This window comes from Anastrepha obliqua, chromosome 2 (assembly GCF_027943255.1).
Source record: "Anastrepha obliqua isolate idAnaObli1 chromosome 2, idAnaObli1_1.0, whole genome shotgun sequence".
NCBI classification, from domain to species: domain Eukaryota; kingdom Metazoa; phylum Arthropoda; class Insecta; order Diptera; family Tephritidae; genus Anastrepha; species Anastrepha obliqua.
The window spans coordinates 52142327-52286505 of record NC_072893.1 but is presented as its reverse complement, the minus strand read 5'-3'; the positions used below and the strand labels follow the sequence as shown (position 1 = coordinate 52286505).

Genomic DNA, 144179 nt, shown 5'->3' with positions numbered 1-144179 from the left:
TAGACTCTCCTGGATAAAAGTCCCCAAATATTCTCGATAATATTTATGTCTAGGGAGTACGGCGTCCACTCGAGCTAGTTGACATTCTGGTCCTTAATCCACTGTTTTGTAACTCGGGCTGTATGGATGGGGGCGGCATTGTCTTGTTGGTACGTCCATTGAATAGGTCCAAACATTTCGGAAAACTGGGGAAAAGCCTTTTGGAGCACAGTCTTGTAGACATTTGCATTCATCTTTGATGAAACAAACTGCAGCTCGCAAGTTCCATAAAACGATATGGCTCCCCAAACCATTACGCCTCCTGTATAGGCGTAATGATGACTCAAAAAGCATTCCCCTTTTCGCATATCGTAAAAATAGTAGTTGTAGCTATCCGGTCCGTCGAGATTGAACTTTTTTTCGTCGGAGGAGACCACAGCCTTCCACTCCTTGTTCCATGTCATATGATCCCGCGCAAATCGAAGTCGTGCTTCCTTCCGTGCATCATTGAGAGGTTTTTTTTCATATTTTTAATCTCTTTAAGTGTTATGCACTCCGAATAACTCGTTTTACCGTTGCCAAACTAGCATTTAGACCGCATTCATCCCTGATTTTACTGGCAGAGAGGTGGGAATTCGAAGCAGTTCGAAGGATTGGTCGCCTCTCTGATGTCGTTGTAGCATATTTTTTTCCTCCTTTCATTTTTTTCTTGTAATCGGCTTCATTACGAAGAAAATTGCTTACCACGTTTTGGCTTCGACCAATCTTCTTTGCTACTTCATTATGTTTAAGCAGACCAAATAAATTATATGTTTTCAATCAGGCAGTCAATCAAAAAGTGAAGTCAAGGTTGTCAAACCTAATCAGATGAGCCAAAAATAGACCACACATTTAGCGAATTCCACGATGAAAGGAAAATTCTGATTTACCGTTGCATAGAACCCGATACATTTTTTTGCCATATTATGGGTAAGCAAATGAACGTTCAAAACAAAAAAGATAGAAGGAAAAAATGTCATAGGAACAAAGAGAGAAGAAAAAATAGAAGAAATAATTTTCAAACCTATTCAGTTGAGCGGCACTGTACGTGCAGTAACTTATACCTAATCAATAAAGGGTGATCAATTGAGAGGTATTGGATCTTAAATTGAAATAGCACAATCAAAATTCAAATTGATTCGGCAATCCTTAATATTTTTGTGTAGAACCCTTCATGACATTTATTTTTAAATATTTCATATATTGGCCACAACTCCGTCGTAATTCGGCCAACCGTAAACACCAATTTTGAATGACCCGCTGGAGGACCTCGGTCGGTATCTCGTGAATAACTTTAGAAATGTTGGCTTCCAATGCCTCAATCGATGCTGGTTTATCCAAAAAGCATTTGAATTTTACATACCCACACAAATAAAAAGGACGTAATGGCTGTTCTGGAATGGCTTTAGGTTGCTCTTCAGCCCATATACGGCAATTTTACTTATTGACGTAGCCATTAAACCAAAAATGAGTCTCATTACTAAACACCATAATTTGACCTGATCGCGCGATGAATATTTTTCACATCATTTTTTCACAGAGCGTCGATTTTTCTAATACAATTGCACGGTTTTTAAACTTGTTGAGGCTTTCTATAATGAAATGTCAATGAACACTCAAAATAAATTATGTATTTAGTTTGACGGTATTCAAGCGTGATCTGGAAAGGGTACCTCCAATCTGATCCCCTTTTACTACAAATAAATTAAAACATTATTTTTCTTTTTCGTTTTTAAAAATGAAATATTTCAGGAAATTTAAATTTAAATTCTGTTATTTAAATATTCTGTGATCTTAAGGTTTGTCTTTCGATGCAAGGAAAACCTTTGCGGTAGGGATACATTTTATTTTCAATTACCTTACTTTTGTCTAAAATTGCTACTTTTAGAAGCAAAACCTTCCCTTCCCGTCCTATACTTTGGCGTCTTACTATAAGGACCAGCTTTAGAGAGACTTGGTGTCATTCATTAAATACGAAAAAAGAGTTTATATGGTTCAAAAGCCACTGCTTACGACTAACAATGAAAAGACGGACACCTTGCAAATTAGGCGCTACATTAAACCTTCTTGGATCAGAACCCTTTTGCGAGCTTACCAAAGTCTACGTAACTACGGCGTTATTAACGACTAACGAGGTACTTTCCCACAGCAATTGGCTCTACGTTACCGAAATGATACGGATTTATATCCGGTTAGGGGCTGTCACTCTAGCAACATTCCGCGTATTTTTATGTGGAAGATTTGTGCTGCTATAACCACAACAAAAATAACTAGGAAGACACGGAAATCATAAAGTCCAGGACACAAGCAAAACAAATAGTTTGAAGGGCGGCAAATAGGCTGCTATGCCTCAACTACTGCTGCTATGGAAGGTACGAATTGTCTTTGGATACAATACTGCGGGAGATTGTAATCTCTGTTATAATTTCAGGAAAGTATGATTAGCGATTTGAGTCCCTATGTTTCATCTAGGAACTATGAGAAAATATATGCATATGTATGTATATGATTAACGTAAATACATATTTCATGTCTCTTCTTTGAAGAAGTTCGACCAAAATGACCTACACATAATTACTAAAGTATACATACGATAAAATATTTCTTATTTTCTTAGATTTAAAATTGTTTTTCTTATTTTTTGTATCCAACACTAATAAATTAAATTAATCTTATTATTTTAACAACACCCTGTGTATTTTTTTTGTCAGCGTTGATAAAATATGTACTAAAAACACTAATAATGCATTCCAGTAATGTTACATAAGTATACATACGCGAGTAGTTGTTTTTATACGCCGCTAATAATACCGTTAGAAATTTTATGAAAATGCGTTTTGCTCATTAATAGAAGATCAGTGTTACGACTGATATCAGTTTCTCCAGACTTAATTGTTATTTAAGATAAAAAACGTAAAAAATGCCAAAAACTAAAGAAATCTCCGAGGATATTCGTAAAATGGTTGTAAAACTAAGGCGCGAAGGAAAATCTTTACAAGGAATTGGTGAAATTTTAAATTTAACAAAACCTACTGTACAGACAATAATAAAAAATTTCGAAAATAATGGAAATTATGCGAACAAACAGCGATCAGGTCGCCCACGTAAGCTTACTGAAAGACTGGAGCGGACTATTATTCGAACAGTGAAGGATAATCCAAAAAAAAGTGCGGTTGCAATTAACAATGAAATAAGGTTGAATCACGATATTGAGGTTTTTAGCCAAACGGTACGTCGTTGCATTAAGAGGAATGGGTTTTTAAGCAGAGTTGCCCGAAAAAAGCTCCTACTGAGAGCCGTAAATGTTGTTAAACGGTTGGAATATGCTGAAAAGTATAAAAGTGTCCATGTTAGCGATCCAACATTTTGGGAACGAGTTATATTTACGGACGAATGCAAGTTTATGGTATTTGGAGGAGACGGGCGCGCTAAAGTTTGGAGAAAACCAAACACGGAGTTTTTGCCACAAAACGTTAATGCAACTGTGAAACATGGTGGAGGATCTCTTATGGTATGGGGATGTATGGCAGCAAATGGTGTTGGAAATTTAAGGTTTATAGAAGGTACTATGAATAAGACCATGTACATTGAAATTTTAAAAGACAGTTACAAAAACTTGGTCTCGCAGAAAATGCTATATTCATGCACGACAACGATCCCAAGCATTCCTCGAATCTGGTGAAAGAGTGGCTGCTATATAACGTAAAAAATAAACTGGAACCTCCACCCCAATCACCAGATTTAAATGCAATTGAACATTTATGGGATCATCTGAAAAGAGCCTTAAAAAAACGATACATAACGTCCATTCCATCATTAAAAGAGGCTTTAATTCAAGAATGGAATTTAATATCGGCAGAAACAACAAGAAAATTGGCACTGTCCATGCCAGCTAGATTATCTGCTGTAGTAGATGCCAAAGGAAGCCATACGAGATACTAAAATATATTTTTTTTTAATTATTAAACAGCCGTATGTATACTTTAGTCACATAGCGAATAAGTGTAATTTAACAAAATTACAATATTTAAGCATATTTAAGTGAAATTTACATTTTTGTTTATTTTGTTTTTATTAATATATGAAATAAAATGCTTTTAAGTTTAACATTTATATACCATGTTTAATATCTTACCAAAAAATAGGACTTACGCTCCCGTATGTATAATTTAGTAACTATGTGTACATATGTATGTCGCCTATTCCTTTTATGTCAATTGATGTAGACATTATTTCTAACATTTACTTTCATTTAACTACATTGAAATGCGTCCAACTGCTTTCAATCTAAGTTATGGGATCCTCAGTGAATTGATTTATTCCCCTATTAATTTCCTATTCAACAGCTGACAGCTGTAAATTCATTTAAATATTCTTGATTTATAGAAGCCTACTTTATTCCGAGTAGTTCAAACACATCTGCGCCTATAAATTATCGCATGGAATATTTCTCGCTATCGTTGCCGCAAATTGTTGTCATATTTCATTTGACAATTAACAACAAATATTGCACATTGTTCCGCTACTCACTGTTTTATGTGCGAGTAAACAATGGGCATTGCCGACAGAGGCGCCTGTATTTACTCGCGCTCACACACTTCAGGTGTAATTATTAGTTTAAGCTTTAAATAAATAAACTATAAACTGGTTTCCACATAAATACATTTGAGCGTAATTGCACATATTTGGTTTTTTGTTTTTATGTTTTCAATATGTCACAACTTCGCCGTTCTGCTTCCGCAGTTCAAATTTTAATTTCAGCAGGCGGTAACTTCTTAGTCACACTTCAGCGGAATTGGGTGTTGTTTGAACTAAATTTTTTTGCATTTATGGTATTTATAAAAATCATCTAATTGAAAGGCGTGGAATTGGGATAAAAAGTTTGTGGAACATTCAAAAAAAAGAAATAAAAACTAGTCAAAATTGGGTAAAATGTTGATGTATTATTTGTAAAAATAATCATGGCAATATCTTAGCCATGTGGCTTTCAGCTTATAAATTCGAAATCCATACTTCTCAAAGTTTACGAAAGCAAACCAATAAAAATTCTAATGAAGACTTTACACGAGATACATACCTACATAAGCATCTAACGCCCCGTCCACTGGCTATTTCACACGCTAATAACGTGACATGACAAATACTACTTCCACTTCTCTGTGAGCAGCGCCTTTAAAAAGGTACGAATAAAGTAAAATAGCAACAATTGTTTACGAATTGCCATCAATGTGCGTTGATGAATACATAAATATGAGCATAGCAACTAGAGATGTCATTTTCGGTAAATTTTAAGTCCCGAAAATTGCGGTATTATTTACCTACAATGCCGGATATCCGGTACTTATAATCTTACGAAGCATTTGATTATATCTGGCGCTTTCAACAATGTTCCGAAAGAGGCACCGATGCAAGGCTTAGTATCAATTGACACACATCCATCGTTACAAAACTGGATCGACAATCTATTGAATTGTTGCACAGTGATAACAGAATGGGGTTCTTTGGTCACATTTCGGAGAGCTAATAGAGGTAAACCACAAGGAGACGTACTCTCACCTCTATTGTGGACTCTAGTAGTGAACAGAATCTTACTTAAAATGAGGAACGAATCACCAAAGTGAACTGCTTATGCAGATTACCTGGTCAACCTCATCTCAAGAAGAGGCCTAAACATTATGAGTCAGGTTCTTGATGGCATTATAAGTCAAGATGGATGGTCGAAGGGATAACTTTCAACTGGGTTCCAAAACACAAGGGAATTTAAGGAAACGAGAAGTGCATTTACTAGCCAAAGCAGGTGCAAATCTTTCTACAGAGTCCGGCACTCGAAGTGTAACCAATTAAAAAGGCCATAAATTTAGTTTGGAAAATTACTTTTATTCAATTCAAAGTAAAAAATGTGTGAAAATGATCCAAAATTAGGAATCAATTTACTTTTGTGCGATCTGACCACCTTTTGCCTTGAGATGGCCCAGAAATGAAACGGAAGCTGCCCGGATGTGACATGCAGGCATTTTAGCCCACACGCGGACAATGGCTTTTTTCAGCGCCTCGGTACTGGTGAAGATTTTAGTTCGAACCTTGCTCTCCAAAATGGATCAAAGAGAATAATCGGATTCTCAACTGGTGAATTTGAAACCCATTGTTTGGGTTATGAATTTCGGAAAGTTGCTTTTTTAGCCATTCTAGGTTCACTCAAGACGGTGCCAAGTCCTGTTGAAACGTCCATGATCTGCCACTGAAATGTTTGTCTGTCCACTGCTTCAAAGCAACCTGCTGCATACTTTCCCGATAATATTTCGCATTTACCGTGACGCCACGCTCGATGAAAAGGATTGGAGAGCGCCCATCTGCGGTTACAGCGGTTATAGCGGCCTAAACTATTACCTGTGGCGGCTGCTGCCTCCTGGTGGATGACTCGATGACTCAAATTCACGTATGAACGGTCGGTCAAGTAGACCCTACCCAATCGCTTAATTTGAAAAATTTTCTCGTTAGAAAACACAATATTCGGAAATTTACCGCTTTCGTCCAAGCGAAGCAACTCCTCCGCTCTCTCAAGTCTCACTTGTTGCTGCTTTGGTGTGAAATCATGTGCCCGTGCATCAGCTGCGCGAGCGGTCTGGAGTTGATTACACTCGAGTGCCGGACCTTGTATAGCAAGTACGGCTGGTATACAACCACCTCTCTGGAAACAACGACTTCATATAGATGCAGCAATGATTCAAGAAGCGAACTCAAGATGGGAAAGTAACAGCTCACGCTGGATCGCGAAAATCATCACAAAGTCAGGTCAGCCAGGAAAGAGTGCAAACTTGTAGACAGCGCACTGTCTCACGACAATGTGTAATGAAGTCAACGCGAGTAGAACTCTGGAACACCTACTCTGCCACTGCCCTGCACTTAGAAAAACACGAATAAACTGCTTAGGCTCTGCATCATTTTCAACCTTAGGAAGCGTGACAGTAGGCTACATAAATTATCTAGACTGTGTATTAAAGACAAAATATAGGTGTGCAACTAAGTTCACGCTGTTTTTTTGATGAAAATACCACTTTGTTCTGAAAAAATGGTTACAAGCGAATCATTGAAAGCATTGCCCATTGCTGGCTACTACTTTTCCCCATCTTTCTGGTAGATCTCTGGATCAAGCCACTTTTTTATGCCTTCATATGAATGGAACTGCTGGTCAGCTAGACCATGTGCCATCGATCGGAACAGGTGATAATCGGACGGCGCAATATCTGGAGAATATGGCGGGGGGGTAGGATTCTCCACTTCAGTGTTTCCAGGTAGATTTTAACGGGTTTGGCAACGTGAGCCCGAGTATTGTCATGCTGTAGAATCACTTTTTCATGCCTCTCCGCGTATTGGGGCCGTTTCTAGCGCAGTGCTCGGTTCAATCGCATCAATTGAAGTCGATACCGATCCCTAGTGATGGTTTCACTTGGCTTTAACAACTCATAATAAATAACTCCAACTACATAGCATAACCTTCGCAGCGTGAATATTCGACCGAGGCGACGACGTAGAAGCATGACCGGGCAGTACCCATGACTTTTTTTTTTTTGGATTGCTGTAATGAATCCAGTTTTCATCACCCGTCACGATGCGATGAAGAAAACTCTTTCTTTTTTGCCGCTGGCGAAAAAACGACGTTCAACATCCCTTGGCTTAAACTGATAAGGAACCCAAGTCCCCTGTTTCTGAATCATTCCCAAAGCACGCAATCGCTTGGAAATGGATCGGCGGGTAACTCCTAATACTGAAGCAAGCTCTTCTTGCGTTTGACACGGATCCTCATTGCGCAATGCCTCCAATTTAGCGTCTTCGAAGGTTTTTGGCCTTCCTTCACGCGGACGGTCGTCAACAGTAAAATCACCGTCTTTGAAGCGACTGAACCAATCTCGGCAAGTTGTTTCACTTAAAGCAGCATCTTCCTAAACTTTTTGTAGCTCTCGATGCGCTTCAGCCGCCGTTTTTTTCGAATGAAAGAGGAAAATCAACACTTCCCGCAAATGACGATTATTTGGCACAAAATCAGACATTTTCACAAAACCAAAAGTATATGATACCAAAACAAAATCTCTAATGTATCGAAGCAGTTGGCTTACCATATGTCTAGGCTTGGTTTATGACGTTTAGGTTATGTTATAATCGACTAGCACACACTGCTGGCGGCATCTATTGACAAACAGCGGGAACTTAGTTGCGCACCTAATAATATTGATTCAATTTTTTTGAATTAAGGAATATCTACATCCCAAGATTGTAATAACAAGATCCCGAAATCCCCGGGATCATAAAAATCGAAAAACTAGACATTCCTCATCGCAAAATATGCCCAGCAATCAATTTAATCATTACGCGACAAAAACATATTAGCAAGGCTGACTGCTGCTGTTGCGACATTAGAAAATTTAATTACATTACAGTTCGCCCAATTCATTTGTATTTATTTTCTTTAAACTGAATTAACCAAAAATACAAAAAGAAACGAAAAAACAATAAACAACAACTTTTCTATGCGGTGGTAGCAGTGTAGTTGCTCTACTTTCAGTTGCGCTGGAATTAAAAATTTACTTTATTAGAAACAAAAACGCAGCAAAAGCGTGTGAATGCGGCGGCAAAGCGCTGTGTAGTGGTTTTACTCACACTCGTACACGTGAAAGCATTGCAGTGCGAGAGAAGTATCATTTGTTTAACCACTTACAGGTCGGCCTATGATTGCGACAAAACTTAAATTGCATTTTTACTTTTTCCCTCACTCTATTTTAATTACATTTGCTGTTGTACAAGTACAAACGACGTGGCGAAAGACGGCGAAAACCGTTGGATGATAAACACAATTTGCGAATGCAACAATGCGAATTAGTCGTCGTACAACTCATTAATGGAAATCGAGGCGAAGCAATGCAGCGACATTCGTTATTTTGAAGCATTTCGACTCTGCGACTTTTCAGATTCGCGGCCTCGACGGAATTTTCGCATTGCAGTTGTTGGGGGAGGGAGGGATGTGGGAAATTAAATGAAAAATGGAATGCGGAATATAAGATTTTATTCATTACAAAATGAGTTGTGCATTTGGTGTGGTCGGAATTTTCTCTTGCGTTTTGCTCCTTTTCTTTTTTGGTTTTGTTTTTATTTTTGCGACAGATGCTGAGTTCATTTATTTATTTCATAGCTGCGAAAATTCCCAACAGCCAGTAATGAGCGCATCACATCTGAGATCTGAGATGTGAGATTTTTTGACAATGTGACAACTGAGAAAACCCTTTCGTACATGGAGAAGAAGTATGTATGTATGTGCGAGTATGTATGAATAGATTTTTTCCACATTGAAGTACGAAAATGTTAGTTGTTGCTTTTTTGTTACTTTTGTGGTGTACAACACTTTTTATTTTAAGGCCCACATAAACATTCCATGAATATGGCGAAACGATTTTATAACGTTCAGAAACAATTTTTTGTAAGAGATATAAACACAGTGATGGTCAAATAATAGCAGCGCGACATATTGCTAAGATTTACTATTCATTTTCTTTTTTTTATAAAAATATACAAGGTGGCGCAAAATTAACTTCTTTTACTAAATACAAAACAAAGATTTTGGGAGGTGGAATTTTTTTTCAATTTAAGAAGTTTTTAATGGAATTTTTTTTCTGAATTTGAGTGATGGAAATCGTTTTTTTTTTATTTAGGAAGTATTTGCAGAAATCTTTATTCTAATTTTGAGTGATGGAAATTTTAAATTTCTCTTTTTTTTAACTAAGGAAGTGTTTGATGGAAATCTTTAGCACTTGTTATTGTTAAGTTTTTGGCCCTTTAATCAGCAAACCAATTGAACAACGCCTTTTCCATTTTTGGAAACTCAGTTTTCTTTTTACCTAGACCGAATTCAGAACGCGTAACAAACTTCTCTATGGACTGTTCATTGTTTTTTTAATACGAATTATTGTTGTTCTATGCATGTGAGAGTTTTTTGTTATTTTGATTTGTTCAGAATATCTGCTTTTTCTTTTATTGTAAACAGCGTAAAATTTCTCTTTGGCATTATGGCGCTTACACCCTATTGAGTGCCAGGTTGGGTGGCCAATTTATGATGTGCGTCTTGATGTTCTTTCACAAATGAAGGGACCTACAGTTTTATGCCGCCTCCGCACGGCAGATATTTTTTATAAGGAGCATTTTTTTTTTTCAAATTTAATTTAAGAGTCTTCAATAAAAATAAAAATTCTTCACTCACTTAGTTTTATGATTGAGCTGTACAAATTTCACCAAATCCATCGAGTGGTTCTTCAATTACAACCAAAAATTCAAATCAATTGAAAATTTCACTAAAACTTATAACAATTTAAGGTCATTTCCGAATGAATTCCCAGCGGTCAAAGACAGCATTGAATTTAGATAGCCTTATGAAGTAAGATCAACTATCAAAACGTTTGCCCAAAAAAAAATGTAAAATTCCAGCACAGTGCAATTTTAATGAATTAAAAATGTGTGCACCTTTTATGCATCGAAAAAATCAACACAAAATGCTTTCAATGCAAATAAAACTATTTTACGTTCATATCACAATTGGCATTCACCTCAATTTTGTAAATTTTTTTGCGATTATTTTGTGACCTTATTCTCAAGAGTAACCTCAAAGAAAAAGATTTAAGCCACTCTAAAGCGGCATGAAGTCTGAATAATTTTACTGAAATTTCTAGATGTTCAAAGAAGAGAAGCTAAGCCAAAGAAGAAAGACCGACAATAAACAATAAAATGATAATACTTTCGAATTTTTTTTCTTTTTAAAAAGTTTTTTTTTTTATTTTTATTAAACTATTTTAGCAGACGACTAACTGTAGTTTTTCATTAACTTGCATAAAGGTCATTCCAAGCTCGGCGTGCCTAGTCTTAAGGAGCGAACAGGCAGAGCAAGCAAAATACTTGTTTCTTTATTCTCCTTTGCTCTCAAAACTCTCAAAAAATACGTTACCTTTCCATGTGAGCACCTGAAAAGTTCTTTTCAACTTTTCGGCAATCAACTTCGAAAGGTTTTTGTAAGATTAGCCTATGGAATCATGTACATTCATATCTCAACTCGAGGGACTCGTTTTTGTCCAGGAATTCCCCAATAACGTGAGACGATCTTTTCGATAGGTTAGGTCAGTTGTTGCGATTATCGTCTAAGGGACACGCTCACACTCTTAGCCCATTGTGATGCCGCGTGGGAAATTTGTGGTTAACTATTCGAAAAATTATTTGTGGTAATTTCCCATGGAGAATTTCTTTTTTTTTTCAAATATAGGTAGACTGCCTTTTCAGAGCATCTCAATGGCAACAAAACTGCTAAGCAGGTCGGCTAAATGGGTTAATAACAACAAACAATGCGCTATTGAAAACAAGAACAAAAAAATCTATTGAATAATACAGATCCACACAAGCCAATAAATTTAGAAGAAAAAGCTAGTTTTTGATTAGAGAGAGAAAAGAAAAAGAAAGGCAGACGCGAAAAGAAGTACATAAAACAGATAAGATAATTTGTATAAAAACAAAAAACGAATAACAAAGCAAATAAAATCCATACATAGAAAAGCATTTGCACAAATTAGCAAATGTAAAAATACAAAAACACAAAAATAAAAGAATTTTTACAAAGTTGCGCGTTTGTTCATTGCCAAGTGGAAAAGAAAAGTTCTATTGAAGTACGTTTACTATACGGCACAGGGTCGAGACCGCCAAGCCGTTACCAACAGCGAGTTATGTATACGAGTATATGCACCTGCATGTGTGTGTGCGTCTACTTGACATGTATGTGCGTGTGCGTGTGTGGGTAAACAAAATCGCGCTCGTTATGCTTGATATGAAGCGAAAGTCAAGAATTTTGTATTAACTCGAAATTTTCAAAGTGTCAGCCGAATGCCACAATATGCCAAGCATTACGAACGGCCGGCTGGTTACAAACTTGCTGACAAGCGCCATTAAAATTTTTGGCACGCACCATCGCATGTCTGAGCGATGACTGCAGAAGTGTATGTTTGTTAGTCAATGGTAGAGATTGTTTGTTAGAGATGAGTTGAGTATGCAAAAATGTGTGCACTTTTATGAAAATGTGGAAATAAAAGAAACAATAAACCAAACAAACACTAAAAACGGCCGCCTACGCTTGGACAGTTATAAAACTATTACTTCGAAGAAAACAAAAAACATCAAAAAAGCTAATTTCACATCTCCCCACAAATATCAATTTAATTGCCAACTTTGATTATATTTTTATTAAACTTTCAAATTGCATGTCTGCCGGATGGTCCAAATGCATAGAGGATTATTTTGCAAACACTGATCTTGCCACACCTCCTACTAAGCTCTTTTCGGCTCGCAGTTTTAATTGCAAGAGTGTCGTAATTCAAGAAACTAAAATATAAGAAGAACGACTTCAAAGTTTGCAATTTGCTATGCCTTCCTTAGTAAAAGGAAAAACGTATTTTCATTTAACGAGATGCAATAAATTTGTGGCACAGCATAAAAGGAGAGCTTGTGGTAATATAGTGTTCACTAGGCAGGGCTAGATTACAGCCCTTGGTCGGGCAAAACCAGAGTCATTCCCGTAACGTAGAACCGGTTGCCATGGGAAGCCCAGATAAACCGCGGGCTTAACCAAAACCGCCCCTGCGAGAGGACTGTCCTAGTAGTGTTGGATCTAAAAAAGCTTTCGATACAGTCAGCCATTCCACGCTACTAGATAATGTTTATCAGTCGACACTCCCGCCAGGGCTGAAGAGGTGGTCCGCAAACTACCTGAGCGGTCGTCACTCGTCAGTGATTTTTCGAGACCAAATATCAAAGCAGAGGAAGATTAAGCAAGGTGTACCGCAGGGTCGTGTCCTTTCACACTTGCTGTTCCACTTCTACATCTCGAAGCTCCCCCAACCACCAGAGGGAGCCTCCATGGTCTCATACGTTGACGACCGCGCGACAATGGCGTCGGGCAATGACATCGATGGCCTGTGCTCCAAAGTGAACAGCTACCTCACCGACCTTTCTCGCTTTTCCACTGCGAGGAATCTCCAACTTTCCCCCGCTAAATCCCCGGCGACCCTCTTTACCGCTTGGACAAAGGAGGTCAAACTGTCCCTCAGGGTAAAAGTCGATAACACACCAATTCCGACGGTAAACAATCCCAAAATTTTGAGTGTGACCTTTGACAGTTTGCTCTCCTTCTCAGCGCATACAACCGCGATTGCCACTAAGGTCCAAAATCGCAGCAAGGTCCTCAAGTCGCTTGCCGGCAGCACTTGGGGCAAAGTCAAAGAACTGTTGCTATCGACATTTAAGGCAATTGGTCGGCCGGTTCTAAACTATGCTGCGCCTGTCTGGTCGCCTGGAACTAGTGACACGCAGTGGATAAAGCTACAGACATTGCCTCCTGATGTCCCCTGTTCAACACCTTCACAACGAGGCACAAATGCTCCCTGTAATGGAGCACAATAAACTGCTCAGCAAGCAGTTCCTGCTAGGGTGCTACCATAGGTTTCACCCTTGCAGACACCTGCTTCAGTCAGAGCCGCCTTCTAGGCGCGTCAGGAGACACCTTTTAGACTATGCGGACGAGATCCAGGACAAAACTGACAGAAATCTACTGGACCAGACAGTATTTAGACCGTCAATAAACGATATTTACCGGGAGACCGTCACCACCTTCTTAAGCTCCCGCCCGAAACAAAAAATCGATTTTTTGAAAATTCTAACTGTATATAAATAATCCCTTAACAATAAATTTCAATTAATTTAATTTTAAATAAAATTCTCACTACAATAGCGCCTTTGCACCGGTAAATACTTTGCACATCTCTAACAGCCTGCCCTACCACCAGTTGTTACCGGCAAATGGCAAATATTTCATATTAAAAATGCGAAAACTAAATCAGAATAAAGAGGTGAGGAGTAGAAGGCCAAAAGAATAGACGAGCAGATGAGTAGAAGGGCGGAAGAGCAACAGAGAAATCCCTCAGCGCTAACGCCCATATAATCAATTTATTTTGGTCAAGCTTTCACGCAGGCAGAACTTGCCACTGGCAAAAAAACAAAAAAAAAAAAAAACAAAAATGAATAAAAAAAAAAAAAAAAACAATTGCGCCGCTCCGCTCTACCCACCAACTACAATATATTCGGGTGTTTTGTTATGCTAACCATTTTCTGCGTAGCCCAACTATGAGCCCAGCTAAAGCAATGCGTTTCTGACACAAAGTTTTATGATCTACATCAAATTATAATAAAGCGCGCATATTTGGTTTTTATGCATATGTACAAAAATATATGTATGTATGTACGTAAGCAGAAATTGTCAGCCGGTAAGTAGTGGACTGCGCGATTTTAATAATAGAATACAAATACTAAAGAGACAACAGCGTGGCGCAGGGCGTATAGAGAAATAAGCCAATGGGGGCCAATGGCCATTGACACGCTTCACAGACTATTTTGGCTTGCTGTCGCCCACACCGCTAAAAATCAGGCATGCACGCACACAGGTGCATAAACAAAAAACGCTTAAGTGGTTTAAAAGCACATAAAAACTGAGCTCAAAATGTACGCAATTATACGCCCAACGATTTTGAACTTTTGTTTTTTTTCTCTACAGTCATTCCTGTGCCCTCTAATTACATACAAAACTAAATGCACTATCAGAGTAAAAGCAGTCACTGCAGAGCGCTGTCGATTAACCAATCGAGCACTAGCTGCCGCCGGTACAGGCTAATCATCAGCCCAGCAACCTCCACGTGCCTTAAAATTATAATTAAACCGAAAACTACCAGCCGGTACAGGGCAAATAGCAAACGGTATTTTGTCCCAACAAATTTGCATTCAGTCACTCGCTCGATGTATGTATGTATGTAGATATGTAGTGAAGCATAATGCGAGGGGTGTTATTTAGTTTTCTAGAATTGTGAACGCTTAGAATTTATAACGCTTTCTAATAAAAATATATGGGTCGATATTGGCGGCGCTGATGTTATTTCGGCGACGTTAGTTATTATTCTGTCTCTGATGTCAGATGGCCATGGCGCATGTTAGACGATTGGACAGCACTTGCAGAGAATGAAATCTAGGAATAGGAAGATTGCCGGATTTGGTAGATATGTAGATGAAATGGCTGAAGTACCACTCTGGTACTCCCTAAGTACCACTAAAGCGCCGTTATTATACTATTATGAGACCTCCAACAGCCAGATATCTACAGCCAGCCAGAGCTGTTGTTCTAATAAAGAAGATTGATGGGATTTAGGTGGGCGCACTGCCCCTGGCTGTCGAAGAAAAGAGCACCCAGTGATCTTAATCGTCTAGCTGCCAAACCCGGACATTCACAGAGAAAGAAAAATGCTCTACAGTCTCCTTCTCTGAAAGGTGCCCACAGTTTCTGCAATGGGGGTTAAATGGTAAACCTAGCTTTTCCGCGTGTGTGCCGATCAAGCATTCATCAGCAATTTTATTTCTCTCTATGTTCCTATGTCCGGGCACCCAGATCAGAGAAAAGTTACCTGCACACCCAAAATATTTGATCTCCTCCTCACAGGAGGTGACTAGTTTGGATCTGCACTGTGGTTAGAGCCTTGATCACGACTTTACTATCATAGAAAAAGTTAATGTCCCCCTGTCTCCCACGTTCCCTAAGCAGTTTGCATCAGGATCTCAAAGACTTCTGCCTGAAAGGCACTAGCGGTATTCGGCAATTTTAATGCCGATTTGACACTACTAGACTTTTTTTCGCTGTTTTCTGGAGTCACTGGTCTATGCCAATGAGGCCCAATCGACCGATGACCTCAAAGTCAAAATAACTCAGGCTATTCCTCAAATTCAGCTTTTTCAAATACTTTTTCAAACTTTTTTTTTATTTTGAAGATTGAACATTGTCCTTTATGAATGAAAAATAATATGGTTCAAATGACTGCCACGACTGGCTTTACAGTAGGCCATTCGATCAACCCTGTTTTTAAGCCCATTTTCGATTGTTTCGGCTCCAATTTCATGAATGGCAACTTCGATTTCGTGTTTTAAAGCATCAATCGTCTCTGGGTAGTTCGCATAGCATTTGTCCTTACCGGCTCCCCACAAAAAATAGTCCAACGGGCTTAAATCACAGCTTCGAGGCGGCCAATTGATATCGGAATTCAAAAACGGTAGCCAAAAGTTCGAGTGTAACTTTGGCAGCGTGACAAGTTGCACCGTCCTGTTGAAACCAAATGTCGTCCATGTCATCCTCTTAAATTTTAGGAAACAAAAACTCGTTGAGCATGTCACGATAACGCTCGCCATTTACTGTCACCACTTTGGAAATAGGTTTTCAATATTTCCCCATTTTGTTCAAGCGTATAGCGTCGCATTTCGTAAATGTCAAACCTTTAAGTAAATTATGAACACATTTGACATGTCATTTGTGTTACCATTCTCAGGTGGTTCAAAAATCAAACGCTATATGGCCCACCCTGTATATACAAGGTTTGCAAACCTAACAAAAAATTCATGTTTGAGATTAATTTGGTTGAGTTGAGTACAAAGGTCTTTCTCGAATCCTTCAACTATCAGCAAAAAGGAATTAGATTTTTAAAATAGAAAAAAAATCCAGCCTTATCACTGACTCCGTCGTAGAAAGATTATGAACACTCAAATGTCAAATTTTGACGTGTCGACATCAGCTCGAACAAAGAAAAACAACAAATTTTGACTTAAAAAATGATTTCTTTAGTGTTATTTTGCACTTATTTTACATTTTCTACTCATATAATGAATAAAAATATTTTTGAATCAAGAAAAGCAGGGAAATTTAAGAAAACTTCAAATTCAGCGAAAAACCTTGAATATTTGGTGTAATTCCAACAACTGGGCGTATAGGTGGCACGTTTTTATTTATAGTTGGTAACAAATTTATTAAAAAAAACGCAATTATGCGTTCTGAATTTTATTTTGAAACACTAAATTTATTTTATTCTCCAAAAACCAAAACACGTCATAACAAAAGGCCTTTTCACCAAGCGTTAGCACGTGACGAATAGATGAAGCAACTGGTATCTTGCTCGAGAACTGTGTTGTTGCTTTCTCATGCAAATTTAGCAACAACTTTTAAAAATTAAGTTATCAAGCACATGCTGAGGCAGGCCAAAATAACGTGCCCACGGCAGTCGGCTTTACGTTACGAGAACGACCCGAATTTATATTCGTCAAATGAGCCGAGCAGAGAAGTAGCGAATAAAAGAGGCCTAAAATATACAAAATGGCACTACCAATAAGCTCAGTGATGCCACTCTACCAATTCCGATGCATTCAGTAATAGGGCTGATTGTGTTTGGCAACTTGAGGAAACCCTTATTCTCAACTTGATCAAACAAATGTGATTCTTCAATTGAGCTCAACATAAAAATTCTAAAGGCGATAAATAAATGATTTTTTTCATTTAAAATTAAATAACAATAACAAATAAAACTCATTTTAAAAATCAATCAGTAATCATATAATAATATAGTAAGAGATTTATTTCAGTGACAGTCAGACTGCACTGAAGGCCCTGGAGATTGTTCAAGAATGTAAGAAGAAGCTTAATTCTGTCGCAAGACAAAACTGGCTTGTACTTATATGGGTTCCAGGACACTCCAGTGTTCAAGGAAACGAAATTGCCGATGAATTGGCCAACCGTGGATCAGCGGTTCCCCACAAGGGCCAGAGCCAATAATCGGAATCAGTGTGACAAGTCCGAACAGAAAACTTTCAAACTTCCTAATAAAAATGACTTTCGTTCGGTTGATGGTCGGTATCATTACAGGTTAAAACCTATGGGGTCAGCATATGACCACCATTGGAATCATTGAGGACCCAATATGCCTGTCATGCTTGGAAGAGGCAGATAGCACTGAGCACTTTCTCTGTGAATGTCCTGCCTTTGCTAGAGCACGGCTACGAGTTTTGGGTTGCGATGTCGTGAGAATGAGTAATATTAGTTCTCTAAAACTGGAAAATTCTCACAGAACTAACTATCTCTATCTCTGTCTCTATTCTTTCCTATCTCTTTCTCTGATACTTTTCTCCTTCCCTCCTTGACTATCTACCCTCTTTCCAGAGCTTTAAATACAACGGGTTTTTTAGACTGAGTATTTTAGGAGCCACCTCCTGGTGCTTCTTGGCTCGGCCTTTTCAAATTTCTATTTCAAGAGATTTACAAGATTATTATCGGACAATCTATTGAAGTATTCTGAAGAACTACTAGGAGGAATGTCAATTTAATCGAAGCTTTTACTCAACTCCTCCCGGTTGGAGGAGCACAGCAACAAACAAAAAATGCAACATTTTGATCAGTTTGAACTATTTTCCTTTTTGTTTTAAAGCATTCAAAGCCATGCAATTTCGCCAGCAACATGCATTTGGCTAGCCTTGAAATGTTGCTGCAACATTGATTGTCATATAAGAAGTGGCAAATTTATCAACATCGCCCCAGAAGCAATTCGCGAATTTTGGTAAGAAAAGTGTTTTTGAAAAAATTAATACACATACATAAATATGTAAGTATATTGACACAGAAAAATATAAAGATCAACTTGCACTATTTGCGAAACGTTTCGCTTAAAAATTCCATATTCTCCACAAGCACTTCACTCCCAAACGAACTATCAGTTTTCGCTCCATTTTAAATGCCATATGGATTTTAAATATGTAGCTACATAAAAATGTTTCTGACAACATGTTGCTGGCATTATGCGCGGTGTTCTCACGGCGTGAACTGCGTACTACTTTGCCGTGAGATACACACAAAATTTCACGCACAATTCACGGCAATGCAATTTGTATGGATTTTAATGTTAATTATTTTTAGAGAAAAGTAAAGCTGAGTGCGCAACAAAAACCATAGAAATGCAAATTTTATTTTTGATGTAGAGGAAATCCGAAACACTATCAAGGAAATAAAAAACAACGGGATTTTTAACAATGTCAGATTTTCGCTTTAGTATACTAAATTTAATAAGCAATAAACCTGCGTACCAAAAATATTTCTAGAAATTCAAATTAGCCGCACAATTGAATTGAAAATGTTTGTGGATTTTTGCTAATTTTTATTTAAAATTTTAAAACTAATTGTGCAAGTGATACGCTATCGTTTTTTCGCGGGTTGCATATATATTTTTTTGCTCTTCTTCTACTTTTCATTTGCTGTTACAAAACTTATCAATGCCAGCAAGCCAAAGCATAAATTTTCTCGCATACCAAAGAATTCGAAATAACATTGCATTACAAAACGTCACCTACTGCTCTTAAAATAAAAATAACACCCCTCGTATAATCGCCTTCGTTGCAAAGTGGCCTGTGATTTGTAGTGAAGTGTGTGAGGGATGTTGGCTTACGGTCGACAAATGTGTTGGGAAGTGCAAATTTAGCGCCATTTAGCCAGACATTTTGCCGCAAAGTGTGTCAAGTGGTGGCACACAGCAACAGGTTGCTTACACCTGCTTATCGCAATTGGCACAATTTTCATCCTATTAATCTAATTGCAGTTCAATGTATGACACCAAACGTGTGGCGTAGAGAGCTAAACGGCGATTTGAGGTGGCATTTGTAGCAGATCGCTGTGACAAATCAAGCAAAAAATATTCGATATTTTCTAAATGATGAATAATGAATGAGATGTTGTTGGTTGATTGAATTAATAATTCCCTTATATATTTCTTGGTGTGCATGTGAAATGGACATAACTTTTGAATTCCTAATTTGTTCTTGCTTGTGGGCAATCCGCGCTAAGTTGAGAAGCGTATACTTCCGCTTTCGCATGGCACAGGGTGCACTGAAGAAAAAATTTTTGTTTGTGTATTGAAATAATCCGAGGTTAAATCTTTTTACCTTTCGGCATATGGAAAGAAAACAAACGTAAAAATAAAACATGTTAAGGGATTTATTTCATTTATTTCAGCCTTTTATTGTAAAAATTTAGTAATTTTCAAGGGCGTAAAAGCAAGTACATAGATATATTTTGACAAAACTAATATGAAACCTAAAAAAATAATGCATCTTAAGAAAACAATATAAAATAATATTTAATAGCTTGTATGTATCTCCTCCGCTATTTATTGTAATTGATACTAGTCGTCGTGGCATCGAATTTACGAGGGGCTGAAGGAAACTAAGGCCGATTTTTGCCCAAACCTCTTGAATAGCTTTTTTAAAGTGCAACAGTGGCGGGATAAAGTGGCGTCCGCCTTTATAAATTTGCTTGCTCAGAATGCTACAGAGGATCTCTAATGGATTTAGATCTGGAGTAACTGGAGGATGCGGTACCAGCTGGTTGGTAAGATCAGGTGGAGAAGGATTTTGCTTCACTTGGTGTGTCCAACTAACTCTCTTTGCTTGAGAAAGAAATGACTGGCGCGCTTTGTTAAGGGGTTAGATGGGTTTCGTGGGTTCAAAAATCGATTTTTTTTGCTTATTAATTTCTACAGCATCTGAAGAATATTATCCTAAATTTTCAAATCGATCCGAATAATAGTTTCGGAGATACAGCGAACTGCAACTGGAGCGAACAGGCAGAGCAACAAAATACTTTTTTCTTTACTCTAATTTGCTCTCAAAACTATGTTACCCTGTCTTTGATAGAGTTCTTTTCAACTTTTCGGCAATCAACTTCGAAAGGTTTTTATAAGATTAGCCAGCATATGGAATCCTGTACATTCATATCTAAACTCGAGGGACTCGTTTTTGTCCAGGAATTCCCAAATAACGTGGGACGATCTTTTCGATAGGTTAGGTTAGGTTGTTGCGATTATCGTCTATGGGACACGCTTACACTCTTAGTCCATTGTGATGCCGCGTGAGAAATTTGTGGTTATCTATTCGAAAAATTATTTGTGGTAGTTTCTCACGCAGAATTTCTTTCAAATATATGTAAGTCAGACTGCCTTTTCAGAGCCTCTCAATGAAAACAAAACTGCCAAGCAAGTCGGCTAAATGGGTTAGACACAAAAAACAATGCCCTATTGAATTCAAAAAAACAAGCAAATCTATTGAATAATGCAGCTTTTGATTGGAAAGAGAAAAGAAAAAGAAAGGCAGACGCGAAAAGATATGCATGAAACAAATAAGATAATTTGTATAAAAACAAAAAACGAATAACAACAAAGCAAATAAAATCCAGACATAGAAAAGCATTTGCACAAATTAGCAAATGTAAAAATACAAAAACACAAAAATAAAAGAATTTTTACAAAGTTGCGCGTTTGTTCATTGCCAAGTGGAAAAGAAAAGTTCTACTGAAGTACGTTTACTATACGGCACAGGGTCGAGACCGCCAAGCCGATACCAACAACATGTATTTATGTACTTGCATGTGTGTGTACTCGTAGTTGACATGTATGTGCGTGTGCGTGCGTGGGTAAACAAAATCGCGCTCGTTATGCTTGATATGAAGCGAAAGTCAAGAATTTTGTATTAACTCGAAATTTTCAAAGTGTCAGCCGAATGCCACAATATGCCAAGCATTACGAACGGCCGGCTGGTTACATACTTGCTGACAAGCGCCATTAAAATTTTTGGCACGCACCATTGCATGTCTGAGCGATGACCGCAGATGTGTATGTATGTTAGTCAATGGTAGAGATTATTAGAGATGGGTTGAGTAGGCAAATATGTGTGCACTTGTATGAAAATCTGGAAATGAAAGGAACAATAAACCAAACAAATACTAAAAACGGCCGCCTACGCTTGGACAGTTGTAAAACTATTGCTTCGAAGAAAAAAAAAAACAAAAAACAAAAAGCAGCTATATTAATTTCACATCTCACCACAAATTGCAATTTAATTGCCAACTTTGATTATATTTTTATTAAACTTTCAAATTGCATATTTGCCGGGTGGTCCAAATGCATGGAGGTTTATTTTGCAAACACTGATCTTGCCACACCTACTAAGCTCTTTTCGGCTCGCAATTTTAACTGCAAGAGTGTCATAATCTAAAAAACTAAAATATAGGAAGAATGTCTTTAAAGTTTTCACTTTGCTATGCCTTCCTTAGTAAAAGTAAAAACATATTTTCATTTAACGAGATGCAATAAATATGTGGCACATCATAAAAGGAGAGCTTGTGGTAATATACTGTTCCCTAGACAGGGCTAGGTTACTGGGGCGGCAGCCCTTGGTCGGGAAAAACCCGAGTCATTCCCGTAACGTAGAACCGGTTGCCATGGGAAGCCCAGATAAACCGCGGGCTTAACCAAAACCGCGCCTGTGAGAGAACTGTCCTAGTAGCGTTGGATCTAAAAAAGCTTTCGATACAGTCAGCCACTCCACGCTACTAGATGATATTTATCAGTTGACACTCCCGCCAGGGCTGAAGAGGTGGTCCGCAAACTACCTGAGCGGTCGTCACTCGTCAGTGATTTTTCGAGACCAAATATCAAAGCAGAGGAAGATTAAGCAAGATGTACCGCAGGGTGGTGTCCTTTCACCCTTGCTGTTCAACTTCTACATCTCGAAGCTCCCCCAACCACCAGAGGGAGTCTCCCTGGTCTCGTACGCTGACGACTCCACGACAATGGCGTCGGGCAATGACATCGATGGCCTATGCTCCAACGTGAACGACTACCTCGCCAGCCTTTCTCGCTTCTTCACTGCGAGGAATCTCCAACTTTCCCCCGCTAAATCCACGGCATCCCTGATGTCCCCTGTTCAAGACCTTCACAACGAGGCACAAATGCTCCTTGGAATGGAGCACAATAAACTGCTCAGCAAGCAGTTCCTGCTAGGGTGCTACCTTGCAGACATCTGCTTGAGCCAGAACCGCCTTCTAGGCGCGTCAGGAGACACCTTCTACACTATGCCGACGAGATCCAGGACAAAACTGACAGAAATCTACTGGGCCAGACAGTATTTAAACAGTCAATAAACGACATTCACCGGGAGACCGTCACCACCTTCTTAAGCTCCCGCCCGAAACAAAGAATCGATTTTTTGAAAATTCTAACTGTATATAAATAATCCCTTATCAATAAATTTCAATGAAATTAATTTTAAACAAAATTCTCATTACAACAGCGCCTTTGCACCGGTAAATACTTTGCACATCTCTAACAGCCTTCCCCACCAGTTGTTGCCGGCAAATAGCAAATATTTCAGATTAAAAATGCGAAAACTAAATCAGAATAAGGAAGTGAGGAGTAGGAGGCCAAAAGAGGAGACGAGCAGATGAGTAGAAGGGCGGAAGAGCAAAAGAGAAACCCCACAGTACTAACGCCCATATAATCAATTTATTTTGGTCAAGCAGAACTTGCCACTGGCAAAAAAAAAAAACAAAAAAAACAACAATTGCGCTGCTCCGCTCTACCCACCAACTACAATATATTCGGTTGTTTTGTTATGCTAAGCATTTGCTGCGTAGCCCAACTATCAGCCCAGCTAAATCAATGCATTTCTGGCACAAAGTTTTATGATCTACATCAAATTATAATAAAGCGCGCATATTTGTTTTTTTATGCACAAAAATGTATGTATGTATGTATGTATGTACGTAAGCAGAAATTGTCAGCCGGTAAGTAGTGGACTGCGCGATTTTAATAATAGAATAGAAATACTAAAGAGACAACAGCGTGGCGCAGGGCGTATAGAGAAATAAGCCAATGGGGGCCAATGGCCATTGGCACGCTTCACAGACTATTTTGGGTTTGCTGTCGCCCACACCGCTAAAAATCAGGCATGCACGCACACAGGTGCATAAACAAAAACGGTTAAGTGGTTTAAAAGCACATAAAAACTGAGCTCAAAAATGTACGCAATTATACGCCCAACGATTTTGAACTTTTTTTTTTCTTTACAGTCATTCCTGTGCCCTCTAATTACATACAAAACTAAATTCACTATCGGAGTGAAGGCAGTCTCTGCAGAGCGCTGTCGATTAACCAATCGAGCACTAGCTGCCGCCGGTACAGGCTAATCATCAGCCCAGCAACCTCCACGTGCCTTAAAATGATAATTAAACCTAAAACTACCAGCCGGTACAGTGCAAATAGCAAACGGTATTTTGTCCCATCAAATTTACATTCAGTCACTCGCTCGATGCATGTATGTATGTATGTATGTAGATATGTAACTAACATAAACGACAATCTGAAGGTTTATTATTATAATTTTATTCCCTAAAATAAACCACAATTTAAAAGTTTATAATTTTATTCACTTGGTATTCACACACGTGTAACTGGTTTGAAATAAGAAACAAGAGTGAGTGAGGAAGAACTTAAAAGCTAAGAACTTGCTCTAAAGTAGTGATTGAAATTATACTATATACAGTTAGAGAGAATAACAATGTTTTAGGGAATTGTTGTAGAGACATAATGTCACTCCACCCTTCCTAAGAAATTGCTGTATACTTAAACTAAATACGTAAAATTCAAAAAAATTTAATTTAATTATGTTAATGGATTTTAGTAAATACAAAACATCTTCTATTTAATTTACATTAATTTGGTTACACATTTTTTTTTCCTTTTTCGCTTAAATTGGCTTGTGTATTTTCTTACATTTCTACAATATTTTTAAATTTTACGACAAAATGTTCATTATCATCCTCTGCTTTGACTAATTTTACTTGCCTAAATGGGTTTTTCGATTTATCTAAACGTTTTCTGGAATTTTCCGCACTTACGAAATTTGTATCAATAGCAGTATCTTTTCTTGTAGAATTAATATTTTGGATTCTTTTCTCTTTAATTAGTTGCTGATTTAGTTTAGGAGACAGTTTGTTAAAAAATATATTATACTAGCGTACCCTCGCCCGCTTCGCTAGACGATAAATTCAATGATTTGCTGAAAGAGAATAAAATTAATACGAAACAAAGCAAATTCTTTGATACAATTTCATTCGAACTTTATTGTAACACTTTTTGGTAGACAACGTTTTTGGTTTTTTCATCTTTCGCATGAATAATGACGATGGTTTGTCAACTCGTGAGCAAGCTACATACAATTGTCCATGAGAAAAAATTGGGTATTCTAAATTAATACCGCACATTTGTAGAGACTGTCCTTGCGCCTTATTAATTCTCATAGCGAAGGCAAGGCGAATAGGGAACTGCAAACGTTTGAAATTGAATGGTAAATCCGCCGGAATCAGTGGAATTCAGGGTATCAAAATGTCTTCTCCTTTGTACTTCCCTTTCAAAATTGTTGCTTCGATAACGTTACCCATTAGCTTCTTCACAGCGAGTCTGGTACCGTTGCAAAGTCGGGGCACATTACTATTGCGCAGCATAATAATCGGTGCTCCAATTTTTAATCGTAAATTATGAGGTGGTAAGCCTGGCAAATCGAGTGAGTTTAAGAATTCAGTTGGATAATTTACGACCTCATCTTGATCAGTAATAGTGTCCATTGACTTATACTCAATTATGTCACCAAGTATTTGATCTAAAATAGCTGAATTTATATCATTGACGTCCTTATTTTTCCCAGCTAAAATTGCTCTTTCGCTGAGTCAATCATGGTTTTTGTAATGTTGAACTATGTTTGGAAATACACTATGTATCAATGCCTCTTTAGACTGTGCAAAAGTGCAGAAATTGTTAGGCAATGTTATCATTCCTGTTGTTTTTGAAAAAAGGTTTATTTTTTTTGGTTAAAAAGTGTTTTTTGAAGTTTTGAAAAACACTTCGCTCTAACAAATTTCTTCTCAGTTAATTGCTGAAAATTAAATATTTTGAAAAAAACTATTTTTTTTTTTTTAATTTAACGTTTTTGAGAAAATTTTGTTCTTGAAAAAATTTCATACTTTTGTAAAAGTTTAAATTGATTTGTTAAAAAAGATTTTTTTCCGCTTTGAAAAACACCCCCTCGAAAAAATGTATTCTCTATTAATAGTGGAATATGAAATGCTTTGAAAACACCATTTTTTTTTTTAATTTTGTTTGGTTTTCAGAAAATTTTGCTTTGAAAAAATTTCATACCCTTGAAAAAGTTTTATTTTATTGTATTTTATTTGTTTAAAATTTTTGAAATTTTTTTTTTGTAATTTTAGAAAAACACCTCTTCGAAGAAATTTCTTTTATCTTGTTGGGGAAAATTTGGTTTTGAAAAAATTTCATGCTTTCGAAATTTTTTTATTGTATTTTACTTTATTTCTTCAAAATTTTTGAAAACAATTTTTTTTATAATTTTGGAAAAACACCCCTTTGAAAAAATGTTTTCTATGTGTCATAGTGGTATTCCATTAACTTTTAGGATTATAGTCAAATACTTACAAATATCTACGCTTTCACAAATAGCAACAATAAACAAATTTCCTCAAAACCAAAAAATTTACTTTTTTTCTAAAAATAATCTAAACAAACAACGTAATAAATTTAGAATTTTGTGTTCACGAAAAAACAGTATTGTTTTTATTGCATTAACTGAAAACCAAAATGTTGCAAAAAATCAAAACAAAACTAAATTATTTTTTTGTGTTCATTTGGTCCTTATGTTCCATAAAAGGTTGATATGGTAAATAATATGCAGGGTCTGATACACGCAAATTTCCATTGACCATTATAGTGACAAAATTATCGATCACCAATTCCAGCAGGATTTCAAAATCAGAGTTGGAATGAGTTGTTGTGTGGTGTACTTCTGAAAAAATGAGAAATAAACAAAATAAATCTAAAAATTCGAATTCTAACTTTATCTTGTGTATGTTCTTATTACCTTTGAATTTTTCCAATGAAGCACCATTCATTTTAAATTTTCCAAGAATTTTTTTTATCATTTCGCGTTTCTTTCCTTTTTCATTCGATTCCAACATTTGTTCATAGCCGAAAACATCGTTTGCAAACGCATTCATTTCCATATAGAATTGGTCAAAGAAAGCATTGCTCAATTGAATTGAAACATTATTTTCGTAAATACTTAGGACCTTAACTAATGCACCTTGGTACATACCTAACGCAGATATTCATCGCGACCTTGACATCGATACTATTGATGAAACAATACGAAGCGCTAGCAGAAGACACATAAATAGACTATTAACGCATACAAATCCTATGATGAGAAGACTACCAAATAAAGAAAAATCTACCCAAAGTCGGCTTAACCGTCAAACACCAACAGATCTTGCAAAATCCTTGTAATCAATTGTCAACTAATCGTATATGTCATTGTTTGTTAACCACTTGTTTTTAAATAATATGTATATATTTCTTCTAAATGAGCTTGGGGGCATTGGCCCTTCAATATCACTCTCATTCCATCTTTTTGTAAATCAAATTACTTATTGTCTAACGACAGGTGTAATATTTTATGGAAGAAATAAAAAAAAAAAAATTTTCATTCGAATCATTTGAAATTTCTGTATACAATAACGAAAAATTCAAAAAAAGTTGTACACATAAAATGAATGTCGATTCGAAACTTACTTTAATCTAAGAATCGAGCAAGTTTTGTTTTGTACAATATTTTGATTTTTTCTTTTTTTTATATGAAGAAAATATTTAAAAGATTTTTTTTTTTGCTAAAAACCTTCCCCTAGTGGATCCCTATAATATGAAAAAAGAACGAATAAAATTGGCCTCGTATCGGCCCAAAAAAATTGCGTACAAACGAACATCATTTCATTTTTATATATATAGAAGATAGAAGATGGGGTCTCACCAGTAGTAGAATGTACAATGTTATGGTTATAAGTAAAAATTGTTTGCTCTATTTTATAATATTTTAATTCTTGATTATCGGAAGTGTTAATTATTCGAAGTTTTTCGTTCAAGGTTTTATGTAAGCGCTCGATGTCAGCAATACCAGTTTTACCAGTAGTCACTTCCAACTTTACATTTAGTTGTTCACACCACTGCTTTATATTCACATTATTTATACCTTGGTCTTGATCTATTTTAAGTACCTTTGGGGGACCCATAACATTAAATACTTTTAATAGCGCTTTCTTAGTTTCTAACCAATTTAGTGAACTAATTTCTTCCACTATAACATATTTAGAATAAATGTCTATACATGTCAAGTAGTGATGTTTATCCCATTCCCAAATGTCAACAACAAATTTTTCTCTTATCTCGTAGACAGGAGGTGTGACTTTTAGAGGAATTTTAAATGCGATCTGATCATTTTTGCAAGGATTACACAATTCACACTCATTTATGACTTTGGTGATTTCTTTTAAATAATTTGGAAAGTAGTACTTTGCTTTAAAACAATTGGCAACCTTTTCAATACCCTGATGCAGCCCTTCAATGTGAATTTGTAAAATTTTTGTTTTAAGGTCAGCATATTCAAATATATTTTCTAACAATTTCGTTGCTCTAACGAGTGAATTTCGTTTATTTTGAAAAACCGATTTATACACATTTTGAAAAATTACAAAGTCATAATCGTTTGGTATATAAAGGGTGTTTTTTTAGAGGTTAGGTTTTCAAGATGAAATAAAACGTATATAATTTAATGTTATGGCCAATAATTTAGCTTTATTATAAAGATAAGGGTTTGCCATTATGTTTTAAAAATGATTTCGGGCAAGTGGCCGCCGCGGCTGGCTCGAATAAATTCCAGCCGAGGCCCAATTTTCGGCCACTTTTTGCAGCAATTGGGGCCGTATGTCAGCAATAACGCGCCGAATATTCTCTTCCAAGACGTCAATCGTCTCGGGCTTATCTGCGTAGACAAGCGACTTCACATAGCCCCACAAGAAATAGTCCAGCGGTGTTATATCGCACGATCTTGGAGGCCACGCCACAGGTCCACGGCGCGAGATAATGCGCTCACCAAAAGTTTCCTTCAATAAATCGATTGCTGCGTTGGCTGTATGGCATGTAGCGCCGTCTTGTTGGAACCAAAGGTCGTCCACATCAACATCGTCCAATTCAGGCACGAAAAAGTCATTAATCATAGCTCTATAGCGCTCTCCATTGACTGTAACATTATGGCCGGCTTCATTTTTAAAGAAATATGGACCAATGATTCCCTCTGCCCATAGAGCACACCAAACAGTGACTTTTTGAGGATGTAACTGCGTCTCAGCAATGGCTTGTGGATTATGTTCACTCCAAATGCGACAATTTTGCTTATTGACATACCCATTCAACCAAAAGTGAGCTTCATCGCTGAACAAAATTTTCTTCGATGCGTCGCGCGAACCGAACCATTATTTTCGTAATAAATTTGCACGATTTGCAAACGTTGTTCAGGTGTAAGTCTATTCATTATGAAATGGCAAACCAAACTGAACATAAATCAAGTGACAGCTGTCAAAAAGACCATCTACGAAAAAAGTAGTGCCAACTTGAAAACCTAACCTCTAAAAAAAGCACCCTTTATATAGCAACTTTAAAATTAAGCAGATACTTACTAATTATTTCTTTTATCAATACAGTGCTAAGTTCAGTATAAGTTACTTTAGTTAAACTATTTTTAAACACATTTTCTGTTTTGAACGAATTTTTGTTACCTCATATTAACTTTAATTGCCGCTTGAATATATCTAAGGGTCTTTCTGTAATTTCTATGAAGTTTTGAGAGTCTTCAGAAGCCGAGTGAATAGTTGCTACAACTGAATCATCTTCGCCATAGTTACATTCCTGAATTTTAATTCTTGATAACGCATCAGCAACGTAGTTTTCTTTCCCAGCAATATATTTCACTTCAAAATCAAACTCGTTCAATTTAATTTTCCACCTTTGCAACTTTGAATTCGGCTCCTTCAAATGGTGTAGCCATTGCAAAGGTCGATGGTCAGTGTGAATAACGAACTTCCTACCATATAAGTATGGCCGAAACTACTTTGTTGCCCACACCAAAGCTAGCAATTCCTTTTCGATTGCTGAGTAGTTAAGTTCATGCTCATTTAACGTACGGCTCGCATAGCACACAGGTCGCCCATCTTGGCTTAGGACTGCCCCTAGAGCTTTATTCGACGCATCTGTTGTGAGAGTAAACATTTTTCTGTAATCAGGACAAGCTAATATCGGATCCTTAGTAATCAGCAGTTTAATTGTATTTATTGCTCTTAAATACTTTTCATTAGTTGAGTCGATTTTGTTACCCTTTTTTAAACAATGCGTAAGGGGTTTAGTTATGTTAGAAAAGTCTTTGTTAAATTTGCGGTAGAACCCTGCTAAACCAAGAAATTGTTTTATTTCTTTTTCTGTTTTAGGAACGGGGTATTTAAGAATTGCTGCCACTTTATTGGGATTTGGTTTTATCCCGTCTCTGGTAATAATGTGGCCAAGAAATTCTGTCTCGTTCTTTAAAAACTCACACTTGTTTAATTGGATTTTTAAATTAGCTTTACTTAATCTATCAAAAACTTTATTAAGCGAATCGATATGCTCCTGTAAGGATGTACTAAAAACAATTATGTCATCTAAGTAAACTCTGCAATTGACATCGATTAAATCATTCAGCACCGTATTCATCAGCCTCTGGAAGGTCGCCGGAGCATTTTTCAACCCAAAAGGCATTCTGAGAAATTCGTAATGGCCATTTTGTGTTGAAAATGCTGTCTTTCTACGATCTTGGGGATCCATTTCTATTTGATGGAACCCCTTTGCTAAATCTAACGTGGTAAAATACATACATCTGCCCAATTTGTCGAGAATTTCATCCATATTCGGTATGGGGAATTTATCGCTGATGGTAATATCGTTCAACTTACAATAATCGACAACGATACGCCAGTCTTGAATGCCCGATGCATTGACCCTTTTTGCCACAACCCAAATAGATGCAGAGTATGGCGAACTACTATTACAGATCACTTTCTGGTCTAACATTTCTCTAATTTGCTTGTTCACCTCCTCCTTGTGAACTTCTGGGTATCTATAAGACTTTGCATAAATAGAATTATCATTGATTGTTCTAATTTGATGCTTAACCGAGCTTGTGAATGTTAATTTTTCGCCTTCCTTATAAAATAAGCTACTGTATTTATCTAAAAGAGTTTGCAAATTTTCACGCTCTTCTTCATTTAAGTGGTCTAACCTAAACATATTTTCTTTTGAATCTTGCCTTATGCCTAATTCATCCACAAGATTGATATTCTCGCTACGAAAGATTTCAACCACGAACTTGTATTTTACTCCATTCAAAGTAATAGCTTTGCTTGGTATGTCTATATTTGCGCGTTGCAAATTTAACAACAACCTTTAAAAATTAATGTGCCCACGGCAGTCGGTTCTGCGGTTCTTTGAAAAATCTACAAAATGGTACTACCGATAAACTCAGTGATGCCACTCTACGAATTCCGAATCTACGAAAATCGTCCTACGATGCATTGAGTAATAAGGCTAATTGTTGAGAAAAACCTTATTCTCAACTTGATCAAACAAATGTGATTCTCCTCCAATTCAACTCAACATAAAAGTTCAAAAGGCGATATATGCATAAATGACATTTTTTTCATTTAAAATTAAATAACAATAACAAATAAAACTCATATTAAAAATCAATCAGTGTTCATATAATGTCTTAGTTTAGTAAGAGATTTATTTCAGTGACAGTCAGGCTGCACTGAAAGCCCTGGAGAACGCGAAGAAAACCTCAAAGATTGTTCAAGAATGTAAGAAGAAGCTTAATTCTGTCGCAAGACAAAACTGGCTTGTACTTATATGGGTTCCAGGACACTCCGGTGTTCAAGGAATTGAAATTGCCGATGAATTGGCCACCCGTGGATCAGCGGTTCCCCCACAAGGGCCAGAGCCAATAATCGGAATCAGTTACGCAGGAATCATGATTTGGATTAGTGATTATGTAGGTAATCTAACTAAAGAGTGATGGTCCGGTTTAAAACGCTGCAGAACCGCAAAATGTTTTGTGACAAGTCCGAACAGAAAACTTTCAAACTTTCTACTAAAACTTAGAAGGAAAGACGTTCGGTTGATGGTCGGTATCATTACAGGGCACACCCCACCATGGAGTCAGCATATGACCACCATTGGAATCATTGAGGACCCAATGTGCCTGTCTTGCTTGGAGGAGGCGGAGAGTACTGAGCACTTTCTCTGTGAGTGTCCTGCGATTGCTAGAGCACGGCTACGAGTTTTGGGTTCCGATGTCATGAGAATAACTAATATTCGTTCTCTAAAACTAGAAAATTCTCACAGAACTAACTATCTCTATCTCTGTGTCTATTCTTCCCTATCTCTTTCTCTGATACTTTTCTCCTTCCCTCCTCGACTATCTCCCCTTTTTCCAGAGCTTTAAATACAATGGGTTTTGTAGCCTGCGTGTTTTAGGAGCCACCAAATCTCCTGGCGCTCGTTGGCTCGACCTTTTCAAATTTCAATTTCAAGAGATTTACAAGATTATTATGGGACGAGCTATTGAAGTATTCTGAAAAACTACTGAGAAGAATGTCAATTTAATCGAAGCTTGTACTCAACTCCTCCCTGTTGGTATTTAATTACCCCACTTGTTTCTTTTCACACTACAGCCCACGACAAAATGTAGCACAGCAACATTTTGACCAGTTTGAACTATTTTTCTTTTTGTTTTAAGGCATTCACAGCCATGAAATTTTGCCAGCAACATGCATTTGGCTTGCCTTGAAATGTTACTCAGCAACATTGATTGTCAAATGAGAAGAAGTGGCAAATTTATCAACATCGCCCCAGAAGCAATTCGAGAATTTTGGTAAGAAAAGTGTTTTTGAAAAAATTAATACACATACATATTTACATAAGTATATTGGCACAGAAAAATATAAAGATCAACTTGCACTCTTCGCGAAACGTTTCGCTTAAAATATCCTCCACAGGCACTTCACTCTCAAACGAAGCATCCGTTTTCGCTCAATTTTAAGGCCGGATTCACACTATGATGCCGATCACGGTCCGCTCTCGGTCCAGTCTCGGTCCGGTAAAATATTCACAAACGAAAAACAATGACTGTATTCACACTATCCGTGCTGTTCAAGTTTCGGTACAGTCACACTCCAGCATCGATCAAGTTCGAAGAATATTTTGCTGGAGCGTGATCGAAGTTGCCGCGACTTGTACTGATAGTGTGAATAACGTTGCGTTCTCGCAACTAACGATGAATCGCGACTGGACCGATGTAAGAACACAAATGTAGATGTCGAAAGATTTTACCGAACCGAGACTAGACCGAGAACGAACCGTGATCGGCACCATAGTGTGAATCTACCCTAAATGGCATGTGCATTTTAAATATGTAGGTACATAAAAATGTTTCTGGCAACATGTTGCTGGCATTATGCGCGGTGTTCTCACGGCATGAACTGCGTACTACTTTGCCGTGAGATACACACAAAATTTCACGCACAATTCACGGCAATACAATTTGTATGGATTTTAATGTTAATTATTTTTAGAGAAAAGTTAAGCTCAATGCGCAACAAAAACCATAGAAATGCAAATTTTATTTTTGATATAGAGGAAATTCGAAACACTATCGGGGAAAAAAAAATTATAAAAACAACCGAGCTTTTTTAACAATTTCAGACTTTCGCTTTATTATACTAAAATTTAATAAGCTATAAAACTACGTACCAAAAATATTTCTAGAAATTCAACTTAGCCGCGCAATTGGATTCAAATGTTTGTGGATTTTTGCTAATTTTTATTTAAAATTTTAAAACTAAATCATTGATACGCTATCGTTTTTTCGCGGGATGCATATATATTTTTTTGCTCTTCTTCTACTTTTCATTTTATGTTACAAAACTTATCAATGTAAGCAAGCCAAAGCATAAATGTCCTCGCATACCAAAGAATTTGAAATAAGATTGCATTAAAAAACGTCACCTACTGCTCGATCTTAAAATAAAAATAACACCCCTCGTATAATCGCCTTCGTTGCAAAGTGGTCTGTGATTTGTAGTGAAGTGTGTGTGGGACGTTGGCTTACGGTCGACAAATGTGTTGGAAAGTGCAAATTTAGCGCCATTTAGCCAGACATTTTGCCGCAAAGTGTGTCAAGTGGTGGCACACAGCAACAGGTTGCTTACACCTGCTTATCGCAATTGGCACAATTTTCATCCTATTAATCTAATTGCAGTTCAATGTATGACACCAAACGTGTGGCGTAGAGAGCTAAACGGCGATTTGAGGTGGTATTTGTAGCAGATCGCTGGGAAGGTGACGATTTGCTTGTGACAAATCAAGCAAAAAATATTCGATATTTTCTAAATGATGAATAATGAATGAGATGTTGTTGGTTGATTGAATTAATAATTCCGTTATATTTATGTTGGTGTGCATGTGAAATGGACATAACATTTGAATTCCTAATTTGTTCTTGCTTGTGGACAATCCGCGCTAAGTTCAGATGCGTATACTTCCGCTTTCGCATGGCACAGGGTGCACTGAAGAAAAAATGTTTGTTTGTGTATTGAAATAATCCGAGGTTTAATCTTTTTACCTTTCGGCATATGGGAAGAAAACAAACGTAAGAATAAAACATGTTAAGGGATTTATTTCATTTATTTGAGCCTTTTATTGTGAAAATTTAGTCATTTTTAAAGGCGTAAAAGCAAGTAGATATATTTTGACAAAACTAATATGAAACCTAAAAAAGTAATAGATCTTAAGAAAACAATATAAAATAATATTTAATAGCTTGCATGTATCTCCTCCGCTATTTATTGTAATTGATACTAGTCGTCGCGGCATCGAATTTACGAGTGGCTGAAGTAAACTAGGGTCGATTTTTGACCACACCTCTTGAATAGCTTTTTTAAGGTGCAACAGGGTGATAAAGTGGTGTCCGCCGTTATAAACTTGCTTGCTTAGAATACTCCACAGATTTTCCATTGTATTTAGGTCTGGACTAACTGCGCGACACTTGAGCACAGGAATATTTTTCGACGCGAAAAACTTCTTTGCACGCTTAGCGCTCTGGATTGGAGCATGGTTCTGTTGAAATATGTCCAAGACACACCGTGAAACTCTTCGGCAAAGTGCTACTTTGAACCAAGTAGGAAATTGAGTAGTTAACTCCTCTCTCAACAAACAAAACTAACAAACAAAACAAGGCTCTCATCATGCCTGTCTAACATATGGCGCAGAAGCTGGACGATGACAATATCCGATGAGACGTCCCTTGGAGTGTTTGAGATAAAGATTCAACTGGTGGTACCAGAGGAAGATAAAGACTTCATCTGCATTGGTGAGATCAAGTGGAGAAGGACTTTGCTTCACTTGGTGTGTCCAACTGACTCTCTTTGCTTGGGAAAGAAATGACTGGCGCGCTTTGTTAAACTCGACTAAAACCGCGTAAGCGGTTGTCGCGCCAATCAATAAAAAGAAGAAGTTCAGTTTCTTCAAAGACGCTTTTTTCGAAGATGAAGTAAGTTCACAAAAGCAACAGCTAAACCTCTTACAGCGGCTTAACTCAACTGCATTTCGAAATCTAATTTAGAAGCGATAAGAGAGTGTACATGGCAGTAAGTGGGCAGCACATATACAGTATAGGTCATATAATTATGAACACCTGAAATATCAACATTCATTTCATAAGTTCTTTATTTAATTTATCATTAACCCTTCAGTTGCCAGTACAGTTGTGGACAAAATATTATATTATAATCGCAAAACTTTTATAAGCTTTTTCTCTGTTTTTTTTAATTTTCATAATTTTTGTAAAAATTTGGAAGACCATCGAGCATTCCATATTTTTCGTATATGAAGAAAATGCGCGCAAAAAAAAAATTTCAAAAACCAATGGGAATTTTGAAGCACTTCAAACTTGCACTTTCTTAAACTAAAATTAAATGCTGCTTGTTGATGTTGGTGATTATTCGTGTGTTATTTGTGTGTGACATTTTTTCGCTTTATTTAAATTTTTCAAGTTTATTAGTCTTCTTCTCCTTAGAGCATTCAAATGTCTATCTCGCAATTGCAGTGTTGCCTAGTTTTGGATATAAAAAGGTACTAATTTGCCAATTTAAAGAAAAGAAAATACCAAATTTTAATTGAATTTGAAACATGTCTTCAAGTAAACTTAGTATGTGTAGCAAATTGTCTTAACTCTGTCGTTTTTTTTTTAAATAAAGGTTTTATGGTTATATATAATAGACGGTATTGAAAAAACATTGTTTTAAAAATCCATCTTTGTATTTAAAACTTATTTGAAGAGAACTTCTTTGTGAAATTCTTGGTGAGTTATTTTGGGCTATCACCGCGTACTCGCGCAGCATTCGGTTGCCGGATCTCCCTCGTGACTTGGCAGCTGAAGTTCCCCTCACAATTTTCTTTTTCATCATAGTTAAAGAGCAAGCCTTCTAAATCTGGAGAGGTGGTGCTGGGATGGTTAGGAGCGTGTGGATTACAAACGATGACTATGCTGCGTTTGCGTCAACCGCTTTGTGCTGCTGTTGAAATTCATCAGATTTTTAATGTCAGCGCCAGCTATATCAGCAGGCGCAGCAAAGAAGTAAGAGCCAAGATGCTTGGATCTTAGCCCCGCCAAAGCAGGACAGCTAAGGAGAAGGTGCTGAGATGATTCCACCTCATCCTCCATACATCCAGCGCAAAAAGGACTCGAGGTGATTCCAAGTCTTACAGCATGTATTCCTAGCGCATAGTGACCTGTGAGAAAACCCACGTGATTCGAGAGCTGATATTTTGTCAACCTCAGAAGCTCGCCCGAGCCCCCCGGTCCACAAGTGGCCAGAAGGATTTCGCGCCCTTCCAAGTTTGTGTACTTGCCCAACGCTCGCTGAATTGGCGCTATGCCCATCTTTCCAAGAGTTTCCCGCAATGTCGCTGTGACCAGGAACCCAGATGAGGCGTATGTCAAAGAATTCGGACGCAGTCGAAAGTGAGGTCAAGCATTCCTTGACCAGTTTCGAATGCACCGTCACTAACCCGAGGGCCCTTATTGCCGCTTGGCTGTCGGAGTAGATATTTACTTTCTTGACTGTTAGTACGCATGTGAGCACTCAATCAGCTGCCACCTTGATTGCGGCTATCTTTGTCTGAAACACACTGCAGTGGTCCGGTAACGTGAATTTGAGTCTGATGGGGAGCTCCTCGCTAAAGACTTCACCGCCAACCTTTCCTTCCAAGTTCGATCCATCCGTGAACAAGTCCATCAGGCCCTGCCTCTAAGTGTAGCCCCCCGGCCACTCTTCCCTTGGAGATATATAGCGCAGACTGAGTTGATTTTTTTGTATATGACCAGCACAATCTCAGTTTTGTTGTAAAAAATTCACTTTCCCAACTTCGGTTACGTCAGCAAATCAGCGGATTCCTTCAAAATCGCTGAGAGCCGGTTAACGGTTTTTCTTTTCGTCATGCCTTGTACACCTTTTGGTTCATTCTCGCAGTTATCCCATGAATTGTTCACGGAAAAGCAATTTAATGCATAATACTCCGCCCGCCATGCCTTATCGCCTTCAAATTACAACGCGGTGAAGTGCTTTGTTTGCTTTTCTTACAAGTCATTTCTAAAAATATTTGTGTAAGTTTCATATCATAGAGCAACTAGAATGTAGCATTTTCCTCCGTTTTCTTGCTTAATTCGAAATTGTCTCTGATTTCGTGACCAACCGAATTTTCACTTCCCAACTGTGTACAGAGGCAGGCATGTAACCGAAGTGGTTATGGTATGTTTTCTCTTTAAAACACGTATCATATTTGTGTTAACTGTTAAAATTTATTGCTGCGTTTTTACAATGGTTTCATAGCAACGGAGAAATGAAGAAAAATAAGCATTATTTTAAATGTTAACTTTGTTTTTTTTTTTTTGTTGAGTGTTATTGATAATATGGACAGCAGTTTAATGTGCATGTATGTATGTATGTATATGTAAGTATATTAGGGTTATTATATATTAATAATTTTTTTTTAATATTTTTTTTTTCTTGAAGGCCAGGCAAACCTTGAGTTTTTGTATGAAACTGAGGCATAATAACCTAATTTCGTTCAAATTCCACACCAGACGATATTTTGCTCACTTAGAAATTTTATCTAAAAAAACGTTCTGTGTGTGACGTGCCTGGTTCAAATATGAAGGCCGAACGTGCTGTGAAATTAATGGAGCAGCTTCACATTACTTGCAACAATTGCAGATTTCTTAACAATAATTTCAGAAATATTAATTTAGAAATTTTTAAGTAGGTATGTACGAGTATTCTTCTACATATAAACTCTACTCATAGTGAATAAAAGAGATGTGCATACATTTTTTTGCTTTTTGGGTAAATTAAAGCACGATATTTTTTATACAGAAGAAAATCCGTAACACTGTTGATGAATCATGAAGCCCTTTTCAGGAGTTTAAATAACGCTTTTAAAATATTTAAACACCCGCTTGTAATTATATTTTGTTCTTTAGTTGAAGTCTGCGAAGAGAATGATTTCATTACTAAAATAAAATATGTAAATATGTACATATGTATGTATGTATAAGTTGAATGGAAATTTCCTGCTATTTCGCCTTTTACAATGTTAACACGTTCGCGGACACTAAAAATGTCAGGGAGCTGTAAAACTGGGCAGGCAATTATTTTTGAAACTAGTTGTAATATCCAAAATCTGATTATACATACATATATTATACTAGCGTACCCTCGCCCGCTTCGCTAGACGATAAATTCAATGATTTGCTGAAAGAGAATAAAATTAATACGAAACAAAGCAAATTCTTTGATACAATTTCATTCGATAACTTTATTGTAACACTTTTTGGTAGACAACGTTTTTGGTTTTTTCATCTTTCGCGTGAATAAAACAAAACTAAATTATTTTTTTGTGTTCATTTGGTCCATATGTTCCATAAAAGGTTGATATGGTAAATAATATGCAGGGTCTGATACACGCAAATTTCCATTGACCATTATAGTGACAAAATTATCGATCACCAATTCCAACAGGATTTCAAAATCAGAGTTGGAATGAGTTGTTGTGTGGTGTACTTCTGAAAAAATGAGAAATAAACAAAATAAATCTAAAAATTCGAATTCTAACTTTATCTTGTGTATGTTCTTATTACCTTTGAATTTTTCCAATGAAGCACCATTCATTTTAAATTTTCCAAGAATTTTTTTTATCATTTCGCGTTTCTTTCCTTTTTCATTCGATTCCAACATTTGTTCATAGCCGAAAACATCGTTTGCAAACGCATTCATTTCCATATAGAATTGGTCAAAGAAAGCATTGCTCAATTGAATTGAAACATTATTTTCATAAATACTTAGGACTTTAACTAATGCACCTTGGTACATACCTAACGCAGATATTCATCGCGACCTTGACATCGATACTATTGATGAAACAATACAAAGCGCTAGCAGAAGACACATAAATAGACTATTAACGCATACAAATCCTATGATGAGAAGACTACCAAATAAAGAAAAATCTACCCAAAGTCGGCTTAATCGTCAAACACCAACAGATCTTGCAAAATCCTTGTAATCAATTGTCAACTAATCGTATATATCATTGTTTGTTAACCACTTGTTTTTAAATAATATGTATATATTTCTTCTAAATGAGCTTGGGGGCATTGGCCCTTCAATATCACTCTCATTCCATCTTTTTGTAAATCAAATTACTTATTGTCTAACGACAGGTGTAATATTTTATGGAAGAAATAAAAAAAAAAAAAAAAAATTTCATTCGAATCATTTGAAATTTCTGTATACAATTCAATTTCAACTAGGAGGACGTGAATGCTATAGCATTCATTCATAGAATACATGAGAAAAAAAGTAGATTATAGTTTCATTACATTTTTTATTTAACAGTAGATCTTTATTCGTCTGCATATAAAAAAATTAATAAATTAAATCCACAATTTCATGTATATATTTCTGTCCATCATTGTGATTGACGGTTTTTATGATTCCATATCCGAATTGGAGCTATTGTGATCTTCAGGAGCTAAGCGCCATTATGGGAAGCACTCTCCAAGACAAAATGGAGGTTTATTTACACGGTTCTGACATCGATATGATGTAAATTTTATTATTTTTTGCTTGCAACAATATTTTCACTTCAGGAAATATGTTTTACGTTTGTAATTTAAAGTTGCCGGAATTTTTTGCTGACAGTGTGCATCTAGAAAATGCCTTGGCGGAGTGTATATAACGTGCGTTTGTGAGTTTCCATCTCACCTCATGTGTTACTTTGCCTTTATATATGTCTATATTGAGAGCATAGCCATCATGTGTACAAAGCTCATAGAATTTAATTCCGTACTTATTTTTCTTTGATTTTATAAATTGCCGAAAACTTAGACTCCCTAGATGCAGCATCATAGATTCATCAAACGATAAATTTTTTCCAGGTTTGTATACCGTTTGAAATGAACTAACTATTTACAAGTTTCAAAAGTTCGGAAATCTTAGATAGCTGCCATTATTTGGTACGGATTCACAATGGAAGCAACGCAATATCTGTTCAAACCTGCGCCCGGTCATAGATGCCCCGAAAATTGGATGATAATATTAGAGATTGTTAGACCAATTTGAATTTTTAGACGAATTTTAGGTGTCTTTATTTGAGCCTGGAACAAACAATGGCCAAAAAATATCTCCATTTATTGAAAATTGGTTTCTGTGAAACTCTTTATTCGGCAATTTCTTGTATGTGGAAGTGATAGTGACATCAAATTTGTTCCATATTCATTTGTGCAAATTATATTTAAATGCATTATTTCCGTAGACCAAATTTTACCAAAAATCTCTTCTCTTACCCATTGAAGACCAATCAAAATGAAAGTCTTGTATTTCTGCACTATCTTCATTCCACAAGGTAGTTTTGTCATCTATCCCATTTGAAAAATGTATGCCGTTAGAATCTTCTTAACCCTTAACTACAGACGTCAAATTATATGAACGTTAGTACAGACCACCGGTAATTTTTACCGGTTATATTAAATTTATAAAATTTTTGCAAAGCAATTGAAAAATTTATTTAATATATATCTAATATATATTTCTAGCATATAAATATCTAGAAAAAGTTGTAAAACTGTTTACTTTAATAAAACCGCACAAATTTCTTAAGAAACATATATTCAGTTACCGCTTTTAAAATTTTTTTTAAGGTTGTAAAAAAAACGACAATAAAAAACATTTAAATAAAACACGAATTCATATTATTACAGAAACTTAAAATATAACGTATTCAGATACAAAATATAACAATAAAACAGAAAAATATGCATTTGAAAAAAAATCTGCAAGAGGTAAAAAATTTGGGCAAAAATTCAAGTCCCACATTCCTTACAAATTTTATCTGTGCATTGCAAACATATTGGTATCTTACATATTAGGCATATATGTGTTGTTTTCCTTTCTTTGCTAGCTAGACATCTCCTGCAGGTTGTTCTTTTCGCATTGCTTGACTGAAATACCTTATGGTGTGGATTTTCCATTTTTAGTATACGTTGCAAGGAAAGTCTAATTTCACGTGGAAGGTGCGTATTTTGAAATCTGCGTTTCATTTCTGGTTGTACCAACATCATTGCTAATTGTTTAGAAAAATCATAGCGCTCCATTTTCTTATTATCTCGATAAGATTGATGCGCAATAAATGAGTTCACAGATGCTATATCTAGAAGTCTATAAAATATAGCCATGGGCCACAGCTTCTTCAAACTTTTTTTCCTATATTAACCCTCTTTGAAGGGCCTGAACTACTTCTTCCATTCATGACTTTATTCTAAAATAAAATGACAGAGTTATATATATATAAAATTAACTGTTATCCAGTTTAATTATAACACGAAATAAAAATATACAAACGTCAAGACAGACCACCGGTAATTTTTACCGGTTACAAAATTTAGATAGTGATAAATTAAACAAATGACACTGCACACAACTGATACTTCAGGAAGCAAAGTTATACTAAGTCCCGAAAAGGTACATAAACGTATAAATGCGTAACTAAAAGAGATCCCACTAAATTGAAGAATTTAAACTGCTTACCGGTAAAAAATACCGGCCGTCTGTAGTTAAGGGTTAATCACAAGATGATGATGTTGATAAATCCATATTGTTTGACGAAAATATATTAGGGGTACATTCTCTTGAGTTTTCGCTGAATTGTCCATATTCTATCACAAAAGTCTCCATAAATTTATTGATTTCATTTTCAATTATTTACGTAATACACTTACCTATATCTCAAAATTCGCTTAGGCTTATTACGTGAATTCATTTATCAAAAAAGTTATACGATAATTCAAAAAAACCGATGTTTTCTCTTTAATCTCAAATGTCTAACTGAAGCAGATAATGAAATGTCTAAGCATTTACAATTTACATTGTTTAAAGTAAGGAAAATTTTCAGAAAAAAATGTGCAATGATACAGTCAGTATTACACTTCTAGTTTACTCAATGTGCCGGCTTAAGGAAATTTGTAAATACACGGAGAAAAAATAAAATAATATGAAAGTACTTAATGAACGTTATGGCGAACGAAACGACGGGACGCCTGAATACTAATGGCAGTCATAACTGGCTTTTGGAACAAGCAGCCAAAATGGGCATCCTTCACAACACATACTGTCACAGTTGTAAACAACCGGAGAAAAAGGAAACAATCTTCCATTTCCTCTGCCATTGCCCTGCCCTATGGAAGGACAGAATGTTAACCCTGGGTAAACCGCTGTTCGAGAGTCTGCAACAGCTGTCTGGCTTAGATGTCAACAACTTGGTAAGGTTCCTGAACCGCAAAGATTGGATATAGTCATGCTGTAAATAACTGGTAAACAAGTTGGTAACGATGATGTGGCAACAAAAGGGTGCGGAAGCGCTAGTTGGATTCTGGAAGAATCACCACTTAAACCAACCAACCAACCAACTTAATGAATCAATTGGTCATTACTTCGAAATGTTTATTAATTACAAAAACTTAAGTTTACCTGAAATTAAATGAACAAAAATTGGCTTTAAAATTTGAATGCTGTAGCATTCACGTCATTTTGCATCACTATAAAAATGAATGCTATGGCATTCACGTCAGTGAAAATCAGGTACAAATGTAATAAGCGAAAATTGTCCGACAAAATTATGCTTATGTTGTTAGTTATTGGGCAGCAACAATGCATAAAGAAAAGGCCGAAGATAGGAGAAATAAGTAAACGGGAGCTCCAACGAAGACAATAGCGACGCTAACAATGACAACAATAACTGCAGTGATGAGAGAGCGTGAATGCGAATTCGATAATTGAAACAACAATTGAAAGTACAGGTGCAACGATGATGAACTATCAAAGAGCGGGTTGAACAACTGTCAACAAAAAAATTGTCAAAAATCAATGCGACTTTAAATTTGCACTTATTTCTACTCTATTGTACTAAAATTTAAAAGGTCATACAAAATTTGGACCAAACGTTTGTTTGTGGTATATTTTTCTAACAAAATAAAAAATTCAAAATACTTGAATATAGTACATATATGTATGTACAAATATGCATACTAAGCTATTAGTGCGTACTGTAAATGGAAATCTACTGAAACAGCACTTAACTCACTCGTTACAGAAATCGAGAAGTCAATTTATAATAAAGAATTCACACTGGTAGCCTTCCTTGATATCGAGGGCGCGTTCAACAACATCCTACCGGATACCATAATAAAGGCACTGACGGATTTCGGGATCTCTGGCGCTCTGATTGAGTTCATAAAAAACATGCTCTTGAGCAGATTTGTGATCGCAACCCTAGGGACCTCAGAGACCAAGAAAAAAGTTATCAGAGGAACACCTCAAGGCGGTGTGCTGTCCCCTCTCCTATGGGTGCTGGCATTAAACTCTTTGCTAAAGAGCCTAGAGGAGAGAGGACAACACGTCGTAGCATATGCGGACCATGTTGCAATGGTAGTAAGAGGGAAATTTCCCAATACACTTAGAGAAGTCATGCAAGATTTACTAAACATGGTTGAAAACTGGTCAAAAGCAAATGGTCTAAGCGTCAACCCCAATAAAACTGAACTCATCCTATTTACCAGGAAACATAAAATTCGAAATATAGCTCCCCCGACTCTAGGTGGAACGGCACTGTCATTTAGTGATGAGGCCCGCTACTTAGGTCTAATACTAGACAGTAAACTAAGTTGGAAGGCAAATGTCGAAGATAGAGTAAAAAAGGCGAGAATAGCACTATACTCTTGTAAACAGCTGATAGGACTAAGTTGGGGTCTCTCCCCCATCTATCGTATATTGGCTTTACACAGCAATTGTCAGACCAATCCTAACATACGGCATATTAAAATGGTGGCCGGCTTTAGAAAAATTATACATTAAAAGAACCATGGTACATGTACAAAGAATGGCCAGTCTTTGCATCTGCGGGGCCCTTAGGACCACACACACAGATGCACTAAATATTATGCTTAACCTTTTACCAATAGAGCAATTCGGTAAGCAAACAGCTGCCAAAGCAGCTCTCAGACTAAGAGAAATCGGCCTACTCAGAACGAATCAAAGAGGACACTCTTCAATTTTAGAAAAATTCCCCTGCATTCCTGGCACAACGGATTTCTGTAAGACCAAGGACATCAATTTAAATAAATCCTTTGTCACACTATTTCCTTCCAAAGAGGAATGGGATAACGGGCTTATTGTTTAGAAAAATGGCTCAAAACTGGACATCAAAGTAGGTGGAGGGGTTTACTCCGATAAACTCGGAGTATGCCAATCATTTCGCCTACCTGATTATTGCAGTGTATTTCAGGCGGAAGTCACTGCCATAAAAGAAGGATTTACGGTAATAAAAACGAGAGTATTATCCACAAATGAAGTCTTCATTTACTCGGACAGTCAAGCGGTAATAAAAGCGCTTGAATTAAAAACGCACTCGTCAAAAACAGTTCTAGAATGTTTTAAACTACTAAATGACGTATCTAAGTGCTACAAGGTGCACCTTATCTGGGTGCCAAGTCACAGGAATATAGCAGGAAACTGCAAGGCGGATGAATTTTGCACGAACCGGTACAACGCTCGATCTCAAACCGGATAAGGCGCTGATACCCATGCCTAAAAAAGGTACATACAAGCTGGCCAAACCTCACAACATGCGAACTAAGCAGACAGACATGGCCGAACTGGTACAGCGGTCGATCGAAGATCTTGCTAAGATTTAACAGAGAAGCTATAAGAACAATTATAGGGGTATTAACGGGTCATTGTTTAATAGGCAGCCACGCTAGAAGGTTAGGACTCTCGTACTTCGATTTCTGTAGAAGCTGTCTTAATACAGAAGAAGAGGAAACAGTCAGACACCTTTTATGTGAGTGTGAAAGCTTAGCTATGAGAAGCCTGCGCACTCTTGATACAGCATTTTTAACCGATGTAGCGGACATAGCCCATCTAAAACTAACGAAGCTCTGCTCGTTTATTAAAGCTACCGGATGGTTTGAAAAGGAACACGTAGGGTAAGGATAAGCTCCAGTGGTATCACAATGGACCTGCGAAAGGTCTGAGTGTGTCTTTATGACAACCACCCTACCTACCTACCTAGTTAAAATTTTGTAAAATGTAGCTGTACTATTATTTTGAGTACCTCTCTGAGCAGGCGGGATAGTCAGTGCTTTATACTTAAAACACACACTTATTTTTTAAGAGTCGAACACTCATCGATCGCCAACAAAAACCTGTAAATCTAAAACAGTGCTGTCCATCCCATACATCAATTGATGACACGTATTCTTACTCTCCATCGTTCAGTCGTTAGCAAACCAGCAACGAATAAACACCACGTTTGTCCGCGACGCTTAATGTATGCAATACATTGCCCTGTGAGAACTTTTTTATGCTAGAAAATGCCTTTGGCGACTTGCAATGCCTTTTATGTTACAAGTCGTTCAAAGGAAGCTATAGATGTAATATCAAAAGGCATTTCGATTCCTCCCACAAAAATTTTCTACTCCAATCCAATATTTATTTATTTTGGTTTAAATTTCCCACTGGGCTGCTCCCATTCTCTCGTTCTCACTTATACACTCACATTTTTCATTTTGGACAGCACTGATCTAAAACAAAATTATAACCCTAATGTAAAGACATACATACTACTTACATGCATACATACATATGTACATGAATGGAAGTGTGAAATGATTAAAATTATATTCATTGGAGATACAATCACAATACTTGTATGCAATTGAGATTAAAATAGCTTTTCTAAACAAAGACGGGAGAGAACATGAGTTATGTATGTAAGAGGAGAGCAGAGTGTAGTAGAGAAGAATAAACAAGCGCTGGAAGTGCGATCCAAATGAAATCATGTTAGGAAGTCGTTGCTTATGAATTAAAAATCAATAAAGAACCTATCATTCGAGCTCTAAATTTATTTGTACGTAAATTTGTGTGCTCTATATGCATATGTATGTATGTAGATATATATTTATGGTATATATTACATGTATTGACCAACGAATGATGAGCTCACATCGTACAGGAAAATTTCATTTCTTTTGGATTTCTGTAACAGATATTTTTATCATAGTTATTACATTTGTATGTAATTCAGATTGGTTGCGAAGCAAAAAAAGCGGTATCTATTAACTAATAGAAGAGTCAACATGCACACAACAAATTTTGAAGTTGTCAGTGAATTTTTTCTTTGTTTTTTGTTTTTGTTTTTTTGAATGAAAAGAACATAATATTGTGCAGCGAAGAAATTCTTTTCTTTTAGAAGGTTTATCAGTAACAGAGAGGCATAAACAACTGTGGAAGCATTAAAGTAATCTGCTCTTTCACTGCCAGCTGTACAAATGAATTTAGAAGTGTAAACGTAATCGTACAAGCGTCGAAAATAACTGCTCCAAAAAGTGCAGTAACACCAGAAATTAGCCGTTCAGGTAAGCCGTGCTGATACAATAGGCATCTTAAACGCTGAAAGAGCGGCAATCAAACTGTGGCAGCTGTCAAAACAAATAAAATGGCTTAAAAATAAATTGGAACTTGAAAGACCCACAAGCACTTTTATACTGCAAAAATGACGTGCTATCTACGGTAACAGTAATTATCAATTTAATCATAATATAATTGCAAACGTGCAATATTCATAAGTACAGAGATGGCTACAATAATGGCACAGCGATATTTTGCAATGTTTTTACTATTTACAATAGTTTTTTTTAATATTTTTCTAAGTTTTTCCCGGTCTTTATTTTTTTTGTTTTTAATTTTTTTAATTTAATATTTAAAAAATTAAAATAAAAAAATAAAAATTAAAAAAAAAAAATTGCAAACATTTTAAAAATTAATAATTAAAATAAATAAAAATAAAAAAAAATATATTAAAACATTTCAAAAAATTAAAAAGGTAAAAAAAAAAAACAATTTAGAAAAAGTTAAAAAAGATTAAAAAACAAAAGAAAAATAAAAAAAAAGAATTGAAAAAGGTTAAAAACGATTAAAAAAACTAAAAAATTAATAGAAAAATTAAAAAAATTATTTAATATTTAAAAAATAAAAATAAAAAAATAAAAATAAAAAAAAATTACAAAAATTTTTAAAAATAATAATTTACAAAAAATTAAAAAAAAAATATTTAAAAAAAAATTTGGAAAAAGTTAAAAAAAAATTATTAAAAAACTAAAAATAAATAAAAAAAAGAATTAAAAAAGTTGAAAAATTAAAAACAATTACAAAATTAAAAAAAAAAAAATTAATAAAAAATTTAAACAAACATTAAAAAATTAAAAAAAAATATAAATTTTTCTATTATTTTTATAGTTTTTTTAATTGGTTTTAATTCTTCTTTTTTTATTTTTGTTTTTTAATATTTTTTTGTTTAATTTTTCCAAATTGTTTTTTTAACCAACAATTGACAATCTTTCAGTACTCTCGAACCTGAAAATCGAATCTCTCATCAAATTCTCGAAACGAATTAATATCTTTGACCAAAATCTACAATAAAAATCTCGGTTAGGTGGAGAAATCATATAACATAACGAGCTCTAGGGCAACTCAACGGACCCAACTTGCGGTCTATGTGGCACTGCGATGCGGGGTCACCCTTAAACCAACCAACCAACCAACTTTTATAAATTCTTTTTTTTTATTTTTCGTTTTATATATATTTTTTTTAATTTTTTAAATTTTTTATTTTTTTTTTAATTTTTCATAATTTCTTTTTTAATTTTTTTTAATCATTTCGTTTTTAATTTTTAATTTTTTTTTTACATTTGTTTTTTATTTATTTTTCTTATTTTATAATGGACTATGTTTAAGTTCGTGCGGTTTTTTTCCGAAATTTGAAACTTTATTGACGTAAAATGGTTACAAATTTAATATTCAAAGTATTGTCCATCGCTTACTACTACTTTTTCCCATCTTTCTGGCAATTCACGGATTCCCTTTGTGAAAAATTCGGTCGGTTTTGCCGCAATCCACGAATCGATCCATTTTTTGACTTCATCGTAATTACGGAAGTGCTGGTCAGCCAGGCCATGTTGCATCGATCGGAAGAGATAGTAATCGGATGGCGCAAGGTCTGGACTATACGGCGGGTGGGGTAGGACATCCCATTTGAGCGTTTCTAAGTATGTTTTGACCACTTGTGCAACATGTGGCCGAGCATTGTCATGTTGCAAAATAACTTTGTCGTGTCTATCGGCGTATTGCGGCCGTTTTTCTCGCAGTGCTCGGCTCAAACGCATCAATTGTCGTCGGTAGACATCCCCCGTAATCGTTTCATTCGGTTTCAGTAGCTCATAATACACAACACCCAGCTGGTCCCACCAGATACACAGCATAACCTTCAGGCCATGAATATTCTGCGCCGACGTCGATGTTGAAGCATGGCCAGGGTATCCATACGTTGCCCGACGTTTTGGATTGTCGTAATGGACCCACTTTTCATCGCCAGTCCCAATTCGATGCAAAAAACCCTTTCTTTTGTGCCGTTGAAGCAGTTGTTCGCATGCCATAAAACAGCGTTCAACGTCTCTTGGCTTCAATTCATACGGCACCCAATGGCCTACCTTTCGGATCATTCCCATGGCTTTTAAACGTTTGGAAATGGTTGATTGATCAACTCCCAAAGTTTTTGCAACCTCTTCTTGCGTTTGAGCCGGATCTTGATCGAGCAATTCCTCCAATTCGGTATCCATGAACTTTGGCGGCGCACCCTCGCGTTCTTCGTCTTCCAAGCCAAAATCACCACTTTTAAAGCGTGCAAACCACTTCTGGCACGTTCGCTCAGCTAGAGCATGCTCACCATAAACTTCCACCAAGATACGATGACTTTCGGCTGCTTTTTTCTTCATATTAAAAAATTCCCCGCAAAAACACATTATTTGGCACGAAATTCGACATTTTCAAGTGTGGTAAAAATATTGTTGTTTACGCTTCAAATAAAAAACTTATACTGACGTTTGTGCCTTACGACAGTAGCTCTCCAATGAATGTTTGGAAATGTGGATCGATGGAATAATAATCAAGTTACGCCATCTGTTGTAAAACCGCACGAACTTATCGATAGACCTATTAATTTTATTTTTTTGTATTTAAAAAAAATTTTTTTTTAATTTTGTTTTATTTTTTTGTTTTATTTGTTTATCTTTTATATTTTTATTTTATTTTCTCGTTTTTTATTTTTTTATTCATTCTGCGTATATTCAGTTTTATAGCCAATTCAATTTTAGTTTTATTAGTAATTTTTATAAAGTGCAAGTAATTTTTATAATTAGGATTCATGTTTGGTAATGTTTTGTTGACGGTATTAAATTAGATTGTTTTGAGGTTTGCACTTCGACCTTATGGTCTTTTGTGCCCTCAACTCATCACAGTACCTCATACAGACGCAGTTCCCTTATTCAACTTAAGATAGAGTAAAGTTGGACTGAGCATATGTGCCTTTCTTCTGGTTAGAATCCACCGATATGTGTCAACCTACTTCGCACTATAATGCCACATTCAAGAAGAAGGAGTCTCCTAGGATTGGTCGGAGCATTTTCAGTTTACCCTTGGTGAGTTTTCTAAACCTGTTTTGGTTATACCTGGCGTAGCCCTATAGTTTGCTGCCAGCAAACCTCGCTTAGCCTTAGCTCTTCACTCTTCACGCCTAAGCTTCTTCTTAATGTTGTGTTGTCCCATAGGAAGGAAGGGCTCAAGTCCTATTAATGACGAGGCCATAGCCCCTCTCGCCAATACGTTCGCTCTCGCCAGTTATATCCCTGTGTCTTGGGACCCAAATTATCCGCATGCGTTTGGGCGTTCCTAACAGATTCAGTTTCTCGATACACTCAAGAACTAATGAGAACTTAAACTCACAGGATGAGAGAGCCTTAGTGCCGCCTGTCTGTCCCACAGAATGCCAATTCGCTCATTCCGGAAACTTCTGCCTAAGTTAATCCCGTCACATCCACAGATGGCATACATCTCCGCTTAAAAGCGGTGTTGACAGTATTACGCATTTTCTTCCATATAATAAGTGCTTCAAATTTTTTGTGTATTACAGTATTTGTATAGTCTATATTTTTATTATATGTATATTCAAATTAATTTTAAAAAACTAAATAAAAAACTTTGCAAAATTAGATCGCTGTGCTATTATTGTGACCACCGCTGCATTTAAAATGTATACTGTCTGTCACGCAAATGAGAAGTGGAATATGAGTAATTACATTTCAAAAGCAACAATTATTATTTTAATGGGAACCCGTAGACTTGCGTTTGTTTCAAGCGAAAGCTTGATTTATTTCTTTTTTTCTGTTGCTTTTTTTTGGAAATTCATTTTAAACGCCGTGTTACAGAAGCAAGAAATAACATACAAATGAACAATTTTAGCTTTAAAAGTTCAATGCTCTGCTCAATAGTCGAGAAAAGAGACAGAAAACAGAGCAGTTCAAATGAAAAATTATAGCAGAAAATCAGTACAAATTTGCGGAAAAATAAAAAGAAAACATCAAAAAAAGTTGCATGCCCTTAATTGTATTTTTAAAACAGAAAAACGAGCGAAACACTCCATTAAATACCAAAATTTTAAAACTATAGATTTTTTGTTGTTACTCTCTCTCAGTATGGGGACTACTATAACTCAATGTGATTGTGTCTTGTGTGCTCGATCACCTCATCTCATATGTACACATTTTTCACATAGCGTAAATTATCAGCGGCGACTCTGAGTGCATTTCTTCTCAGAAAAAAATATCATTCATTAGAAAATATCAAAAACATATCACAAACGATCTTAAACGAGTGAGGAACTACGATCTAATAGGATCAAATAGACATAAGAATATATCGGTGGTATAGGACCACATTGAATGAGTTAAACAACTGTAAACAAAAAACTCTCTTAATAGAGTAAGTTCGAATTCAATAGAAGCCAGCAAAATGCACTTAAACCGGTTTTACGCTCATGTTTGGTTAAATGTACGCAGATTAAAAACTTTATGGAAATGAATGTGAAAGTAAGTACATACATATATATGAACGTCAAGTGTAATTACATATATACTAACGCTAAAAACAGTAAATACAATAGGGAACACGAAATAAAATGCAAATAAAGGAAACGAAACTGTTCATATATTTAACGGAGTACAATGCTATGTACATATGTAAATATATGGAGACCGAGGAAATTTTCATACAAGCTCCACATTTATTTCATTTTTTTATAAGGGGTGCTTTTTTATTATAGGGCTTTCTGTTTCTTTTTCGAAATGTTTCTTTACAGATAGTCCAGTCAAAAGAGCATTTAACTTCATAATTTTAGGAGGATGCGAGTTTATGGTTTTATTATGTAAAGCCCATCACTGTGAACTTAAATTTGAGTTTTCGGGGTCGGGGGTTGTGTCCCGCGGCCGCCATCTTGGAAATAAGGGTGCAACTAGTTTTTGCGATTATCTCGTGAATTTCGAAAGTTACGAAAATTTTGTAAAATACTTTTTTGTAGATAATAATATTATCTACATCTACATTTTATTTTTTTGTATTTAAAAAAAATTTTTTTTTAATTTTGTTTTATTTTTTTGTTTTATTTGTTTATCTTTTATATTTTTATTTTATTATTTTTTATTTTTTTATTCATTCTGCGTATATTCAGTTTTATAGCCAATTCAATTTTAGTTTTATTAGTAATTTTTATAAAGTGCAAGTAATTTTTATAATTAGGATTCATGTTTGGTAATGTTTTGTTGACGGTATTAAATTAGATTGTTTTGAGGTTTGCACTTCGACCTTATGGTCTTTTGTGCCCTCAACTCATCACAGTACCTCATACAGATAATAATATTATCTACAACTTTCATTCAAAACTTTTTTTTGTAAAATTAATAATAAAAAAGTTATAAACAAAATTACGCGAAAAATTAAGGGATCAATTGTTTTAAAGCGTAATAACTTCTTTTTTATAGATTTTATGGAAAATATACTTTAGAGCTTTTTTATAGAGCATTCTTTTGTGAACATTTTTGTCTATAAGTTTTTTCCGCTATCTTTATTTAGTCGTATGATTTTGAGCTGCTAAGCGGAGCAACCAACACATTAGCGAAGCGCGTACATGATTACACAGGCCGACAAAATTTAACCAACATTCAGACCCAGAAACCAGACTATATATTTCCGAAGGTTTATGATGCGCTGAATCCAAATCTGGCCTCAGAATTGCTCTATCTGCTCTGGTTTTCGAGATATCCTAACCTAAAAGTGCAAAAAACTCCATTTTTGCCCATATTTGAGGTTATGTACCCTTGCAGATGTTTTCTTTTACCAAAATTAAAGGATGGCATCTTTAAATACAAGCCTTCTTTTTTCAAATGGCGTTTTGTTTGCTCAAATATCATTTTTTTTCGCAGAGATATCGCATTTTGAAATTTTCATGTTTCGAAATTTTCCTACACCTGAAAATCGATTGAGATAACATAGACATGATATAGTCGATTACTAATTTTCTTGGGCTTGAGGGCCTGATATACATATGTATATGGATTAATAGTATGTAAATTTGGAGTTTGTGGGTAAGCCTGCTTGCGGTTAAGTGGGTTAGCCTGCTCGCGGTATGATAGGGGTGGTTTCTAGGGGTTAGGGCTGTGTGTGACACACTTATGGTGTGAGACAAAATTTTAAGAAAAATAAGACTCAATTCAAGAAAATTAGTAATCGACTATATCATGTCTATGTTATCTTAATCGATTTTCAGGTGTAGGAAAATTTCGAAACATGAAAATTTCAAAATGCGATATCTCTGCGAAAAAAAATGATATTTGAGCAAACAAAACGCCATTTGAAAAAAGAAGGCTTGTATTTAAAGATGCCATCCTTTAATTTTGGTAAAAGAAAACATCTGCAAGGGTACATAACCTCAAATATGGGCAAAAATGGAGTTTTTTGCACTTTTAGGTTAGGATATCTCGAAAACCAGAGCAGATAGAGCAATTCTGAGGCCAGATTTGGATTCAGCGCATCATAAACCTTCGGAAATATATAGTCTGGTTTCTGGGTCTGAATGTTGGTTAAATTTTGTCGGCCTGTGTAATCATGTACGCGCTTCGCTAATGTGTTGGTTGCTCCGCTTAGCAGCTCAAAATCATACGACTAAATAAAGATAGCGGAAAAAACTTATAGACAAAAATGTTCACAAAAGAATGCTCTATAAAAAAGCTCTAAAGTATATTTTCCATAAAATCTATAAAAAAGAAGTTATTACGCTTTAAAACAATTGATCCCTTAATTTTTCGCGTAATTTTGTTTATAACTTTTTTATTATTAATTTTACAAAAAAAAGTTTTGAATGAAAGTTGTAGATAATATTATTATCTACAAAAAAGTATTTTACAAAATTTTCGTAACTTTCGAAATTCACGAGATAATCGCAAAAACTAGTTGCACCCTTATTTCCAAGATGGCGGCCGCGGGACACAACCCCCGACCCCGAAAACTCAAATTTAAGTTCACAGTGATGGGCTTTACATAATAAAACCATAAACTCGCATCCTCCTAAAATTATGAAGTTGGCTATTTTTTTCGTCTCTTTTGACTGGACTAAGAATACTGATTTTCAGACGTAGATAAATAGGAAAAGGAGGTATGTACTAATACATCAAAGAAGTCTAAGTGGATATGCGAATTTCTTTCAGCCAGAGTAAACCGAGTATTTTTCTACTTCTTCTTGAAATGGCGTTGCATTCACTTGCGATTGTGCCTTTAGGACGATTCGCAGAACCGACAATAGTCGTTTGAGGGCTTCGCAATCTGAAATCATTCATTCTTAAGAAGGTTTAAAAATGATGGAAGCTTTTTGAGATTGAACTCTCTCAGCAAGAACTTTGCCTGGTATTGTTCCGCAATAGGTAGTTAGTGTAAGTCGCGTATGCTTCCATTTTCTCTTCTCAGCTTTGCTTTGATGGTGTGTTGTCACGCCACCAGAAAGGCATCACGTCTAATTAGTTTGGTAGTTGCAGCCTCTCTGGTCAATTCTCTGGCATAGCTGCCTCATTTCGGGACCTTCAGAAGCTGAATGTGATTGCGAAGCTGAATGCGAGTGCGTGTCCCTAGAAAGTTTCGTCTCTGTATGAATTCCAGGACTTGTGAGGATCGTTCGCATGTAAGCCTTTGAATAAAAACCTGCTTCAGTTTCCAGCTGGTGAAAAGTTAAAAAAAATCACCTTTTTTGTCACGCAATTATTGTTTATGAATGTCATTTTGTTTGTAAATTTATTTTAGTAGAAAATCAGTTATTACTAAGAGAAAATATTTGGAATACTTTCTGTTGTCACTCAGATAATAATGAATATTTAAGAAATACCTTGCCACGGAATAATTAAAAAACGCTTTTCTTTGTAATTTAAAAAAATATACATATATTACTCAGTACTACGAACTCCAAAGCACGAAACTATTAAGGGGTAACACCACTGTAGAAATTTCAAAAAATTGATTTTTTTTATAAGCTTAAAAAATTCTTTGAACCTTTTAAAATACAGAACAAAAAGTTTTATACGTCACCGAAGTCTATTTCATAAATATTTTAAGCTTTTAACCAAGCGTTAGTGACTGCTACCTTACGACTTCTCCAAATTTCCAAACTTTAAACGCGTTTTTCTCAAAACACGTTTTCTGAAATTGGCACGCAGCATAACTCAAACAATTTTAAATATTTTTAATCAGGTTTTTCACTACGTCTGTATAATAACCTTCTTAAGAGAAGAGCGTAGGGGATTTTCGATAGATTAATTTAAACGATTGTTATAATTATTTAAGTGCCGTTTTTTTAGTCCAAAATAGAGTTTTTTCCTTCAAATGCTTGCTAATTCCACAAAAATAAATATTTTTTAAATCCCCTACGTGTTTCTATAGCTATTCTTATCTAGATTAAGAAAAAAAAATGTTTCTTTGTTCCAGATTAAAATTTGCACCCTCTGTGCTGCGTGCCGCGGAGCTCCTTCAAGAGAAACCACATTACAAAAATGTCTCCAATGCCGCCATTTTGTAAAATTTTTCGATCAAACTTTGTAGTTTTGTATTTTAGTATATAAGTAATAACTTCCCAAATCAGAGTGATTGTTTCCCCTTTCCTTCTATACAAAAAAATTCTTTAAAAATCGTGTTTATTTTACGCGTGTACAGTGGTGTTACCCCTTAAGATAGTGGAGAAGTGTAATTTATGCAATAATTTGTACGGAAGGTGTAAATGTTATAATTAAACTTGTTTTTGAAAAGGAAAGATATGGAATGAATAACAAAATGCAAAAACATATTTTAAAAACAGAATTATTCTCATTCCCTCGTAAAGAAAAATAAATTAATGTATTTAAATAAAGAATGTGCCAAGAGCTGGCTTCATTTTAAGAAGGCTCTAAAGAACATCATTTAAAATTTTCAATGATGTTTGCTTTGTTAGAGAGAGTCAAACTTCAGATTACTAAGGTCGCTGTTCTAAAAACCATACCAATCTCGTGGATTTTCCTAACCCCAAATCGGCTATTTTGTTTATTTCCAGTTGCTCCAAACCCCATAGAGAGAAACGACATCGAAACAGTTGGTCAGATCATTTAACATGTTAGTAGTCTCTCATGAATGTTAAAAGTAAAATTGCGCCTATCAGAGAATGCGTGACGTCCCTTCGTTGCAGTTATATGCGAGAGATATGAACATGCGAACAAGAATGCAAGGAGAAGAAATTACACAAACAACACACGAATAAATTGCTCAAGTGCGATGTCACACGCACAGCGATTCTGTCGAATCCGCTGAGAGCAATGTAGCGGTACCAACTTATTCTCTCCATCGTGAGTACTTCTGACAAAAACAAAAAACTACCAAAAATCAAGGAGGATTTCTAGCTCGCATTTTATTGCGAAAGAAAACTGCGCAACAATACTTTTTCTTAAAATTCTAATTAAAAAGTTTAAAATTTTGAAGATAACTTTTCGAATTTTTATTAATGTTCTTGTTGTAGCAGCATAAACTTTCCCCATACATATACGAGGAATGCTGCTGAAGTAACAGTCCGAATATAAATCCGGGGCGTTCCGGTTACGTAGAACGACTGTCGTGGGAACGAACGAACGAAAAAAAAAATTTATTAATCTTGTACAATGTGTGAAATTTCGGTTAAATAGGATGAATTATCTTATATATAAAATAAAGTCAACTTTTTGTGTGTGTTCGCTAACCGGCCGTGTCTTTGCACCGAATTAAACCAAACTTACACACATTTTTAAGTAGGTATTGAAGATGGTTTACGTATAGTTTGGATGCCTATTGGTGGATAGGGCTCGAGATATAGGTCAAAACGTGGACCCGGGTAACCTTCGGATGTGTATGTACAATATGGGTATCAAATGGAAGCTGTTGGTGAATGCTTTAGTTCAGAGTATTTTTCATGCCGCTCCGTGACTAGGGTTTTGAGATACAGACCAACACGTGGAGCCTAGAATGTGTTTGTACAATATGGATATCAGATGGAAGCTGTTGGTGAATGCTTTAGTTAAGAGTATTTTTCATGCCGCTCCGTGACTAGGGTCTCGAGATGGAGACCAACACGTGGACCCTAGAATGTGTTTATACAATATGGATATCAAATTGAAGCTGTTGGTGAATGCTTTAGTACAGAGTATTTTTCATGCCGCTCCGTGACTAGGGTCTCGAGATAGAGGTCAAAACGTGGAGCCTAGAATGTGTTTGTACAATATGGATATCAAATTGAAGCTGTTGGTGAATAATGTTATCGAAGCAACTATTTTAATTGGCAAATTCAAGAATGAAGACGTTCTAATACCGAGAATTCCAATGATTCCACCTGAATTGCCATTTGAATTCAAGCATTTGCAACTGCCCATTCGTTTAGCATTTGCAATAACTATCAATAAATCACAAGGGCAAACTTTAGAAATATGTGGGATGAATTTAGAAGAACCAGTATTCACCCATGGTCAACTATACGTTGGCTGTTCACGTGTTGAGAAGCCAACAGCATTATATATTTACTCAAAAACAAATAGAAAAACAAAAAATATTGTTTATGCCAAAGCGCATGAATAAAAATAAAGAAATAAATAATATGAAAACCATATCTTTTCTGTTCTAAACCATATCTATTCCATTTTAGTGTGCCCAGCGAAGCGGGCGGGGTTTGCTAGTATTTTTATAAAAAATTATTTAAATTAAAAATAAATATCCAAAACTTGTGAATGTCGTGCTGCTTTATAATTTTGCCTAAGACTCCGATAAATTACCATACAGAAGCATACAGTAAAATAATTTCGATTTTTTGGTTTCTCTTAAGCCCTTATCCCTTTAATTGAAAAAAAAATACTTTTGATAACCTAATCATCTCAACAAATGCAATGCCAAGAGATAGGCTTCCTAAATCACGTGATTTAACGCTCTTGTACTAATTTTCCGTGAAGTACAGCTACTGATATACATATGTATGTATGTATGCTGATACTAGTACGGTTGACAACTTCGAGACTACATTTGGCGCTTTACTAGCGAAATAAGGCTGATTATGCTGAAAAAAATGCTGAACAGTTGGACCGGCGATTCCAATAATCTTCATAAAATACAATTGAGGGGAAGTAATTATCCCACATGCACCTGCTAAGCATAAAATTGAACCATGCACTACTTTTCAATCAATTGCGAGTATGCGGAACAAGAAATGCAAGAATTATTTTGTTATTTTTAGTTCAACTTCAATTGGCATGCACAACACTCGTATGTATGTATGTACATATGTGTGTGTGCATCAATGAATATTTAATATGAAAATAGTCAATAAAATCGATGAACTTTCAATGGAACAATTGCAAAGTGGGCCAACAGGAAATGGAAACGAAAATTTAATTTTAACTAAATTATAAGCATTTTATTCCGTCTCATTGGGCATACATATATATGTATGTATTCGTTGTCAAACTTTGTAAAATAAAATCCGAAATTGTTTGGTAACAGTGGTTACATAGAAAACAGCAAGAGAATTGAGAGCTCTTGGTTAGAAAGTGAATTTCTGGTGTCGAATGAAAGTGTGGAGCGAAAGTGTAACGAATTTGGAGATAACCTTCGAAAACCTTACTCAAAGTTTATTTGTTTTTTTTTTCTCATTTTCTATTTCTTGAACACAGTGCGAGTGAATTCGAGTGAAAAACAATCTAAATTTGAACATATTAAATATATAATATAAAACTAATTGAGGAGAAGCGAAGAAAATAAAATTACAAATAAAGCAAATATTTAGTTTAAAGCCAAAGTTGTTGATACGAATGTCATTAGAAATGTGAGCGAAAACACAAAGCTTACGAGAAGCAAAGCCACTCAAAGAAGGAGTCAACACACAATAAAAAATTAAAATAACTTGTCTGAACGCGCAATCACCCACAGTCACAAAATTTGTATATACGCAAATAACGAACAGCAGTAAAATCAAAATAAGAAGATGTAGAATACAAATCGGCTCAATTTCAGGTTCAACCACATTGAACGACTCATATGGCGAGTCATACTACATACATTGCTACATATGCTCGTAGATTTTTGTACATCCATGTGTGTATATGTATGTATGTATGTATAGTGGTGGCCAAATCAAATGCAGCATTTGCCCTATTATAGAATAATTATATATTTATTTATTTTGGTATTTTGGTTTATTTAGTTTCGCATGCGTACTTTTATTTCATGTTTTCAAATTAAACAAACTCCCCGTCCTTATAGAAAGAAATAATTAAATTTTTTTATAACAACATAAAAAATGCATGGGCAAGCTTTTAATTGTGTTGTTACGGGAAATAATTTGAAATTGTGCAAGAGATATAATATCGCTAGTTTCTGTGGAGTTCTGTGGAAAAGCTCATTGCTGATTTTCAAGAAAGAATGACATAAAAAAGGATTTCTACAAAATAAAATATACACAAAAGTATGATTTCGAGAATAATTAGCAAGTTCGTTAAAACAAATGGAGTGTCTACCGTTCACCGAGTCGGCAAAACAAGTCAACAATTGACACTTTAATAGTACAAAGACAAAAGAAGAAGCTGAAATTACAACGTCGCAAATCATTAAGGGGACAAAATATCGAAAAAAAAAATTTGTTTTTTCATAAAATGTTAATATAATCCTTTAAGAATGTATCAAAAAAAAATTTAGAACGTAAATTTAAGTATTTCTTATATTATAGATGGTCAACCGTGACGACTCTATTCTTTGCGTTCAAGCGCGCGGAGAGGTATAGTTACGTTGCCGACTTTAGACGCCTTTTTCTCAAAACTATATTTTTCGAATTGGCGTACACGATAACTCGAAAAGTTATTGACCGATCTCCCTGAAATTTCGCACACATCTTTTTTATGATATTACTTTCTATGCGAATTTAAGTTTTCGAAAATTTTCCGAAAAAATAATTTTTTCGAAGCAAAAATACTAGGAAATTCCCCCAAAATTCATTTTTTTTTTCAAGCATTTGAGAAGCCCCGCTGAGAACTTCCTGGAAGAATTGAGTGTACATCCGCCATTTTAAATGATTAAAAAAAAATTATATTATTTTAATGTATAAATAAACTGTATGTCAATTTTGAAAAAAATATATTGGCTTCTTCATTTTAAATAATTTTAATGAAAATCAGCGAAAATATGGCCTTTTACAGGTATCTGTCCCCTTAAGGATTTAAGTTTGTTAATATCGACGAGAAGTGTCGATGGACGCCTGTTAAAAGTTTGCGATTCAACACAAATAATCTATGATATCTGTAAAAAAACGAATAGAGCGTTTCAAATTTGCTCAATCAATCGCCATTGGATTGGTCAGTTAGCAAACGCAGGCTTTCACCGTAATTGTGTGCGGAATCTCTATGCTGCTACAACAACATCCTCGTTATTATAAGAAAACAGCAAAGCACGATGGAGGTAATATGATATAATATAATGGCGCGAGGCTGCGTCTTAGCAATCGGAGTTGGGCCTTTTTTGTAATAAATGGTTAATAAGCAGGTAGATAGGGGTAGCGTAAGAAATGGCCATGAACATTTAATTATTTCTTTTTAATTTTAAATGTTTGTTTATAAATTTGAAAACATTAAGGGGACAGATACCTGTAAACGGTCATATTTTCCCTGATTTTCATTAAAATTATTTAAAAGGGAAAAGTCAATATATTTTTTTCAAAATTGGTATACAGTTTATTTGTATTGGGGCGAATTTCCCTACTATTTTTGCTTCGAAAAAATTATTTTTTCGAAAACTTAAATTCCCATAGAAAGTAATATCATAAAAAAGATGTATGCAAAATTTCAGGGACATCGGTCAATAACTTTTCGAGTCATCGTGTACGCCAATTCGATAAATATACAATAGTTTTGAGAAAAACGCGTCTAAGGTCGGCAACGTAACTATACCTCTCCGCGCGCTTGAACGCAAAGAATAAAGTCGTCACGGTTGACGATTTAGAATATAAAAAATATTATACTTAAATTTACGTTTTAAAATTTTTTGGTACATGTTCTTAAAGGATTATATTAACATTTTATGAAAAAAAATTTTTTTTTCGAAATTTTACAGGTATCTGTCCCCTTAAATAAAAGTACACATACAAAACTAAAATAATTTCACTTTAAATCAATATTCAACAATATCGAACTAACAAATTTTTTAGTTATTCTATAATAGGACAATATTTGCATATAATTTGGCCACCACTGTATATGCACGTGGATACAACAACCAAGTTGTAGATTTGTCATTCAAGTTATTCTTTTGTTTTTTATTTTGTTATGCTCAATGCAAAACAGCAAGAAAAGTTCTATGAGTGTATCATTAATTTTTTCGCGTATGCTCTCCGTTGCGGATTACAATGTACGAGGAATTGCGAAAAAATATTAAAAAAAAAAACCACTAATAAAGAAAACAGCGCAGACAAATGGAGATTGTTTTAATGCTAAGGCAGCACGGCAAGTGGGTCAGTAGTGTGTAAATAAGACAGTCTGACACGGCAGCCAAATGTGCGAATGATTAGCCGGCAACAAAGTCCAGCAGCATTAAAGCAGTCAAGCACAAGAGTGCTCTCAAGTAATTAACATTTCTTCATTATGAAGAAGAGGCACAAACCGTGAAGAACCAGCACAAAAAAAAGATGGATATATGTATGAAAAGAGTATCAGTCACCAAGGGCCAATTATAAAATCATAACAAATTACCCCTAAACGATAAATGTAGCAACAGGCGATAAACATTAAGTATTAATGACATCTGTCATTTTTAACACGTCTAAAGGTGTTTCTAGTTACGTTGCTTTGTAGATGGCCACAGGCTGATTTGGTCAAGAATTTTTATTGCTTCGTTCAAAGAATTGAGAGTGAGAATGAGAGCTCAACTGGATGAGCAATAGGTTAAAATGCCGAAAAAAGGTGAGTTGTAAGTTTGTTTATATATTTTTTCTTTATTTTAGGAGAATAATAGACAACTTTTGTTGTAAGAAATTTATATGAAATAGAGAAAGGTGTGCATTGTTTACAACCCAAATTCATACTTCGATTGGCAGTTGCTTTGGAAAAAATGAGAGAATATCTATGTAATTACTTGCACACTGTTTTTGAGGTGCTGGACGTAGGGGGAAGGTTTGTGGCAATCCCCAAACATTTATGAGCATTGTTGTTATTGTAACAAAAATAAGAACAACAGGGGAATTCAAGCTTTAGGGAAAGTCGAAAAATAAACGAAAAATGTCGCCATCGTTCGAGAGCCTGCTGCCTCGCCTCCCTAGAATTCTCCTTCCTCTTGCCGCAGTATCATGTGGTGATTCTCTGATTTTCCGCACTCTGGCGGCCGCGAGCCCTCGGTCTTTGGCCTCCATACTCGCTCAGAATATTAAATTCTTTACTCACCAGCAACAAAAATAAAATAAACTTTAACCGGCATAACACCAGTGGTTTAAATATCGATGTTATGATAAAGTAGAGATGGATATTGAAAAAATTTCACTGTAATTATGGCTCTAAGAGTGTGCAAAAAAAATCTATTTTAAGGAGGAACGCCACTGTGAAAATTCAAAATAATCGATTTTTTTTTGCATAAATTGTTAGTATAACTACTCAAGAAAATGTGGTAAAAATTTTAAAGCGAAATTCCCGCTTTATTCCCGATTCTATGCGCACTTAAGTGAGCGCCCGTCGGTTCGGCCCCGTAGCGCTTACGATACGATGCTTTATTTCAAACGCGTTTTTCTCGAAACGACTTTTTTTGATACAATGGCAACGATTTATCGAAGACTAATGAACTGATTTTAAATTTCTTTTTTTCAAAATGTTTGTTATCGCATTGGTTACCGTTGTACGTAGCCGATTTTCAAAATTTTGAAAATAACTATATTATTTTTTGGGCCTGCTGAAAATCAAAAAAATTGTGAAAAACACACATCGAAATCCAAATCACCACCATTTTGTCAAAACAAAAACACGAAAAAAAAGTCTAAGTACACCGATAGCCACTATTGTGTAGATTAATACAATTTTTGGTTTTTTGATTTCAGATTATTATTCATTGCTGTATCGCTGCCACCAGATGACGTCTTCTTTTTTAACTCGTTACGTTTATTTACATAAATTTGTAAATTTTCAATACTTTTTATAAAAATTTACATCAACATAGTTTAATACACATGTAATAAATTGCCTGGGTTGGACACCTCGAATAATCCTAAATAATATAAATATATTACAAAAAAAATTGCCAAATATCGACTATTTTTTGACAAAAGCCACAAGGGCATTCTTTGCCTGCACAAGGCTTTTTGGTAAGACATGGGGACTAAGCCCTAGAATGACCTTCTGGACATTCACCACAGTTGTGAAACCCATAGTCACTTATGCATCCTTAGAAAAGCAGTAAACGAATTAAACGAACTGCACCGCCTGGTATGTGTTGGTATTACAGGGGCTATGAAAACATGTCCTACTGATGCATTGGGTGTGCTCCTGAACACCGCTTCCAATCTTGATTGAAAGGGAAGCTCGCTCGAGTGCCTTAAGATTAAAAGGTATATCTGAACTTAAAAGTGGGGATATGAAAGGACATTTAAAGATCTTAGAAGACTTCCTACATAGTCCCATTCTTCATTGGGTTGATATACTATCACCCAAACCAATACTCTTCAGGAATTTCCAAGTTATAATTAATGTACGCACAGACTGGAGAACTAATTCTATCACTTTCAAACCTGGCTCTCAGCTTTGGTTAACTGATGGGTCCAAATTGGAAAATGGTAGAACAGGGGCAGGAATCAATGGGCCTAAATTCAAAAAATCGATTCCGATGGGACTCTACCCAAAAATATTCCAGGCAGAAATACATGCCATTGAAATATCAATGGTTTTCGAGAAAAGCGACACAACTCAAAATTAACTCAAATTCGGAGTTTTGCCGTTAAAAGCAAAAATCAACTACAGAGTTTATATATTTTTATCTGGAAAAGCGTCATAAGCGAATCTTGAAGCAATTCTGAGAGATGGCGTTAGTGTCGTTTTGTCAGGTGATCGAATTGGCGCGTCACTTATCTAGAAAACTGACCCAACTCAGTATTTTGTATTTTTGAACTGTGTCACTTTTCTCGAAAACCATCGATATGTGTGAGAGAATGCCTTAGCAGGAAAATGAGAGGTACTCACAACTACATACTTTCAGATAGCCAAGCAGCTCTAAAAGCCCTTCTATCAACAACTATCACCTCTATATTGGTAAATGATTACCTAAACCTTCTCAACACGTTAGGAAACCTCAACATAGTAACACTAGGCTGGATTCCGGGACATGAAGGACATGAGGGAAATGAAATGGCTGATGACCTTGCAAAACAAGGAGCAAATATGCAACTTACTGGTCTTGAGCCTTTCAGTGGACTCACAAAAAACCACATTAATGAATTCTCTAGGAAATGGGAAGAAAGGAAATTTGCTGCACACTGGCTAAACTGTGCCGGTCAGCGTCAAGCCAAACTATTTCTAAGTTCCAAAAAAGGAATATCTGACAAGCTACTCTCACTAAGAAGAGTAGATCTGCGTCTTTTAACAGGATATCTTACAGGTCACTGCAGCCTGAGGTATCATCTAAATAGTATTGGTCTATCTGCATGCAGTCTTTGGAACAACAAACCTAAAATTGTGCTAAAATTTTTAAAAAGCTTAAAACTGTAGGGTAACAAAAATAGGCCTTTCACAATAGATCAGCTCTGGTCGCAGTGCGTAATGGGCTTCTAATAATAATAATAATAACAATCAATTTGTTAAACAAATATTTCATTATGCAATTGTGGAAAATATATGAGGCAATGTTATGATCGCAATATTCACGTTTTTCATGTTACAAATTTGTTGTCAATTTTTTATATTTATAAACATTTTACAAATTTACAAAAATTAAAAAGATTTTTATCAAGTTTTAAATTTTAGTAATCACAATTTAAGAAATATTTCAATATTCCACTTTATAACCCACTGAATTTTAATACAAATAATGAAGTGCAAGTTTGAAGCAGCTCCGAGGTCCCACCCATTTTTGACAGTTTCCATGACATGTGTTTCTTTTTATATGAAGGAAAATGCGCAACACTGTTAACAAAAAAAAATGTTAAAAATCAACTGAAGATAGCGTTTCACAATTTAAGCGCTACAGTCAGAAGAAAAGTGAACCAAAATAAACTTTACATAGTTCAAGAAAATTTAAAAAATAATAATTAAAAACAGTGAACCTCGAAGCAAAACATCGATGTTAAGAAATCAATGGATAACAAAAAATGAGCCTTCGATGTTATCGCAAAATATCGACGTTTTACAAACATTTTTTTTGATATCGCAAGCCTATTTTAGAATTTGACAACTCAACTCCGCCATATAAATTATCATCATCAACATCAACCACGCAAGACTTACATAATCGCTTAGGGATTTTATTTAATAAAGTAGGATTAATTAATTTAAACTAAAGCAATAAAAGAAGTACAAACTGATAGAGTAATGGATGTTAACGTAAAAATGGATTGATTAACTATCTGTTGAATAAGGCAGAAATTTAGAATAATATATACATTTATTTCCGAAATTTACAAAAAACAAAATGTGTATTTCAAACCGAGCTTATTAATAAATTAGCGCGCAGAAATTTGAAAATTTTATTTTAGATTTAATTTTGTACCCCTCACTACATGTGTGTATTAAATTTGTATGGATGGGCTCACCTATTTGGTCATAGTACTCGAAGTGGTTCTTCCGCCAAGAGCCATTTGATTGAAAAATAAAAAAGGGGGAGGCCCTATGTTTCAAAACGGAATTGAAGGATTGCCAATTATTTGCCATGTACGTATGTATATACATGCATATATCGCATTGCATATCAGATAATTATCGTTCACAATTAATTGTCACTCTATCAGTGATTGAACACGATTAAAAACATTGACACCTTTGTTTCGTAGAGCTCCCGCACTTGAATAATTACGTAAATACATGCATACATATGTACCTACATATCAAGTGAGTACACTAATCACTGCTAAACCATTTGAACCAGTGAATACAGAATAATACATACAGCCATGGTCATATAAATAGCACATTTAGACTTTGAAAGCAAAGGGTTGAATATGTTTTTAAATAATATTTTTTTTTATTGGGAAAAAAGCAACATAAAAAATAAAAAGCTTATTTACTTCCACTTTAAAACAAAAAAAAATGGTCAAAAGGAATTTCAGTTCTGATTTCTAATTTACGAGAACGTTGATAACTCACGCAAACGCCTGGACACATAAATAGCACATCCTAAAAAATTCAAAATAAAAGCAAAAATAGTAAACAAATCAAATACTTAAGCGGTTAGGGGTAGTCAGAATTTTCAAAAAATCGATTTTTTGTTTTTTGCATTTTATTAAAGTATAATGTTTTAAAAATATTGTGTAAAAATTTGAAGTGAATCCGACAAATACTTTTCAAGTTATTCAACAATTAACAAAGGGCGCTCGGCCGCTCCGGAGCCCGATAGCAAAACTTTAAATGCGTTTTTCTCAACACTATGTTTTTCAAACTGGTGAACACTGTAACTTAAAAACCGCTACGTAGATTTCAATAAAATTTATACAGCTTTTGAAAAACATAAAAAACTTGTGCCTGATCGAAGGATTTTTTTTTTTCAAAAATTTCGATTTTTTTTTAACAATTAACTGTTGGTTTTTTTTTCTAAAATCTGGAAAAAAATTTCTGAGGCCGCCATTTTGTTCATTTTGAAAAAAAAAAAGCTTCGATCCGGCTCGAGATTATCTATCAATAAAAATAATTTTTCTCATCCGATTGGTTTTAGATGAATCTGCAAGGACTTGTGATGTTCACCGCAAGGGACTTCTGGAGAAACGGGCTTCACACAAACAGCGATAACTTTTGCAATTATTAATTTTTTTTTTTTTTTGAAATTCACCAAGTTAAAACATGATGTTTTTATGCTATGTTTTTATTTTTGTTAAATAAATTAATTAAGTAGCAAAAAAAATTCGTGAAAATCATCATTTTTTCGGGCCTCTGACTACCCCTAACCCCTTAAGTAATAAAATTCTTTTACCAGATTAGTATTTTGTACTATATCCACCGTTTTTGATTACTTCTTCAAGCCGTCGCTCCATGCTTTCTACAAGCTTGTGGCGGCATCTTTCCTTTGAAATCGAGTACAAAGCCTCTTCAACTGCGCTCCACAAATCATCAAAATTTTTAAAATTTTTGTTAGCGATTTTGACATTAACGTCATTCCACACATTTTCTATTGGATTGAGATCAGGGCTCTGCGCCGGCCAATCCAGTACATTCATTTTTTCTCTACTGAGTCATTGTGAAGCTCTGTCTTTGCAGTATGCTTTGGATCAGTGTCCTGCATAAATGTCCAATTTAATGGCATAAACTCAAACACAAATGACTCCATTTTATTCCGGCGGCCGCCGTGGCCGATTGGTTTGGTGCGTGACTACCATTCGGAATTCAGAGAGAGAACGTCGGTTCGAATCTCGGTGTAAGATCAAAAATTAAGAAAAAGTTGTTTCTAATAGCGGTCGCCCCTCGGCAGGCAATGGCAAAACCTCCGAGTGTATTTCTGCCATGAAAAAGCTCCTCATAAAAAAAAAAAATATCTGCCGTTCAGAGTCGGCTTGAAACTGTAGGTCCCGCCATTTTGTGAAACAACATCAAGACGCACACCACAAATAGGAGGAGGAACTCGGTCAAACACCCAAAAAAGGGTGTACGCGCCAATTATATATATATATATATATCCAGATACGGCCCAACCCCATGCTAGGAAAAAGCTCCCCAAACCATGATGCTTCCGCCACCGTGTTTAATTGTCTTTTTTGTGAACCTAGGATTAAGCGCTTGATTTTTTGGACGACGTACAATAGTTTTCCCATCTAGTTCCATCCTATTTTTTCCTATTATTTATTTTTCCTATCCTATTTATTTTGGTTTCTTCGGTCCAAAGTACGTTTTTGCAAAACTTAACAGATTTGTCTTTGTGGGCTTTTGCAAAGGCAAGTCGGTGTTTGATATGTCTTTTTGAGAGGAGTGGTTTTTTCCGCTTATGCGGCCAAACAACTGGGCTTCGTTAAGTCGCCTTCCTACAAGCTTTCTAGACACCTGTAGACCAGATTCTTGGTTTATTTCAAGCATTATTTGCCGTGCTGACTTAAAAGGATCTGCTTTGCTCTTGCGTATTACATATAGCTCGATCCATATTGACATCAGTTTTTCGCGGCATTGGTTTTCTTTCCGTTTTCCGAGAGCATATCATCAGTTCAGCTATTTCTGCATAGCTTTTTCCGTTTTAACTCATATGAGTGACATTTCACACTTTTTTGTTTGTTCCATTCAGTTACAGGCTGTTCAAAATGGCAGTCAACAAAGAGAAAATTCGGGAGATTTTACAGCTTTCTTTGACAAAGGCGGAAATGCGAAAATGCAAGCCAGGCCGCTGAAAGACTGAATTGTGAATGGTGTGGTGATGCCGATACTGTAAAAGCTAATTACGTGCAATTTTGGTTTCGTCGATTTCGTTCAGACATTTCTGATGTTTAAGAAAATGTCAATAATTTTGAAAATCTCGATAGGTTAGGTTACGTTAGGTTGACCTTGCTGGCTGAAAGCCATCACATAGACTTATTGGTCTTCTTCTTGTAAAACATATCGATAAAATCATATAAATAATCGAAGTTGACCTGCATGTTAGTAGTCATAGCATAGCCATCGGCCATAAAACAGTTTTGTACCATTTGCACAAAACAAAAATAATGGGTTTCTTTTTACACAAACAAATATTTTAGTTGAGTAAGTAAAATTATTTTATTTTTGTTTTAACCGGAGTTTAGAATTTAGGCAACAATAATAATTATGTAAACTATTCTTAAGTTCATTCACTGTAAAAATAACCCATGGTTGTATGTTTGACTTTAGTAATAAATAAATAAATCAATAATCTATATATATAAAAAGAAGTTACATTTCCTTGGTAATCTTATATCTCAAGAACCGCCGAACCGATTGACACAAAAATTTTAGAGTTCTTTCTATTTTTAAGGAGGTGGTTTGTGTGAAGTTTGATTGAAATCGGTGCAGCCGTTCCTGAGTTATGATATTTTATGCTTATTTTGGACGAAAATATAATAAAAACTGGAGCATTCAAGGAACTGGAAAAACATTTTTAACTTTATTTATTTTAGCATAATTTATTTAGCGTAAAAAATTGAAATGGAAATTAAAGAATCAAAGTTTAATTACAAGTTTTTATCGGCTCTTTCACCTTACCTGTATATAGGTGACCACCACAATCAAATTTTAAAAAAGTACAGAAAAGGCTATTGTGACATCTTTAGAAAGTATGTTGAATGAAAAAAAAACTAATTCAACTGTTTAAACATTTTACGAGTTCTATAAAGAAAACTTAATATGAAAAATTTCTTGCGATATAAAAAAAACATTTTATTTATGGTGGTGCGAAGCCCACTGGGAAATACTATATTAGTAAAATATAAATATTTTTAAAAGAAAATGCAAAGCAAAATGAAACTTATTTATCGTTTCTTTGCACCAGCTACTAAATAATTGCCCGCAGCTGTACACATGTACAAGAAGGTCGGCGCTTATCAGTACCATAGCTAAGAATAGCCACTTCATAGTACTCCACTCAAGTGCAGCAATTAAAGATAAGACAGCTCATTTAGCGCCAATCACGTTGTAATGGCTTAAGTGTAGTTTTATTAGTTGTAATTGTTTTTGTTCGGATGCTCTCACTTACCTCTTTAACTTTCTGGCGCTTCTCTTCAACAGCAGGATCCGGATCGGCATTTCCATTCTGACCGAATTGTAAGCTAGCAACTTTCCCCACGGGTAAGTTATTGTTGTCCATACGTGCCGCAACGTCGTCATTGTTGTTGTTGGTGTGTGCCTTCCCGGCAGGATTAACAGTTTCAGGGGGCCCCTCGCCATTCAACGGTGGCGCCACACCCTGTTGTTGTTGTTGACCATCATCTGCTGCACCCAATTCCTCGCCGTCATAACCAGCATCTGGGTGGTGTTGCTGCAGCAACGGCTTATCTAATATGTCACCTAATTCCTCTTTGATTTTTGCCTGCAACTTTTGACGGTCTCCAATGAAGTGTGGATCTGAGTCTTTTGGTGCGTGACCAGCTAGTGGCGGTGCCGGTATGAACATCTCTGGACCGGCTTTTTGGAATTGCTTATACACGCGCAACACGCGGTCTCCACCAAAATTATCGGGCAGCAAAAATATACCACCAAAACAGAGCAGGCATAATGTGGCTAACACCAGGCCAATAAGGAATTTTTCACGCAAGTGAAAATTCGATTTGCGGCCAATTGGTCCGATGCGATACATGGCGTATGATTTGTTTCTTTGTTAATAGTTGAAATTATTTAAAATAGATTACGCGTTATGGTTTTAGGCTGTTCAACACAACTCGGTGCTTAATTTACGAATGGGCGAAAAATTAAGTAGCTTTTAAGGAGGAGATAGAGGTATTGCACAACTCACATAGGATCACAACAAAAGCAATTGGCAGGAAGACTAAATATTTACTGGACGGTGGGGTTACAGTTTGTTTTACAAAAATAATTTTATTAGTAACACATCAGGTTGCACAGATTTTAACTTGTGTATAAGGAAAATTTTGCACACTCATAAACAAACACTTTCACTTTGTACGTTGTCAAATGGCCAAGTTGCCTCCCACTAAAACAATTATTTCTTTTTTCTGCTTAATTTTTATTTTTGCAAACGGCACCGACACGAACTCACAAATCTTTGAAATAGAGTTGGTTTAATTTTGGAAAAAAGTTTGCTTATATTCACAAAATTGAATGCCCATTCATATAAAATCACTAGTAAATTTGAAGAATTTTTGTATTTTTTTTTTTTTTGTATGCGATTGACATATAAAAAGCACAACATATACAGTAGCTAGCACAAAACAACTGTGAAAATGACGATGGCGAGAAGCGTATTCCCAAATGCACAAGCAATCACCTACCGCGCGCGACTGTCAGTATGACAGCTCCAAGAAATGTCAGAGAGCCCCAAGTACCACTTCTTGCGCAAGGGGGGCAAAACGAACGTATGTAAATTGGAGAGCGCAATTGACCGATGGAACGCCACTTGGTCGACTGGGAGAGCAAATTCGTAGCAAAAATACAAATGCGGCAAATGATGGAATATTTCGATTTTTACTTTTTATTTGCTAATATTCATAGATTTGCAAAGCTTTTTCCTCTTCGTTTCCCCGCAAAATAAATTAGTAGTTATTAAGTGGTTTTTCGTCAGTAGCGAAAGCTAGATGCTGCTAGTGTTCTTGCCTTGCTCTGCTTTAGCCTGCGCTTTCTGTTTAGAGATTTCACAAAATGCTAATGAAGACTATCGTGTATAAATTTGGTTTGGCATTAAGTTGAATCACTTTCACTTCATTTGAAATATGCAGATCAAGGAACCTTGCGGTGAATGCAATTTCTGATTCTAATTAGCATAATATTTCGTTCTTTTACCCACATACGGCATTTGAATTTCAGTGCTTTCAAAATGTATTAACTAAGTTACATACTTCTAAATATTTAACCATCAATCAAATAATTAACTTCCACATATGAATAACTTTTCTGTCGTGGGAGAAAGGATTTTTACAAAATTCCAATTCGTATAAGATGCTGGGAAAACTTCTGTGATTTTTTATTTCGGATTATTTGTTTTCTCGTTGGTTTATCGTTTACCATTTAGGTTGTGCTTTATTTTCTCCTTCATTCGCACTCTTTTATTATGCTATTGTTATTTTGATTCTGCAGCGTTGTATTTGAGAATGGGACAGTTTCTTATCAGGAGAAACAAATATCCCAATGGTAATTGGAGACGATGACAAAGGTATTTAATCATTAAACATATATTAAGAACCTTTTGATAGTAAAAAGAATACATTTTTTGGTGCATTTTTTTATCAAAAAGAGAGAGCATTGAAAAATCCACATTAAGTTTTCGTATGTGCACTGCTTTAAGAATTTGACTTAACAGCTGTTATGCACACATCTGGCCACATTTTGAACGCCATTGTTGGAAATCAAAATAATTGTTTTGCATTAGTGTTTTATAAAATCGATAAGGCGTAAAATATTCTCTACTTTAATTGGTGGGCAAAGGCGCAATTTTAAAAAGTCGTATGGCAATGGAGCCCACAATTAAATATGAAAATTGTGAAGATGTATTTATAGGGCCGACGGGTATTATGCCTACTGGTCCTGCACAGAAACGCCATTTTAACAATTTGGAGGAAGTGAGCCAATGCGATGGCGCTGGTAGCGTCTATTATCAAGATAATAGAAACGAACTCTTAAAATTGCAAAATCCTGGGTTTGTAGCACCATCGAGTCAACCATTCTACCCGCACCTGCAGAGCGCTCCTGTGGGCCAACAAGAAGCTAAACCGGCTAAACGTTGTCGGCGTGGAGAAAGTGCGGTACTATTTTCGCCGCCTTTCTTCGAGGTGGTTAGTTTCACTATTTTTATTAGAATGTAAATCTTATTAAAATATATACATTTTAGCCAGAAAGCAATAACGGCAATAGTGACATATTTACTGCGCGCTGTGTTTCCTGTCAGGTGATGCTGCGTGGTCACAAAAATGTATCGTCAAACTTTATCAAACACATGAAACGTTCGCATCCAGAAGTGCACAAAATGTATGAAAACTATAAATTGCTAAAGCAGCATGGATTTGGACATGGAATGAGTGGCATGAATATGAACTTGCCGCCAAACAAGCCGTCCACGGGAACAAGTGAACAAAACCTTTTCGATGCAACTGGATTCCTGGAAACCATTCCATCAAACACCAATGCCACAGGAACTGATGCAACTGAAAATGAACAAAATTCCGAAACCACAGAAAATTCACTACCAAATTCTACCGCCGATTTAAACGACACCACCGAAAACTCTGTTGATTTCCAGATCAATAAAAATGAACTGATAGATGCTTCTCGATCAGAAGTTAATTTATCAAACAAAACCCTACAAGCGATGAGTAAAATGTTTGATGAGAAACTCAAGTCATTTGCAACCAAATCGGAATTGAACGAAGTGACTAAAAATATTATAAGCCAGGTGCACTCTCGGCAAAGCACACCTTGCTCTACTATACATACCGAAGATGATGATGATGATAACGATAATGATAAGAGGGAAGTCGAGCAAGACAAATTTAAAAATTTACAAAGCGAACTTGAAACTATGCGGGAGCGTTTGGCAAGCTCTGAACACAGCAAGCAAATTTTACAACGTGAACTGCATTCACTTGAAAAAGTAGTACGCAGGCGTAAGCTGATTATAAACAATATACCAGTTGCACCTGATCAGCAGCCTCAAAATGCTGTAGAACAGTTATTTAGGGAACGTTTCGACATGCCAAATGTGCAGTTAGAAAGCGTGAGTGTAATAGGAAATAGGAACCGATTGCACCACGATCGGCAGATTCTGCTCGTAGCTATTGTGCATGAAACTGATGTGAATGCAATATTTAGAAAGAGCGCTTGTTTGAGAAACACCGGCATTTATATCGAGTCGCAGATGTCGCAAATTTCGTTGAAACGCAAGGAAAAGCTCTTGGTTTTGCGTCGAGAAATGTTGCGGCGGAATCGTTCATTGCGGGTTATGGTACGTAATGCACAACTAATAGTGTGTAATACATATTTCTATTGGGATGATTTGCTTGGTTTGTGTGTGGGCAATTTGGATGTTCCCGACATGCAATTGATAAGTGGCGATGAAGCGGCTGAAGAATTGAAGAAATTAACAAAACTTGATATGAAAGAATTTCTGAGTGTTTTGAAAAATTATGATATAAGATAAGTTGATTCCTTATCATTCGCTAATACTTTACTCTAATTTTTTCTATATATTCATGTTTTTAATCAAAATATTATCATCTACTTGCAATAAACCAATCCCACTGAATTACTATTTTTTTATTACTCTTTTAAGTGAAATGCAAATGCATTGAATTTTGAACGTTTATTTCCTTTCATTTTCATTTAATCGTATATTTAGTACAAAGTATATACATATATTAAATTCCCTTGGGATCTTGCTCACATTATCTTAGACTTTTGTATTCTTTAAGCGTAGTAATGTTTTGCAAGCCGCATTATGTATCTTAGGGTCGATTTGATCTGAAATTTATAACATATGCTAAATTATTTTAACGTTTAATTAAATAAAAAAAGAGTAAATTACATATTTTATGTTGCCCTTTAACAGGAAATACAACAGGCAGTTTTTCTGGGTTTGCGCAAATGAAGACGTATGGACTCTCAGATTCGCCATTAGGGTAGATTTCGCGATAATCTTCTTGCGCCAGGCAATCCTCAACTCGTACACAACCTAGTAAACAACCTGTTGGATAGTGTTCTGGAAACTGTATGTCAGGATCATTGTAGTAATTCTTGTAGAAATTTTTTAGTTCTTCAATTTCCTCAGGATGTGGATCCTTAACAGTGGAAGCTATCCATAAACGGCCACGATGCTCGCTATACCAAACGCGTCCCTCATGCCTATATGAGTGTAATTATGTCAGATTCAAAGATATTTATATATGCTTTGCTTACTTTTTTATACCCTCCACAAGCAATGAAGCCCATGGTTGATGCATTGAAAGGCAATGTCGCATGTCTTGCATCTCTAATAACTCCTTATCTTGCACGCGATTATATGAGCGATCTGCAAAACCTTGATTGGCACGCCCATCTACGGTTAGTGTCTTACCTTCCGCAGTTAGTTTGTATACCGGACGTAGTTCACCATCTATGTTGGGATCTGTTCCACACGTATCCGGTGTAATTTTTTGCGCATTTTTGCGGTTAGACCAATTACTTTTGTTTCCATCAGCGGCTTTTGCTTCTGCAATTTCCTTCAGCACACGATTCTCAAAATCGACAGTAAGTGGTGAATCATCTTCCAGCTCGCGGCCAGCAAAGTCGACCTTTATTTTTCGTTTGGCACGGCTCTCGTGCTTCTTCTCATGCATTTCCTGCTTCAAGCGTTCCAGTTTAGCACGTTCTGCATCCGAGAGCCAAACCGAATTTTCCTGCAAGCATGATTGTGGTTTAAATAAATACAAAAAAATGTATATATTTAGGTGTGTACTACCGACCTCAAAGTAATCGAGTTCGTCATCAATAACAGTTGTACGTTTTTCACTATTACGATCATACTCCAACAGACGGTCACGTTGCTCGAGCGCTTTTTTCAGTGATTCTCCACCTCCTTTTTCCTTTAACGACTTCAACATATTTTGACCTTTTTTGGTATCGCTCTTCATGATTTGCATTTCCTCGTTGGTGCAAACGATTTCACCACAAAAGAGACATGGACCACTACCTTCCTGCTCGCAAACAATGCGTCCACAACTCAGGCAATTATTGATAAGTTTGTGCTGTGACGCTTGGCAATCGCAAAAACGGCGCCCTTTCAACATTATCACTTCTCCACTAACACTGCCGTCACTGGTGTACAGACTCACATATTTGGACTTTTTTTTAGCACCTTGCGCTGTTTGCGATTGTTGTTGTTGGTTTGGTAGCTTGCCGAATTTCCCTTCCAATGAAACTGTATTTTGGCTCTGTTTGATATGCCCAGCGCCCTGGCCTTGTTTTGATTTTTGAGCATTTGCTTGGGGTGTACGTTTATTGGGCAGTGGCTTGCTAAACAAACGCTGCTTGCAATCAGCCAAGAAGGAACGATGGTCTTCGCATTCAGGATTAAGCAGAGATTCAAAATATTCATCAAATTCAGTTGAAGACTTGATGGACACAATGTACCTGACGGAGATGGTGAAAATGCATATGCAAACGCACGCAATTAAGCTATTCCAAGAGATTTCCACTTACTTTATCATATCATCTGGTACTTCGAAGTCCAGACAATTCTTTAGTCGTTCACGTATCCACTTTTCCATTTTTATCCCAATAAGCTTGTTATATGATAAAGAAAAATTTCACAATATTTGCAACTGACGCAAACAACTATATCTTGAGCTATGGTTGCACCGATATATCTAAAGAGACCTAGTACTCGATAATTTAATTTTGATGCCAATTTGATATCGATTTTTTATTGCCACGCCTATTTTGTAAAGAAAAAAAATGTTCTCGGGCGTATTCCAGAAATCGTCTAATCTTTGACAACGAACATTTTTTTTTGTTTTTTTCTTAATTTTGAAATAAGGTGATGGGAAAATTTCCATTTGGTTGAACGTGATTTAAAAAAATAGAGAGGGAAATATTTAGTGTCTATCGCTTTGAAAAAAAGGTTAAAAGGGGGGATAGGGGGGGGGGGGGGGGGCGGGGGGGGGGGTGGGTTGTATCCCGATCTTAAAACTGCAAACCGCACCTGCCGGAGGCTTATAGTTTTTAAGTAATTTAATGTTAAGCTGAATACACACCAGGCAACCGTTGCAGCAACTCGGCCATGTTGAAGCAACCGTTGCCTCGTGTGTAGCTGTGTTGCCAAATGATTTTCGTGTTGCTGCAACCGTTGCCTGAAATATCAAATAAATTTGATTTTTGGGATAGGTTGCTGCAACCGTTGCTTCGTGTGTATCATTGTTTACTGCTTTTACTCTTTCAGTTCGTTGAACACAAGCAAAGAAGAAGGTTCGTGCGGAGTAAAATAAAGTGAAAAAGGAAAAAATGGCAATTGAAAATAATGAAAATTATGTTAATGTTATTAACGAATATAAAAATTTGAGAGAGCTGTGGCATATAAGTAGTGAAAAATGTAAAAATAAAAATTTTAGAAAAAAAGCATACGAACAATTAAAAAATGAATACAATAAAATTGATAAAAATTTCAAGTCCGCAAAGCGTTTCCTGTTGCAAGATACCGCAAAGTTATATCCAGTCTAATTTCTGCTGATATTGCCTCTCTCATTATGGTATCTTGTTTCGTTATTTTGGCCTTTACGAAGTCCAACAATTTTCTAAACAGGGCTTTGTCCATCCTCATGTAATTTTTATAGTCCGCTGGCTCATTTTCCTTCAGTTCTTTCAGCAGCCTCTCGTTCGAAAATTCGATTTTTTTAAAAGCCAATTTTTGGACCAGATTTTTTTTCTCTTTTTTTGTTGCATCTCTTCTTACTCATTTTCATACAAAAGATCGTCAATTATAATAAGAGAAGTAATTTTACGCATTTCGTCGATCATTTAAAAAATTTAATTTTACGTATCTTCCGCTTGTACCTTTCCTGCACCACAGTTATACACAATACTGAGATTGAAGCAACGGTCGCAACGTGTTTCTTAAACAAAGGCAACACGTTGCTGCAACCGTTGCTTCAACGGTTGCCTGGTGTGTATTTAGCTTTAAAGTTCTGTAATTTAGCGAAAAGTTGGTGTTGCCATACACCTGAAATAAAAACGAAGTTCGTATGCAGGGATGTGGGATGGAAGGTTCATTGTAAAACTGCAGTATTTTTTGCTGTAATTTAAAATTGAGAAATATTTTTGAAAATAAAAACATACAACTCATCGAAACTTAAAAACAATGATATTAAGCGTATCACAAAATATAATAAAGTAATTAAAAGCCAAAAATTACGGTTTATAAGTGTATTGTATTGCTTCGATCAGTTTTACAAACGGGTCCTCATGCCTTTTATAAACAGATTTTCTCCACAAAAATTCGATTATCATGCCTGCAAACCAAATAGGGTGGTCGTAGCTGTCTTTATTAAAAAACTCCTTTCCTTTCCCTCATCAGTCCAACTCCGGCTACGCAATCCACAGTATTTTTGCGTAGAACTTCTTTTCGCGTGGGCGTCCTTGGGCTACGCTTCAAAAAAATAACCCTCATCAGTCCAACTCCGGCTACGCAATCCACAGTATTTTTGCATAGAACTCCTTTCCGTGTTAGAACCATTGAACCCAAAATTAAAATGTCATATGCGTGTATGTAGTAAGGACACACAATAACCCCCATCCCCATCATTAACACTAAACTCATATACTTAATTTTTGTTCATATTTTTGTTTTCATTTGCAGGCATCCGGCAACACCATACTGTTGTCATTCGAACTGCTTCTTATTCGCGTTTAAAATTGGAGAGTGATTGTATGGACAAATGCATTCGCATTTAATTTTAATAAAAACAATTCGAATATAAGAATAAAAATAACTAAAAACACGCAAGTGAGTGTATATTTGGTGAATTTTAGTGAAGTGTTCAAAAAAAAATATAGTGTAATGTGGCAAACTATACTGAAGTTTCCGAGAGCATTTTCTAGACAAATAATTACGAAATTATTATTTCCCGAAAAATTTGGAGTTATAAAGAGTGTTCCTTAACACCTCACTAACATCTCCACCAAGTTTCATTAATAAAGACATTATAGTTAGCCAAAAATTGCCCAATAGACATTATTCTAAATTCTAGCTAAACGAGATATAAGGATTGGTAGGATACCCCCTCTATCCTACATTCTAAAAGTTTAAACCTCGTCATTTGGGCGGTTATGGTTTTTAAGTTATTTGATTTCAAAATGTGTAAAATGGACCAACAATTCTTCTATTTAGGTTATTTCAACCAGCAGAAGTGCTGCCAGGCATTTAAAAAGTAAACAATATAAAACACTTAGAAGATATGAAATGCAAAACTGACGCATGTAAGCGCCAAGTAGAAGTTAAGTTGTTGTTGTTTTGTTGTACCAGCAATACAAGCCCTGACAGTGTAGGGTATATCACCGCTCGTCTTCGACAAACTCATCTAAAGGTGAGCCCAGGAAACATGCTGTTTCGACAGGTTGGGTCCAGAGGGAGAGGGCTGTTAGATGAGTAGGTTTATTGGGGCATGTGAAAGGGTGGTTAGTGTCGTGCGGGGTGCCTTCACACGCAGGACATATGCTTAGTATGTCGAGGTCAATTCTGGATAAGTAGGAGCTTAACCTACTACAATATCCAGAACATAATTGTGTCAGTGTTACGCGGGTCTCACGGGGAAGTTGTGCTGTAGATGGTGGTTGGACTCCAATTACGGTTTTCGGTGGTCGGGAACTTAAGAAGATGGGGATGGTCTCCCGATGTATGTCGTTTATTGTCTATCTAAACACTGTCTGGTCCAGTAGATGTCTATTCGTTTTGTCCTGGATCTCGTCGGCGTGATTGAGGAGATATTTCCTGGCGCGCCTGTGAGGCGGATCTGGCTCAAACAGCTGTTTGCACGGGTGAAACCTGCGATAGCACCCAAGTAGAAACTGTTTGTTGAGTAGTTTATTGTGCTCCTTTACTGAGAGCATCTGTGCCTCTTTGTGAAGTTGTTGAAGATGGGACACCAGGAGGCAACCCGTCGCTGTCCGAAAAGCAGTGTTTTGGCAAGTCTGGAGCTTTATCCACTGCGTGCCACTAGTTCTTGCGAATTGTTGTTGTTGTTGTAGCAGCAATAGTAGGAATCCAGCTGAAGTGACAGTCCTTGGCCGGATATAAATCCGGGTCGTTCCGGTTACGTAGAACCGACTGTCGTGAGAACGAATTGTGAATTGTCTTTATACCTGTCTGGATGTCTAGGCTACGCAAACAAATTTTTTTTCCTTTTTTACAGCTAATAGGTATTTTCAATTATTTTCAGAGCATTGTCTTGTGTACTTATTCTAAATCAATAATAATTGTGCTGACCATTATACCATAAGTATTAATAATTTAAATTGGATAGATATATAGCTAAATCCATTTATGCATTAGCACTCAGGCTAGAAAGGACTGCTCTTGATTTTGACACAAAACCGGAGAAGTTATGGAAATAACTCTTTGGCTTCGTTAGGGAAATCAAATTTCAGGTGCAATGGATCTGGTAGCCCGCTGCTTGGCAGTGATGTTAACGCTTTGGAAATTTATGTTCCGTTCAACAAAAAACGGTGCTTCATACTTTGTATTGAATTACATTTGCCCTGTGTCATTTTCGAGTTATCGAAACCGGAAAAACATTGTTTCTAATTTTTTATTATCCTGCTAAACTCCATAAGAATTTATCAATAAGAATCGGCCAAGAAACATCGGTTGTCTGTTAAAAACGAAAAAAAAACACATTATTCACATAAGAGGTTAACATCAAGGTTGAGATAATACCGATAGTTGCGCATACCGCGGCAATGCTACTGTGCTAGCGATAAATTTGACAGTCAGATATCGAGCTGTCATAATTGTAGAAGCTTGTTTACTTTTTACACCAACTTGTTTTTATCTTCAGTCTCCCTTTATCATAGACCCATTATAGTTGACACCTTATTAAAACCGGTTGCTTTACAACATTTACGTCAAGATAGTGAGTGGAGTGCGCCAAATATAAGTTTGCAACGACCAAACCGTCAGTAAAAGTGAATGACAATATTTACTTCATTGCTGATTGTCAATAGAACAGGGCAGTTTAAAGAGTTGAGGAAAAAAATATATGTTCAAAAATAATTTTTAATAGTCAGTGTTATTATAACTAGAATGCCGGAGTTTCAGGATGAATTTACGCCTGCTGAAACAAAGGCTATTCAGAGTGAATTTCATCGTGTAAAAGGCAAGTACTTTGACAATTGTAAACCTTATTCATGTAATTATTTTAATTGCATTATGCTGGCATAGTAAAGCTATTGCCGTATAATTTAATATATTAAGCTATTAATACACACATACAAACTGTATACAAATCGCGTTCGGTAGCGCATTAAGTAATTAAGTGGTGTTTTTTAAAAATGGTGAAATGACTTCACGCAGCTGAAAGAATACGAGATACAAATCAAATTACGTATTTCTTTCTTATCTATCATCCAATAAATACTATTTGAGCATTTACATATGTGCATATGAATATGTACATATGTACTTGGAGGCATTTTCAAGTATTTAACGAAAATAAGTGCATATTTTTGTTGCAATGACTTTGCTGTTCATCTTGATTATTGCATGCCTATTTAATATTTAGACTCAAAAACGCGCTAGTATTTGTGACATAGTTTGTTGTTTTTTTTTTCTTGTTTTTATCGTAAACAGTCATTGTGTTTACTTTATTGGTAGAATAACTCGAGGAAGGTATTTTTCATTTATTTAGCAATTCGACACTTCATTTTGAAATTATTTTCTTATTACTTTTTAGTTAACATAAGAAAACTAATTTGCATTTTTACCTATTGTGATTCCGACTATTTTATTTTTTGTTTTACAATTTTTTGAGCTTGTTCAACAAAGATGAATTTTTCAACGAAATTACATTTTGTTCTAGATTCTAAAGTAGTTTAGCTGGAAAGTCAAAAGCCTACTACTTAAAATAAAAAATACTACTTCCTTAAATAAAAAATATTGCTTTACAGATAATATCTATCTTGATCATGCCGGCACCACTCTTTATGCTGAAAGTTTAATAGAAGCATCGGGCAAAGTGCTGAAAGACAATTTATTTTGCAATCCACATACTTGCAACGTAACCGGTGATCTAATAGACCAGGCCCGCTATAGGTATACAAAAACATATTTATTAAATGCTTGCAACCAATATCTACAAAAAATCTTTTTCTTAGGATACTTCAGTGCTTTAACACAGACGCTACCGAATATGCTGTGGTATTTACGGCCAACGCCACCGCTGGTCTGCGACTTGTGGGCGAATGTTTTGATTTCGGCGGACAAGTAAACAACCAAGGTGACTTCTACTACTGCCAGGAGAATCACACATCCGTGTTGGGAATGCGTGAAATAGTGTCTACAAATCGCCTTTATGTTTTAACCAAAGACGAAATTTTGAAAAATCTAAGTCACATTAGTAAGAATGGTGCTAATACCGAAAATAACACAGGAGACATTAGCGAGCAAAGGAACAATTCCCTTGTTGCTTATTCGGCACAGTGCAACTTCAGCGGTTATAAAATACCACTAGAAACTATTGAAGCCATTCAAACATACGGTTTGGCGGTTAATGGAAAGCAAATTAGAGGAGTGGAAAATGAGTGCGAAGCGACGAAAAGTAATTTTTACATTTGTCTGGATACAGCTTCATTCGTAGCGACCAATTATCTGGATTTACAAAAGTACAAACCTGATTTTTGTTGTATATCATTTTATAAAATGTTTGGGTAAGAGAAGAGGAAGAATGTGAGCATATCGTTAGAGGTTGTTTATTGACATTTTTTCTTTAATTTCATTTACTTTTCTTAACGGTAATTTCATTTCTTTTCTGACGATATGCTCAATATCACTTACAATTATATGTGTACTTATATACATACATATATTAAAATGATTCTCACTTACAATCCGAACAGCTTTCCGACGGGCGTTGGTGCGTTACTGGTTAGTAAGCGCGGGCAATCTGTTCTACATAAGCGTTACTATGGCGGGGGAACTATAAATATTGCTATGACCCGTGAGAACTTTCACCAAAAACGCTCTAATTTTCTTACACGCTTCGAAGATGGTACCTTGCCCTTCCTCACCATCACTTCGGTACTTGAAGCCTTTCGAGTGTTGGAGCGTCTTGTGCCCGCTACCCCGAAACAGTTATCGGTACAGCGTATTAGTACACATGTTTACCGATTGGCCAAATACTGTTATGATTCACTTGCCACACTACATCACGCTAACGGTACACCGCTAATACAATTTTACAATCACAATGGCTATGATGATATAGCGCAGCAAGGCGGCATCGTTACTTTTAATGTACTGCACGACGATGGCTCATATGTAGGTTTTGCCGAGGTTGCCTGCATCGCTGCAGTGCATAATGTGCAAATACGCACCGGCTGTTTCTGCAACCCTGGTGCTTGTCAATGGCACTTACGTTTGTCAAATGCCGATATACGGAAACAGTTCGAAGCCGGACATGTTTGTAGTGACTATACAGATATTATAGATGGTGTGCCAACCGGTGCTATACGTATGTCTTTTGGATTTATGACTCGGGTGACTGATGTGGACAAAGCGGTGGCAATGATACGCGATTGCTATCTAACTACAGCAGCTGAACGTTTACGTCTCATGGAACGAACGTCATTACCGCCAGCACTACGTCATGTGTCACAGCGGTTGAGACCGCAGTTAAAACGCATTTGCATATATCCGATCAAGTCATGTGGTGCTTTTGAGGTGGCGAGCGCATGGCAGCTCACCAGCTGTGGCTTTAAATATGATCGCACCTGGATGATTGTCGACGTCAATGGCATGGCTATCACACAAAAACACTTCACAAGATTATGTTTAATAAAGCCCATTGTGAAATTGAAAGAAGGAGTTTTGGAGCTGCGCTTTCCAGATATGGAATCAGTGCAGGTGCCACTAGTAGTAGACGATTTAAATTTTGCAAGACATATCGAAACTTCATTATGTCAAAGCAAAGTGTGCAATGATTTAGTGGAGGGTTTAGATTGTGGGGAAGAAGTGGGACAATGGTTATCCGACTGTCTGGAAACGAAAGGTCTGCGTTTAGTTCGTCAAAACGCCGAACGGCGCACACAAGATGGTGTCTCAAAAGATATTAGCTTGGCAAATCAGGCACAATTCCTACTAATAAATCGGGCATCGGTACGTTGGTTAGCCAATAAAGTAGAAACTGAGCAGGAGTCGCTCGACCAGACGGTGGATCGGTTTAGAGGAAATTTAATAATCGAAACTGCAAGCCCGTTTGAAGAAAATTCATTTGAAGAGATAAGTATAGGGGGTGTGGATTTCAAAGTGAATGGCTTTTGTACTCGATGCCAAATGATTTGTATTGATCAGCACAGTGGCCAAAAAACCAATGAGCCATTGCGTACTATTGCACGTGAGTTTGGTGGAAAAATACGTTTCGGCATATATTTATCACTTAAAGGGTTACGCGAAGAAAATTCCTTTGTTTCTTGCTGCGAAGAAGTGAGAATTAAAAAAAGAGAAATGAATAACGGGAACTGCGAAAAATAAAGAGCAATAGTTGAAAAACCGATTTAAAGCCATTGTTGGAGTTGATTAAAATAATAATTCGCAAAACATGCACTTTTAAATTTTCAATTGTTCTGTGTTCACACACATATATGTATGTAGGTATGTATGTATGCACGAGCGTATACATACATATGCCTGCGTATAAATGTATTCAACTAAACGCTTAACACAAACGTTTGCCAGTCTATTAGTACTTAGTAATTCTAAAACATCTGTAATTATATCTAATTCAATATAAAGTTGTGCATTAATTAAACTAGCCTATTATCTTTGTGGTTATACAGATATTGGGATGTATTTTAAAATTATTTTGAATAAATACAAGCAGTACAATAAAATTGGAAAACTGAATGTCTACTAAATTATACAAGTATATACATACATTTTACAGTTAATTTTACATTAATGAGCAAAAATTTTCCATTCCCATGTACTTGGAAGTCGGACCTTCGCGCACATTTATAACGCGCTGTAAAATTTCATCTTGTGATGGGAAAGCCTGCGTTTTCAATTTCGAATGCACCAACATACCGTTAACGACCACCTCGAATGAGCCGCGCCGGCCAGTACGACAAACCAGATCCGTATCTGGCTCTTCTCTCATTATGTATTTTTGCAGCGATCTGCACTGCCTAGCATGTGCCGCACATAGGCCGCTGTATACATACATATAAACGCAAAGATAATCATTTGGTTATTAAATATTGAAATATGCGCTCACCAATGTTCCACCTCGATGTGTATTGATTTGCCCATTATATTATATTGCCTTGTTTGTGCAATTTGTGCCTTCTTAAAAAATATATATGTAAATTTTATTCTATAAACACCATCCTTATTTGATTTAAAATTTCAATTTATCAGTGTTTCTTTCATTTCGAATTTGGTAAGTGCCATAAAAACACTTAAATATCTACTACCCTTTTTTCGTGTCATATGATTCCATTATACAACAAATTTACAACTTACATCCAAGCTTTTAAAACTAATAAAAATTGTATGCAAATTAAATTTTGGATCACATAAGTACGCAATTTTCAATTGGTTGCTCTTTCACTCTTTCAACTGGTATACCTTTTTCTGCCTTGCGTACATTTTCTAGCACACTTTCGTGATCAGGAAAGGCAAAGGACTTTAATTTGGAATGTACCAAATTGTTGTCAATCTTTACTTCAAAGGATCCCTGTCGGCCTTTAAAGCAAACTACTTCTGTATCTGGTTGTTGTTGCAGTAGAAAATTTTGTAACATTTTGCATTGCCATTCGAAATTGCATTTCGGACTGAAAACGAATGTATCAAATTAGTGGTTATGATTTATGTCTTCGACCTCGGTACTTACCAATATTCTACATCCACCTTTACCATTTTAATTATTTACAAATATATGCATCCAAAAGTAAATAGTTAGAAAATATACATTGTTTACATAAAGCAAAGAGATCAGCTGTTGCTGACGGTGCCGTTTGGGCGCCCTGTTTAATAAATGTTTGCGCGCCCATATTTTTCCCAGCAGTCAAATGAAGAAGAATTTGAGTTGCAGGGTGATAGTTTTTTACTTTTTATCAAATATGCACGACTGTTATTTTGTGTTTATACAAATTCTTTAAGGAAACTATTGTAGATCACGATGTTATGTAAAATTTATTACCTTTTCACAATATCATTGGATCACATTTAGCAATTATTTAATAAATTTTAATAACAATTAGTTGCACCTCCAAAAGCCATCTCTGGTTTTGTATGTGACATGTCAGCCTCCTTCAGCGTTGATCAGCTGTTATTACTTTGTTTATTAGTTTGTACGCAAATGTTTTAGTTCACATTATTTTCTCGAAATAAATTTACGTTTATCATTAAGTTAGCGAAATGTTTCATCGACGTTGCATTGTTATAAATATGCGCTCAGCCCTAGCGCTTATCATGATATTTATATTTAGTGGCATAAGGCAGAGTCAGACTGCTGGTGGTAATCTCATGGAAGCTGAAACTAAACTGGAAGGTCAATTAAAAAATGTCACTAACAACAACGACGCCATACCGCTGACAATAAAAAGCATCAATGACACCAATGTATCTTGTCCAGGCACTCCCGAGAGTGAATGTTCGACGTTGCCATTTCCTTGTATACGCTGCAATTACAACTACTCATGCCACTATGGTCGCGATCTTAACGTATCATGCACAGCATTGGACCATGTACCATGTCAAGGTAATCGCACGTTCATACAACAGATGAATTGCCGCTATTGCTATCAAACGGGGATGTGGCAACAATCGTGCATGCTGCGTGGAAATTGCAATTCTGTGAACGCTCATTATTATCGCACCAATTGTACAGTTCATTCGGATGTCTTTTGTCTCGGTAATCGGTCTTTTACTCGCAATGTCAAATGTAACTGGACGCAAGGATATCGCTGGAGTACGGCACTTATTATCAGTATTACATTAGGTGGCTTTGGCGCCGACCGCTTTTATCTTGGGCACTGGCAAGAAGGAATCGGAAAGTTATTCAGCTTTGGTGGCTTGGGCGTATGGACTATTATTGACGTTCTGCTCATATCGCTGCATTACTTGGGACCGGCTGATGGTTCCTTATATATATAGTAGTAATATTAATAAGTGATATTGTGTAGTTTTAGGAAAACAGACTGTAATAATTAGATTTAAGGGTATATTAGTATTTTATTTGATAAAATTTCATTAAATTCAGTTACATTTTCTTTCAAAAAGAACTCAAATAGACCGCGTAGATACCTTATTCATCAAATTCGCCGAAACGAATATGTTTCGTTACTAGCTTTTTAACCTTTTCCCTACCCCTCTTCTGTGGAATTTTTACTTGTTTATTCAGTTTCATTTCACGATCTGTCTCAATCTTTTTCCAATACTCTAGTTCTGCTTCGCCGCTGAGCACCTTGCAATTGTATTCCGCACAACTAACTTGTCCCACAAAGTCAGTTGCCGCATCGGCAGTATCTAAGCGTAAATACGCATGCATGGCACCCTCTTTGACGTCAACATACTTCACTGTCTCGTATTGGCGCATATCAGCCTTAAATTCCTTAATGTTGACGCAAGGATTCAAGAAGCCTATTTCCACTATTAGTCCTTCCGCGTAGCTGAAGAGCGGAGCGCGCTCCAATGCTGGATTATGTTTCAACTCCTTTTGTTGTGATTTGGCTTCCTCCTCGCCGGCGCCGTAGAAATTCATATTCATTTTTCGGAGCTTTCGTTCATTTGGTTTCGGCTTCTTTACTGGAGGCGGTGCTGAAGCGTCTAACGTTTCTGAACCGGCACCTTCACTAGCTTGTTGCTGCTGCTTCTCTTTCCATGCTTTGCGCTTCAGCTCTGCAACCTTTTCTCGTTGCAAATTCAAGTATTTGTTGCGTAGGCGCTTCCAATCGCGTTTTGGAAGTACTTTTAACTCATAAAACGAGGCATCAGTATTTAAATCGGTTTCCTTTCTTCGTTTTTCTAACGTTTTTGATTTTTTCTTCTTTTTGCGTCGTTTCTTTTTGTTATTACCCTCCTCGCCATCATTTTGCTGATTTTCGGTATCATCATTTGTAGTATTCCCTGTTTCGGTTGCTGTGGAGTTTTCATCATTTTCTATTTTTGCCTTTTTTATTTCAGTTCCTCCGTAGTCCGGAGCATCATCGGAACCGCGTTTTAGTTTTTTTGCTTTTTTTTGCTCGACATCAGTCTCAACTTTTTCACCAGCGATATCTTCATTTTGTTCTTTAATGAACGACTTTACACTCTGTAGTTCAGCTGGATCAGTTTCTTGCATTCTCAGTACACCATTAAATTCTTGAAATGCTTTAATAGCCTTCTCAACGCTGCTCTCCTGTTCGAACTCAACGAACCCAAATTCCTTGATTTTTCGTGATTTGGCATACTTCGGCAGCGAGACATACACTACTGAACCAAAACGCTCAAATTCTTGACGCACCCAGTCGTGATCAGCTGCAGCAGGTAAAGCTTCCACGTAGAGTGTTTTGTTGTCGACATTACGCTCCACGGGCAGTGCAGTTTTACGCTTAACTCTTAACTGTTTCTCATCTAACTCGAGCAATTCAGAGTTTGATAGGGATTTGGAGATATCTTCTACTGATGTGGTAAGCGCTTTCAACTTGTTAAAATTTAGAAATATCTCCAGCGGCACATCTGTAAATAACGATAATAAATTTTATGTACAATTCACAGGAAACTCCAAGCTACTTACATGGATCTTTGTCGATTAGTTGCTTCAGAAACCGGTCCTTCAATAAATTGGCATCACCGAAGTAGAATTCCATTTGTTTACGTATAGCATTGTAGTGATGGCGTTTGCGTTTCCTATAGTTCTTGGGTGCACTTGCAATGTCAGCAGCAGCCGGTATCTTCTGTGCTTTTTGATTGTTTTTTTGTACCTCCGCTTCAGTTAAGGCGTTCACTGCATCCAATTCCATTTTTGAAAGATAAATTTATTTTAGCTCGTCTTCCATGCTTAGAAAAGAATGCTGAATGTATCGTTAATTTGTTTCTTTCTTTTTAACAGAAAGTTCCAGGGATGCCAGCTCATTTTAAAGTGGATTCGAAAATAGATATCTGCAAATATTTTATTCGACTATTTTGTGGGTATTTCATTTATAGCGCCGAAACTATGAAATTATGCTTATTTGAAAAATTTCTACAAAAAATAAATTGCACTGGTCTGATGTTGAATATAGAGAAGGCCTCATTATTGAAGAAGGATGTTAAATATTATAATTGGAACAGAAATGATTAAACTAACGCATCGAAGTAATGGACAAAACATGCGAACTTGCACTGGTTGAGAAGTTAAGAAAACTTATTTGTTGTGTAGTCTTCATGAGCTCACCAAAAAAACACAAAAGGTCATATTAAAGCAATATTTTAAACAAAAAAACAGTGCTAATTTAAGATTTAATATCTCTTTATCTTACGTGATGTTTCTTTATGGTAAGAGATATGCACATATCGATATTAAAATACTGACACCTCTTAAATGCCTCGATTGCCATATACATTCATATACCATGGCGTCATCCGCATAAAAGCCCAAAAAGGCATTGGGAGGCTTGATATATTTGGGCTTTCACAATTTAACACGCAGCACTTCGTTTTATTAGCTGGACATGAAGATAATCACAGGCACGATGTATAGAATACAGAAGGTGGCGCCTTCCGAAAATCGCTCATTCGCCCTCCCCTCTGTATTGACGTCAAAGCACTTGTTGAACTCTTGTATTCTATCATTCTTGAGTTCCAAGATCACATATGAACATACACGTATGTATGTTTTAATAGCGTTATATTATTGTTGCTTTCACTATTTGATGAGTTTTTAATAAATAAAAATTTGGTTATCGAAAACATAGCATTCAGTTTTTGAAGTGAAACTTCTTAGGCGTCGATGGACGAGCGAGAATGGAGAGTAAAATTTCAAAGCCATGCAACGTTTTGAGCATTTTCGTTCCGCGAGAGCGAAAAAAGATATAACGTAGAGGAAAAGGAGAGAGAGAGCTATACCTTTTTTATATCTTAGATATACTTTAGGCTATTTTTCCTGAGTTTTTTCCTTGTGATTGGATTTATGCCTTGCGGTAATGTGCCGTTGCTGCGGTCCTGGAATCGCTGCGTTTGTGCGAGTGAGAAACGCTCGGAGTAGTGCGTGTTGTTGCCACGGTTTGTGTCCGGCGTTTACTTACAGCGGTCGACCCTTCTCCGTTTTTTGTAAATTTTGTCTGTTTGTATTCTCTGCAAATGTAGTGAATTTATTTAGATATATATTTTTTCTCTCTCCCTCTCTCTCTCATTCACTCGGATCTTTCCCTCCTTCTTTGTCTGCCTTGAAAGTTTCACTTCTGTTATGTGTACTACGCTATACGCACTGTTTTTGGCCCATTTATGGCCCAAAATATGAATTTCATACCTAAAATGTTAATATTATTGTACATTATTTTATCATCACTGAATTTTGAAAATACAGAGTTATGATTAAGCAATGGCGAACATATTTTTCCAAAATTTCCCAAAAAAATTGTAAAGTGTTGTAGAATTTAGGACTTCTCATGTTTTATTTAGCAATTCAAAGATCAAACTTATAATTAAGTGTAGGCCATTATAGAAAAAACTTGCAACACTGTACGCATTATCAGGAAATATTGAAGCCCGACATCTTGTATGGTTTTATTCTTTTGAGAAGTAACCAAGGTGGATTTAATAAGGTGACAGCATTCACCCAGCTGAATTTTTCGCCGTAGGTATGGCTTACGTCAAAATGATATGCTTTGTTTGTATGTATTGGTATGTTTACATTCGTATGTTTACATTTGCTTGCTGATTTTGACATGATGCTTGCACCAAACGCAACAACAAATACATGTAGGGTTTTACTTATATGTGTTTGCTGTCACCTGTAATAAATTCGCCTTGGAAGTAACCAAATCAATGCTTTACACTAACCATTAGTATGCCAAGCGATTCTGTGCGATATTCAAACAGCTGTCATTGACATACAAATTGGTTGTTCGAGCGCGGTTTCGACCTTTTCTTTCCAAATTAGAAATTTTTACAACACCATATTTTTAATTTATTATATTAAAATTATTTCTTATTGGAACTTGTTAAATTAGATCACAATATAAATTGGCATTCAGAGATGTTGGGCGACACCGAAACCGGTTGGGATGATGGCATCAATTACAAGGCCATTTCGTAAGTACTTCAAAACCGGTAATTGAAAAGGTTTTATGAATATTAAATATTTTATTAATAGATGCGAAAAAATACCTGAACTTTTCTTGGACAAATTAGTAGCCAAGAACCACTTCAGCAAATTTGGAAAAATCACTCGGTTCATATTGCGTCCAAGCCGGCAGAGTTGTACAGTGGAGTATGAAACGGAAGCCCAGGCGGAACGCGCTCTGGATCAAGCGGGGTATTACAACGGGCATGAATTTCAAATAGAATATGCTACACGCGAAGTAGCGCACGTGCAAAATACAGAAGAATGGGTTAATCCTGAAGTACAGGCTGAATTAGACGCAATGGGCCTGCGACAGAGTCTGCCTGCTTATAGGATACCATCTACGGCAATGTTACCTCCACCGAAGCCACTACCGTTGCGTACTCAAAAAGCTATGACTTCGCTTCCGCTACCACCAACAAAGCCTGCGAAGTCGACGTCGATATCAGAGATACCAAAAATAGATACTGCTTTGCGACAAGAGTATGAGGCTGCATTGCGAAGACCAGCGTTTACTGACGAAGAAAAATACCGCGTTTTGGATGCACGAGATAAATTGATGCGATTGATAAGACCTCGTCAAACGGATATTAAGAAAGTTGAGCGGACGAAAGGTAAACGAAATCTTTATTGAATGAATAGTGGTTATTATAAAACAGTTGATATTTTTCTTTAGGGATTTGTCCGGATATGTGTCCCGAAAAAGAGCGTTTAATGCGCGAATTTCAACGACAAGTTTCGGCATTTGAGATGTGTAACGAAGCGGGAGAGAACAGCTCCTCCATTTCCCATCAACGCGCTATAAAAGAATATTCGCGTAGTAGCGCCGACCAAGAAGTGCCACTGGCACATGAACTACGACCTGAAAGCGTGCTACAAATGACAATGTTGTACCTGATGCACCGAATAATGGATTTGTGCGATGATCCGGAAACATCTATTGCTGACTGGTTTCACTTTGTATGGGACCGCACGCGTTCCATTCGCAAAGATATTACCCAACAGGAACTGTGTTCATTGGGTACTGTACAACTAGTAGAGCAATGCGCACGGTTTCACATACACTGTGCTGCTCGTCTTGTGGCTGAAGATCCTTCTGTGTTCGATAAAAAAATTAATGCAGAAAATTTGACCAAATGTCTGCAATCACTAAAATATATGTACCATGATTTGCGCATCAAAGGTGTGCACTGCCCGTGTGAAGCTGAATTTCGTAGCTATGTTGTATTGCTAAATTTGGGTGATTCGAATTTTCTATGGGAATTAAAGCAGCTACCAAAACACATACAACATTCACAAGAAATCAAGCGGGCTATTGCTTTTTATAATGCCCTACAAAATAATAACTATGTACGTTTCTTCAACATGATACGTGAAACTGATACATCGTATTTGAGCGCTTGTATACTACTTGGCTATTTCAACAAATTACGTTGGCGTGCTATGGAGGCAATCAATAAGTCGCACAACTGGCGAAAGAATGCCGTTCTTATACCCTTGACATATTTGACAAGGATCCTTGGGTTTGAAAACGAAGAGGCTGCACGACAATACTTTACCTATCATGGCTTGAAATGTGATGGACAGCGAGTAGTGTTGGATCGTTTAAAACTTCCAGACATTGAATATTCTATGAAACGCGCCATGAATGTAAGTTATGAAGTGGTTATAAGCATTAAGGAAATTTAAATTAACTTAACTTCTGCTCTCTTTAGCTGGTTGAAGCGAAGCGCATTGCTAGTGTAGGTGAATGCGTTTGTGGGCATGTGCTGGAATCGGCGGACATTTTTGAAAGTCATGTGCCGCATAACAGCTTCGATGAGAATGGTGTACTTAAATTAGTTGCCTGGGCAGCGGACGATCAACTGCGCGGTAAAGCGGCAGAGGAGCGAAAGCGACAACGCGAATTGGAAATGCAACAAGAGGAAGCTGTAAGACCGCAGAAACGCTCTAGTTCACCCCCACTCTCGCTGCCACCTATTGCGCTGCCGCCTTCGGTTCTTACGGATGCGACTGTTTTCAAAGTGCCATCGATTTCATCTATATCATCCAAGCCACAGCAACAGTTCAAAGCTCCACAATTAGTACAAAAACCACTGCAACCATCCATCTTTGGCGGAAATCTGTTTACAGATTCGAAGGAGAAAGTGCAGTCATCGCCGTTGACCAATTTTAAGTTTGAAACTCCAAAAAGCTCCCACACTGCATCCAAAAGTAGTGGTAGTGTTTTTGTAGCGCCAGAAAAGGATGCTAGCAGTTCGTTATTCAAAATACCTGCCGCCACGACTAAAACAGTCACTTCGACAACTGGTGGACTTGGCCACTCTATATTTGGTGGTAACGCTACAACAGTTGCACAACCATCACCTGCTGACGGTTTCATATTCGACAGCTCTAGCAAGGGAGTTCACAGCGATAACATTTTTAGTAATGCCGTCAAATCGACAGCTAGTGTTTTCCAACAAACGCACACGCAAAAGCCCGACGCTATGCTTAATGATAGTGTATTCCAACATTTTAACACGCAGCCGGTACTAGCGGGCTTTGCTGCACCCGACTTGGGTGCCAAGGATCAGGTGAAACACATTTTTGGTAACGTGTCTTTCACGCAGCAACCTTCAGCAACGGCAGAAATTGTGCCGCAGACCAATACGGAATTAGTTAAAGCCAAGGCTGAGGCAGCAATACAACTCCGCAAGCAGCAGGAATTAGAAAAGCGGGTCGCAAAAGAAAAAGAGCAGGAAGCAGTTAAACGACAACGCGAAGAAGCGGAGAAAAAACACCAAGAAGCTCTGAAAGTGTTGCAACAGCGCGCCGAATACGTCAGCGCCAATGAGCTAGAAAGCGTGCTTACACTGCAAGTGGCTGATATTGCACAAACCGAACTAACTACATATCAGAATTTTGAACGCGATTGCAAAAGCTTTGCTGAATCATTCCTCGACCAATGTGTCGTCATGCAACTCAATGAGTTGGCTAACGAGGAATATGCTATGATGTGCCATGACCAACTCTTGCTTAGTCGTTACTTTGCGTGTTGGCTGCGCTATACGCGCAAGAAACAAAAGCAACGTGCGCTCATAGAGTCCACGCCCATATGGGTGACCATGGACACACGCGCCGAGCAAACCGCCAAGCTAAAGCATCCAAATCAGTCGGAAAATTTGCAGATGATAAAAAGATATCGCCATGGCGAGCCGTGTAATTTCCAGCTATTACTTTGGAAACATCCAGACGCAATGTCGTCTTCGCGCGCGTCTATCGACATCTTCGAAGTGGTGCGCGCCCATACGACACGAAAGCAGGCGGTAAAATGCGGTCACATGCAAAGGAACAAGTACTTTAAGCTGGTGCTGACGCTACCCACCGATAACGATGAATTGCCCGGCTTCGGGAGCCTTTGCCACAAGTGGCTGCGGAAGTACGTACGACGCATCAGCAACACCACAGAAGAGGAGGATCAGAGTGATGAGGCTGAAAACGCGGCCCCGTACATCTGCGCCATGGAGCGCGATGTGGCATTGTGTGTGCGAAAGGTGAGCGGCATTCCGCCGCTAACCGAGGCAGGGCAGGTTGTGCACAACGAGTGCGACAATGCAGACGCGATTGTCTGCCTGATGAGCTGCGACAGCATACAGAGCACACGCAAACGCATGCATCACCTTATCAAACTGAGTCGCATGCACAAGTCTGTACCGGTAGCCGTTCTCGTCTACGATGGTCAGTACACTGATGAGTTGGAACTGAGCGACATAATGCAAATGGAGAGCTTGGTGGAGGAGGATAAGATATCGGCTTACAAATTCTATGGTTGTCTTCAGACCAAAAACGAATTTTCTTTCTTGCACTATATGGGACGCGCATTGCGTTATGTGGCACGAGAAAGCAGCTTTTGCAACAAATTAACTGAAGCTTTGGAGATGCAAAAGTTGCAAAGTTGGCTGGAAACATGTTTGGGTGAAGAGTTGTGGCAGCGCTGGCAGCATTCCTCCGAACATAATCCGTGTTTTGCTAAGATATGTGGCGCACCACAGCATCTGGTGGAGCTTTATAATGATGCAGTGCAACGCGTGATACAAATGACGTCAGAAGACTTCAGCGATGCACCAGAGTTTGCGGAGGAGCTGCGTGAATTTGTGCCCAAACTTGAGGTCGATATACCGCTCAGTTGGGAATATTTCCCAAAGGATTGGAAATCTCCGCAACGCCAACAACAGATTTCAAATTTTTTGCAACGTTTGCTATTAGCGCCCATTGTCGAGGCGGTACAATCCCAAGAACTCGAAGACTGGGAATTGTGGTTGCTGAACTATGCCAGTTCTTGCATACCAAACGATGAAGAAGCTGCTACCGCTGCTAGCTATCAATCCATTAAAGCACTAATTGAACAGCTTAATCGGTGCGATCTAGCTGACGTTGAAGTGGCAAAACGCTTCCAAATGATAAACTATTTGCCTGTTGTGAAAGCTATTGCCTACGCACAGATTAATGCTGTGCTTAGAGACTACAGTGCAAACGCTGATGCCGACGATTACAAATTGCCTAAAGAAATCATTTATCATCACCAAGCGCTTGAGGATTATCAACAAGTGCCTTGGTGGCTAAATAACGAGGCCGTTGAAGCAGTGAAAATAGATTACACTGTTACCGAAGACCAGGAGACGAGTTCACAGGATACGGAGTTAGTTGATGAACAGACGACGTTGAATAGTGAAATGTTTGACGAAATTATAAAACAAGCCGAACAGGTTTCGCGCAAAGCAGAGGAGAACTATAATTCACTGAAGAAGCAAACAATCAGCGCCGATATAGTGGAGTTGTCACGTGACTTGGATGCCAGCATCTATCAATTTGAATTGACAAAACAAATAGGATCCTATGACGCTTCGTTTGTGGCGAAGATGGGGGAGTTTGATAGCGACTTGGAAGGCGCGATTGGCGGTATAAGTACAAAGCAGAATACCCGTGGTGGAGGGGACGGCTTAGCCAAAACTGCACGACAGCGAAAACGCACGCACGCGGGTGATGCTGATGAAGAAATCAATGAAATGAAAAAAGTTATGGCACACGCTTTTAACGTCATTGAAAAGGTTGAGGCCGGACAAGATCGCGCTGAACGTTTCAACAAGATGGCTATGCTGGAGTTGGAATGAAAGGTGTGGAGTAAATGTTTTGAAATGTCCTGCCTTGTTACAAACTTGCACAGTATTCGTATGATAATTTATTGGGGGGTCCTGTGGAATGAATGCTAAATTATGATTTACAAACAAAAAAATTATTATACATCAAAATAAATTGATACTGTAAGGTTTTATTTAGTAAAAGTCTTTTTGTTATTAACTAAAACAGGCGTTGAAATGAGCATAATTGCGTTGATACTTAAGGGGTTATATACAGTTAGAAGGCCGAAAAAAGCGAATTTTTCAGAATTTTTTCTGAGAAAACTTTGAAATTTATTGATCTAAAAATTTGTACACATATTATGTTATCTTTTAACTGTATTTTAAGACTTAGTATTAGTACAAATATTTATTTGCAAAGGAGCTACAGCTGATCTCCGTGAGCTCCTCTCAAAAAAGACCTCTTGCGGTAACCCCTATATCTCTGAACCGGATCTTCTGAAATCAAAAAAACCAAACAGATTTCGTTAAAGTAACGCTAAATCTAGTAATTAATCGAAGGAATAAACAAAATAATTTTTTTTTTTGACAAAATGGCGGTTTCTCAAAAAAAAAAAAAAATCGATTTTTTACCAAAACGCCCATTTAACTAATTGGGGCTGTGAAGACAGTTTTTCTCCAGAAACTTAGAGCAACCGAACGCCATATCTCTTTTTAAAATTTTGAAGCTATCCTTCACTGGCATTGAATTCAAGGCAATTTTGTTTAATTTTAAAATGAAGGTCTTTTGCTTTTTCATTCAACATAAACCCGCTAACCGGGAGCTTTTTGCCCCTAATATTCAAAAACCATCAATACAGAGACTTTTCCATCTTTAGGTACTCTGAATGACGTAGAGTTTTCCTCTTTCCAGGACCGATAAAAGTATTGTTGACACATTTAGAAATATCATTTTTATTTTTATTAATTCCGCATATTGTAGACTTTGTCATTCCATATTTACGTGATAAATTAGTAACACTTTAACCCTTTCGTAAATATTCTACAATATCTGATTTTTTTCTGCAGGTCAAAAACTTATGCTTTTTTGTGTGCATTTTTTAAACTGATTAATATTAAATTTTTGAGAAGAAAATGAAGTACTAATTATGCTCGCATAAAATGGCCAACTTACGTTGAAAATTTGTATTAACGACTGAACATGGAGAAGGCAAAGCATGGACATGTGTATGCGAGTGAACGCAAGCATTTCTCCGCGACGGTTTTGTTCATTTTAAATTTTATTAACTAGAGGATTCCCCGATTTATTAGGCTCATGAAATTCGAAAGAAATTTGAAAATTAAGGGGGTCTTCTACCGTCACGGTTTGAAAAAATCGATTTTTTTTTTTTTAGATTTTTTAAAAGCTACTAATGTTAAGAGTATGCTATAAAGAGGGTTTTATGAAAAACATGTTCCTTCATGAGCATTTCGGGGAGAATACATGCATGCGCGTGGCATTTTCGAGCGTTTCTTTATCTTTAAACGCCTTTTCCCGAAAGTTGACTTTTTTCAACTTTCTGGTCACACATCTACTATAAATATTTGTCGAATTCATTCCATCTTTTTTCCAGTTATTCAGTGAACATCTCGCTATGTTTTCCCAGACCACTTTTTTCAATTTTTGATTAGTTTAATTTTGCGGGCCTCTAAAGTGTAAAAAAAAGAGGAAATTTTCAAACTTTTTTTTTAAAATCACGCATTTTTTACAAATTTCAAAATATTTAAAATCGCCACTGGGAAAACATAGCCAACGCTACACTTTATGATAAAAAAAAAATTTTTTTTGATTTCAGATAAGTAAAATGGTCGATCGCGTGCCACAAAGTCGCCTAGGACATTTTTACAAGGGCAACCTCGAGGACGGTTCAAGGACACAGGGCCAAAGAATTCGATTTGAAAAATATATTTTTAAATAGTGCAAACTTGTGCAAATTAAATAAAAAAAATCTGATTTCATTATCTCAAGTGGTTGCTTTGTAATTAATTCCCAAAAATAGGCCCGAGATTAAGGCGCGACGGTAGAAGACCCCCTTAATAATGTTCATATTTTAGAGTACTCAATGGAAGCGAAAAAGTGTTCAAATTTTGGGGTGTTCATATATTAGGGTGTTAATATTATCGCGAGTGCACTGTACTTACATTCTCTATTTTAATTTTTATTTAAATTTAGAACTTTGACTCAATTCTCAAATTTGAATTCGTTTTTATTTGTACTTTGCGATCAGCTGTTTTTCTCACTTGCAAATTCTTTATAACATTTTTTACAAATTATTTGCTTTATGAACTAATCTATTTTTTGTAAATTCGTCATAAATCAGCTTGTTTTGTGACTTGTTCTCCTCCGTGTATGTATGAATGTTTGAATAAAAAAAGAGGTTGTCTGTAAAGTCGGTTTACTGACGATAGTTTAACGTGATAACGTCATAAGAAAATACTGATTGAATGGAGGCATTTTTCAAAAGAAAATTTTAATTTTATTTGTTTGATAGATATTTTGTATGGATATAGAGAATGAGTTAACATTAACATAACATAATATACTTTAACATAACATAACATAACATAACATAACACAACACAACATAACATAACATAACATAACATAACATAACATAACATAACATAACATAACATAACATAACATAACATAACATAACATAACATAACATAACATAACATAACACAACATAACATAACATAACATAACATAACATAACATAACATAACATAACATAACACAACACAACACAACACAACACAACACAACACAACACAACACAACACAACACAACATAACATAGCATAACATAACACAACACAACACAACACAACACAACACAACACAACACAACACAACACAACACAACACAACACAACACAACACAACACAACACAACACAACACAACACAACACAACACAACACAACACAACACAACACAACACAACACAACACAACACAACACAACACAACACAACACAACATAACATAACATAACATAACTTAACATAACATAACATAACATAACATAACATAACATAACATATCATAACATAACATAACATATCATAACATAACATAACATATCATAACATAACATAACATAACATAACATAACATAACATAACATATCATAACATAACATAACATATCATAACATAACATAACATAACATATCATAACATAACATAACATAACATAACATAACATAACATAACATAACATAACATAACATAACATAACATAACACAACATAACATAACACAACATAACATAACTCTGGACTAAAGCATTCACCAACAGCTTCCATTTGATACCCATATTGTACATACACATCCGAAGGTTACCCGGGTCCACGTTTTGACCTATATCTCGAGCCCTATTTCCAAAATAAAATATAATCCATGTTACTCGTGGATGATGTAGCTTTCGAATGGTGGAAGAATTTTTAAAATCGGTCCAGTAGTTTTTGAGCCTATTCATTACAAACAAACAAAGTTTTCCTCTTTATAATAATAGTATAGACAACATATCTTATAAGGTATATGGCAAATATTACCATGCATTTTTTCCTTCATATATAATAAAAAAATTAATAATAATAACATTAAAACAACAGGTATTATTAACAAACTTGGTTTTATTTTAAATTCTTCAAGTGAATCAAATTAATAATAATCAATAAGAAGGCATATGGAAATACAAATACGTGAATTTATATATGTACATATGCGCATATATATACATACATATATACGCTCATTTAAGTAGGAGAGAGCAAGATGTCGAACGTTGCCGTTCGTTTGCTTTGTTTGCTTTGTCGTTCGTTCCGCGCTTTCGCTTGCAGTTCATTCAATGCAATCATCAAGGTAACGACAAATGAGCAAGGTAACGGCAATGAGCAAGGTAACGACATATGAGCAAGGTAACACTAATGAGCAAGGTAACGACACATTTTTTCGTGCGTGCAGCCTGTTAAATCGAATTATAAGACGTTATCACGTCAATAAAAAATTCAAATACGCCTTGCGCTACATGGAAAATCGAAAAATCTAAATCTGCATCAATTGCAATTGCAAAAGTTCGCTAACGGCTTGACCGATGGGAATACTTTTTTTGTTGTTTTCGTCCCAATATAGATATACCAAAAATACACATGACAAAAATGATGATTTAAACGGGATTAAGTTCTCGTTGATTCGTAAAGTTCTACACTGTGCGTCGTAAGACGATCAAAGGACAAGCGCCTTGCTTCTTATCACATGTCGCTCAAACTGTTATGTAACTCTATTGCTTTTCAAAGCATTGTTCTTAAAGTATGCAAAATGTACATTTACATATAGCGTTCGTGAAAGTGGATCGTTAATGGATAAAACAACACGCGAACGTGCTCCTACTAGTCATCGTTCTCAAGAATTGAACATTTTACGCACTTCTTTGAGGAGAATTTTTCATAAAGACCTTGGTATGAAGGCTTAAAAATTGAGTTGATCGAAAGGCCTACTGTAAAGCCAGTCGTGGCAGTCATTTGAACGATATTTCTTTTCATTCATAAATGACAACGTTCAATCTTCAAAATAAAAAAAAAAAGTTTGAAAAAATATTGATTAGTTTTGTTTTTTATAGCCGATTCAAAAAGCAAATTTTACATGGCCCTATAATAAGAAAAATATCCCAACTTATGCTTAGAAGCACTTGCCCAAGCATATCGTTTGTGCGTTAAGCGGCTTGCTTAGCTCGATCATCGCTAAATTGTTGTTGTTTTCACATACAAATTTTTTTGCTTGGCGAGCGGCGGAATTCTGTAGTGGGCAGAGAAGTGGTACATCGAAAGCGGCAATTGTAATGCAATAGGCTGATGAAGTCACGGATTTGGGCATTGTTTTCGATTTGCGTTTGCAAATCATATTGACTTTATTATCCAAAATTCGTTTGCCGTCTTAGATATCATAAGAAGGAATAGGTCAAACTTTTTGGATCTTTATGCCTTAAAATTATTCACTGCTTTCGTTCGGTCCAGATTAGAATAAGTAGCGTTCATGTGGAGGCGAAAATACAGGTCACAATTTACTGGGTCCAGGGCACAACGGAATACAGTGAAATTAGAGGGTGGACGAGCTTGCTAAAGCAGGCACCTGCTTGCCTAGGATGAATACGTCCAACATATATCCCTCACTCTCAGTTTTGAAGACGGAACTATGTGAGAAATTAACACTGTAAGCAAAGTCTATATAGGAAGCTTGGACCTTTCACAGGATTGCCAAAATAATGCTACGAATTTGCAACCAACATTATTCTATCGCTGCCAAGTAAGGAATGTAAAATATTTGCTGGAGTACTGATGGGACATTGTCTCACTCCATATCACGCAACTAAAATGGGATTGGTCCAGAACGATGCTTGTAACTCATGCGAAGAACAAAGTGGTATGTTAGAGCACCTCCTTTGTTACTGACCTGTTCTAGGCAGAACTCGTTACGATTGCCTGGAATCGGTATATTTTTCATCTCTGAAGGATATTGCTGTTTACTGAAACTCGCCAAGACATGTATCAAGAACTATGTTTAACACGACTCCAACAATACTGGTAACACTACGGACCCTTGTGGTCAATGTGAGATTTATTCACATCAGCCAGATATATCTAACCTAACGCTGGAGGCCTTATTAAAGGGGGACCCTCATTTAGACGGTCGAAAAATGCCTCATTTTTGGGAATTTTTTTCTCAGGTAAAATAACTTCAAACGTTTTGTAATTCATAAAGTACTTTAATAAATGTCTTGACTGTCTACAAAAATTTTCGGAGAAGAAAAAAAAACATTTTAAGTATGGAAATATACACCTCGTCCATGGCACCTCATTCTATCTGTGTACATTCTAGCGCTCTGAATTTTTTTCTGAAATAAAAAAACCAAATTTTTTTTAAAACTTTAGGATAATACCTTCGATGTGACATTTTGATTTAAAAAAAAAATGTCGAAATTGATATTTTTTACCCAGTTTTATGTTAAAAGTGATTTTTCATGCATAAAAATTGACTTTAAAATTACAAAAAAATATGAAAATCTTTTTTTTTAAAAAAACACTTAATGTCACATTGAAAACAATTTAATTATCTTTAAAATGAGCTATTGTAAAGCCTGATTGGTTCAATACAGCGTTCTCAATTGTGTACACAAAATCGAAAAATGATGTTTCGAGAAAAACGCGTTTAAAGTTTTGGATACAGGCGATCAGGCCATCCGTCGCGTCCTGTTAAAAATTTTGTCACTCCTTCAAAAATACAGATATCGACTTGAAATTTTGAAAGTATATTCTTAAATAGTTGTAGAATAGATTAAAATTATTTCCAAAAAATCGATTTTTTTGACCCGATAAATGAGGGTCCCCCCTTAACAATTATGCACTAATAGAATTTGCGTGTGAAAAAAGCTTTTCTTAAGTTTTCTCTATTTTCGCTAAAATCTGATCTGATCCCGTCCCTCCATATAAGTCCTGATTGCTTTTAATCAATCTTAAGCCACTGTAAGGCATTTGCGTAATTACTATTAGTTCTATTTAAGCAGATCCAGAAAGATCTATGTGTTGTTGTTGTACCTGTAATACAAGCCCTGTCAGTGTAGGGTATATCACCGGTCGTCTTCGTTTAGTTCATCTAACGGTAGGCCCAGGAAACTTGCTGTTTCGACAGGTTGGGTCCAGAGGGGGAGCGGTGTTAGATGAGTAGGTTTCTAGGAGCATGAGAAAAGGTGGTTAGTGTCGTGCGGGGTGCTTTCACGTGCCGGACATATGTTTAGTATGGATAGGTAGCAGTTTAACACGTTACACTATGCACAACGTAATTGTGCCAAGAAAAGATTCCCATGGCAGCAGGTTCTACGTGACCGGAACGGTTTGGATTTTTCCCGATCAAGGGCTGCCGCCCCAGTAAACTAGCCCTATCTAGTGTACCGTAGCCCAAAGATCTATGTGTCTAATGCCCCAATTAGTTTGCGAATTATAATCTCCGATTTCGGGAGAGAAATATTGAATGGGTAATCTCGTTTTTAAATTACGAATTGGGAGTTAGGCTCGAGATAATCTAATGTAATATGTGAACCTATCATTACATTAAATTGTTGTTGTAAGATTATTCAGAAATTTGTTTGAATGCTGGTGGAATGGCAGTTTTTGACCAGATATGAGGCTGAAAAATCAGCTAATTAAGCATACAAGTTGCTAACAACAAGGTCAGCTAAAAAAATAAATATTATAACATAAAATAAGAATATATCTATTTATGTTGCGTACATACATATGTAGATACTCACGTGTATACTGAATGTATATTGAATACATGATGAGAGCTTGGGGAATACTTTTCCATATCGAACAATACTATTCATGGCATAGATGTCCAATCATTTAATGACCCTATTGTATTGTGCGATAATAACAGAAAAGTAAATAACATATTTTCGTTAATGCTAATCACTTCTTGAATATACTGATAGGCCCTTTCTACACTTATGTATCTGATTCAAACTTATTTATAGAAGAAAAATGAAAAGTACACTAATTTCATTTCACAACTTTCCATTGCATAAAAATAATGACCCAAAATTCCTATTCAAGCTTTTTACCTAAGTGCATAAAAACTTGATGAATCATTGCCGAAAACAAAATCTTAAGCGTACTTGTGAAATGTTTATCAACAACTGGTCAACAAATCTATTTTGAGTGCAACACATAAACAAACATGTTTTTGCCATGTCGAAAAATAATATAGTAATAAATGATTTTTTCATGATGCCGAACTGCTAATTTTTATTAGAATTTAAGCGCCTCAGCAAAAGTTTGCTAATTTCATTCGAGCTAGAATTAATTACATATATATTTGGCACTAATTTCACAACAATACTACTCTAAAATACATTTAGTTTTACCACCTTCCCTTTTAGTACGAGCCTTCTTCGATTTCATAATTACACGCAAAAACTTAGTAACTAAAAATAAAACTAATATTCATTGTATAGGAAAATAAGTCGGAATTATTTTGGTTGCTTTTAGTTATTCTCCTTTATTGCAGCAACAACTGCAATTGCTGTTGTTTTGATTACTCAGCGTGTCTGCATCAGCACGTGAGTGGTATGGTATTGTTTTTGTTTTTACAGTGGAATGATTTGCTATTTTTAGTTGTTTGCCAATTAACGTTTTCTTCCACATTCTCGTAATACGAATATATTTTTGTTGCGTAGATGTTTCTAGAAATATTTAATGTAGCAATTTTTGTTACCGTTATTGTTGCGCGGTTTCAAATATTCTGAAACACTAATCAGACCCGCCATTCTCAAACAATCAATCCTGCTATGCTAGGACTTTAAACGTCTAAAATATGAATTTGTTTTTGTTTACATTCAATTGCAATAATTAATTTGAATAATTTATTATTAGAAGAAGAATATTTGAATAATTGTTTGCTTGTTTAGGTTATTCCAATAGTTTACTGCAAGTGATGTTGAGTCTTGCACTGTCGCAGTGCTTCGTTGAAACCCTCGCAGAGTGTCAAGTCAGATTGGCCTTGAGCGCATTGCAGGAACTGTTTAATCTCCCAAGTACATGGCCCTTGTGGCTCGTTGGGCTGAGCAGCATTACCAAAATATTGTTGTTGGGCTGGAGCAGCTGGTGCGGCAGCAGGAGCAGCTGCCTCTTTATCACCAGAACCGCTGAACAGCCCAGTTAGACCAGCGCCAATGGTGTGACCCTGAAAGTAATTTATATTAGATCAATATCAAAGAGTTCAATGCATAAGGGCATCATTTACTGCTTTTTAAAGTAGCTTTAGAATGCATAGCAAAATTGAAGGCTTCTTCTAAAGCAACAACAAAGTTATCGAGCAAGATTCGCCGCTAGCGAATATGGTTATATCTCATAAAACTGGTTTAAGTCACTATTTTACAAACAAAAGTAATTTTAGGCAGCTCTAATCCAGCGCTGCCACGATATGTTTTTTTATACCAGTTGTTTCATCTATTTGCCACTTGCTAACGCTTGGCGATAAGAAGAGGCCTATATTTTCTCATGCCAAAGCATTTCATTTCTTTTCAACTTGGATATTCCAAATAAAACATATTCATTTGCTATTTGTCGCAATCACTTACCACTGCTGAACCAACAGCTACGCCGCCAGCGGTAGCTGCCATCTGCTGGAACATTGAGGGCTGTTGTGGTGCACCGACGGCACTGGGTGCTGCTTGCACAGGAACTGGTGCTGCAGCCGGAGCAGTGCGTGCTGGCACATTTGGTGTTGGAGCTGGCGCATGATGTGTAGGCACAGACCTGTTATTAGAAAAAGAGAAATGGTTACATAATTTGTTTTGTTTTTTTTTTGTATGTTAGATTACTATCGATTTTTCCTTATGACATTTCCTCGATTTTCATACAACTTGCATTTTAACGCTGTTTCGATTAAATGTTCGAGAAAGTTGTAGAGCAGTTACGCAACAACCAGATGTATAGGCCGTAAATGAAAATTTCACAAATATCATATTTTCATTTTGGTGCACAATGCATGCACTACCTTACTTGGCAAGTGTATTTATTTACGTTAAAATGTTAATTAACCTGACGTATGATTTTGCACTTTGTACTCATGCGGTTGTTATCGTCTCGCACACGATTTTTCCATATCGAACATGTTTTTGCACTTACCTCCTGGTGGCTGGTGGTGGGCTAGCTGAACGTCCACGTCGTACCATTTTTATTTATTTTCTTTAATAATCACAAGTTTCGAATAATAAATAATAATAAATTGCACAAAGAGTCTTTGTTCGCTTTAATGTCGCGTTTATTTGCTTAAAACCTTCGCTTCGATATATTTTAAGTAGCTTTTTCTGTTTTAAACTGACGTTTTATTCCCAGCTCGCGTGCTTTTATAAAAATTCTGATTTGCCAGAAATTTCCTATTGCTTTTGCACCAAAAGTCACACAAAGAAAAATGTCAAAACCGCGAAAAAGTTCAATATTGTAATAGATTCGGTAATTACTTTTCGTTTTTAGAATTTAGGAAACGGAAGTTGACTTAAATTATTAAAATTTGTATGAAATATGTGCTTCACATCCAATTATTTTTTTAATTTCGAAATAGGCAGTAAAGTGCTTGTGTACTATATCAATTTTGTTTAATAGCATACCAAGTATGAGCTACATAGAAACGAGAATGATGTAGAAATGCCAGGCGCGTCGAGCTTTTTAAGTTGAAGAACTGACAGTAATGTCCAAATTAGTGTGTTCACGGACCATATTTTTCGTGGTCACATTTATTTTCGGGCTGGAATTTTGAATAATGTCTATTGGGCAATTTTTGGCAAACTATAATGTCTTTATTAATGAAACTTGGTGGAGATGTTAGTGAGGTGTTAAGGAACACTCTTTATAACTCCAAATTTTTCGGGAAATAATAATTTCGTAATTATTTGTCTTGAAAATGCCCTCGGAAACTTCACTATAGTTTGCCACATTACACTATATTTTTTTTAACACTTCACTAAAATTCACCAAATATACACTCACTTGCGTGTTTTTACTTATTTTTATCCTTATATTCGAATTGTTTTTATTAAAATTAAATGCAAATGCATTTGCCTATGCAATCACTTCCCAATTTTAAACGCGAATAAGAAGAAGATTCGAATGACAACAGTATGGTGTTGCCGGATGCCTGCAAATGAAAACAAAAATATGAACAAAAATATGAACAAAAATTAAGTATTTGAGTTTAGTGTTAATGATAGGGATGGGGGTTATTGTGTGTCCTTACTACATACACGCATATGACGTTTTAATTTTGGGTTCAATGGTTTTAACACGGAAAGGAGTTCTATGCAAAAATACTGTGGATTGCGTGACCGGAGTTGGACTGATGAGGGTTATTTTTTTTAAGCGCGGCCCAAGGCCGCCCACGCGAAAAGAAGTTCTACGCAAAAATACTGTGGATTGATGAGGGAAAGGAAAGGAGTTTTTTAATAAAGACAGCTACGACCACCCTATTTGTTTTGCAAACATGATAATCGAATTTTTGTGGAGAAAATCTGTTTATAAAAGGAATGAGGACTCGTTTGTAAAACTGATCGAAGCAATACAATACACTTATAAACCGTAATTTTTGGCTTTTAATTACTTAATTATTTTTTGTGATACGCTTAATATCATTGTTTTTAAGTTTCGATGAGTTGTATGTTTTTATTTTCAAAAATATTTCTCAATTTTAAATTACAGCAAAAAATACTGCAGTTTTACAATGAACCTTCCACTGAACATCCCTGCATACGAACTTCGTTTTTATTTCACGTGTATGGCAACACCAACTTTTCGCTAAATTACAGAACTTTACCATTAAATTACTTAAAAACTATAAGCCTCCGGCAGGTGCGGCTTTCAGTTTTAAGATGGACATACACACCTCAATCCCCCCCTTTTAACCTTTTTTTCAAAGCGATAGACATTATACTAAATATTTCCCTATTTTCGTTCTTCAAACGTATTTTTCAAAACTATAAAAACATAAAGAAACTTCAACTCAAGCCGAATCTATTAAAGGTGGTATTGGTAAATCAGCAGAGTTGTTTTTTTCTTTTCTTTTGTCGTGTCCATGTGGCTCTCAGCTCAGAATGCAACAAAGCGAATTTATTATTTGTTTTCTAATTTCTCAATACGAGGGGTGCCTTTTATAAGTCGGGATTAGAGAACAAAAACAAATTTTGATCATCGAAAATCACTTTATTGTTTTTCAAAATATTCTCCATGAAGATCTATACACTTTTGCATGCGTTTGAACCAATTGTCGAAGCACTTCCAAAACATGCATTCTGAATGCCGCAACCGCTTCTTCAGGTGTCGAAAAACGTTGACCTCTCAGTTTGTTTTTTACGTACGGGAATAAAAAGAAGTCATTCGGTGCCAAGTCAGGACTATACGGCGGATGACCCATTAATTCAATGTTTCGGGTGCTCAAAAATGCAGTTGTTTGAGCCGATGTGTGAGAGCTCGCATTGTCCTGGTGAAGAGTGATCCGTCTTTGGCGATTGGTTTTCCTAATTTCTTGGAAGACAACTGGCAAACAAATAGTTGTGTACCACTCAGAATTTACTGTTCTGCGTTGTTCTAGTGGTACGGTTGCGACATGTACAGTTTTTCCGAAAAAACCGGCGACCATTTGCTTGGAAGTGCTTCGTGCGTGAACAACTTTTGTTGGATTTGGCTCATCTTGAAACACCCATATAGTCGACTGCTGTTTACTTTCGGGCTCATACGCGTAAATCCATGATTCATCATCTGTCACGATGTCATAGACGTGTTTCGAAGCCCCGTGATCGTATTTTTTGAGCATTTCCTTCGACCAATCGACACGAGCCTTTTTTTGAGCGATTGACAAATTGTGTGGGATCCAACGCGAACAAATTTTTTTGACAGTCAAATGTTTATGCAATATTGAATGTATGCTAGTCCCACTAATGCCTAAGATTGTCTCAATCTCACGATAGGTCACATGACGATTTCGCACTATCAGTTCGCGCACAGCATCAATGGTTTTCGGAACAACAACTGATATGGACGACCTTCACGAAATTCGTCTTGGAGTGAACTACGACCACGATTGAATTCACCATATCATCGATAAACACTGGTCCTTGATGGAGCTTCATCGCCAAAAAATGAATTAAGTTCATCCATGCAATGTTGCTGAGTTAATCCACGTCGAAAGTTGTAAAAAATAATCGCACGAAAATGTTCGCGATTTAATTCCATTTTTGGACGGAGATGAATCTTTCAAGTTACTGTAAACAACACAAATAGCGCTGATATTTCAAAACGTTCTGAGTACGTAAGAGCCAAAAAATGTCAAACTTTGCGATACAGCTGTCAGTTGCCAGATTGCAACACCAGGGTTGCCAAATCCCGACATATAAAAGGCACCCCTCGTACTTTGCTTTGACAGTCAAACGTACAGAACAGTGTTGTTGGTCTAGTGCCATCACCTTTAATGAATGCGTCTTGCTTCAATTCATTCGTACATAGAAAATACAAATATCAAAATTTAACAAAATACATGACAAAAAAGAACTCGGGCATTTACATATATAAAGTAGAGTTAGGCAAATAATATATGAGAAAAAACAATAGAATTAATATTTAGCCGGCAAACCTTTATTTTTTCTCACAGCATTCAGTCTTCTTGGCAGGAATTGGACCAGCTTCTTGCATGTTAAAGGATCTATTTTCCCCCACTCTTCTTTAATATCAACTTCTAGATCTTTCTTGTTTCTAATAACAAGCTTTTCAATTGGTTTTCCAAATGAATCCACAGATGTTCAAAGACATTGATGTCTGGAGATTATGGAGGTGTTTCAAGCACTTTAGGGCAGTTCTACATAAGCCATAGACGGACATCAGGTGTCTTATGCTTGGAATCGTTGTCAAGGTAGTACTGGAAATTGTACTTAATTCGCAACTTGTCAGCCCTTTGGACCAAATTTTCTTTCATAATTGTTAGATATTGTTTGTGGTCCATATTGCCGTTAATGAAGCATACATTTCCAGTACCAGCAGCGAACATGCAACCCCATACCATTACCGAGCCACACCCATTTTGAACGGTCAGACGTAATTTTTCTTCCAGCAACTCTTCATTAGGTCTTCTCCACACATGTGATTACCCATCTGACCTAAATATGTTAAACTTGCGTTCATCTGCAAATAAAACGTGCTTCCAGAAACTCGAAATCCTTATCACCATAACGCTTTGCGAATTTTATTCTTTTGTGTCAGTTAACCTCGTTGATGAAAGATTTTTTTCGTTCATAATACTTTCGGGGTTGCATTTAATATTAAGGTGTTGGGTGACTTCTTTTGCGAGCTTAAGAGCGCTCAAATTCGGATTTTTCTTAACTTGTTGCCCTATCCACCGTTCATCTGCATTCGAAAACAGTTTTGGTCGTTCCCATTTCTTCTTATTTTCTACGGATTTTTTTTTGTTTTTTTTTTTATTTTTTTGTTCTAAGTCAGATCCATTTAGTGAGGTCCAAGTATAGCAACAAATTCTTTATCTCGATGTCTGATATCTCATTAATTTGCTGCAAGAAAGGCTTACCGAAGGAGCGGACTCGTGCCCTAGCTAGCCCTGGACATTCACATAAGTAGTGGAAAAGACTTTCCTTCGCCCCTTCCGCTTGACAGCTTCTGCAGATAGGATTGAAGGGTAGGTTGAGTCTAGCTGTATGATATCCTACTTTCCAATGGCCTGTAATGGATGCTTTTAATGTGTTCAGTGGGGTGGAGACTGCCACTGCCTTTGCTATTTCTAGTGTCGAACCTTTTCTTGTTAGCTCATCCGCTATCTCATTACTCCGTATGTTACTGTGACCGGGAACCCATATCAGAGTGATTTCAAGCCAATGACTAAGCCATTCCAGCTCCTCTCTACACTGTAAGACTAGTTTGGATGAAATGGAGTTGGAGTCTAAGGCCTTTATAGCTGCTTGACTGTCTGAGAAGATAGCTACTCTTGCACCAACTTCCTTGTAGAGTTTTAGTGATTTGCATGCTTCTCGGACCTGAAAAAGAAGGTAATGGATTTGTAAATTATTATTATTTTTTTAAATCCTATTTGAATACCTCATAGTAAAATATCAAAATAAAATTATTTAACTTGGATTTCTTACAAAAATTTTGAATTGAAATGTACCATATAGTCTGTGCCAGAAAAAAGGAACCGCGATTATTCATGAAGTATAAAAGATATATATTTAAATTTTTTTACATGAAAGTATGTACAAAACTACGAGTCGCAATTACTCAATAAGCTGTGTAGTCTCCATCGTTGTCGAGCATAGCCTGACATCTTCTCGGCATGCTTTTAAGCTTTTCTGCGTAGCTTGTCGACAAAGAGGGCCAGATTTTTCGAACTTGAAGCACGAATTGCTTTAAATCGTGGACTATATTTTCGACAAGATGCGTTTTCATAATTCCCCACACATTTACAATGGGGTTGGCGTCTGGGGACTGGGAAGGCCAGCCCATTACCGTGACGCTATTTTCTTGTTTTGTTGTTTCTCAATGTGTTTTTCTGAGAGTAGTGGTTTTGATGATGTGGGACGGTAGGATATATTTGCCTCCTTCAATCGACGTTCGATGGTGTTGATACTCACATCTATTCCATTTTTAGCAAGAATTGTGCGTGCTTGGCGTAATCGCAAAGAAGGGTTCCGCTTAAAAAGTTGGACGATCACTTTATCCTGCTTTTTTATCGCCACTCGCTCCAAGCCGCGCTTGGAAAAGTCATCAACATTTTTGTACACTTTATAGCGCTGATTCCATATCACAATGAACTTTTCTGATTTTTTAATCACTTTTGCAGTCGTGGCGTAAGATAATTTCGGCCCTTTCGAATGCTTGCATAAAAATACCGCCTCGAAACGCTTCGTGTACCTCTACCTCATTTTTGTTTGGTTGTGTTTACGGAAAAGTTTCGAACGACACTATCCTGAGTTAGCACTGGCGTCGTAACCCTGCAACAAAAAGCAGAACGAAATATATCTTGAAGTTACAAGAAAAAAACCGTTTATTTTCTTCTGACACAGACTGTATATCCGAGTTCTTTATTGAGCCACTGAATATATTTCTTATAATGAACAACATAAATAAACAGAAAAGACAGATATTTTGAGGTGAAGCACTGTATGACTGTCATATTTCCAGAACTTTATTCTTAGAGTTGTCCCACTGGAACTGAACATGAAATTATCCTCTGTAGCGCACACACAGCCTGTCTGGTGCGACTATTATTACGCATTTACACGTTCATTTTTGTTTTTTTTTGGTATGCGGACCTTGGAAGTGGAACCTTCGAAAGATACCTATGAGCCGACTCATACGTATGCCCGACTCACATGCGATATTCGATATTCCCCATCGCCTCGATGTTTTTCTTTTTTCCCCTCGGTATTAACAGTTAAGATATTCCTTCGAGGAGACAGGATGTGTTTATTCACTCATTTGACTGCGTTCGTTGCATCATGTCTCAGTTTGCATAATTGAGACTACGTTACAACCATAGTTCCACGTTTCTTCAGATTCTAGCATATATTGTACAAGGCTAGCAGCTGTCATGCTCTCGCCGATATTTGAGCGCCACATGCTTCGTTCCCCATCAAATCTAGAGCATTCTAACAGGGCATGCTCAGGCGTTTAATGTTTTTCTTGGCAGTATAGGCAAAATGGGGAGTCTGTGTGCTTGTATTTGTACAAATACTGCCTGAAACAGCGATGCCCAGTTAAAAACTGTGCCAGCATGAAGGTAACGTTTCCATGTGTTCTCCGGATCCATTTCTGTGTGTCGAGGAGCATAGTGAAAGTGGTTCTTCCCTTTCCACTATTGTTCCATTTGGTCTGCCAGTTTTGCAGAGCGGTATCGTCGATCCTCTGTAGGGCGTCCCTCAGTGAGGCTTTGTCACCAGATACCCACGCGTTTTTTGTATGCTGGTACTTTAGTTTCATGCATTTTACCTTTATATCGAGGAGGATTCTGCCTGCTATTTCTCCCGCTGCTTCATCAGATATGGTCCTATAGCCTCTAATGATTCTGACATTGCATAATCTGTACACCCGTTTAGCCTGTCTCAAGTAGCTGGGATTTTTTACTACGTCGCCCCATACTTCCATTGCGTAAAACAGGATCGAGTTGCAGACGCTTGCTAACAATGCTCTCATTTATTGCCTTGGTCCACCCACATTGGCCAGCAGTTGCGATAAAGCCGCGCAGGATTTTGCAGATTTGGAGTTTGCGTATTCCAGATTCTTTTTAAAATTGAACCTTCTGTCGATCACTATTTGTGACTGATCACTATTTGTTTGAAGGTTTTCAACGACAAGTTTTATCTTTCAATTTGCTTATATTTACGTACGACTTGTCAAATTGAGAAGCAATCCCATAATCAAGATGCCGTCGTCAAGGAAACAACTTAGAATTGGATGGAAAATTGCCACTCGTCTTGATAGAAAAAAACGTAAAACAAGCTAATGAGCCTTGAATTTGCCCGTACAAATCCCAAGATACTATGAACGAGTGAATAAGTTAAATTGTTGTTCCCAAGACAGTCGGATGTATATCGGGCCCTCAGCAGTATTTCCCATAAATTTATGAGGAATATTTTATGATGTTAGAACAACAAAAAAAACTTGAGATTCAAGTCTGGGAAAATGATATATCGTACGATATAACCAACGAACCAATGGCTTTGGACACTGGCGCCGCTTTCTGGTGAGCCGTTGCTTACCTTTTTGAGTCAAAGGAAGCAGAACAAGCTGCTGGCTAATAAATGACTCTATACACACACATATGTACATGCATATACATATGTATATGTGAACATAAAGTAGCCCTTAACAACATTGATTATGATAAATACCTGTCATTTATTACACAGACGACCTTGGGCAAGAACTCATATGGTGAATTAAGATAAGCTGCATATATTATGTGTCGCAGTTACTGTTAAATGGAAAAGACCTCAGTTATATACATACATATGCATATGTATAAAAAAAATTTGAATAAACTACATTCTGTCAAAAAAGTATCAGGAATTGTTCATTTAAAAATGTCTAAATTTTTTTTGCTGGAATGTTGGTACAACTGCCCTCTATAGTGCCGCAGAGTTGGAGCGTCAAGTGATCTGTCAATTAGCTTGTTTTTGGCATTTAATTATATCAGTCGACCGCAGGTATGTTCTGCGATTTTCACTATGGATAAAAATATCGAGCAAAGAATTTGTTCTAAATTTTGTGTTTTGAACGGAATTTCGTGTGCCGAATCGTTGAAAATGTTGCAAAAAGCCTATGGCAAGTGTGCTTTATAAGGCCTTCGCAGAAGGCCGTGAAGTCGTGGAAGATTTGCTCCTATCTGGTCGCCTATCAACGTCTTCAACGGATGAAACCGTCGACAACGTCAGGGAAATGGTGCTTGAAAACCGTCATTTAAGTTTGAGAGAGGTAGCTCGTCACCTTAGCGTGTCTCACAAATCAATTCGCCACATTTTACACCATCAATTGAGCATAGGACGCGTGGCTGCTCGACTCGTTCGAAAAGAGTTGGATTTCTTTCAAAAAATACATCAAAAGAAGGCGGCTCAAGACATGCTTGAGCAAGTGACAAATGAATGCGGACCCAACGTTTATCCAGCGCATCACAACAGTTATAACAGGTAATGAGACGTGAGTAAATGAATTCGACATCCAAACCAGTCAACAGGCGGCTAAAGGTCACTATCCGCATGAGCCGAAACCCAAAAAGCCACCTCAAAGTCGGTCAAAAGTGAAAGTCATGCTACTCGTTTTCTTTGATTATCATGGTGTTTTGTGCACTCGCAATTCGTTCCAAATGGTTCTACGGAAAATCAAGAATATTATTTGGAAGTTGTGCGACGTCTGAGGGAAAATGTGCATAGGAAACGGCCCAATTTGTGAATAGGAAACTCATGGATCTTGCACCTTGATAACGCACCGTCTCACAAGGCTCATATTGTGAACACTTTTTGGAACAAAAACTCGACAAATATCATGGAACAACCACCGTATTCACCGAATTTAGTTCCCTGTGACTTTTTCCTCTTCCCAAAACTTAAATTGCCACTCCGCAGACGCCGCTTTAAGTCTATAGAGGAGGCCATTAAGGAGAATTCGCTGAAGAAGCTGCAGAAGATCTCTTCAAACCCGTTTAAAAAGTGCTTTGTATTGCTTCGAATGGAGCCTATTTTGAAGGCGACAAAATAAATTTTGATGATTAAGCAAATATTTTGCGCTTAATTGAACAATTCCCGGTACTTTTTTGACATAATCTAAATCATACCTGACAAGTCTCATGTGCATTTTGTGTTGTTTCTAAAACCTTTAACCGATTTCTTATTCTCTTGATATATTTAGTTTTCAAGGAATATTTCCAGTCTACCGAAAAAAGTATTTTCATTGAAAATGATTTCAATTAGCTTTTTAAAAAACATTTTTAAACAAGTAAAAATTCATGCAAATTCAACGCTGACCAACAACAGCAACAATATTATGCATCTAGTGATTTTTTCAAATGGCGTTGATCCACTTCGGGTGGCAGGGGTTCATTAGGTAAATCACTGAATTGCGTTGAGATCAGCTTAGTTTAGTGCAATTCAACATCAACAATAACAATAAATACTTAGTTGTATTAATCAAAAGCGACAATGACACAAGTATAACAATAACATAATAAGTGGATTGCTAAAGTGTGCGAACACAGAGAGAATCAAAAAAGTTACAAATTAAGAATATTTTTTTTATTATTATTATTATTATTATTTATTAAAATATAATTAAAATTATAGATTAATCTAAGATAAAAGTTCTAGCTACCAGGGCTATCGGCTAATTTTTTTTTTTTTTAATTTACAAACTGTAACTGTAGTGCATTAAATAACTATTGCATACGCCTCTATTGACAAGTTGTGACAATTTATTTGTTTCTTATTTAATTTTAATTTTTTTTACGAAGATATAGTTCAGTTTCCTACAAAAACCATATAAATTCCGGCTTTTCTGGATTGACTTTTTCGATTTTGGACTTAAATTTGACATATTTCTATTATATATTAGCTTGAGTTTCCAGGTAGGTATCTAAAAAACTAATTTTCTATCGATTTAAGAATATAACCTTTCAAAAATGATCATCAAACAGGACAAAAAAAGACCAGATCCGAGTGCCCTACCGAATTATTTAAAAAAGATGTCCTACGGAGGCTTAAAATATATTTTTCAAAATTTCCAACATTTTTCCCAGAATTTCTCGAAAAATGCTGTTTTCTTAATGCAGCGGGTATTCCTTACATTACCGTCGTACATTATTTTTGGGTGTTTGGCCGAGCTCCTCCTCCTATTTCTGACCTACAGTTTCAAGCCGACTCAAGCCGAAAAAACTTTTTCTTCATTTTGGTGTTTCACCGAGATTCGAACCTAGGTTCTCTCTGAATTCCGAATCGTAGTCACGCACCAACTCATTCGGCTACGGTGGCCTTCGCAGTTTTATAGCCCATTAAATTAACATAATAAAGTTCAAGTTAGAAGTGGGTTAAAAATTGCAGTGATTTGTGACAGTTTTGTTTTAGTTTTCGACTGGCAGTCTTGTGCATTTTCTCCATGAAAGGAATGCTCGCAATGTTTTTTTTTTTAATATATACATACACTAAAATCATTCTTTTATATTTAAATTATTATTTGCAGAGCCGATGGGCTGAATTTACGAGGGCGGGTCAATAAGTCCGTGACTTTTTGTATTTCTGACCTCTTTACTGAAAAAGAAATACTGCTCCTGTCAACAGGCATCTGTCAGTTGACTCCTGTCAAAATTTGAACGTGCTGAGTCAGTTAGTTTCTGTTTTACAGCTACTTTTATCAGACTACCCAGTAATTTGAGGAGAAAATGGAAAAAACTGAATTTCGTGTGCTTAATAATTTATTTTATTATTATTATTTATTATTATTATTTTTTTCGAAAAAAACTATTACCGAGACCAAAGCTAAGCTTGATAAATACTATAGGGACTCTGCACCATCGATTTCAATGGTAAAAAAGTGGTTTACTGAATTTCGTTGTGGCCGTACAAGCACTGAAGATGCCGAACATCCTGGACGCCCAGTTGAGGTCTCTACACCCGAAACAATCGAAAAAATTCACGATATGGTATTGTCCGACCGAATATTGAAAGTGCGAGAGATTGTGGAAGCCGAAGGGATCTCGCATGGTTCAGTGGTTTCAATTTTGAATGATCACTTGGGCATGAGAAAGCTTTCCGCAAGATGGGTGCCGCGGGGTTTCTCACAGTCGGCCACAAACGCAATCGTGTAACAACTTCACAGGAAAGTTTGGCGTTGTTTAATCGCAATATGGAAGAAGTTTTTGCGCCATTTTGTAACCGTGGACGAAACATGGATCCATCACCACACACCAGAGACCAAACAACAGTCGAAACAGTGGGTTTCTAAGGGTGAATCGGCGCCAAAGAAGGCCAAGGTGGGTTTGTCAGCTAATAAAGTTATGGCGACTGTTTTTTGGGATGCACGCGGGATAATCCACATTGACTACCTTCAAAAGGGAAAAACAATCAATGAGGAATATTATGCCAACTTATTGGACCGATTCAATAACGATTTGAAAAAAAACCGACCTCATTTGGCCAAGAAAAAAGTTCTTTTCCACCAAGACAATGCAAGGGTGCACACTTGTGCAGTTGCCATGGCAAAAATCCATGAATTGGGCTATGAATTTCTCCCTCATCCGCCCTATTCTCCAGGTTTGGCTCCGAGTGACTACTTCTTGTTCCCAAACCTGAAGAAATGGCTTGGTGGAAAAAGATTTGACTCCAATGATGATGTCATCTCGCAAACAAAAGCTTACTATATTTTGAGGACCTCGATAAATCACATTTTTTGGAAGGGATACAAAAATTGGAGAAGCGTTGGACAAAGTGTATAGAACTCAAAGGAGACTACGTTGAAAAATAAAATGATTTACTTATCAAAAAGTCTATGTTTCATTCCAAAAGTCACGGACTTATTGACCCCCTCGTAGACTTTAGACAAGATGGCACAAACTTAATCATCCAATTTTGTTTTTGAATACGTTTAAAAAAAAAAAATAAAAATAAAAATTCTGAGTAATGGAAATCTTTATTGTGACTTTTACGCCCTCCATTGCTTGTCTCGTTTGTATACTGCAGCTGTCTAGTTTGCACAAATTATACATATTCCGATAGGGTGACTAATTTTGCGCCACCTTGCAGATAATTTTGTCCAACCGGGCAACTGCTTGAAGTGCTCGGTAATGACTTTATTTGGGACTACTATCTCAGGGACCCTTATCATAGCAACTCAATTCAACGCTGTCCCTAATCAGGGAACACAGAGAGGCTCAATCATGAAGTGTCACTTTTAGAACAGTTAATTAGCAGCAGATGAAGAGCTCCAGCTTCACCGTGAGACCAGCGTAACACTGGGACACTTACGTTCTGGATATTGTAGCAGGTTAAACTTCTACTTATCCAGAATTGATCCCGACATACCAAACATATGTCCAGCACGACAATAACCACCTTTTCACATACCCCTTAAAACCTACTGATCTAACTCCCCTCTTCCTCTGGACCCAACCTGTCGAAACAGCATTTTCCTGGGCCTACCTTTAGATGAACTAGACGAAGACGACGGGTGATATACCTTACATTGACAGGGCTTGTATTACAGGTACAACAACAACAACAACTTTATTGTATTTCCTTTCCGTTTTTTTCTAATAGCTGTCACCCTTCGGCAGGCAATGGCAAACCTGTACGAGTGTATTTCTGTCATGGGAGGAGGTCCCAAAAAGGGTGTAAGCAGATCAACAGGTCAAAAAAGTACAGGATGTTGGATTATGGAATAGAAAGTTTAATTTTAAATTGTTTCCCAAATGGTCCAAGCTTCCGGTTAACAAAGCCTCAGTGGCGACAATTTCCTTCATTTATATAGCCAGAAATATGAAATCGAACTTAGATCTTCTAATTCACTCAGGAATCGAGTAAAAATAAAATGATGTTACCTTGAAATCCTAATCATAATATTGTTTTGACAGAGTCGCTCTTACACAACTCCAGAATGATTTACTCTTTAGGACGAGAACATCATCCACTGCGTTGTGAAGACAAAGTAGAGTAGGACATATTGTCGTGCTAAGTTTTCAGTCGCCGATTGTTGTCAGTCTATCAAAAAGGTAGAAAAAGAAAACCTCTTCTAGGGGTTAGTTCAAGAAAGTGCAGAAAATGCGACGCATCTGGCCTCTCTCTCTATAATAACATTTATATGTAGTTATATATTATACAATCCTCAAACTCCTAGCTGAAGCACTGGGCATCAGTAACTCCTCTTCACTATCGAACATGGTTTTGTGCAAGGGCTCTATGTTCATTCCAAGTTTTATGCAAATAAAAGTAAAAAAAATAAAGGAAAATAAGCGCTCCTTTGAACGGCGTTAGGTGGTTCGTGGGTGTGGTCAATCCATTGTCATTTCCTTCTGAGGATTGACTAGGCTTCCTCAGTAATTCGGTGTTTGATATAGTTCGAAGCTGGAAAATTCACATTATAAGGATCATTGTGATCATTGTGGTGACCTTCCACGTTTTGTCTTGACTTTGGTAATTCTGCTTTCAACGTCAGTCTCACTTCCTCCATCTGCAACGATCGTACATCCCAAGTAGCAAAAATTATCCACGTATTCAAAAATCTGTGCACCCACTCTTAAAAAATCGGATGACGTGCAGTTCAGATTAATTGCTTGTATCTCTCTAAAAGACGTTACGAAACGGTAAGACATCATTTTGTATACTTTATATAGCAATTCTTTCAATTCCTTTTTAATCACAAAATTTGTTTAGACTCTTCGCCGCCGAATTGTAGACAACCCTATTGTTCTCGAATATGGGAAAAAAATCTTGATGAATATTTAAAAAATTTTAAGAAAAAATAACAAAATACGAGCTGTATTAACGAGTCATAGCTACTTTATTATTACTTTTTTTATCAAAATCTGGTTTAAAGAAATATAAACTTGGTTCAAAGATGAGCAGCACTTCTAAATAGATGGAGTTCGCGAATTTCCTGCGGTAGCTTCAAACGGAGCCCCGTTTCTTGATTAGTGTCACTATGTAGCATCCTTATGTATGTAAATGTATTAGGGTGGGTCAAAGGGGTGATATTTTCAATTCTGTGCTTAAATCTAAGAAAAAGTTTTGTAGGAAACCCATGGCTTCTGGTTTGAAATGATTTTAATTAAAAAAGGTATCTTTTCACTTCATTTGAACTTTTAGCTTTTCTTTAAACAAATGCAACATTTTTTACGTTTATTCCATTGCAAATGTATGTAAATTTAATAATATATGTTAGCAAATGTATACTTAAGGGGTTAGGGGTAGTAAGAATTTTCAAAAAATTGATTTTTTTTGCATTTTCTTAAAGTATAATATCTTAAAAATATTATGCGAGAATTTGAAGTGAATCCGACAAATACTTTTCGAGTTTTTCAACAATTATCAAAAAGCGCTCCGGAGCTCGATAGCAAAACTTTAAATGCGTTTTTTCTCAAAACTAGGCTTTTTGAACTGGTGATCACTGTAACTTAAAAACCGCTTGGTAGATTTCAATAAAATGTATACTGCTTTTGGTCGCCGTAGCCGAATGGGTTGGTGCGTGATTACCATTCGGAATTCACAGAGAGGTCGTTGGTTCAAAACTCGGTCAAAGCAAAATTAATAAAAACATTTTTCTAATAGCGGTCGCCCCTCGGCAGGCAATGGCAAACCTCCGAGTGTATTTCTGCCATGAAAAAGCTCCTCATAAAAATATCTGCCGTTCGGAGTCGGCTTGAAACTGTAGGTCCCTCCATTTGTGAAACAACATCAAGACGCACACCACAAATAGGAGGAGGGGCTCGGCCAAACACGTAACAGAAGTGTACGCGCCAATTATTAATTTTTTTTTTATTTATACTGCTTTTGAAAGATGTAAAAAACTCGAGCCTGATCGAAAGATTTTTTTTTCAAAAATTTCGATTTTTTTTTACAATTAATTGTCGGTTTTTTCTCGAAAATCTGAAAAATATTTCCTGAGGCCGCCATATTGTTAATTAAAAAAAAAAACGCTTCGATCAGGCACAAGATTATCTATTAATAAAACTAATTTCTGTTGTCCGATTGATTTTAGATGAATCTCCAAGGACTTGTGATGGTCACCGCAAGGGACTTCTGGAGAAACGGGCTCCATTCAAACAGCGACAACTTTTACAATTATTAATTTTTTTTTTTGAAATAAAGTCAAGTCGAATGGATGTATTAATGCTATGTTTTTATTTTTGAAAAATAAAGCAATTGTCTACCAAAAAAATTTATTGAAAATCATCATTTTTTCCGGTATCTGACTACCCCGAATCCCTTAACAAGAATTGATTCCAAGCTAATCTTAACAATTATTATCATTTAAACTCTGATAATACAAGTAAATTAGATATCTGACATCAATAAAGCTTCGTCAAGCTTAAGTCGAAGCCATCATTCCTCCGGTCTGTTTGCCACTCTGCTGACCATTGCGTTTCAGGCTGTTTAGAGCACTTTTGCTTTTTTTACAGTGTACATAAATTTATACTTTTATGCAATGTATGAATGAATACATGAATCAAGGCGATCATTATTCTGTGGACCGTGTAAATTTAGTGCGTTTTGGGTAACACGCGCGGATGGCACTCATCAGACGCTGTTCATACTGAAAACGAAAAAGACCTTGGGAAGAGTTCGCTTTTTATAATAAAATAAAGTTTAAAGTTTCGTTAATTTCTTCAAAAAGATGAAATATTTTAGTTGTTTACTAATTTTAATGTTCCTTGGCGCTTGTGCTGCCTTTGGTCAATATCACATGCGACACTATAACAGCCGACAGGTGGATTCTAGCGAGGAAGATGACAGGAATTCTGTGTTGCGTAAGTAGATTGAAGAAATTAAAGTTTTGCAAAATACAAAAAACAAAATAAAATGATAAAAAAGTAAAATAAATTTTAAAATAATCTAAAATAATCAGGCGCTCGTTTGAGTACTTAGCATAAATATATGTATGTATACTATACAGTCAATAATGAAAATGGGACTGTATTACCTATGGAAATAGCCGAATTTTCAAATTTTGTAAAACACTGAAATGGTTAAAATATTGGTGACACTTTATACTGCATTTGCTCGAAAATACAACATTTCCTCGCTGGCAATTCTTAGTTTAATACTTACATACATTTGACGTCAATGCACCAATAAAAACCCACAAAGGGGAAAGTTTGCCGTTATAGGATAAACATTTTCATTTGGAAATGAAGTGCATGTCACCGTGAATGGTGGCTTACTTAGGAAATACTTTTATGGCAAGAAACGGCATTTCATTTTCAACAGGATATAAAAAACCAGGAATAGAAATCTTGTTATTTCGTGAAAAGTTTGCTGGTCGAGTTATTTCTCGAAGGGAAAATTCCGGTAGACCATCTAAATGGCGCAATCCAAATTTTATTCTTTGCGAAAGAGCCAAGATAATAATATATTTTCGCTGATAAGATGAAGTGCGGAGGTTAAAGTAATCCAAGGTGATATTCAGCTGTTTTATGTAAATAAATGAAGTCGCAAATGTGTGAAAATCGAATGTGAAATTTTCGAAAATGAATGAATATTTGTAAGATGAGTCGATGTGTAAAAGCGGATAAAATAGTTCTCGGAAAGTCCTTGGACCTGGCAATAGAAAAGTGGTTTATCATTCTACTGTATCCGAGAGACCTTCCAGTTACATACACTGTGCTAAATAACTATAGCACTAAGACTTATTGAAAAGTTTTGACAATTTATTGGTTTTATTATTTAATTTTAATAATTTTTTTAAGTACATTCTACCACAAAAACCATGTACATAAATTCAAATTGTAAATTTTGCGCACATTAAAAAAAAACCACAAATCATCAAAATTTCTCATTTTTCAATCAGAATTTTAAAAAAATTTTCGAGTATGCAGTTTTATATCCCACTGAAATTTGGTGCAATTGAAAATGTTTTTTCTTTTTCTGGAGGGCGTTTGTATTTTTTTCCGTTACTCGAAGTGAAAAAAGAAAATCAGTAATGAATTTATTATATTTGGCTGGAAAATCACAACCAGCGATTGTTCGTGAGCTCGAGCACCTTAAAGTAAATAAAGTTTTTCTTTATCGCACCATTACTCGTTACAATGACACTGGTATCATCGCGAAATGTCACGGAGCTGGTCATCAAAAGACTGTAACGTCACTTTAAATGATTCAAAAAGTGAAGAAGCGACTTGAGCGAAATCCCCGAGGAAGTGCCAATCAAATTGCAAAAGAACTGAAAATATCTGACCGTAGGATCCGCCGCTTACTGAAAAATGATCTCAAAGTCAAGCCTTACAAGATCCAAAAGGCGCATGATCTCACACCAAAGCAGCAACAAGTCAGACTTGAGAGAGCGAAGGAGTTGCTTTGCTTGGCCGAAAGCGGTCAATTTCCGAGCATGTGCTCTCTAATGAGACAAATTTTCAAATTGAGCAATTCGTAAATTCCCAAAATGTTAGGGTTTATTTGACCGACCGTTCATACGAGAATTTGAGTCATCGATTGGCCGCCAGGAGGCGGTACCCGCCACAGGTAATGGTTTAGGCCGCTGTAATGGGCGCAGATGGGCGCTCTCCAATCGTTTTCATCGAGACTGACGTCAAGGTAAATGCGAAATATTATCCGAAAAGTATTATGGAGGTTGCTTAGAAGCCGTGGGCAGACAAACATTTCGATCGCAAACCATGGACGTTTCAACAGGAATCGGCACCGTCTCACAAAGCTCGAGTGAACCAAGAATGCCTAAAACGCAAAGTTCTACACTTCATAACGTCCACACAATGGCTCTCAAACTCACCAACCATGAATCCAATGGGTTATTCTCTTTGGGCCATTTTGGAGAGCAAGGTCCGAACTAAAAGATTCACCAGTCTCGAGTGGGCCTAAATACTTGCAAATCACATTCGGGCAGCTTACGACTCGTTTCTGGACCGTCTCAAGGCCATAGACAAGGCAAGAGGTGATCATATCGAGCAAAAGTAAATTAATTCTTAATTTTGTATTATTTTCACACATTTTTTACTTTGAATTGAATAAAAATAATTTTCCGAAGTAAATTTGTGGCCTTTTAAATTGGTTATATATCGAGTACTGGACTCTCTGTAGCAAATGCTCGAAATTTTTTTCATATGGAAGAAAACCTCCAACCCCGTCAGCAAAAAAAAAAAAAATTGATGAGGTCACAGCCGACTTGCGCAAAATAGGAATCGCAAACTAGAAAGGCTCTCTGCTACGGATCAATCGGAGTGGACAACCATAGTTGTGGATACAATGGTCTGCACAAGGCTCTGGTGCTATTGATGATGATGAAAGGGGAAAATGCAATCCAGTCCGCTGAAATTGTGAATGGTGTTTATGGTGCCGATACTGTAACACTTAATTGCGTGCAATTTTGGTTTCGTCGATTCCGTTCAGGTATTTTTGATGTTAATGATGCGTCTCGCATAGACAGGTCCGTCATTGAAAATCACAGAAATAATCGAAGTTGACCGGCATGTTAGTAGTCGTACCATCGCTCAGGAGCTAGAGGTCGACCAGAAAACAGTTTTAAAACATTTACGCAAAATAAAAAATAAAAATAGAGGATTTCTTTTTCCCCGTTGTAGCTTGCATTCTTATAAGCAATTAGGTTTAATATCTATATATTTTTCCTAATAAATAATAATATTATATATGTATGCATATAATTGTCCTACTGCACTTAATTATAATAAAGAAACTTTTATTTTTCAGGTTCATATCGCCGTTGCATGTGGGAGCAATCGAAATTCCTGCCACGTCGTCTAGTGCTGCTCAGCTTGTGTGCGAATTTGTTTTGTGAGAATAATCAAATCGTACCACGTTCCAGGTCTATTTTTGTAGTGGAAAAGATGTCTAGACCCAACGAGTAGATATTCGTAGTTGCACCATTCCCCACAATATTGCTAATGTGATATCACTAATCCATATCCTTTTGCTTTTCTTTATTTATTTCTATCACTTATTTGCAATTTAGCTGTCTGGATATATTACCCGAACAATGCGAGCAAGGCGATGAGGAGGAGCTGATGTATAAACCCTTTCCGGATTGCTGTCCAGTCTATTGCAATTTGAAGCGTCGCATGCAACGCTTGAAAACAATGCATTACAGGCACCGTAAGCTATTGAATTTGCAACACCAACAAGCACAGTCAGACTTGATCCTGGGCAACTACAATGTGGATGATCTAAGTTTTAGATAAGAATGGAAATCAAAAATGATGTGCACGCACCATCGAATGGTGTAAAAAGTGAGCGCGTGCCAAGTGGCAATGAGTTTACGTATTCTTTGCTTTATTAAAAGTAAATTTAAATTAAAGAGAATAAAATAAAAAGAAAAAAAATATTGTATACTTAAAAAATAATCAAATCATGCGGTGGTCTTTTAAGTTGTTTCCAACTTATTCGTATGCGCACGTGATAACCCCAATAATTAATTGATAACAATCTCAATGGACTCGATTCATTCAATGACACCTTCGATTTATATACTTTATGACTTAATTATTGGTTATCAACGACTCATATCTAGCGTGCATTTGAGGTGCGCATGCGCATGTTCGGGCGGCAAATATCATTTATGCGCAGGCACATACCTAAACATACGAGTATGTGCGTGTGGAGCTCGTAAGTTGGCATGGTGTTGGCGCTGGCGCGACGTACTGCCCACCAGTGGAATTTTGGCCGTATAAGCGCATAAATTAAGTTCCATTCTTTTTTGCCATTTTAGCAATTACAATGAGAGCATTCCAACTGTAGCACGTACATATATCACTTTTCACACACACATGCACATACATGTCAGAAAAATAAGCTGGAATGAAGTCATTTGGCCACCCACGTGTAATTTTTGGCAATTATTTCCTTCCAAGAAAAATCTGATAACCAACTTCCCGCTTGTAAGGTTACTTCAAAAAAAATTTTCTTGTTTTTGTTTTTGGGTTTTAGCTTGGCTTGTTTGTTTGCCTTACGCGGTGCACTCATTTCAGTGATATGTCGTGACCTATACCAGGGCTGTCCAAATTCAAGCACGCGGATCGACAGCTTGGCTTTCAGTGAGGTGCTAACCAACATTATTTTTTACTAGCAAAGATTAAAAGTATTATTTTGAAATGTTTTTAATTTAATTTATTTTTAAATATTTTTAATAATACTGAAAATAGAATGAAAAGAGCTTCACTGAACTAAGAACTTAAATGTAAATTTGGATCTCTATGCTTTCATTCATTAAAACCAAGCATTAAAAGTTCTCCTAAGATCCGAAGAAAAATTTGAATTTTGAAATCCGCAAATCTGCAAGCAACGCCATTGCACTTTCCCTTAGATTTCTTCTGGGATGATTTTCTCATCAATGGCTTTTAAAGAGTAAATTTAATGGCTTCTTGGGCACTCAGATTATGTACTTACATAAATCTTCATAAATTCTTGAATCAAGTATCTAGTACCCTCAACAATCTTCGAATGACTGGATGTTTATTGAGACCGCTTACTTTAAATTGGGCGTAATTAATTTTACTTTGGTCCTACAGATTTTTTGGGGGACACACTGTCTAGACACAGGCGCACAGTAGGGTGTCTCATCACCGCATAAATTATAAAATCTTTAAACATTTTAATGCCAACCTTTAAGCTGAGTAGTGAAGGTGGCGCTATTAAAAAACAGTTACTTTATTTTTCGCGATTTTGACAAGTCTGACGTCAGCTCCCTTCGCAATACAAAACAACGAACAAAACAAACAAAAGTAGGAGAAATTGCATCTTTGTGAAAATTCAGTGAATGGCTTGGTAGTATTGAGATTTGTGAGATTAAAACCAAACAAATTAATTAAAACGAAGTGCCGCGTGTTAAATTGTGAAAGCGCAAATGAATATAAAGCCTCCAAATGCAACTTTTTGCGTTTTTCTGCGGAAGACGCTTGTTTTCGCCTACTCTTCTTCGTCAAACACAAGCAATTCTCCTTCTTTTGTTTGTTTATTGATGGATTCTTACGACACGGCGAATTCGGAAGACACAATATTCTTCTCTATCATTCATGGTTTTGTACATTACATTGTCAGAAAAGAAAATAGAAAATAAAAGGACGCGCTGCCTTGAATAGCCGGTCCAGTAGGGGTTAGAAGCATACGACGATGGTGCGAATGGACGGACTTTTCGTTATTTCATTTTGTTGCTCAATACTTATAGTATATACACGGCGAAAAAACAAAAACAAAAGCAAATCAGCTGGTCTATTGATATCACCTTTGATAGATTCGTCTTGATCTGAGGTGATTTTTTGTAAAACATACAGGGTGCGCCATCTTTTATGTCGGTATGTAAACGCTGAATAATTTTTTCTATTTACCAACCGATCGACTTTAACATACATGTTTTCGATACGACAATTCAGTACAATTCCAACCATGGATCGCTTTACACCGAAACAACGCGAAATCGATGCTGTAAAACCCGAAATGTTTGACGAAGTGATGACAAATGCAGAAAAAAGATCGCTATTTGTGATTGTGGCCACTTGATTGATATTATATTCAAAAAATAGTTTTAATAAATTGTAAATAACCAAATCAAATAAAAAGATCTCACTTATACAAATCAGTTGTGTGCTCATAGGCTATTATTTTTTTATTGAATTTTTGGATTCTCCATCGTCGATTTTATATGTGGTCAAAATTTTGTCAAATTCTAGTTCCACAAAGTGGGTCAAAACGTCAGTCAAAAAATAATAAATATTTACAGACATAACGAGATTTGAGTGAGAGCTACTTTCGACAAAAAGTTTGAAATTCATTTTCTCAAAACATCAAAAAATTTATAGGCTATTTTAATACTAAGGGGACGATGTAATGCTTTCATACCTACATAAAATATGGCGCACCCTGTATTTCTAATGAATCTTATAATTTTTCCGCAATATTTTGGTGGAAGGCATAGAATGTGATGCAATTTATAATTCCGATGAAAAAACAGTACATATATTTTTTGAATGGACAGTGATGCACCCTAATGCCCATTATAATGTTTAGAAATTGTAAGTTCCTTACCGATAGGGTCAGTGCTCTAAAGGTGGTTCGAAAGGTGGACTTTTATGCGCTATGGTGTTGGGATAAATTTGTTTGCTAATAAAATATAGTTTCTTCAAATAACCTATTAAATCTTTGTACTGTATATTTTGATGCAAAAGAAAAAAACATTATTTGGAAAAAAATCAGGATGCGCCGGCATAACTGCTATATAGGGTAAAATAACAAACATTCTTAATTTTAATTTTTATTTGAATAAAATAGGAACGATTGTTCGGCAAAGTGTTACTCACCTCATTTTTTGATTAATGGAGTGTTTGAGAGAAAGATTCTGCGGAATACTTTTGGACCTTTGCACTCTGGCGCCGCCGAATATCGCAGGCGATGGAACAATGAGCTGTATGACCTTTACGACGACGTAGACTTTGGTGGCTGGGTCATGTTGTTCGAACGGGTACAAACGCTTCGGCTTTGAAAGTATTCGATGCGGTACCAGCTGGTGGTAGCAGAGGAAGACTGACGCGCTTTGTCAAACACGACCAAAATCGCGCAAGCGGTTATCGCGCTAATCAAGCAGGAGAAGAACAAGATTAATCGGGAAACTTGAGGCGATTGAATACTTCAAGCCTAGATGACTATCTATAATACTTCACATTTCGCTTTCCAAGAGTTATCATTTAACATGCTAGACATCCCTCACAGGCTACAGTTTTCGTATACATTTTCCGCTGTGGGAGTGAGTGGAGTGTTCTTCTTCAGGAATCTCGCTGGCAACACGACTACCATAAAAAAGATAAAAAAGAATGCTATATATATAAATTTCGTGAATGCTATTAGTCATCACATCATGACTTTGTGCTTTTGATTGAGTGCTCATAGTAACTGCACTCAAATATTCTCCTTTCTTTGGCTTTTCTAATGTAGAGGAAAATATTTTGTTGAAAAAAATAATTTTTTTGGAGATTTCAATCATCGCGCTTTTATATTTCTTCTTTATGATGATATCAAATGTTGGGTGTATTAATAAGACCGTTGAATTTCTTTCATATGGTATATAAAACGCAACAAATTTTGTCGAAATTTTTGACTTCATCGTGTTTTCTAGCCTATCCGTCTATCTATCTATCTGCAATATCCGTTAAATTCCCAACACGACTCATTTGGCAACACACAGGATGCGCGTGCCAAAATTTTCTATGACTTTTTTATATGTTATTTATTACGCGTATGATTTCATTCTCTGCTCTGCAGGCATCGAACTTATTGGCACAGGACGGACTTTTTACATAGCACTAGAATAAGACGTAAAATGATGTGAAATCGCAAAATCTGGGTGACTGTTTGACCTCGTCTTGAGATACTGGGCGTGGCGTATGGCACCGTCCTGTTGAAACCACATATTGTCCACGTCCGATGACTCCTAAAAATCACACCAAGCAGTGACTTGCTGAGGGTGTAAAGTTTTTTCTTGAATTGCGTGTGGTAATATTGTTTATTAATAGCTCCGTTTAAGTGAAAATGTGCTGGTTGTGTTGACCGAGAGCGACGATTTTCATAAAGCCTTTGGATCACTTTTGGATCGCGTTGTTCAGCTGAGTATCGCTTCATGACTAAGTTTGTCAAAACCTTTAGTATGAATTGCCTGAAAAAATAAAAAAAACTACCAAATCACAATAATTGCTGTGAAAGATCTGCGTCGCGCTTGAATCAACTTTTCCCAACTATTTTGGAACATTGCAAATTTGTACACATAATTTTCCAACACTTTGAGACTCTTAATGCGTTAAGCCAAGTAGCTTGAAAAGGAACTTTATTTCGCAATTGAAAGAAAACTTTATCTTTCAATTGTACGAATATACTCAGTCTAGTCAGTCAGTCATTCTACTCTAACTTGTAGCCAAAGGGTCAGCAGTCAGCGCAGCTCTAAGGCTTCCTAATCTACTCCATCTCAAAGAAGGCAATTTTACAGGACATGTAAGAGTTCTGGGTTCAATTCTGAACTCTCCGTGCCTGACAGTCCACGACAGGATGTAACGGAACTAGAGTTCTCTAAGAAATTCAAAGTGGTCATAAGTGACCGCTGAGCGTGGAGAAACAATGAAAAACCGCACAGGTGTGGTTTACTGATGGGTCTAAAATGAGGGACGGTAGTGCCGGGGCTGGAATTGTCGGATCACACATTTCAAAAAAGCAATTGCAATGGGAAAAACCATTTCCATTTTCCAGCCGTAGGTCCACGCTTTAGAGTTGTATGCCAGAATGTCTACGGAGAGGCACGCGCGGTGCCAATATAAACATTCTCTCTGACAGTCAAGCAGTTCTAAAATCGCTGGATAGCTTCTCATTCCAATCAAGGTTGGTCTGGGAATGTTTTAAAATCTCCAACACCCTAGCATCAAGAAACTTTGTTATCTTGAAGTGGGTACCTGGACATGAGGGGCATGAAGGGAATGCAATTGCGGACACTTTAGCGAAAAAGGGTCAAACACTCCCTTCATAGGTCTTGCACCTTTCTGCGGTGGAAATAACAGCTTCAAAAGTGCCTTTCTACGTTAGCAGGAACAATGAGGCCTAATCGACTACTGGAGAGCCCAAGCGGGCATGCGGCAGTCGAAAAGACTCATAGAACCAGGACGGATAAAGGCAGAAGCAATCCTTAACCTAAGCGCAAAGGACGTACAACTTTACACTGAACTACTAACTTAATTATCACATGAAAAAGATAGGGGCGATAGAAAACGATTCCTGTAGACTCTGCAAAGAGGTACAACAAGAAACAACAGAGCACGTTCTATGCGACTGCCCAGCAGTGACACGACGCAGACTAAATAACCTGAGAAATGGGGATTTAGATCCAAACCTCCCGGTAGAAATTAAGCCTACAGCAGTTTTAGGATTTATTAACAGTCTACAACTGTTGGAGTAGGCTACATGGCTGCACAATAATACTCAGTCTAGTTAGCTCTTGATGGTAAAACTAATTCTTCGGCACTTCTGACGCTTCGGCTGCGAGAGATAATTTTAGGTTGCAGAAGATACTGCGCATATTCTTCGTTCACCCTCAATGCAACTGGTTGCGGTGCTAGAGGTGGGTTGACTCATATATGGCAGTTAGCGCGCGTCATTAATCGCACACTCTTATACTACATATAAAAGATAGTACCCAAGAGCCCGCAAGGTATTAAAAGCAATTCACATGTTGAAGGAGAAGCTTAGTCTAATCACCGTCCAATGGTGCATGCGCTGCACTGTTATTATACAGATATTATAAGTTTTACTGCGAAAAGTTACCTACAACCTTGAGTATACTCATGAAGATTTGCATATACTATACATTAGGACAGTCCAAAAAATTTGTTTGCTTAATTGGTGTTATCTCTTAAATTTTTGCTATGGTAGGAAAATGAATCGCCTAGTGCATATATTTTTATTTTTTATAATTTTAATTTATTTTATTTTTATTTAATATAATATTTACCCGTGGTGAAAATTACCATTGAATTTGCATAGGAAAAATACACTTTTCCTTAAGGTAGGTAGGTGAAATGTTTGAAACATCCGCATTATGAGGTCTCAACAGGAAGATATCTACAGCCAACTTGAGATGTAAAAGAGAAGATTGATGCACTGCTCCAGGCTGGAGAGGAACATAGATTTGCAGGGGTAGAAAGCTATACTGGCCTTATTTACCCGATTTTCAATGTGTAGCTTCCAGTGGAGTTTGGAGTCAAGTATTACTCCAAGATACCTAACTTCCGATGAAAGCGAGACAACGTGATTGTTTAATTTCGGAAGTCGAAAGGGTGGAGGTTTATATTTCCTGGTAAATAGCACCAGCACCGTTTTGTCAGAGTTGACTCGGAGGCCGCAAGTGGAAGCCCAGCGACTGAGTACAACCAGTGACCTTTCCAAAATGTCAGCCATGACTGAGGGAAACGGTTCCGATACCATTAGGACCAAGTCATCGGCGTATGCTACCAGCTTGACTTCACCCTTATTTAGCATTATCAGAACTTCGTCAATCGCAACTAGCCAAAGTAGGGGCGAAAGAACACCACCCTGCCATCCCCCTGGGAATGAATCTAGTGACTTTTCCCTAAATTTGGTATAAAATATTTACAGATCAATATTAGTTAATCTCCTCTTTCAATTTCTCTCCACAATTGACCTGGAAATTATACCAATGATAAAAAAACAGATTAATGTTTTTTGTTTTTTGTTTTTTTAATTTTATTTTTTTTTAATTTTGGGGGATTTTCAGAGTGACTATAAAAAATATATGGAATACTTCTCTATTGCCAGTACACACAAAATATATTCCACAACATCAGAGTTCAGATATATAGAAAATACCAGGTATATACCTATGAAGGAAACTTTCAACTATTAGTCCATGGATGTCGCTAGGAGTATTTTTAAATCTTCCCAAATATCTTGTTTTTTTCGTCTGTCATCTGTCAACAATATTCAGTTCATTGTTTGTTACGTTTCATACAACGATGCGTTTTTGTCGCTCTTAAAAATGTCGAATTTTGTGCCTTCAAACTACGATTTGCGGACATCGTTGATTTTCTGTTATCAATTGAAGAAAAACGCTTCTTAAGCTCATCAAATACTTATAAAAGCTTATGGTGGACATGCTCTAAGTAGAGCACAGTGCTTCAGGTCATATGCCCTGGGTTTCGAGTCCGGTAACCCATTCCGTTACTGCGGCCGCTATTTTCCGATTTTAGTTTACCGACGACACAGCGACCCCGGAAGGCGCAATCGCTTATTCTATCATTCTTGACCTTTAATAGATTCGCTTTTATATAGGGTTTTTTAATAGGTGCGCTTCAACTTTTTTCCGATAGGGAGGGCGAACGACGCAATATTTTTTTATTTTTCGCTTATCATTTGTAAACTTCATTAGTATACATTTCATCATGGAACGCTACACACTTGAGCAATGATTGCAAATTGTGCAAATTTTTTATGAAAATAATTGTTCTGTTGCTGCTACTTTAAGAGCATGATTTTCCAAAAAATCATCTTCAGTGATGAAGCTCACTTTTGGCTTTGTCAACAAGCAAAATATGCCTTACTGGGCAGAAAGCAATCCATACGTGATTCATGAGGCACCGTTGCATCCCGAAAAAATCACTGTTTGGTGCGGTTTACATGCCGGCGGCGTAATTGGTCCATATTTTTTCGTTGACGAAAACGATCGCCACGTTACTGTGAATGGAAATCGATACCGCGACATGATAAACGATTATTTTTGGCCGCATTTGAATGGTATGGACTTAGACGACATGTGGTTTCAACAGGACGGGGCCACAAGCCACACAGCACACGCTACAATTGATTTGTTGAAGAGTAAGTTCGATGAGCGCATTATTTCCAGAAATGGACCGGTCGAATGGCCGCCGCGCTCGTGTGATTTTACGCCTCTAGACTATTTTCTTTAGGGTTATGTGAAGTCATTGGTCTACAGTAACAAGCCGGCGACGATTTGTGAGCTCAGAGCCAATATTGAACGCGAAATTGCTGGAATTTCGGCCGATTTATGCAAAAGAGTGGTCGAAAATTGGGTTCAACGATTGGACTTCGTAAAACGTGCACGCGGTGGTCATGCAAAAGAAATCGAATTTCATACTTAAATGTATATGTTCAAACACGATAATAAAAAAAAAATTAATTAGTTAAAAAAGTCAAACCGTTTGTGTTTTATTCAAAAAAGTTCAAAAGTTGAAGCGCTCTTACTGAAAAACCCTATACATACATGGGGTATCATTTTTTGTAGTTTGTGAAGGTAATCGAAAAGAAGATATTAAAAAATATCAAATTCTAAACATTTTATACCAAACTTACGGAAAAAGCATTTTTTTCTATGTAAATTCAATGGTAATTTCTAAAGTGCTGGCGGTAGGGTTTAACATTAAATAAATAAAAATAATAATAATAAAAATACTCGTATGGATAACTAACTTCTTTGGCCATAGAACAAATTTGCGAAAGAAAATAATTTATAGGGCAATCCTAATACGTAATATAGTACCTGCATATAGTATGTACATATTATATATACATATGTATGAACTGGCTGCCATATAAATATTATCACAGCAACAAGTTAAAAGAGATAATTTCAAAAGACGCACACAAACAACTTAGTACTTATTAAAGTAGTAAGCTAAACTAAAAGTGTCAGAAAATAAATGAGTAATTTAATGCGCGCCCGATTAGATATTTTTTGACCGATAAGCTCAGTCATATGTGATTACAACTGCATTGGTCATAAAGTGTCATCTATATATATAAAAATGAATTGCTGTTCGTTAGTCTCGCTAAAACTCGAGAACGGCTGAACGGATTTATCTTATCTTGGTCTTGAATTATTCGTGGAGGTCTAGGGAAGGTTTAAAAGGTGAGAAAAATTCGAATAAAGATATAGGTCAAAACGTGGACCCGGGTAACCTTCGGACGTGTATGTACAATATGGGTATCAAATGGAAGCTGTTGGTGAATGCTTTAGTTCAGAGTATTTTTCATGCCGCTCCGTGACTAGGGTCTCGAGATAGAGACCAAAACGTGGACCCTAGAATGTGTTTGTACAATATGGATATCAAATTGAAGCTGTTGGTGAATGCTTTATTACGGAGTATTTTTCATGCCGCTCCGTGACTGGGGTCCCGAGATATAGGTCAAAACGTGGACCCGGGTAACCTTTGGTTGTGTATGTGCAATATGGGTATCAAATGAAAGCTGTTGATAAGTGCTTTAATACGGGGTAATTTTCATACCTATTGATGACTAGGGTCTCGAAATATATGCCAAAACGTGGACCCGCCGTGTCTTTGCACCGAATTAAACCAAACTTACGCACATTGTTAAGTAAGTATTGAAAATGGAGAAGACGTAAGGGCAAAGTGTAAAATTTGTTTGTGAATTTTTTTCGAGTGGATTTTGGAACAGTGAATAATTTCTTACGAAATTTGAGAATTTAATGTGAAATCCGAATGAAATTACGTGTGAATGAAATTTTTTTCGTTTTTTTTTTTTGAAAAATATAAATGGATAATGGTTAAAAAAGCTCCAATGCTTAATAAAACATATAAATTGAAACGAAAAATTCATGGATGATCAGGAAAAAAGACGATTGTTTCTTAGTTATTCATATGCATTGATTTGAAATTTAAAAACAATCTTCTTTTTTCCTGTTTTCAATTTATATTTTATATATATTTTATCTTTACTCAAAAACAAAAAGAAAAACAAAAAATATTGTTTATGCCAAAGCGCTTGAATAAAGAATAAAGAAATAAATAATATGAAAACCATATATTTTCTGTTCTAAACCATATCTATTCTATTTTAGTGTGCCCAGCGAAGCGGGCCGGGTTTGCTAGTATTATATATATTATAATTTCATGTATTTTACAATTCCATGATAAAGCAACAAGGTAAGTTCAAACATAATTTGTTTGATATATTACGCAATAAAAAAGTTAATATTTGCTATTAAATAAATAAATAAAATCACGTGCAAGTCAATTACAGCAAAATATTGCGCACATCACTATTTCAGTAAAAATTTTAATGCTGCAATTTATGTAGATCTTCTACTTGCATACCTGTATATTACGCCGGGTCGATTTGTGGGGAGGCAAAAAAATCGCCCATTGCTCTGTGAAAATCATATTCTAAGGATCAAAATAAGAAACTTTGCCGAAGGAACCACACCTCTAAAACGAATTCTGATGTCTCCCAATTTGGGTCGAACTTTATAGTTTCTTTTCTCATGTAAAGGCCAAAAAATGGTAATATTTTGAAATGATTGTATGGGGAACCCCCCAGGGGAGTTCCAGGGGGTGTGCCACTGGCATGGGTAATTCGGCCGTCCAAAGTGAGTGGGGTTCGGTCGTACATTTGGACTCGATTGGAGCACTCTAAATGGGTCAAAGTGGGATTTTTCGTTCGACCCAAATTGGGGGACATCAGAATTCGTTTTAGAGGTATGGTTCCTTCGGCAAAGTTTTTTATTTTCATCCCTAGAATACGATTTTCACAGAGCATTGAGCGATTTTTAAATCGACCCGCCCTACTGTATATACTATACATACATATGTACGTAGACGAAAGAAGGAACAGTTGGCCACAACTTTGAGTGAGAATTGACAATTTTCTGCTGTAATAAAGTTTCAGTAAAATTATTTTGCTTTTTGCCTAACTACTCAATCTACCAGATTTTATTATTTGGTATGATTCGTTCGAATGCAAATGTGTAAGTATGTTTGTACATGTATGGTATGTATGCACGTTCGAATATGGAATGAAAAAATTATTTGAGTCTTGAGCCACCTCAAAACGACTATTTTGAGAGTAGCTTCCGGAGATCAGCTGTAGCACCTTTCCAATACTAAGTCTTAAAATACAATTAAAAGATAACAAATTTTTAGATCAATAAATGTAAAAGTTTGCTCAGAAAAAATTCTGGGAAATTCGCTTTTTTTTGCCTTCTAACTGTATGGGTGTTTAGCCAAGGTTCCCCTTCAAGTTACGGTGCGTATCTTGATGTTGCTTCAAAAATTGAGGTATGTACATCTTCAGCCTCCGAACGGCAGAAGGTTTTTATGCGCAGTTCTGTTTTTATCCTGTAATTATTTTTGTAACATTCTTTTTTATAATTCCTTTTACATTGAAATCAATTTTTTTACATTAATCTGGATAAACGATGCGTCGTAAGTCTTGGAAGTACTGAATAACTGCCTTCATTGGAATTTTGTTTCTTTGGTGTTGTCATTAGCAAGCGCACAAACATAGCTCTAAGTTCCTAATTATAAAGTGTATGTGACAAACCATCCTGATGGAAGATCCCATGGAGGGACTGCTATAATTATTAAATCAAGCACAACACACATAGAATAACTCTCGTAATCGGCGCTTTACCTTCAATCCACGACACTACAAGTCTATGGCAAAAATGGGCTAGTAACTATCTGCTCCATTTATTGCCCTCCTAGACATATAATAAACTCGGATCAATATGATAAATATTTACATAAGGACGCTAAACAATAGATTTATTGCAGCTGGAGATCTCAATGCAAATCACATTGATTTGGGCACAAGACTCACCAACAAAAAAGGACGTATTCTCATTAATGTAATTAGCAAAAAAAATTGCACATTTATAAGTACCGCAGAATCTACTGACACAAAAAAAATTCCACATTTTATCGATTTTTGTATAACTAAAAACATAAGCCATAACCAATTCATAATTCAGTCATGCTAAGAACTTTCTTCTGGTCATTCGCCGATAATAGTTGACAACTTAGGTGATACATCACTTGAATGACAGAACCAACTGGAAAGAATTCCGCGGCCATATTGATGATCAACTTATATCAAATCTGATATTAAAAGCACAACTTGAACAACTTAAGAAGCAAATTATTGAAAAGAGACAGTTAAGAAAAAGATGGAAAATAAATAGATCACCTGACGACAAACGAAAACTAAATTTAGCTACAAAAATTCTAAAGGATACCTTAAACAAAAGAAATAACATAAAAATCAAAAATTACTAAAAATCTTGACTCCCAAACAAACTACCTTTCAAGGAAAAGTACTAAAACATGAAAAACCTAAATAAAACACCAATCACCATTAAAAAAAGGTGACAATTCATGGGCCGCCGTGAAACCATCGAGGGCATTTCTGACATAAAAACCCTTCACATAAAAAATCATCTGCCATTTATAGGCGCCGTGAATCTATAGATCTCTCCATTTGTAAAACATCATGAAGACACACACCACAAATTAGTTGTGAATTTGGCCAAACACCTAATAAAGGGTGTATGCGAAATGAACTAAGTATTCACAAGCAACCAAAATTGTTTCTAATCTACTGAACATCTTACGATATTGAAACTGTGTAGCACCAAATACACCCGAAATATTTTGCTTCTTTCAAAGTTTGGACAATTCTCGCGCTTATAATCTTAGAGTAATCCAACTTCTTGCATTGAACAGCAGTTGACGTAGCGACACGTTTCAGTGCAACCTTTTTGGTCAAAAGTCATTGTGATCGTCAACTGCAATACAAACGAAAAGCGAATTTTAAATAATTTCACATACTTTGTGCTAAGCCAAAATGTGGCTAGCCAAATTGGCGCGCACCAAGAACAAAATAATGCAAAGAATACAAAATGCAATACAAAAAACAAAAAAAAAAAATTGGACAAGTAAAAAAATATAAACCCAGTGTTAGCTTTTTCAAGTTTTTCTGTAAAATTAAAGGGCGGCTATTGGTTGGTTAGTCAGAGTGGTGATTCACCAATTCAACTAGCGCTTCCGCACCATTTTGTTGCCACATTCTCGTTACCAACTTATTTACCAGTTATTTACGGTATGACTATATCCAGTCTGTGCGGTTTAAGAACCTTATTAGGCTGTTAACATCTAAGCCAGATAGTTGTTCGAGACTCTCGGTCCAGGGTTAACATTCTGTCCTTCCATAGGGCAGGGCATTCACAGAAGAAGTGGAAGATTGTTTCCTTTTTCTCCGGTGGTTTACAACTAGGGTTTGCAATCCCGTGTTATATTTTCAATCCCGGGATTTCGGGATTACATTATCCAAATCCCGGGATCCCGGGATTGGTACCGGGATTAGGATTGGACTATTTATGAAAAGTACTTACACATTACATTACACAAATAAATATGTCCTTTGCTAATATATGTATATAAACATGCATACATAAAATTTCGCGCAATTTTCATAACTTAATTACATACATATGTCCTAAATTACGAGCAATTTTCATAAAAAAACCAAAAAGAACAAATCTGTATACATGCATAAAAATCATATGGACATATCAAATGAACAACTCTGTTCTGTACGCAAGCAAATGTAAGCTAATGTAAACTACATTTTTTTACATTGCGTATCACTCTCTCCCTCTCATTTCTCTCCGGCAGCCATATTAATTAATTTCCTAATGTTAACTTGTGCTGATTTCATTTTCCTACCCGTATTTTGTTAGGAGGAACGGACCGGGACTGCGCCTTCTCTATGAATTTACGTTCTCTGTAATGCTGAAAACAGAATGATACCGCGCCGTGCCGTTCCTTTTTTTTTTACTGTATTTTTGTTGTGATTGAGTGTTTTCTTTAACAGAAATTTACGGAATGGCGGCGCGGAACGGCGCGGTGTCATTCCGTTTCCAAAACAAAAAATTCTACGTACATATTTCATAAAAAAAAAAAAAATTTCTGAGAATTAAATTCTTAGAAAATTTTGATGAGAAAAAAATTTCAAAATATAATTCAGACAAAAATTATATCCCGGGATTAATTATTTCAATCCCGGGATTTCGGGCTGCAAACCCTATTTACAACTGTGACAGTATGTGTTGTGAGTGATGCCCATTTTGGCTGCTTGTTCTCCGACAGACCAAAAGCCAGTTATGACTGCCATTAGTCTTCAGGCGTCCCTTCGTTCCATATTTGTCAATGTTAACGATTGTTTGAGGTTATATGTGGGCCATAAAATTCTGCTGATTTTGCATTTCGTCTGGTCTCTCCATCTACAATTCGCGATTCGAAGGTATTTTAGGGAAATTGTGTGATTACCATTTCTGCAAAAACGTTATTGATGGCAGATCGTCCTCTTACCAGTTCATATTCTTTTTCGTTATCTTCAATATTCCGATGTCCTGGGACCCAGATTAAGGTAACATTATAGTTTTCACTCAAGGTGGAAAGGCTATTACTACTTTGTTCCACCACCATAGAGGTTGTTGTAGCTTCCTCAATTGTAAGTCCTTCCGCCTGGAATACACTGCAGGTATTAGGGAGACGCACAGATTTTTCAATTTTAAGTCTATAAGAATATGTACGTGGTCCAACACCAAAATCCATTTTAGAGCCATCTTTATAGACTGTAGTGTCGAAGTTGATTAGTGGGAATCCCTTATTCCATTCCTCCCTAGATGAAAAGAGAGTGGCAAAATTCCTATTGAATGTTACTGTCGGGATGTGTAGTCAGTCCTCGCCGAGGTTAACTGAGTTTGTCGCTATAATAGACTGACCATAAGTTTTTTCTTACCAGCGCCCCGCTTCATCATCATGGTTGCCGTGTTCTTAATAAGTAGTTCTATTAGAATAACGTGTGTCAGTGCGTTGAGAGCCTCTCTAGGACATGATCTGATTGCACCGACCGTAGGGCGGCTATCAAGTTTAAAAAAATTATATTCAGAAATATTGGATTAGAGTTGGGAAAATTAAATTTATTTCCCTATTTCAGTGTGGAGAGTGTAGAGAGCGCTTGTAAGGATGAGAAATGAAAAGTTGGATAGAGAAGGCTGAGATAGAGCTGAGATCATCTGATGCCAAAACGATCTATTCAGTAATATGGTTGCATAACAAATGATTCAATTTCATAGAAAATCGTATTAAATTTAGATATTTCTTAATAAAAAATTATTATTATAGCTAAGAAATCTATTAAAAATATTTGTAGATTTTCCTAAACGAAGATATTATTTTGAAATTTTTTTGTCGACATTCATTTTTCACATCATATTTTTAATGTTAATCAGATTCTAATTTGTCATTGCCACCCTGCCAAGCAAAAATACTAAGCACTCACACCATCAACACACTAAGGATCCTGCCAAGAAAGTAGGAAAAGTAAAGTATTTGTACTTGCAATTTTGTATTTTTTTTTTAATTTGCGATGTGTTTATAATTTTGCAACGGGGTGTATATGAGAAGAAATCGTAGGAATATGACTTAATAGTGCTTAGGCTCCATACGTTTCAAAAGCATAGAAATGAAAACTTTTGCCAAAAAAGTTAGCAGGCAATACAGTTTTTGTTGGGCCACAAACCGTGGACAAAAGAGGGCGTTAAGTTTGTTCGTGTCCCAAAAGGCAAAATGAAAAGAAAAGATTGGGTAAAATCGTGCGGCAAAGCGTGTATCACTTTTCGGCAACGGATTTCGTGATCGGGCCAGGTCAGAAGAGGGCGAAGTGGTCTATTGATGCTCTTTCGATGCCTATCGAAATTCGCTATGCTGGAATGAGCACGAGATGGTCCATGCTTTAATTGACGGAAGGAGAAGAACCAGATAGAGAAGCAAAAGAACCAAAAAGGTGGAAAAAGGAAGAAGGGGCTTTGGATTAGAGGATGACGACCAACAGTGGCTATTTACGTTCATATTAACCGCTTCAGTAGCTTACTGATGAATTTCATGAGGTGTGTGATGTTTAAACCCGCAATATCCACAGGTGGAGCGTAAAACTGAGTGCCCAGATGTTTCAATCGTTGCCCGAAGAGAGTAGGGCAGCTGAGAAGAAGGTGCGGAGATGATTCCACGTCGTCCTACAGACAGTTTCTGCAGAGAGCACTTGAAGCAATGCTAAGTCTCAGCACTCATGAACTTCTAGCGGACAATATTCGGCTATAGAATTCGAGAGCTGTAGCTTTGTTAGTCTTAGAAGTTCCCGTGATCGCCCCCGATCTAACTGTGTTCAGAAGGATCTCGCGACTTGGCAGATTTGCGCACTAGCCCAGCGCACGCTGAGTTGAGGCGAGGCCCATCTTTCCAAGAGCAAACCACAGGTTCTCAAGGGAACCTTAATCCTCTCATTTTGCTATGAAACTGTCTGCAGGGTACCTCTCATCAGCTCAGCGGTTTCCCTCTATGCCGCTGTGGCCGGGAACCCAAATGAGCTTAACAACGATGTATTTGGATGCAATCGAGAGAGAGAGTCAGGCATTCTCCGATTACTTTTGAACGCACAAACAACGAGCTCAAGGCTCTATTTGCCACTTGGCTGTCGGGGTAGACATTTACGTCCTTGTCCTTTACAGTAATTACAGATGTAAATTTTCAAATTTTGTGGGCATCCTTACGGGGCACTATCTGCGGGGCATACATGCAGTGAGACTTGGAATTACTTCGAGTCCTTTTTGCGTCAGCTATATGTAGGATGAGGTGGAATCATTCCCGCACCTGCTCCTTAGCTGCCCCACTCTCACAGGACCAAGATTTAAGCATCTTGGTTCTCACTTCTTTTTTGCGCCTGCTGACATAGTATAGGTCTTGATATCAAAAATCTGATGAACTTCATCAGCAGCATAAAACGGCTAACACAGCCGCAATTCATAGTCCACAAATACTCAACTCCCCCACCCCTCTGCTTTTTCTGTCGTTTTCCTTCACCTCTTGTTTCTCCCTACAATGGTATCACAAAGGATGAACCAAACTTCTTTTGTCCAACCATGTCTGGGCAACCATTACAACCAACCTAACCTAAGCAATAGGGCGGGTCGATTTAAAAATCGCTCATTGCTCTGTGAAAATCGTATTCGAGGGATCAAAATAAGAAACTTTGCCGAAGGAACCATACCTCTGAAACGAATTCTGATGTCCCCCAATTTGGGTCGAACGAAAAATCCCACTTTGACCCATTTAGAGTGCTCCAATCGAGTCCAAATGTATGACCGACCCCCACCAACTTTGGACGGCCGATCCACCCATGCCAGTGGCACACACCCTGGAAATCCCCTGGGGGGGTTCCCCATACAATCATTTCAAAATATCACCATTTTTGGCCTTTACATGAGAAAAGAAACTAAAAAGTTCGACCCAAATTGGGGGACATCAGAATTCGTTTTAGAGGTATGGTTCCTCGGCAAAGTTTCTTATTTTGATTCCTAGAATATGATTTTCCCAGAGCAATGGGCGATTTTTTTGCCCCCCACAAATGGACCGGCCTACTAAGCAACCTATCCTGCTTCCTTAATTGCGGCTACGTCCGCTTTGGAAAACACTACAGTGGCCCGAAAGCTTAAATTTGAGCTTGATGGGGAGTTCCTCGTAGAATACTCCCCCATCAACTCTTCCGTCCAACTTCATCAATGGATTAATAACAATCCGAAATCAGTTGTCAAAGATTAATTTTTGTGCATTTCCCTCTGTAAATTCACACAAAACATCAAAATTGAATTTGCGTTCAATAATAAATAATTAAAAAATATATGGGGCATTCTTCGCCAACCGGACACCCCCATCTGCCCAGAACAGTTTTTATAAAAAAATTTTTCCCTATGCCGAAATAAAAGCTTATGTCATGTACTTTAATTTGTCATGTGGCACTTTTTAAATATTCAAGATGGACCTACTTTTCCAAAGGGATTAATGCATCGATTTCTTCTCGATTTTCCCGACATTTTTTAGGCGATAATAGTTCTAAAAAGAAATGTTTGACAGATTTATTTTTAATAGTTTATTCGTTTAGAATTTTCTATAATTTGTTCAAATTATTTCTGTACCGTTTGACATGTGAAATACATCAAGAACTAGTGCTGTTAATGAAACAGTCGAACGTTGCACCAGAATCTCTCTCTCTACTTTTCTTAACAAACTACTTCATTTTTTTTGGTGTTTTCCAACATATTTGTCAATATTCGTCGTCCATCTTGAATATTTAAAAAGTGCCACATGACAAATTAAAGTACATGACATAAGCTTTTATTTCGGCATAGGGAAAAATTTTTTTTATAAAAACTGTTCTGGGCAGATGGGGGTGTCCGGTTGGCGAAGAATGCCCCATATATAAGTAGAACTGATTTTTATAATTTAAATTTTTTTCTCAATACTTGAATCTATGCGCCGGATGCACCAATTTTCATTCCGTATTGGATACTTTCTTCCGACACCTGAAACAAGTAAAATTCTCATTCTAATGCATTTTTGCACTGGGTATAGAAAATATTAAAAATAAGGCAAATTAAATGCGAGTCATGCGCACGAGATAAAAACAATTGTACGAAAAGGCAACAAATTTCAAGTGTCACAACTGTAAAAAATTAGAATCGCATAGTCGCAACCGCAGTCACCAACCACCGAAGCAATAATTCATTTAAGTATTTTTTGGCAACATTTGCCACCGCAATTGCCAATAGCTGCCGCATTTGGTTAAAAACGTTTTAAATTTTTAACCAAATTAAATTTTCACAAATTCGCTTAACTCTTTTATTTCGCTTATTTCGCTGGCTTATATGCGCCCGTATCTAAGTTGGTGCTTGGCCAAATTACTTTAAACTTGATTTATTTGATTTATTGGCTGGAAATGCGATTCGCGTTCAACTGTTGTGCGCTTTGATTGCTGCCGGCAGCCACCGAATTTTCCTACTTAGTTCTGTTTTTGCATTTTGCTATTGATTGTTGTGCCTCAGGCATGCAGCTATGTACGAGTATTGCTACAGTGACATTTTCGCACTCAATCCGCTGCACAATCAGCCGTTGCATAGGCCGCCGCAATCGCACGAATTCAGCGCCACTGAAATTGGCCACAGTTTGTTGTTTGTTTGTTTTTTTTTTCCTATTTTGCTTTTGCTCTTGTTGTTGTGCTGCGCTGTAGCCAAATTTTGTTTTGGTTTCGTGGCCACTTTTGTTACGGCGTCAACAATTTTAGTACGCGCACGCTTGGTGCCCCTCTCCGTCGCTTCGTAACGATTTGTGGTGTTGACAGTTTTTATAAGCCTTCGCCTGCGTATGGCCAGCGAATAACATTTTTTCGCAGTTGTCATT

The 144179-nt window shown here is 36.6% G+C and overlaps 11 protein-coding genes across 13 annotated transcripts; 5 read left to right on the top strand and 6 right to left on the bottom strand.

Moving 5' to 3' along the window:
• Nucleotides 1-69610: 69610 nt before the first annotated feature.
• On the bottom strand, nt 69611-71992 carry LOC129238143 (mannosyl-oligosaccharide alpha-1,2-mannosidase IA-like). The gene has a single exon (XM_054873179.1). The coding sequence runs from the start codon at nt 70286-70288 to the stop codon at nt 69611-69613; it is 678 nt and encodes a 225-aa protein (XP_054729154.1). The 5' UTR covers nt 70289-71992.
• Nucleotides 71993-71999: 7 nt separating this feature from the next.
• Nucleotides 72000-73903, top strand: LOC129237967 (uncharacterized). Of its 2 annotated transcripts, none has more exons than XM_054872971.1 (2): nt 72000-72434; nt 72494-73903. In XM_054872971.1, exons 1-2 carry the CDS (start codon nt 72111-72113, stop codon nt 73796-73798), a joined length of 1629 nt encoding a protein of 542 aa, XP_054728946.1. In that variant the 5' UTR covers nt 72000-72110; the 3' UTR covers nt 73799-73903. The 2 variants fall into 2 exon arrangements, with proteins under 2 accessions (XP_054728946.1, XP_054728945.1); XM_054872970.1 differs by having other exon boundaries at nt 72000-72437.
• A 42-nt stretch (nt 73904-73945) lies between these two features.
• On the bottom strand, nt 73946-76100 carry LOC129237968 (activating signal cointegrator 1). Its single transcript, XM_054872972.1, has 5 exons — nt 75835-76100; nt 75099-75765; nt 74554-75032; nt 74183-74499; nt 73946-74118 (listed from the first exon to the last, which is right to left on the bottom strand). The coding sequence occupies exons 1-5, from the start codon at nt 75900-75902 to the stop codon at nt 74048-74050; spliced, it is 1602 nt and encodes a 533-aa protein (XP_054728947.1). The 5' UTR covers nt 75903-76100; the 3' UTR covers nt 73946-74047.
• Nucleotides 76101-80244: 4144 nt separating this feature from the next.
• On the top strand, nt 80245-84055 carry LOC129237579 (molybdenum cofactor sulfurase). Its single transcript, XM_054872406.1, has 4 exons — nt 80245-80501; nt 81292-81436; nt 81499-82050; nt 82240-84055. The coding sequence occupies exons 1-4, from the start codon at nt 80429-80431 to the stop codon at nt 83870-83872; spliced, it is 2403 nt and encodes an 800-aa protein (XP_054728381.1). The 5' UTR covers nt 80245-80428; the 3' UTR covers nt 83873-84055.
• A 102-nt stretch (nt 84056-84157) lies between these two features.
• LOC129237581 (uncharacterized) lies at nt 84158-84722 on the bottom strand. Its single transcript, XM_054872407.1, has 2 exons — nt 84615-84722; nt 84158-84549 (listed from the first exon to the last, which is right to left on the bottom strand). Exons 1-2 carry the CDS (start codon nt 84647-84649, stop codon nt 84291-84293), a joined length of 294 nt encoding a protein of 97 aa, XP_054728382.1. The 5' UTR covers nt 84650-84722; the 3' UTR covers nt 84158-84290.
• Nucleotides 84723-84896: 174 nt separating this feature from the next.
• On the bottom strand, nt 84897-85350 carry LOC129237582 (migration and invasion enhancer 1). The gene is made up of 2 exons (XM_054872408.1): nt 85233-85350; nt 84897-85173 (listed from the first exon to the last, which is right to left on the bottom strand). Exons 1-2 carry the CDS (start codon nt 85256-85258, stop codon nt 84912-84914), a joined length of 288 nt encoding a protein of 95 aa, XP_054728383.1. The 5' UTR covers nt 85259-85350; the 3' UTR covers nt 84897-84911.
• A 333-nt stretch (nt 85351-85683) lies between these two features.
• LOC129236795 (TM2 domain-containing protein almondex) lies at nt 85684-86631 on the top strand. The gene has a single exon (XM_054871030.1). It carries the CDS (start codon nt 85760-85762, stop codon nt 86495-86497), a length of 738 nt encoding a protein of 245 aa, XP_054727005.1. The 5' UTR covers nt 85684-85759; the 3' UTR covers nt 86498-86631.
• On the bottom strand, nt 86551-88423 carry LOC129236793 (la-related protein 7). The gene is made up of 2 exons (XM_054871029.1): nt 88119-88423; nt 86551-88060 (listed from the first exon to the last, which is right to left on the bottom strand). The coding sequence occupies exons 1-2, from the start codon at nt 88342-88344 to the stop codon at nt 86649-86651; spliced, it is 1638 nt and encodes a 545-aa protein (XP_054727004.1). The 5' UTR covers nt 88345-88423; the 3' UTR covers nt 86551-86648.
• A 1973-nt stretch (nt 88424-90396) lies between these two features.
• LOC129236792 (protein xmas) lies at nt 90397-95945 on the top strand. Its single transcript, XM_054871028.1, has 4 exons — nt 90397-90616; nt 90678-91261; nt 91324-92297; nt 92363-95945. The coding sequence occupies exons 1-4, from the start codon at nt 90561-90563 to the stop codon at nt 95798-95800; spliced, it is 5052 nt and encodes a 1683-aa protein (XP_054727003.1). The 5' UTR covers nt 90397-90560; the 3' UTR covers nt 95801-95945.
• Nucleotides 95946-103584: 7639 nt separating this feature from the next.
• On the bottom strand, nt 103585-105910 carry LOC129238812 (coiled-coil-helix-coiled-coil-helix domain-containing protein 10, mitochondrial). Its single transcript, XM_054874004.1, has 3 exons — nt 105500-105910; nt 104950-105127; nt 103585-104552 (listed from the first exon to the last, which is right to left on the bottom strand). Exons 1-3 carry the CDS (start codon nt 105544-105546, stop codon nt 104292-104294), a joined length of 486 nt encoding a protein of 161 aa, XP_054729979.1. The 5' UTR covers nt 105547-105910; the 3' UTR covers nt 103585-104291.
• Nucleotides 105911-121092: 15182 nt separating this feature from the next.
• On the top strand, nt 121093-124933 carry LOC129238614 (uncharacterized protein CG1552). 2 transcript variants are annotated; one of them, XM_054873693.1, is made up of 3 exons: nt 121093-121367; nt 124279-124393; nt 124541-124933. In XM_054873693.1, the coding sequence occupies exons 1-3, from the start codon at nt 121235-121237 to the stop codon at nt 124764-124766; spliced, it is 474 nt and encodes a 157-aa protein (XP_054729668.1). In that variant the 5' UTR covers nt 121093-121234; the 3' UTR covers nt 124767-124933. The 2 variants fall into 2 exon arrangements, with proteins under 2 accessions (XP_054729668.1, XP_054729667.1); XM_054873692.1 differs by having other exon boundaries at nt 124279-124432.
• The last annotated feature ends 19246 nt before the right edge of the window (nt 124934-144179 follow it).

Excerpts from the sequence above, each read along its gene's own strand:
- LOC129238143 (XM_054873179.1), bottom strand. The coding sequence starts at position 70,288 with ATGTATCGCATCGGACCAATTGGCCGCAAATCGAATTTTCACTTGCGT.
- LOC129237967 (XM_054872970.1), top strand. The coding sequence starts at position 72,111 with ATGGCAATGGAGCCCACAATTAAATATGAAAATTGTGAAGATGTATTT. Across the intron at positions 72,438-72,493 it reads CGCCGCCTTTCTTCGAGGTG|CCAGAAAGCAATAACGGCAA; the intron begins GTTAGTTTCACT and ends TATACATTTTAG.
- LOC129237968 (XM_054872972.1), bottom strand. The coding sequence starts at position 75,902 with ATGGAAAAGTGGATACGTGAACGACTAAAGAATTGTCTGGACTTCGAA. Across the intron at positions 75,766-75,834 it reads GTACCAGATGATATGATAAA|GTACATTGTGTCCATCAAGT; the intron begins GTAAGTGGAAAT and ends CATCTCCGTCAG. Across the intron at positions 74,500-74,553 it reads CTTGTGGAGGGTATAAAAAA|GCATGAGGGACGCGTTTGGT; the intron begins GTAAGCAAAGCA and ends ACACTCATATAG.
- LOC129237579 (XM_054872406.1), top strand. The coding sequence starts at position 80,429 with ATGCCGGAGTTTCAGGATGAATTTACGCCTGCTGAAACAAAGGCTATT. Across the intron at positions 80,502-81,291 it reads TGAATTTCATCGTGTAAAAG|ATAATATCTATCTTGATCAT; the intron begins GCAAGTACTTTG and ends ATTGCTTTACAG. Across the intron at positions 82,051-82,239 it reads TCATTTTATAAAATGTTTGG|CTTTCCGACGGGCGTTGGTG; the intron begins GTAAGAGAAGAG and ends CAATCCGAACAG.
- LOC129237581 (XM_054872407.1), bottom strand. The coding sequence starts at position 84,649 with ATGGGCAAATCAATACACATCGAGGTGGAACATTG. Across the intron at positions 84,550-84,614 it reads CACATCGAGGTGGAACATTG|CGGCCTATGTGCGGCACATG; the intron begins GTGAGCGCATAT and ends GTATGTATACAG.
- LOC129237582 (XM_054872408.1), bottom strand. The coding sequence starts at position 85,258 with ATGGTAAAGGTGGATGTAGAATATTG. Across the intron at positions 85,174-85,232 it reads AAGGTGGATGTAGAATATTG|TCCGAAATGCAATTTCGAAT; the intron begins GTAAGTACCGAG and ends ATTCGTTTTCAG.
- LOC129236795 (XM_054871030.1), top strand. The coding sequence starts at position 85,760 with ATGTTTCATCGACGTTGCATTGTTATAAATATGCGCTCAGCCCTAGCG.
- LOC129236793 (XM_054871029.1), bottom strand. The coding sequence starts at position 88,344 with ATGGAATTGGATGCAGTGAACGCCTTAACTGAAGCGGAGGTACAAAAA. Across the intron at positions 88,061-88,118 it reads ACTAATCGACAAAGATCCAT|ATGTGCCGCTGGAGATATTT; the intron begins GTAAGTAGCTTG and ends CGTTATTTACAG.
- LOC129236792 (XM_054871028.1), top strand. The coding sequence starts at position 90,561 with ATGTTGGGCGACACCGAAACCGGTTGGGATGATGGCATCAATTACAAG. Across the intron at positions 91,262-91,323 it reads GAAAGTTGAGCGGACGAAAG|GGATTTGTCCGGATATGTGT; the intron begins GTAAACGAAATC and ends ATTTTTCTTTAG. Across the intron at positions 92,298-92,362 it reads CTATGAAACGCGCCATGAAT|CTGGTTGAAGCGAAGCGCAT; the intron begins GTAAGTTATGAA and ends TGCTCTCTTTAG.
- LOC129238812 (XM_054874004.1), bottom strand. The coding sequence starts at position 105,546 with ATGGTACGACGTGGACGTTCAGCTAGCCCACCACCAGCCACCAGGAG. Across the intron at positions 105,128-105,499 it reads CCACCACCAGCCACCAGGAG|GTCTGTGCCTACACATCATG; the intron begins GTAAGTGCAAAA and ends TTCTAATAACAG. Across the intron at positions 104,553-104,949 it reads TAGCTGTTGGTTCAGCAGTG|GGTCACACCATTGGCGCTGG; the intron begins GTAAGTGATTGC and ends AATTACTTTCAG.
- LOC129238614 (XM_054873692.1), top strand. The coding sequence starts at position 121,235 with ATGAAATATTTTAGTTGTTTACTAATTTTAATGTTCCTTGGCGCTTGT. Across the intron at positions 121,368-124,278 it reads TGACAGGAATTCTGTGTTGC|GTTCATATCGCCGTTGCATG; the intron begins GTAAGTAGATTG and ends TTTATTTTTCAG. Across the intron at positions 124,433-124,540 it reads AAGATGTCTAGACCCAACGA|CTGTCTGGATATATTACCCG; the intron begins GTAGATATTCGT and ends TTTGCAATTTAG.